The sequence below is a fragment of the Budorcas taxicolor genome, chromosome 10 (genome assembly GCF_023091745.1).
Source record: "Budorcas taxicolor isolate Tak-1 chromosome 10, Takin1.1, whole genome shotgun sequence".
Classification (NCBI taxonomy): domain Eukaryota; kingdom Metazoa; phylum Chordata; class Mammalia; order Artiodactyla; family Bovidae; genus Budorcas; species Budorcas taxicolor.
The window spans coordinates 79,245,935-79,390,113 of record NC_068919.1 but is presented as its reverse complement, the minus strand read 5'-3'; the positions used below and the strand labels follow the sequence as shown (position 1 = coordinate 79,390,113).

The 144,179-nt window shown below is 47.8% G+C and overlaps 1 protein-coding gene across 1 annotated transcript; it reads right to left on the bottom strand.

Annotated features, from left to right (window-relative positions):
* Nucleotides 1-23,160: 23,160 nt before the first annotated feature.
* GALNT16 (polypeptide N-acetylgalactosaminyltransferase 16) lies at nucleotides 23,161-130,156 on the bottom strand. The gene is made up of 15 exons (XM_052646356.1): nucleotides 129,626-130,156; nucleotides 55,557-55,714; nucleotides 52,938-53,036; nucleotides 51,908-51,975; nucleotides 51,102-51,167; nucleotides 49,640-49,761; nucleotides 46,808-46,895; nucleotides 45,258-45,342; nucleotides 44,862-44,965; nucleotides 36,935-37,061; nucleotides 35,680-35,772; nucleotides 34,296-34,379; nucleotides 28,288-28,429; nucleotides 27,366-27,488; nucleotides 23,161-24,509 (listed from the first exon to the last, which is right to left on the bottom strand). The coding sequence occupies exons 1-15, from the start codon at nucleotides 129,800-129,802 to the stop codon at nucleotides 24,372-24,374; spliced, it is 1,674 nt and encodes a 557-aa protein (XP_052502316.1). The 5' UTR covers nucleotides 129,803-130,156; the 3' UTR covers nucleotides 23,161-24,371.
* Nucleotides 130,157-144,179: the final 14,023 nt, after the last annotated feature.

The following is a 144,179-nucleotide window of genomic DNA, read 5'->3' as shown; positions in this document are numbered from 1 at the left end:
AAGAGATGTGTCTCTGTTATAAGAATCACTGCATTTAGAAAAACAAACCCGTGTCTTACCACCAGTGGAGGCATAAATTACCAATTAGAGGTCATTTTTACCTTTAGCAGTTTTGCCTAGTAATACATTCCACCGTTATTTTTCCTTAGGAACAGAGCTAGAAAGTCGCTAAGTCGTGTCTGTTCTTTGCGACCCCATGGACTGCAGCACGCCAGGCTTCCCTGTCGATCACCAACTCCTGGAGCTTGTCCAAACTCGTGTTGAGTCGGTGATGCTGTCCAACCATCTCATCCTCTCGTCCCCTTCTCCTCCTGCCCTCAATCTTTCCCAGCATCAGGGTCTTTTCCACTGAGTCAGCTCTTCACGTCAGGTGGCCCAAGTATTGGAGCTTTAGCATCAGTCCTTCCAGTGAATATTCAGGCTTGATCTTGCAGTCCAAGGGACTCTCAAGAGTCTTCAACACCACAGTTCAAAAGCATCTGTTGTTCGGTGCTCAGCCTTCTTAATGGTCCAATTCTCACATCCATACATGACTACTGGAAACACCATAGCTTTGACTAGACAGACCTTTGTTGACAAAGTGATGTCTCTGCTTTTTAATATGCTGTCTAGGTTTGTCATAGCTTTTCTTCCAAGGAGCAAGTGTCTTAATTTCATGGCTGCAGTCAACAAGTAAGCCATTGTGGCTGGAGTACAGTAAGTTTTGGAGAGATGGTATATGGCATAAAGGCCAGGAAGGTTGGTATTGGAGTTCCTTGAACTTGAAGCTACAGAGTTTATTTCAAAGGCTGTGGATAGTCTAAAGGTTTTTAAAGCATAATCTGTCAAGTCTTTGCAACATGAGAATTAAATTCACTCTTCTGTGTAGACCAGATTAGAAAGCCAGAGAATATAATGTCTCAGAAGCCAAGTCGAGAATTTTTCAGTAAACAGGTAAAGTGAGGAATTATATTAGTAAGAAGTCTTAGGATTTGGAGCTTAGAAAGCCTTTTCACTGGTTTTAATATGAAGACAAAAGCCAAATTTGCAGGTAAAGAGTAAGGGAAATAGTGAAATATAAGCAGAGAAGGCAAGGTTCATTGGAAACTTGAAAGAAAAAGGGTGGCAATGTGTAATGATCAGTTGGAAGGACACTTTAAAAGGCAATTTGTTCCTGTATATAAGTAAAGCAAAAGTCTAAGATTTATATATAGTAATTAAATAATTGGTGAAAGATCAGTGCCAGTTGAAATATAGGTTTAGTTGTGCTGGTAGAATGGTTAAACTCAGAAAAAGATAGGAAGTGCAGAGAGTTTGTGTTAGACGATCTCAGTCCATCAGATAGGTGAAATTGGTTACCATCTTGGGGAAAGGGAGGAGTCGATACAAGGGCACTGAAGATGGCGGGGAAAGTTTGTAACAGCTATGGGAGGTGTGGGGAGGTTAACGTATTTTTAGTAGAACGAATCAGCACATTTTGTGACTTTCACCAAAACCATTCAACCAATGAGAAAAAGGAAAGAGATATTGAGTGCTTTCCCCCTGCCCAGTAATTCCCTCACCCATAGGCATTTGTTATAGAATATCTAGTCTGTTCCAGGACCCCCTGAACAAAGAACAGGTGGTCAAACTGTATAACAAATAGCAAAATGGTAGATTTAGACCCCCATCCTACTGTTCATTACATTAAATGTAAATAGTCTTAATGCTTCAGTTAAAAGACTGGATCAGTAAAGCAAGACAAAACTACATGTTCAACCCAGTTTAAATAAACCGGGAATTCCCTGGTGGTCCAATGGTTAGGACTCTGCACTACCACTGCTGGAGGCCCAGTTCAATCCCTGATCGGGAAGCTAAGACCCTGCAAGCCATGTAGTGTAGCCAAAACAAACAAATATATGTGTGTGTGTGAACACAGATAAGTTTAAAAGATGGGGAAAGATATTCCATGGAAACACTAAGCATAAGAAACTGACATAGATACAGTATCAGACAAAGCAAGCATCATAATGAGGAATGTTACCAGGCAAAAGAGGGCTGTTTTTATAATTATAAAAGGGTAAATTTACCGAGAGACATAATCTTAAACAAGCACTTAATAACAACTGAAAAATATGAGATAGTTTTTTGGGAGATCCTGACGTGTTAGCACTCATTCTGAATGTTGCACACCTGAGCTCTTGCACCTAAATGCACAGCTAAAGTGCAGATTTGGGTCTGAAGTGGACTTTCACATTGCACATTTTTAACAAACTTCCATGTGCCTACATGTTGAGGGGCAAAATATCCTATACCACACTGTTTTCCATGAGATAACGTAGGAAAGGTATGAAAAGGCAAAAAGATATGACACTGAAAGACGAACTCCCCAGCTCAGTAGGTGCCCAATATGCTACTGGAGTTCAGTGGAGGAATCACTCCAGAAAGAATGAAGAGACAGAGCCGAAGTGAAAACAACACCTTGTTGTGGACGTGAAATGATGGAAGTAAACTCCGATGCTTTAAAGAGAAATAGTGCATAGGAACCTGGAATGTTAGGTCCACGAATCAAAGCAAATTGGAAGTGGTCAAACATGAGATGGCAAGAGTAAACATGGACATTTTAGGAATCAGTGAACTAAAATGGACTGGAATGGGCTAATTTAATTCAGATGGCCATTATATCTACTACTGTGGGCAGGAATCCCTTAAGAAATGGAGTAGCCCTCCTAGTCAACAAAAGAGGCTGAAATGCAGTAGTTGGAGGCAATCTCAAAAACGACAGAATGATCACTGTTCATTTCCAAGGCAAACCATTCAATATCACAGTAATCCAAGTCTGCCCCAGCCACTAATGAAGCTGAAGTTGAATGGTTCTGTGATAAGCTACAAGACCTAGAGCCAACACCAAAAAAAAAAAAAAAAAAATGTTCATTATAGGGGACTGGAATGCAAAAGTAGGAAGAGATACCTGGAGTAACAGGCTAATTTGGCCTTGGAGTACAAAATGAAGCAGAGCAAAGGCTAAGAGTTTTGCAAGAGAATGCACTGGTCATAGCAAACACCCTCTTCCAACAACACAAGAGACGACTCTCCACATGGATTTCATCATATGGTCAATACTGTGATCAGATTGATTACATTCTTTGCAGCTGAAGATGGAGAAGCTCTATACAGTCAGCAAAAATAAGACAGGGATCTGATTGTGGCTCAGATTATGAACTCCTTATTGCAAAATTCAGATTTAAATTGAAGAAAGTGGAGAAAACCATTAGACCATTCAGGTATGACCTAAATCAAATCCCTTACAATTATACAGTGGAAGTGACAAATAGGTTCAAGGGATTAGATCTGATAGAGTGCCTGAAGAACTGTGGACAGAGGTTCATGACATTGTACAGCAGGCAGTGATCAAGACCACCCCCAAGAAAAAGAAATGCAAAAAGGCAACATGGTTGTCTGAGGAGGCTTTACAAATACGAGAAAATAAGCAAAAGGCAAAGGAGAAAACAAAAGATACACACATCTGAATGCAGAGTTCCAAAGAACAAGGAGAGAGAGATAAGAAAGCCTTCCTCAGTGATCAGTTCAAAGAAATAGAGAAAAACAATAGAGTGGGAAAAATTAGAGATCTCTTCAAGAAAGTTAGAGGTACCAAGGGAACATTTCATGCAAAGATGGGCACAATAAAGGACAGAAATGGTATGGACCTAACAGAAGCAGAAGATATTAAGAAGAGGTGCCAAGAATACGCAGAAGAACTATACAAAAACGACCAGATCGCTGGTCCAGGTGATCACTCACCTAGAGCCAGACATCCTGGAATGTGAAGTCAAGTGAGCCTTAGGAGGCATCACGATGAACAACGCTAGTGGAGGTGATGGAATTCCAGTTGAGTTATTTCAAGTCCTGCTGTTAAAGTGCTTCACTCAATATGCCAGCAAATTTGGAAAATTCAGCAGTGGGGCACAGGACTGGAAAAGGTCATTCCAATCCCAAAGAAAGGCAATGCCAAAGAATGCTCAAACTACCGCACAATTGCACTCATTTCACATGCCAACAAAGTAATGCTCAAAATTCTCCAAACTAGGCTTCAACAGTACCTGAACCAAGAACTTCCATATGTTCAAGCTGGATTTAGAAAAGGCAGAGATCAAATTACCAGCATCCATTGTATTATAGAAAAAGCAAGGGAGTTCAAGAAAAAATCTACTTCTACTTTATTGACTACACCAAAGCCTTTGACTGCGTGGAAACTGGAAAATTCTTAAATAGATGGGAATACCAGACCGCCTTACCTGCCTCCTGAGAAATCTGTATGCAGGTTAAGAAGCAACAGTTAGAACCAGACACCGAACAACAGACTGTTTCCAGATCGGAAAAGGAGTACGTCAGACTGTAAATGTCACCTTGTTTATTTAACTTATACTCAGAGTACATCATGTGAAATGCTGGGCTGGATGAAGCACAAGCTGGAGTCAAGATTGCTGGGAGAAATATCAATAACCTCACATAGGCAGATGACACCACCCGTATGGCAGAAAGTGAAGAGGAATTGTAGAGCCTCTAGATGAATGTGAAAGAGGGGAGTGAAAAAACTGGCTTAAAGTTCAACCTTCAAAAAACTAAAATCGTGGCATCTGGTCCCATCACTTCAAGGCAGGTAGATGGGGAAAAAGTGGAAGCAGTGACAGACTTTATTTTCTTGGGCTCCAAAATCATTACAGATGGTAACTGCAGCCATGAAATTAAAAGACGCTGCTTGCTCCTTGGAATAAAAGCTATGACAAACCTAGATAGCATATTAAAAAGCAGAGACATTATTTTGCCAACAAAGGTCTGTCTAGTCAAAGCTATGGTTTTTCCAATAGTCATGTATGGATGTGAGAGCTGGACTGTAAAGAAAGCTGAGCACTGAAGAAGTGATGCTTTTGAACTGTGGTGTTGGAGAAGACTCTTGAGAGTCCCTTGGACTGCAAGGAGATCCAACCAGTCAATCCTAAAGGAAATCAGTCCTGAATACTCAATGGAAGGACTGATGCTGAAGCTGAAACTCCAGTGCTTTGGCCACCTGATGCGTGCGAAGAACTGACTCATTGGAAAAGACCCTGATGCTGGGAAAGATTGAAGTCTGGAGGAGAACGGGACGACAGAGGATGAGATGGTTGGATGGTATCACTGACTCAATGGAGATGAGTTTGAGCAAGTGCCGGGAGTTGGTGATGGACATGGAAGCCTGGCGTGCTGCAGTCTGTGGGGTCACAAAGAGTCGGACATGACTGACTGAACTGAACTGAACACAGAAAAGTGCCTGGTGTGAATTAGATGTACAGTAAATAGCAAATCTGACTAAGCATTGCAAAGTACATAATTGATCTCAAAATGAACAAGAATCATCTTAGGCAGTATAAATCCCACCGTCTAATAGAAGGTAGATAAAAGTACAACTTTAGTACAAGAAACACTGTCTAATTGTTACAGGAGGGAATACAAGGATGGGAGAGGAGAGAGTTTAGGTGACAATCATACGTCACAAGCATAATATCAGAAGGCTACCCAAGCTCTGGACCAGACGAAAGGCAAGTGAATGATGGACTAAGAGATTAGGAGGGGCCAAGAGACTGAAATCAAGAGGACAGTTGGGAGATGGAGAAGTTTTAAGAAGCTAGTTGATGGTCTGAAGGGAATTTCAGTGAAAGAAACCTTAGAGGATGATAATTTCTTGTTACTCACTTTCCTTTCTTCTCCACTACGTAGTTTGACTTGTAAGCCTGAGCTAAGAAGATAGTTTACCTTTGGAGACAATAGTAACCCTTTCAGCTACATTTAGAGATCCTGGGTCAGCTTCTCTAGCCCTCTCCTTTCTGTTTTGTAATTCAGTGCTTCAGTGGGCTATTCAGTTTAAGGTATACTGCTGAAGAGCTTGGCTTAAAAGCCTCTTCTGTGCTAAAGGTAATTTTCTTTATGCTTTTCAAGAGAGTGGGGAGAAGGCTAATGAGGACTGATTGCATCACTTAACTGAGACAGACCCCTTGTCAACAGATGTTTGAATTTAAGGTCTCTGGACTATAGTTTAAGAGAAACGGGATAGATCATGGTTTCTTCCTGGGACGTGTGAGATTGGAGGGGTTGCCATGGTAATGCTAACTCCTACCTTCACTTACTGGCATGTGTTGTGGAGTATCTGCTCTGTTGCAAGACTCCCAAGGCTTGGCCAACTGTATTGCCCTCTAGTCTTTAAGGGAAGGAGTATGTTTGAGTCTTCTAGTACTGCTCCAGGGTGAACAGTGTGACGGGCACCGGATCACGCTAGGCCCCTTCTCTCCAAAGGCCTGTCCATTCCAGAGTCTACTTTGTCCTTGACATTACCCTTGAGCCCCAAAGCCTGTGAGAAGCATGCTGATCCACTTCCTTCTAGCTATGAAGCAATTCCAGAAAGGACTGCCATAATATTCTTTCCAATTATTAAGCAAATTCCAATGGGAAGTGGCAGTTGTAGTGACAAAGTGGAGTTAGACTCATATTCCCTTCAGAGGAGTCTCATAAAAGGATCTGATGATACAGACACTAATGAGGGCAAATGCTCTTTAGCATGAAGTCTTGATACATCCCTAAGGAATCTGAGATAGAAAGCCTTGATACCCCAGTATTTTGTGGATATTTCTCTGAGTATTTTTGGGTATTTCTCAGTATTTCTCTGAGCCAGGCCCTCTGGGGTTATTAAAGTACTTGGACTGAGAAATTGGTGTCTTTCCTTCATGTAAAAGGCTGGTGGTCACTCCTCAAACAACAGAGCGTTTGAGCATGCTGTCCTGTGAGCCCATAGCTAGGAGGATCACTCAGGTGGACAGGTTCTTCACCTCACGGGGCTCTGACAGCCCCTACCTGGCTACCTTCTGCACAGACATCTCCTACTTAGTTCTGATTCCTACCCTAGTCCACCCATGGAGATGCCGTCTCATCCTGCAAAGATGAGTTCACATGGTAAACATTTATATGACTGGCTGCCCTAGTAGCTGTCCAGCTGTTTATGTCCCATTTTTAGTGTTTAACTTAATCCTCAAGACAAATGTAGAGCTTGATAAGTAATAACTTTTTACAAAACAAACTCCTAGAGTTTTGTGAACTTTTCTATTACATATATGTTATACTTTAATAAAATGTATTCCCCAGAAATATTGAATACTGTTATTAAAACAATACTTCCTAAAAGAAGTCTAGGAAGTATCCCTATACCTTAGTGGAGGCCTTGGACCCTGTGGCACCCGGGCTTTCCTGGTGGCTCAGAGGTTAAAGCGTCTTCCTGGAATGCAGGAGACCCAGGTTTGATCCCTGGGTCAGGAAGATCCCCTGGAGAAGGAAATGGCAACCTACTCCAGTACTCTTGCCTGGAAAATCCCGTGGAAGGAGCCTGGTGGGCTACAGTCCATGGGGTCACTAAGAGTCAGGCACGACTGAGCAACTTCACTTTCACTTTCACTTTGGACCCTGTGGCAGCCCGACCACCTGCGGATCAAAGAATCTGGTTAATCTTCCAGCACTTCTTGGTTCTCTTACGGGCTGTCCTTGTAGCTCTGAGAAATGCCGAAAGGTCTGATAAAAATGTGAGGGCTGCTGTTTTCTTTAATTTCTGTTTTAGCCTATCTCAAGAAATGTTTTAAAATACTAGAGTTGCTGAGACATTGGGGATGAGCTCAGTATGGGCACAGTTTTACCTGACTTTGATCTCTGCCTTTTTTGTTTCTGTGAGTTTGACACCTTGCTTGAGGGATGAAGAGTAAAGGAGATGGGAGCACGGGAGCCTCCTTTGCCCACTAGTGTATAATTCCACAGACTTCCCTGGTGGCTCGGTGTTAGAGAAGCTGCCTGCAGTGCAGGAGCCACAGGAGACCTGGGTTTGATCCCCGGATCAGGAAGATCCCCTGGAGGAGGAAATGGCAACCTACTCCAGTATTTTTGCCTGGAGAATCCCCATGGACAGAGGAACCTGGTGGGCGACCGTCCCTGGGGTTGCAGAGAGTTGGACAGGACTGAAACAACTTAGCCTGGCGTGGTACATACAATTCCATCAGAGTTAAGGAATTGTTATGAACTTCCTTAGGTATGATAATGGCATTATGCTTTTTTTCTTAAAGTTGTTATCTTTTAGAGCATATATGAAGTATTTACAGATAAAGTGATGAAATATCTATGATTTGTTCCAAAATAATCCAACGGAAGGATGTAGAAGAAATAAAGTTAAGTGAAGTCGCTCAGTCATGTCCGACTCTTTGTGACCCCATGGACTGCAGCCTCCCAGGCTCCTCCGTCCATGGGATTTTCCAGGCAAGAATACTGGAGTGGGTTGCCATTTTCTTCTCCAGGGGATCTTCCCAACTCAGGGATTGAACCCAGGTCTCCCGCATTGCAGGCAGGTGCTTTACCCTCTAAGCCACCAGGGAAGCCCAGGAAGAAGAAATAAAGTTAGTCATAATCTAATAATTGTTGAGACTAGGAGATGGGCGTTAATCTCTCTGCTTTTTTTTTTTTTTTTAATTTCTTTTTGGCGGCAATGGGTCTTTGTTCTATGTCCAAACTTTCTTTATTTGTGATGCATGGGCTCTAGGGCACACAGGCTTCAGTTTTTGGGGCACATGGGCTTAATTGCCCTGAGGCTTGTGGCATCTTCCTGGACCAGGAATCAAACCCATGTCCCCTGCACTGGCAGGCATATTCTTAACCACCAGGGAAGTTGCTCTTGGCTTTCATATGTGCCTGAAGTTTCCCATAATGGTAAGTTTACAAGAAAATCGATAACCAGTTACAATCCTGTCCTGACTACTGCTCTTGTGGGTAGAGGTAGCTGCAAGGCTGATCATTTGTGGTGCTGGCATCCAGCACTCTCTCCTCACCCCTCTGTAGAGCTTGGCCGTTTATTCTTGCATTCCACCTGCCCAGCTCCCTCCCTGCAACCTGAGCTCCCAAGAGGGCAAGCCAGTGCATTGGCATTCTCAAAGCAGGACACATTTGGATCACAGAGGAAGACTTTGCTCAGTACCTTGGGGCCACTGGAGCAGGAGGAGCTTACTGGGAAGCCTAGCTAGCTGTACTGTGTCAGGCTGGCATTCCCAAAAAACCAAGAGCAGCTTGGGATGTTTGGAGCCACTGAAGCTGTATTTCTGACACACGCTAATGAGCTTCGCTCAGGGGTGTAAACAGAGTCAGCACTTCCAACTAAATTCTGGTGGAATTTAATAACCTTTACTTAAACTATCTCCCTAGACTGCTTCTGGCTGGACATAGTATCAATCTAAGAAGGGGCATTTCCCACCCCTGACAGCTTTCCAATGCCAGTTTTTAAAGAGCTGCCAAATACACCCAGCCTGAGTGTGGGTATTTGTGTTGACACATTGTTCCCGTTAGAGCAAAGCAAATGTGTTTTCTGAATACCCAATTTCAAACTTCTCAGCCCATTCCATAATCTCTCCCAAGCTGGTTGGGAGTAGACTGTCATACAGGGATCGTGAAGAACTGTGCTGGGAGTCAGATGGACTCATTAGGCTGGCACTGGACCGCTAATTTTTGTCATGCTAATTTCAGACCATTCCTAATCAAGGGCCACCAGCTCCCACAAGGCAGTTGTGGTCACTGTCTATTTGCCAAATTAGGTCTTTCTTTAGCCCCGTAAATAAGACTTTGAGTATGTGTAGCTGTATCCCTCAGTTACATGGCCAGAGCTAAGGCAGACAGTGACAGAGACATCCTCATGTAAACAGGTTAACATCTTTGTTCCCTAAGACTAGCCACTCCTCCTGAAAACACTTGCCAGTAATTCAAGACCAAACTCATCACCCTTCTGCTTGACTCCCTCCAAGGGAGCATTTCCTGTCTTGAATAGGGCTGCCAGCTAGCCAGTCATTCAAGCCTGAGACCTGAGTACCATTTACTTCTCCCTCTTTCTCATCTTCCATGTCCTGTCAGTCAGCAAGTCCTGCTTTTTCTATGTCTTCCTGCCTTCATGCATTCATGTCAGCTACATTGTGCCAGACACAGGGTTAACCTCTGGGGGGTACAATGATGAATAAGATAGTCCTATATGGTCCCTACCATCAGTGCTTATCTGTTCTCCTATTTAGACCCTGATCACCCTTCCCAGCACCCCAGATCAGCCCCTCATCAGCTCCCACCAGATTTACTCCATTTCCTAACTGACTCGCCTGCCTCCCCGTGTGACTGCATCAGTGAGTCAGCTATCATTTTTCTTGTTACAAATGACAAAAACCCATCTGAATTACCTTAGCAAAGCTAGAGGAGGTGTTGTTTATTGGTGCATATAACCAAACTACAGGAATAGCCAGAGCACAAGTGGGGCTTAGGATCAAATGCAACCAGAAACGTGGAAAGCCCACTACTGCAATTGGGAAAGTCTACTATTTCTGGTTTCTGCTTCCCTTTCAGCGTCAGCTTCGTTCTTCCCACGAACCAGCGTCTTCCGCTTGATGGAGAACACGACTATCCATAGTCTTCACGCTTCACCACTTTGTTATTTTGTTTATATATATACACACACATATTTTAAATTTGATTATTTTATTTTTAAAATTATGTATATATACATATTTTAAATTTGGTTTTTGGCTGTGCTGGGCCTTTGTTGCCACATGTGGGCTTCCTCTAGTTGCGGTGAGCAGGGGCTACTCTCTCTTTGTGGCACTTGGGCTTATCATTGCAGTGGCTTCACTTGCTACAGAGCATGGACCTCAGGGCATGTCCCTTACATTGGCAGGAGGCTTCTTAACCATTGGACCACCAGGGAGGTCCAAGCTTCACTACTTTAGAAAGATTTCTTCTTTCTGACTGAGTGCGCAGATCCCAAGGAAATGTTCTAGTTGGCCCAGCTTGGGTCAGCTGGCCTAATGAATAATTCAGCAGTGTGATAGGCAGTCCCTGGGATGGTCCCCCATGATGGTCCTCCTGGTAGCTGTGCCCTGCTCTCACGTGAGGACTTATTGATGCTGCTCTTCTAATAAAAAGATACGGCTGAAATGATGGACTCTCACTTCCTATGTTACGTTACAAGAAGGCTGTGGCTGCCATCTTAGGCACACTCTCTCTTGGATTATTCACTTGGGGGCCAACCAGTTGTCATGTTGTAAGACAGCCCAGTAGAGAAACCCTGGTGACCAGGCTTGGAGGCAGATTATCGGAGGCCTGCCAGAAGTCATGTGAGCGAGCTTTGGGAGTGAATTCTCTGGGTTTGGTTGAGCTTTGAAATGACTGCAGCCCTGGCTGACACTCTGACAGCAACCTCGTGACATCCCTGAGCCAGAACCATCCAGCTAATCCATTACTGGATCCCAGACCCACAGAAACTATGAGATAACAAATATTAGTGGTTTGCAGTCACTAAATTGTGAGGTAATTTGTTACTTGGTGAAAGAGGACTAATACATCTAACAAAATGGAAGCTTCTATTCAAACCACAAGAGAAGGAACATTTCCCTGGAAAAGGAGGGGACTGTCCTGTTGATAAAAGAACAGATTCCACCACTATTCTTTCCTAGTCCACCCTCTTTCTTGCTGTGCAGCAGAGATTTTTTCCTATAATAAAAGTCTGATCATGTCAGTTTCCTGCTTATTATTCTTAAAGCTCTCTATTACTCTTAAAATAAAAATCCAAGTTTGTAGCTTGATCCCTGAGGCTCTTTATGATTAGCACCTGTCAAACTTAGCTCCCACCCTTCCCCTTCCTGCTCCCACCACACTTCTGACTGTCAGTCCCTTGAGTACACCATATGAGCTCTTGCTTGCCTTTGCACAGGCCCTTCCTTTTATGAGCAGTCTAGTTCTGCAAGGCCCACACACTCTTACCCCTGATCATAGGTTAAGGCTCAACTCAGTATCACCACCTCCAGGAAGACCTCCCCGATCACCTGATCCCTCCACTCACTCCTCTATCTTCTAAGCTCTAGTAGCATTCTCTGTCATGACTCTTAATCACACCGTGTGGCATTGTTGGTGTGATTGTCCAGCTCCCTCAATAAGCTCTGCTCTTTGAAGAAGAAACCCAGTCTTTCATATTAGAATCCCTAATGCCTTCTAAATAATAGAGTCTCAACATGTTTGTCGACTCATTAGTTAATCAATTAGCTAATTAATTGAATTATGGTTTCAAAGAGTTACTCTCACCTGCACTTACCTATTAATCTGGTTTCATTATAAAGTAATGTGGGGCTCGGAGGTCAATTCCCATTTTATTACCTCAAATGAAGTTCATAAATGAATGAAGCAGACATGACCCCAATCCATGATACCTTCATGGTGCTTACAGTCAAAACTAAAAACTAATGTGGCTATTACTATGAAGGAAATCATCGAGGTTTTTGAGAGAGAATAATATTTCAAGTTACTTGAGCTTGCAGAGGCAGAGACCCTCCTTTAATGCTTGACATTAAGCTGTGATCTGAAAAATGAGAAGGAGCCAGCCAGTCAGAGTGAGGGAAGTAGGTAACAGGCAGAGGATCTGCAGTGCAAAGGCCCTAAGCAGGGAAAAGTTCAGTGCATTTGAGGGATTCAGAGAAGACTGGTGGGCCTCCCTGATGGGTTGGTGGTAAGGAATCCACCTGCCAAGGCAGGAGACGCGGGTTTGATCCCTGATCCGGGAATATCCCACATGCCGAGGAACAGCTAAACCCATGTGCCACGACTATTGAGCTTGCGCATCCTGGACCTCATGCTCCACAGCAACAGAAACCACTGCATGAACCCACCACCACAGCCAGAGAGTAGCCACTGCACACCGTAACTAGAGGGAATCTCACAGCAACGAAGACCGAGCACAGTCCAAAAAAAAAAACACAGTGGAGTAAAGACGGGCAAAGTGACTGGAAAGGGGGAGCAGAACAAAATGAGACAGACAGGAAGGCAGCAGGCAGAGCTCAAGACTCTAGCTCATCACACAGGAAACCGCGGTACAGGTGCGTCCCCCTAGCTACGTGGTCCTTTCATTCTGGCCAAGTGAAAGGCCTTGCACTCACTACTCCCTTTGCCAGAACGCTCTTCCTCTGGCTGCCTCCTAGCACTCATGTCTTGCATCAGTGCCAACTCCTGTCCTATTTAATAGAAGCCTTTACCCTCCTAGTAACTCAATCACATAGGCCCTATTTACTTATGTGTAACACCTATCAGTATCTCTGAATAATCTGATACATCTTGTGGGTTACTTGTTGTTCTCTCCCTCTATGGCAGGTCAGGGACCTTGTAAGTATTGCTCACTGCTATATTCCCTGTGCGTAGAGCACGGCTTGGTATGTGTTAGTAGATGAATATTTATTGCATTGCTTCATTCAGTTAGCCAACAGTCTAAATGTCTGTCATGTGCCAGACTTAATGCCCGGTTCCAAGACAAAGCAGACATGTTTCCACCTAGAGCCCTGACTCAGGGCCAGCTTTATGGGTGTGCGGTGTATGCAGTTGTTCAGGGAGCTATGCTTAGAAAGACCCCACACTGCTGTCACTGTTTTTGAGATTCTTAACAGTTTATGCATTAGGTGACTGCCTAGTACATTTAGAGCTCTGTAAAGGGTAAGTGATTTACAGAGATAGTATGATTCAAAGATATCATTCTGGAGCCAGTCATTCTTGGAGTCCCGGTCCTGCTGTTTCCTAGCTCTGTGACCTTGAGCACGACTCACATAACATCTCCTAAACTTGATTTCCTCCTTACAAATGGAGATAATGATAAGCTCAACTCCCAAAGAGTTGGCTTGAGAATCAAATGAAATAATACTTAAAACACTTAGGTCTGGGGACTTACCTCACGGTTCAGTAGTTAAGACTCTTCCTTCCAGTGCAATGGGTATGGATTCATTCCCGCCTCAAGGCTGAAAAACCAAAAAACATAAAAAACAGAAGCAATAATGTTAACAAATTCAATAAAGATTTTAAAATGATCCACATTAAAAATCTTTTAAAAAAAGAACCACTGAAGTCCCGTCCTGCATGTTCTATAAAGCAGGGTCCATGGCCTGACCAGCCACGCCTTTCTTTGCTCCACCTTCCTTTGGTTTCTCCCACTCCTATACACTCCCAGGGTGGAAAATCTGGGTCAATGTGAGTGACTGCTAAGTGAGATGAATATTGAGGAGAAAAACCAAGGAATTATATCCTTCAGGGAAGCAATAATATTTTACTTAAAAATTGCTTGAGCAAAGACTTTGTAGATGTTTGCAATTTGTATGCAAATAAACTAAGGACTCCAGCACCAGGAGCTGAGACATGGCCCTGGGCAAAAGCTTCAAGAAGACCAGGGCTTTGACCACAGAGAAGCCTTTGTCAGTTTCTCTCTGCTGGCAGTTTAAACTAAAACCTTAATCCCGAAGCTGCAGTTTTCACTGACTTAGCCTTTAATGAATTCATTAGTATGTAAGGCAGTTTTCTAACAAGGTAGGTGATCCCCATCTGAATTTGCTGCATTATCTCTGCTGTATTATCCTTGTTCTCACATTCATTGTTTAATCAAGCACTGATTTGGCATTAACTTGAAAATACTGGGTCTCCCTGTGCCTGCTGAAAAAGTGTTTTCACTGGTCAAACCTCGCCTGATTCCTTGAAAATCCAAATCAATAACCATATTATATAAGAAAGCTGAGAACAATTGACATGCCCCACCCCCAAACCCTGCTGAGACTAGTCTCTCAGAATAGAGAGAACAGCAGCCTTCTTGCTCTTGTTCTTTCATTCAACAAGCATTTCTTGAGCATCTACCATGTGCTAGGTGCTGTGCTAGCCGCTGTCTTTATCTTCATGCAGTTTGCATTCTAGTGGGAATGTAAGGAAGTCAGGTGACTCGAATACAACCCTGATTCAAAGTAACAGGAGGAAATATGGACCCGCAGGAACCTTTAGGAAGGATCCTCCCCCAGCGGCTAGGGATGGAGGTGGAGACTCTCAGGAAGTTCCCAGCATTCTTGCCCATGAATTACATCCTTTGTCCATCTCTCAGATCAGTGCCTGCCCAGAATCCTCTGCCTGCAAAGTGTGCAATTCTGACACATACCTATCTCGAACGCATGTGCCTTTTTGGAGTCCTGGGAAACCTGGTCCAGGGCTGGGGCTGAGGATGGAATCAAGGGCTTCCTGGGGAGACTTGTTTGCCTCACACAGAGCTGCACTCATTCATTCATTCATTTACAAACACTTATTGATCACATCTCTGGGGGGTCCAACTGCAAACAAGACTAACACTTCTTCCCTCACAGGCTTTGGACGCCCCTGTAAACACCATGCCCCGTTTTCTTTGTTTATTCCGGTCCATTCACAAATGTCACCTCGTTCAGCTCTCACTACATCCCTCAGAAGCAGGTAGTTTCATCACTGTTTTACCAGGCAGGGGACTGCGGTTCAGAGAGGTGAGGTGACTTGGGGCAGGTTGCCCAGCTAGCTAGAGGAACAGCCAGGCTGCAGCTCTCAGCGTGCTGCCTCACTGGGCAGAGCGGACCCTGGGCTGGGAAACGGCCTCCCAACAGTGACACGGGGGCTTTCTCTGTGTCATCAGTTAGGATCTGTGGGGCCTTCTCAAGGGGTGGCCCTGTTACTCTCCCTCAGGCCTGCTGAGAGTGGCGAGGCCGTGCCCTGTGTGGCTTCCGCAGACAGAGGACCCTGGCCAAGGGCAGTCATCGCAGCCCCCATCTCCTCTGCTCTAAGCGGCATACCCCGCGAGCCCTGGTGCATGTCAGCCAGGGGATGCTGATGAGAGGGGCAGCTCTGCTCTGAGGACCCCAGGTGGAACCCCGCTTCTGCTTCGTAACCCTCCCTCAGGTTTCCCATCCTGCCCTCCCTACCAGTCTGAAGCTTCTCAAATCCTTGTTGAAACATCAAGTCTGCTGCTGAATTGGCTTTCTCTACTTCTCAAAGGTAAAAGCAAGTGCCACGAGAAAGGTTTTGGAACCATATCAGCAAGGTCCAGCCAGGAACAAAATGGATGCTGGGATTCTGCTTCTCCTCTTTTCCTGGTCGGCTTCCCTCTCCCACGTGCCCCAGCAGATAAGCTGCCAGGTCTTGTCCTGATGGCTGGAAGATGTCCTTAGCAGCTAGGAAATCCACAGCCTTGGTGTCTGGCCATTCTGACCTGCCCCAGGGTCAAAAAAACACACTCTCTGATCATTCCTGGATGGCAGTACTTGCTTTCTAGTCTGGGACCTGACCACAGACATCTTTCATTTGACCTTCACCCACATCACCCCCGTTTTTCAGTTGAGGACCCTGAAGCTCAGGAAGCCTAAGCTGCTTGCTGGAGATTACCTGGCTCATAAAGGGCTGAGCCAGAGCTGGAGCGGTCATTCTCTTCCTGCCAGGCTGGGATGCTCCTCTCCACCCCTGCTGTCACACAATATAGCAGCCAAGAAATAACTGGGATGGACACACTTGGTTATAAATTTAAAATAAGCCCACCTGCTTAATGACCATACAAAGACCCAGGTGCCTGGTGAAAACTGTGGATGAACCTACTGGGCTCTGCAAAGAACCAAGTCCTCAGCCCAGCTGGACGAAGCCACAGAGTCTGGTGTGCAAAAGGAGGTGCCACCTGACCAGGCACAAGACTAGCGTCTAAGGATCAATAATGCAGAACAAAGAACCTTAAGGCCAGGAAAGCACGTGGAGGTAGTCCTGGTCAGGATGCAGGGAGACAGCAGACAGTGTATGTAGCAAAGAGCCCTGGCCTGGGGGGCTAGGTCTTGCAGGGGGTCTCACCTTCCTGACACTTGGCACCAGGCAGAGCCATCAGCAATTGCCCGTCACTGCGTCACAGAACATTGTGTTCTCAGGTCTCCTGAGGCTCCTAGTTTCCTACCTCGTGACTCTGGGTGTCTCAGCCTCTCAACCTGTGTCTACTTTTGTAGAAGATGATAGTAGAGCCAACCCCAGCCCGCCCTACCTCTCTGGTATCTAAGAATCAGTCATGGAAGGATGTGGGTATAGGGGAACAAAATTTGGGATCCGGGATAAGACTGAGAGCTTTACAAGGGAGCTTATTTTCCTTAACTGCAAGATGGGGAAACAAAAATACAGAAGTTGGTACAAGGATACAAACTAAAATGTGAAAGGCAATGAAGGGCAGGAAGAAGCCTGGACCCTGGGTCAGACTTCATGAGTTCAAATTCTGGCTCTACCTCTGACTTAGCTGGGTAATCTTGGGCAGGAATGTTAACCTCTCTGGGCTTTAATTTTCTAGTTTGTAAATGGGGTGATAATAAAACACCTACCCAATAGAGTTTTTGTTAGGATTAAAGAAGCTGAAATGTGTGACTCAGTCACTGGTGGATAAGTGATAGTATCGGCTATGGAGGGGCTTCGCTTGTGGCTCAGATGGTAAAGAATCTGCCTGTTATGTGGGAGACCTGGGCTCAGTCCCTGGTTTGGGAAGATCCCTTGGAGAAGGGAATGGCAACCCACTCCAGTATTCTTGCCTGGAGAATTCCTTGAACAGAAAAGCCTGGAGAGCTACCGTCCATGGGGTTTCAAAGAGTCGGACATGATTGAGTGACTAACACACACGCACACGCACGCACACACACACACACACACACACACACACACTGGCTATGAATGTCATCAGTTGGCTGATCCATAAAAAGGACTTAATTGTACAACTCATGGTAAAACGTATGCCCATCCTGTAGGCTTGGGAGGTGTAGCACTGATTTCCTGATTTATGAATCTTCTAGAGTAGAAACTCTTCTGTAACCAAGTCAGCCATCTGTGGTTGGTACTGGGGAAGAAACTCATCAATCACACAGGGCAAGGCTGGCATGCGGCATCTGGCTCAGCGGCAAGCCATGGCCCAGGCTCGTGCCCACCCACCCTCTGCCCCAGAGTCATCCATCACAGCCCAGAGTTCTGCAGCCTGCTTAGCAGAGGCCGGGCTTACTGCACACAGTGTCAGCTCTCTGACCCTCGATGCCAGGTGGTAACCCATGCCCTCCAGGAGGAGACCAGGAACCATCTCAGTCATCAAACCAGTGGCTCTCAAACCCCAGTGTGCATGAGAATGCCCCAGGGGCTTGTTAAACTTAGATGGCTGAACACCACTCCCAGGATTTCTGATTTAATAGGTCTGGGTGGAGTTCAAGAGTCTGCATTTCAAGTTCCCACACGTTGCGGATGCTGCTTGTCTGTGGGACCACCTGCACTTCTGTGGGACTCCGTTTAAACCTTGCTATTTGTCCTTGGGCAAGTTTCTTCTCCTGACTGAGCCCCCAATGCCTCATCCCTAAAGAGGTCACACCAGAACCTACCTCACGGAAGCGTGGTAGCCCTATTCTGTTCTGGGATCCCAGGAAATGCTCGATCGTGGGAGCCCCCGGCGTCCTCCGTGTTTCATTTTGGGGCTCAGAGACTAATAAGCAGGAAGAGTGGAGCTGTGAAGATGCCAAGCTTTTAAAGAAAAGTGAGAGAAAAAATGAACAAATACAGATTGAGTGCTTTCTGAATCCAATGTTCTGATTCCTAAATGCACAAACACCTTATCACTCACAACAAAACAAGCAAAACCCAGCTACAATCTTTCATTTCATTCATTCAACAAGCCAGCATTTACCGGGAGTCCGAGAACCAGGTTCTGTGATCCGGCTGTGGGAAGTACAAGGCTGAAGCGGACACAGGTCCTATAATCCCGTTTCAATAGAAGAGAGAAGACAAGTCCACCAGTATAAGGAGGCATAAGGGAAAAGGTGCTCACTGCAGCGAGAGAGGAATATTCAAGATACTGAAGAAACAGGCCAGAGAGATGGTTTCAGGCAGGTGGAAGGTAGTGCAGGTTTCCTTATGGAAGCAGCATTTGTCTGGAAAATGGGTAGCATTCGATCCACGGGGATAAGTAGAGGGTAGAAGAAACACAAAGGTATAAACAAGAGAAGGCAAGCTACAACTTCCAGAAACAGGATGCAGGGCAGTTTGGCTGGATTGCAGGGTGAGGGACAGAGGGTGGGAGCTCCCATTTTCTCACTGTGACCTGATTTCACCTTAACAACCACCAACACTCCCACCCCTAGGGAGAACAGGCTCAGCAGAGGAGCCTGGAGCTCTGCAGCTGCCCTAGAGGGCTGGGGGGTTTCAAGCCACATGGGCCTCAGAGAGCCTCCTGGCTTGCTGACAGCCGCTTCTCACCCAGATGGTGGCAGAGGCCCCAGCGAGGCCCCTTGACTCCTCTCCTGGTTCCGGGTTCTCCCTCCCAGCTGGGGGCATTTCTCCTTAAGGGGGAGCCGTTTCTGGCTCTGCTCTGGCACCCAAACCTGGTCTCCACATTCATCTGGCTCCCAGGGAGCCCAAGGGGCTGCATGCCTCCCCCTTGGCTTCTTCCTCTTGCAGTGAGGTCGGGGGCCCAGTGTATTCAGCGTGCACAGTCTGCAGCCAGCTGGCCCAACTCTCCCCCGGCACAGCTTCCCCCCTCCACACTCCTCCCGCTTCAGAGCAGTGCAAACGTGATGAGCATAGTGTCGCCCGGGGCACCCATCATCACACAGATGAAACTGGGAGTCAGCAGATCCAGGTGGGAGCCTGGACACAAGCACACCAACAAGCACAGGTGATTCCAGCAGGTTATCTGGATGCACCTTGACACGCAGCTTATTTGAAAAAAGAATTGTTGAAAGACAGGTCTGATTTTCAGATTGCTTGAGAGCTCAGAGATAGCCGGAACCAGGGATCAAGAGAGCAAGAAGAAGCCGAGTCTTTCTGAACACCTCCCCGGTCATTTGTACTCATTCTCTCCACATAAGGATCACTGCATTTTCCAGGCCATCTCTTCCCACCGTTTCCTTGGCCCTCCCCAGACCGAGAAAACTGAGCCCTGGAGGAATAGTCACTGGCTCAAGAAGACGACGACACATCTGTTTGGGTTTAAACAGCTGCCGTAGTTCTATCTAGAATTCTTCTCTGATTACAGCCTGGTCCACAGCATCACCATGCTGCATGCACTGGGGGAAAGAGTCAAGACCGCTGGGTAATTGCCGCTGAGCCTCCTCCGGCTGGGCTAGTATGGCCAGCTGGCTTCATCGGGCCTCACCCAGCCCACGCTTTACCTGGCCCGAGACAGGTAAAACCCAGAAGGTCTTGTCAATGTAGAGCCCAGCTTATCAGGAAGCATTATGACTCCCTGGCTCCCAGGCCCCTCCGTGGTGCTCCCATAGCTGCCATCTCCCCTGTGGTTTTATCATCTAGTGCCTATGTATCTGTCTGGGCTTCCCTGGTGGCTCAGGTGGTAAAGAATCTGCCTGCAATGCAGGAAACCTGGGTTCGATGCCTGGGTTGGGAAGATCCCCTGGAGAAGGAAATGCAACCCACTCCAATATTCTTGCCTGGAGGATTCCACGGACAGAGATGCCTGGCAGGCTACAGTCCATAGGGTCGCAGAGTCAGACACGACTGAAGAGACAGCACGCACGCATGCCTGTATCTGTCCATCTCCTCTGCTAGAACAACAGTTCTAGAACGTTTCTGTCTTGTTTACATTTGTGTCCTCACCTCTGGCAAAGTGCCCAACATGCAGCAGGCACTCAGAAAATGCTTGTTAATAGCAGCAATAACACACACTTACTAAGCAGTAGAAAGGGCTGGGTGCTTTGCGGTCATTAAATAAACCAGTCCTCACAAAAACCCTCAAGAGCTATAAGTGAACCCATTTCACAGGTGAGGAAACCAAGGCTGGGAGATGAAGTAACTTTTCAGCTAGCTAGTGGCAGACTGGGATGGCTCCGGGCTGATGGGAGTCTCTGGGTCCCCACTCCTGCTACACCCTTCCCAGCTCTCCAAAGCCTCCATCCAGCTCAGCTGTCCACAGCCCAGCTGCCAGGTCAGAACAGAGTGGCCCCTCCCTGCTCCACCGCAAGGTCTTTGCTAAGAGCCTGACTGTGAAGAACTTTTAAGGTGAGAGAAGCTGCCTGGGTCCTCCTCTTCCTGTTCTGGAGGAAACAGACCGTCGCAGGGGACTCAGAAATACCACAGACACTGCGAACATTCACCAGGATAAAGCTGTGGACACCGTGAACTCCTGCCCTTCCTCTCCAGGCCTCCTTTCCTGTTTCTTTGGTGGGAAGAGGACCACGCCCCACTGGAAACCATCCTCCGCAGGCCTGGGGGCGCCAGACCGCTGGGAGGACGGAGATGTTGCCGGGTGATATTCTCCTAGCTGTGAGCGGAGATACCCATCCCGGGGAAGGCAGGAGTCTCTCCAGGAGAAGCCTTTGTGAAGGCAAGTCACAGAGGCCAGGGACAGAGGACCCCTTGCTGCTGGCTCCACGCAGACTCCCCGCCCCGCCTCCCCTCCCTGGGCACTCTGGAAGACTCCTCTTTTCTGATGGGTTCGGGTTACATAAGGCCCAAGGCTTTTCGTGGTTAATGGCCAGCCCCGGGGCTTTATTGAATCCTCCAGGGGCTGGTTAACAGCAGATAGCCTTAGTTCCCAGGGGGAAAAAAGAGAGGGGTGAGAGAGAGAACAGGCCTCTGGAGAGGCTTAGAGAAGGGCAAGAGAGAGCATGACTCAGGAGAAGCCAGCACCAGAGCCCTTCAAGGGTGGGAGTGAAGTTAGACCCAAGTGGAAGGAACGCTGACTCAGCCAGGCTGGGAGGGCGGCCCAAGAAGGCAATGGGCCGTGGGCTGACGTCCTTGAGAGGACGATGGACAGACGGACTCTGTAGCCATGTCGTGTGCTCGGAACCATCACCATTGGGCCTGGTGGTCAGTTCTGGAGAATCCCAAATGAGCCACCCTGAGACCAGGTCGGGGTGGGGGCAGGAATGGCTGTGTCTGGGGAGGCTTAGTCACGTGCTGGCCTGCCCACTACAGTTCATCTGTGTGCCGAGGCCATGCTTATTTTTACCTGAGTAGGTTCAGTTTCTGATCACAGAAACGGTGCGGCTTTCCATTGGTTTCTATGGAAACATTAGACAGAGCATCTGCTACCCGAGCAAACAAGGCTAGGGTGGTAAGACTCATGCTGGAATGACTTCGCTGACTTTACTTAGGAAAATTGCCCCACCTGCATTTTTACCGCTGCCTTCTTGTGTGGCAGGGGAGAGGAAGGGCAGTTCAGAGGGACCAGCTGGCACCTAGGGAAGGAGAGAGGGCTGGCGAAACCGAAAGACAAGCATTCAGAGAAGCCCCTTGGTTTCCACTTCGAAGCCCCAAAGTAGGGTCCCATGATGAGGTCACAAGAGCCTGGGCGCCTGTCCCAGTTGCCCCCTCTCATGGCTTCCCCCAGGGCAGCCAGCCTGTTGTCCAGGAGTCCCTGAGGTCCCACGGAGGGGGACATAGGTGGAGGAGCAAGCTACCAAGTGCAGGAGGAGGTGAGAGTTGAGCGTGCTCGGTTTTCTGGAATAGAGGGAGGGAGGGAGGTGCTGAAGGCCTTGGCTCTGGAATCAAAAGGAAGGCGCTGGTGCACGTGCCCATGTGAGAAGTGGTTTTATTCCAGGTGTTTTTCATAAAGACGAGGTCCTCAGGGACAGCGAGTGGCACATGCTTTGGTCAAGAAGAGGAAAAGCAAAAACAGAACAGGGCTGAGTCCCAAAGGAGGCTGACAAGTGCTGAGCCCCCAATCACAGGGAAGGAGGGGGCCCACTGAAAGGCTGAATGGCAGTCCTCTTACTTTCAGTAAGAGATGCCCAAGATTCCTGTCCCAAAGGCCACGCTACCCTCCGGGGCAGACACACACACAAGGGAGATGGTGGTGGATAAACATCTCACAGAGGATGGGAAAAGTGTGGCTCTGGGGGCCAAGGGCTCCTTGCTGTGAGCGCAGAGGGTGCAGGCTGAGGCCCAGGAGCACTGCGGAGAGCCAGGAGGTGAAAGGAAACCACTGAGAGCCCTCCAGGGTGGGTGTGGCGGGCCACAGCCCCAAGGCTGTGCAGAGGGAGCGGGACCAAAGCAGTTGAGGCACGCTAGGGAGGGGGAGGGGCGCGGCAGCTCCAATCCAGAAAAAGCCAGACCCTCTGGGGACCAGAGGCCTCTGTATGAACCTGGGACAATCCATGGATCCTCTCCCCAGGACAGTGCATATATGCACACACATGCACTATTTGGGGGACCATTTCAGGAGATTCTTGGGCCCTCCAGAATCTATGAACTCCTTAGGCATTCCAGGCTGATTTGCTTTGGGTGGGAGACAACCCCTCCCCCCCACCCCCCCACCCCCGCAGGAATCCTGGTATCACCCGACTTTTGCCTAAGATCACTGGGCCTAAGCCAGTGGGGCAGGGGAAGAGGAATGTTGGAAATATTAATAGCAGAAACAGTTCCAAGACCAGGCCCTGGGGGAAGGGGAGAGAGGCCCAGTGGGTGTGAGAAGGAACTCGGAACTCTGTACAAACTGGGGCCGCCAGCCAGCCTGCAGGCCGCCGCAGTAGGTGAGCCCCAAGGGCCTCCCTCCGGCAGTGGGGGAGTCCAGCCTGGATGACGGGCCCCATGGCTTACCGACACTCCCCGTTCTTACCGCCCTGCGCCCCGACCCCATAATGATGCTGTATTTACAGAGGCAAGGGCTTTAGAGAAGGCAGGAGTCAAAAACTAGCAGGGAGGACGGAGCTGCTCAGTGGCGCCTGCCCTTACGGGGGTCCACCCGGTGCGCCCAAGCAGCGCTCAGGGAACCTGCTGGTCTTTAAGGCCCAAGGGAGAGGTCTGATCTTGACACATATCCAAACAGAAGTGGGATCTGTTTAATGAACTGGGTCCCGAGGCTGCCCCTGGAGGTGCCCCTGCAGCGCCTTGCTGAGAACGTGGGAAGCAGAGCGCGGGCCTGGAGGCACTGCGCCCTGGGAGGAACTAGGTCCCCGGGCGAAACCAATTCTTTTCCTTGCTTTGCGGCTTTTCTGTTCCCGTCTTTCTGCAGCTCACCCATCCTTGGCCCTGGCTCCCATCCCTCCCGCCCCCAACCCAGCGCCTGCCCGGGACAGACCCCTAAGCGGCTCACTTCTTCCTGTTCCCCACCTGCCCACAGGCTGCCCCTCCCTCTGCCTTCCGCCTGCCTCCTGTCCACGGCTGCCCACGCTCTCCTCTTGTGCCCGACCCCACAGGCAGGCCCCCAAGGCCCAGCAAGACTCGGGGGGACTGCTGTCCTCCTTTTCCCAGCCCACGAGGAGAGGCCCCAAACCACTGTCCAGGCCTTGGGAGGGTGAAGGGCAGTAACAAAGGGCCAGACTGCCCAGTCACAGTCCAGTTATCCCCAGGCAAGGCCGGGTGGTGGCCAGGACAGCAAGCAGGGCATTCCCCCTGCGTCCTCCCCATCCAAGCTTTGGAGCATCGTGTGTTGTGGCAGCGGTGTTGGCTGATGATTCCGGCAGAAATGTGACGAGATGGAGACAGCCCGCTTGACACTTCCCCACCCCAACCCCCTTCTGGTCCCAAAGTCTCATGCAAAAGGTACAGGAGGCCGGGGGCTACGGTCATGTGTGCGGCAACAGCTGCCACTGCTGGGCTGGGACGTCAGCCTGGCACTTGCTGGTCACCAGCTGGGCGGGCTTAGCCTCCAGGCAGAGGCCGCTGACTGAATGCTGGATGAAAGAGGCTTTTCTCCTCCATCTCTGAGGGGAGAGGCAGAAAAGGGGTGGGGGAGAGAAAAACAAGGATTAATAATAATAATAACATCCGTACCGCATTACACATGAGGGTAAGTGGCCCTAGGACACAGTCCCGTTTAAATAGTCTGTGTCCTTTGCACTAAGGACAAGAGGCACTGCACCCCACATACAAGCTTTAAACCCGGCCCTCCTGATGTGTTCTTGCTTCCATAGGTTGGCATGAAGTTACTGTCTAGATCAGAGGTCCTCGGGCTGCATGTAACCCAGAGGTGGCTTTTGCTTGGCCTGCACAGCACTTATCTAAAGTTTGGCTTAGTCGTCACATAGAAATCTGCTTTTCCAGCTTCCCTTTAGACACCGGCGCAGTCTCTTTGGTTGCAGCTGCAGATCTGCTGCAGGTGGGGTCCTAGTTTCTGGGTGGGAGGGGCCATGTACTTGCTGGAGCCACTGTTAGAAGGGAGATGAGCAGCCTCAGTTGCAGGGGGACACGGCGTGGGCAGAGAAGGGAACCATCTGGGAGGTGGGAACAAGGTGGAAGGCATGGGGGCGGTGCTGCAGGGTCTGGATTTCCCTGAGGAGTGAGGGCTGGGGAATGCAGATGGCTGAGAACCAGGCTTTCTTGCCCATGCGGTCCCAGCAGAGAGGGATTCCTGGCAGGGCCTTTGGTCCCTCTGGAACTCACAGCATCCTACTGCCTGTGGTCTTCTAGTCTCTGACCCCCTGGGAGGGGCTGGCCACGTTCCCTGGCTGGGCACTGCTGGGCCATGCCATTCTTTCATCCATCTTTCATCTAGTTTTGTTCTATGAAGAATGAATGTAAAGACTGAATTGATCAGTCATGAGGAAGTGCTCCCCAAATCATGGGATTCTCATTTCCTGTTGGTGCCATCAGACACAGTCTTGGGGTCCCTCCCCCAGAGTCTCCTGGTCACTAGGTTCTAGCCTGGCCAGAGAAAAAATACCATCTCACGGTGCCCTTCCATTGCCACAGTCTCAGTTCTTGTAGATTCCTTCCAAGGGAGAGCAGGGAGGGAGCCCTTCATTTTATAAGTGAGGAGATGGAGGCTCAGAGAGGTGAAGAGGGTGACACCACTCTGCACAGGTATCTCTCCCACAACTGATACCCAGGTGGCCTCAGAAATGGGGTCAACAGAGGACTAGGAACGGAGGCCCAGACTTGAGAAGTCACTGGTAGTGGGACAGTTGCTCACCCTTGTCCTTCTGGAAGAGGGGTTCCGCTGTTGGGGGCCCTGTAGGACCTGCAGGGCAGAAGGAATGTGGCCAAAGAGATTCCTAGGAGTCCTGGGTCAGCATGAAGGGGAACACAGAGAGGGGTGGCTGCCCTGGGAGCTACTGCCTTGACTTTGGCCTCACCGAGGAGTGGGTGGGAGTGGGCTCAAGGCTTGACTCTCATAGAAGCCAGCACCCCGGGTGAAGGGGAGCCTGGAGACACGCATCCCTGCAGGGGCAGTGAAGGTAGGGGCTGGCAGGTCGTGCTGCAGAGTCCCAGCCAGCAAGCAGACTATGGCACTCAAGCCTCTCTCTCTCATACACTCACACGCACATACACAGCGGAGGCTGGAGGGAGAGGAAGGATCTGGTTGCTTTTCCAGAATGAAATAGCAAACTGCCAGTCATCCCTGAACAAAGAGCTGACCCAGGCAACAGGAAAGAGGGAGGCAAGAAAACCCTGGCGGCTGAAGGAGAGGCCAGGCGCCCTCCTGCCCCTCCACTGCCCTGCAAGCTGGCCAGGGAACTGGCCAGGGTCAGGCACAGTGGGGGCTACCGAGAAGGGGCGGGCAGAGGAGGGGCTGAAGCAGAACTCTGGCCTTCCGGTCCATTCCTGGGCAGATGAGCAGCCCTCTAAGCCAGGAATGGAGCGTGGCTGACTCTGTGTGTCCTGAGCAAGTGACTGCTCTCTCTGAGCATCTGTTTCTTTCTCAACAGGCAAGCCTGACCTGTCTGCCAGGATTAGTGAAAACAGGGCAAGTGAAAGCTTGACAAGTGGAGAAGGCAGTGTTCACATGAGACCGGCATGCCAGCTTGGAAAGCACCCTGGCTGGGTCTCAGTTTCCCCAACCAGCCATCAGACAGGAGATACTTACTGAACACCTACTATGTGCTGGGGCAGGACTGTAGCCTTAGGAGTCACACTGGGTTTGAATCTCAGCTCTACCCCTTCACAGCAGTGCGATCTGATACATTTCTTAAACTCAAGGAGCTTCAGTTTATCACTTTTAAAATGGGGTTAGGACTAGGGCCTGGGGCTTCCCAGGTGGTGCTAGAGGTAAAGAACTTGCCTGCCAATGCGGGAGACATAAGAGATGCAGGTTTGATCTCTGGGTTGGAGAGATTCCCAGGAGGAGGGCATGGCAACCCACTCCAGTATTCTTGCCTGGAGAATCCCATGGACAGAGGAACCTGGCGGGCTACAGTCCATGGGGTCGCAAAGAGTCAGACATGACTGAAGCGACTTAGCACGCCCTCATGCACACACTAAGGCCCAGGTTGCTGGGCTGCTGGGAGGATTAAATGAGATGATCTCCGTAAAACCCATGGCACAGGTTCTCGTTAAAACCTCACATTTGTTTTGGCTGTACTGGTTGTCAGGGACTAGGGATACAGTGTTGACAAGATAAAAATAGTGAGCCCGCATGGAGCTCACAGGATGCGGGATGGACATTTAACAACTGTTTACCCAAAGTACTTTCTCATGAGGAAAACAACGGACTTGCCTGGATACAGGCTTAGTCATCCCCAGTCCTCACTCTGGAGGGCTTATTTGAGTCTATATGTCACACCTTCACTATGTTCCCCTGGGCTGCTGGTCAACCTGTGCGTGGGGGCAAGGAGGCTTACCTGCCTGCCTTCCCTTGGGTTGCATGCCTGCAGTACGACCAGGGACCCTGGGGAGACGGAGGTGGAGGTGGCAGCGAGGCACTTCCCCTGCTGCTGGATGAGATGGTCAGTGAAGAGCCACGCCTGCAAGATAAGGAGCAGAAAGTGAAAGAAAGTGAAGTTGTGTCCGACTCTTTGCAACCCCGCGGACTGTGGCCTACCAGGCTCCTCCGTCCATGGGATTCTCTAGGCAAGAATACTGGAGTGGGTTGCCTGAGCCAAAAAATACAGCAATGAATGGATAGATAGGTAGACAGATGATAAAGCAAATACACTGTGTATTTTGGTAGAATTTTCTACAAATACTAGGGATGGGTGCATGGCTAATCACTGTACAATTGTTTCAACTTTTCTATACATTTGAACTTTTTCATCATAAAATACTGGGATCGAGAAGCTTAGCTGGAGCCAGCCAGAGGATGTATGAAAGGATGCTCAAGGGATGGGAAGAAAGATAGGACATGGGAGCAGGACAGCTGTGGTCAGGTCCATGCCGGGGTCTCCACGACCTGTTCTAGTTTGACGTGGGTGGAGCAACTCTCACATGTTGGACACGTGTTCACAGGGTCCTGGACACTCTGATGCCTGTCTATGCAGGCTGCCCACAGCTGCATCCGAGGAGAGTACTGAGTTCTGTTTGGGTGGCATTTCTGCCCCTGCAAGCAGAAAGCAGGTGGTGCTCAGGCGGCAACTGTGTGACAGGCCACAACGTGGGTGGAGTGTGGCAGGAGCAGACCCAAGGAGCAGAGTGTGAGGGGCAGCTGGCAGGGTCCTTGGAAAAGTGGGTTTGTGGAGGGTGTAGACAAGAGAGAGGATGAGACTGGGCAGATGGAGGCCCCTAACCCCTCTCCTGGGCCTGATCTGGGGGTCCCAAGCAACGTACCTGGGCCGCTGGGGGGTTCTTGGCAGACCCTCTGCAGATCCCCATTCCGAGCTGGAGGTTACCAGCTGTGTCCTGGCCCTGGGATTCTAAACAATTAGTCCCCTGCTTAACGATGCCCGGGAGCACTTCCTTCACGGGGACACTGAAAGAAAAGGCAGCGATCAGGCTTGGCCTCTGCCCTTCCCGGGGTGACCCATGCTTACCCAGAGAGCAGGGCCCAGGCAATCCCAGGGCACCCAGGTCTCCATGGGGAGGGACACTGAGGGGCAGGCCTGGCAGCAGGGGAAGGTGAGCAGGGGATGGTGAGGGAGCAGGGGTCCCCCTGGGAAGACTGGGCCTTGCCCCACCCTGGGTTCTGGGCAGCTCTGGGAGCCCCAGGGACTGCCCTTCAGACCAGGCCTGAGAGGAGCTGGTGGGAGAGAGCTCAAACCAGAAGCCGGAGCTCCCCAGTCCTGAAAGAGGAAAGGCTGAGACTCAGATGTGAGCTCAGTGGGCAATCTCGAGAGGACAGGAAGGAGTTGTTTTGAAGAGGCAAATGTAAAATGTACAAATATAAAGATGTGTTCAGTCTCACTAATAACTAAGGAAATATGTATTAAAGAGTTACCATTGTTTGTTTGCCATATATGTATATTTATTTATTAATTTTAAAAATATTTATGTATTTGGCCGTGCTGAGTCCTGGTTGCAGCCTGCAGGATCTTTGAGCTTTGTTGTGGCCTGCAGGATCTTCAGGTGTGGCATGCAGTCTCTTATTTGCAGTTTGTAGAATCTAGTTCCCTGACTAGGGATCGAACCCAGGCCCCCTGCATTGGGAGCATGGAGTCAGCCGCTGGACCACCAGGGAAATTTCTATATATTTGTATACATAAAATATTTAAGTGTATATATATATATAATGGTGTATATATATTTAAGTGTATGTATATATATATATATATATAAGTGAAATTGTTAGTTGCTCAGTTGTGTCCGATTTTTGCGACCCCATGGACAGAGGAGCCCACGAGGCTCCTCTGTCCATGGGGTTTCCCAGGCAAGAAAACTGGAGTGGGTTGCCATTTCCTTCTCCAGGGGATCTTCCTGACGCAGGGATCGAACCTGGGTCTCTCGCACTGCAGGCAGATTGTTTACCATCTGAGTCACCAGGGAAGACCATATAATATACAACTAATATACAAATTATATATATAAGTGTATGTGTGTATATCTGTGTATATATGCATATATCCATATATGTTAGATATTACTACCTAGTGTCGGCAGTGGCTGTGGGATTGGATCCTTTCATACCCCACAGATGGGAGCATAAACTGGCCCACTTTTCTAGAGGACAGTGTGGTATTATGTATCAAAGGCCTTAAAAGTGTGCATACTTTTGACCTAATGACCCCACTTCCCGAAACTTACTATTCTAGGGCAATAATTATAGATGGGTGCAGAGATTTAGTTTAAATGATAATCATTCAGAGTGACTGGTTATACTGAAAACACTGGAAATTCCTAGATCTCCAACAATAGGCACAGGACTAAGTAAATTATGATTCATTTGTCGAAATCCCTTCAGCCATTAAAAAGGACTCTGAGAAAGACTATCTGGTAATATGGGGAAGTGTTTATAAGATACTGTTAAGTGAAACAGCTAGGTTTTGAAAAGAGTATATTATTAGAACATTTTATGTGCACAGGAAAGTATATTTAAACACATACATACACATATACACACACACATACAAGCTCAAATATAAGACGCACTGTCTTACCCCATGGGTAATAAACCCAAACGGGATGCTGGCCCCAGCTGACACGGGCTTGTATTCCTGGGTTTAGAAGGTTATGTATGAGCTTGGATTATGCACCCACAGGTCAGGTGATGGGAAATCAGGGGGGCCTATAGTCTGACCACATGCCTAATTTATCTGCCTCTATCACGTCTGTTGAGAAGAGAACCTGCTGGGGGTGCAGATCAGAACATTGCTGGCAGTCTCTGTTGTGGACATCAACCTAACCAGGTCTCCCTTTCTCCGGGCTGACAGGAAGCCCCCGGAGCTCCAGAACCAACCAGCTCCCCTGGAGGCTCGTGGAGAACGTTCCAGTTTCTCTCCATATTCCTGACAGCAGCGCCCCTTCAGAACCGCTCCCCTGTCTCTTGCAAGAGGTCATATGCAGGTAGAGAACAGAGGCTGCAAACTGTTGGCCCCCAAGTTAAATCAGGCCCTGGACAGGTTTTGTCTGACCTGCACAGTGTGGTCATTGGTGCTTTTAATTCGTTGGCAGTATTTCAACATTACACAGAAAAACCCAGCTTCTCTCAAAAATATAGGAAGGTCAGGCCACATCAAACTTGCATTCTGGTTCAGCACTAACACGCTGTCATGAGCAGCAGCTGTCCATCCTATGGGTGGGGCTTGCCCATTTCAGTTTGCCACAGTCCCCTCCACTCCCTATTGCGTCCCCACTCACTTGACTTATTTACATTACCTGTCTGATCACTGTAGGATTTAAGTTTTGCAACCTGCTAGGTACAAGACTGTTGAGAGGCAAAGCTCCGCCCCCGCCGCTTCATCCAGGGGCAATGGACTGTATTTCCCCTCTACACAGAGACAAGGTCCTGCGGGGCCCTCTTTGAGAGGCCAAGGTTGTTCCAGACCTTTCTCTTCTCTTCCCCTCCCTACCTGCTGTTGCTTAGGAAGATGTGCAAGACGATCAGCTTGCAGAGATGCGGTGGGCACTGTCCAAGTGTGGCGATGGTCACTGACGCCAAAGCTTGCCCACTGATGCTTATGGAGGAGACCTGGGGCTCAGGCAGCAATCTCAAGACCAGATGCAGGGGCTTCCCCGGTGATCTAGTGGCTAAGACTGTGCTCCCAATGCGGGGGACCTGGGTTTGCTCCCTGGTCAGGGAATGAGATCCCACAGGCCACGACTAAGGGTTTGCATGTGCCAGCTAAAGATCCCACATGCCACAACGAAGGCCTGGTGCAGCCAAATAAATTAAAATAAATAAATAAAGAGCAGCCAGATGCAGCTCCCGAGGTGTCTGATGTGGCAGCAGCCCTGGAGCAGCTGGGATGGCCATCGCCACCCTTCCCCTGCCTCCTGGCAGAGCCAGGCTAAGCTCTCCTGTTTGCTGGCAGCCCTCTTAAGTCTGTATCTGCTTTCCTCTCTGTGGACCACCTCGAAGCTGGGCTGCCAGGGCTCCCATTAGCCCTTATGATGCCTTTCTAGAAACAGAAATAGGCATCCTTTTTTCAAGACACTTTACTTATGTTAGAAAACCATCATAATATACTGATTTTTTTAGAAGACTTTTACCATCATTTGCCAGGAATTGTAATAAAGGTACAATACTGTGTGACTAGCACCCTTCAGATATGGTGTTTGTGCAATGCACAGCCTGCACAACTGTTCCTGACCATCCTAATAAAGGTATATATAAGCAGTTGCTGAAGCCAGCCACAGAACTCTGATCTGGAAAAGCGGCCGAGCCATAGCAGGACTGCAGGCAGGCCTAGGAAAGCACAGGCCTCTCCCTTCAGCCTCCTCAGTCTCCCCACTGACCACATTCAAGGGTGGCCCAACTACTGGGATCCCCTGTGGAGGAAACTCGGTATCATTTGGGCCTGTAGAACTCCTTTCTATCTAACAATCTGATCCACTCCAGGCCCCCGAGAACCGAGGCAGAACATGAAGGAACAGACTGACGATGAGTAACCTGGATAAATGAACTGCAGTTTCTACCTTAACAGCAGAAATTCATTTTTTTTAAGCTTCCACATGGTGACAAAACAAATGGAAGATGACTTATGCTCCTCATTTAGCACAGCTGGTTTCATCCACTCTCCTGTCTTGTGATGGATCCAGACTGATGCTAGTTATAAACTATCAATACTTCCTCTCGGTCCTCAGGGGATGACGTGGGGCACTGTATGGGGACTGGGGTGTGGGAGGAGGCGTACATCCTCAATCCCCTTCCACGGCTCCCCAACTCCTGCCTGAGGCCCGGAGTCCTTGGCTCCAACCAGATAATATGAACGCTGACAGAACATAAAGACCTGACTATGCTTGTTTCGCTCAGAAATGGCACATCTGAATAAAACTATCCTTTTAAAAGTGGCCACTTGAGGAAGCTGTTCGTTTATTATACTTTCATAAACTAATGTTCTTCCCTTCACAGCCATCGTCCAGGGAGTTGGGGTTATCCAGGCCGCCAACTTTCTCCAAGGATGCTGCTGCCCCGCAGATTGTTTTGGAATCCCTTGAACATTGCTCACAGAGTCAGTTTATTTGTTTCCATCTTGTCACCCTGTGTTTGGGACCCAGGACTGTAATATCTGGGTTAATCAACTAAGTTATTCACTGGACTTGGTTATAACCTAACCGTGGCTGTTTTCCCAAAACCAAATCTCTCAAAGATTTGCTTCCTTTGAGGATACGGAGGCTCTGAGCAGTGGAATGTTCTGGAAAATCATGACAGCATCCTTTGGGAGACAGCTGTTCCTGAGATGACAGTTCTAGAAGGGAGAATGCTGATTTCAAAGTTATTACTGAGCCTTATTGACTATGCAATTTATTTAGAAAAAAATATTAGAGATTTCCCTGGTGGTCCAGTGGTTAGCAATCTGCCTTCCAACGCAGGGGACGCAGGTTCCATCCCTAGGCAAGGAACCAGGATCCCACATGCCATGGGGCAACTAAGCCCTGGCACCGCAACTAGCAAGAAACCTGGGCACCAAAACAAGATCTGGCACACCAAAATCAAATCAAATAAAGCTATTTATTGAGTGCCCATTCTGTGACAGGCATTGTTCTAGGGGCTGGAGATAAGGCAGTGAACAAGACTGATAAATTCCTCTCGCCTCATGGAGCTTACTGTCAAATGTGGGAAGATGACAATAACATTAATTGCCCACATAGAAGCTCCATGACAATAAGGGTGACGAGGAAAAGAAGCAGGGAGTGCTGAGGAAGGGTCAGTCTGCAAACGCAGAGCTCAGGGGCGTCTCCTGAAGGCGGGACAGATGACTCAAGACCTGGAGGAGGTGAGGAATGGCATAGGCAAGATGCCGAGAAGGCTTCTGAAATAAAAAGAATCAACTCTGCCCACCCTCAGGCCCCCCAGTCATTACAGCTTACTGTCCTATAGCCCACATACATATACCATTTGCATGTTGGCTCCTCATTTGCTCATTTTACCCTGGGTCGTGAAGATCTCTTGGAGAAGGAAATGGCAACCCACTCCAGTACTCTTCCCTGGAAAATCCCATGGATGGAGGAGCCTGGTGGGCTACAGTCCATGCACTCGCAAAGAGTCAGACACAACTGAGCGACTTCACTTTCACTTTCTTTCCTCATTTGCTGAAGCAAACATTTCCCCATGTTTTACTCACAGTTTATGATTATAATATTAATTGACACATAATATTTGTTTAGGTCAATGGATCATGATTCACTAAACCCAGCCCCTATTGTTAGTTGTGTCTCTATTTTTTTTTCACAGCAAAGAAGCCTACAGTGGTCATTTATTTGTCAACAGTTTTTTTGCTCATTTGCTTTATTTCCTTGGGATAAACTCCCAGAAAGGAGAGAACAGAGTCAAACGAAGTGAGTGTTTCTGCAGCCTTTGCTACATAATGTGCTGTTGCTTTCCTAAGGGGACAAGGCTCATTTCTTTTTTTCAACATTATTTTAATTAATTAATTTTGGCTGTGGGTGGGCTCCTAGTTTCCGCGCCCCCCGCAGTGGAAGTGCAGAGTTAACCACTGGTCAGGGAAGTCCCGACAACGCCCATTTTTAGCTCTAAGGCCCAGTCTGTTTAACTCTTTGCTCCTACACCTCACTTCACTCCTGGTAACATCCTCCAGGTTCTTCCAGACCCGTCACATGAAGACAAACATCAACAGCTAGAAACAGCCAGACTGCCTGGGCCGGGGAGACATCAGGGTCAAGGGTCCCCACGCCGCTGGCCCCCACCCAGGCCAGATGCAGGAAGTGCAGGTGGCACTCACGCGAGCTCTGGGTAGACGTTATCCAGGTACCAGCGGAAGGACTTGCAGTTCATCTTCTTCCTCTGCTCAATCCGCGTGGCCACGCTGGAGAAGGAGGAGGAAAGGCTTAGCAGTGGGAAGAAGCCTGGGAGGTCAGCCCCCTCTTTCCACCTCCCCGGGGGGAAGGTCCCTTTTCCCGGAGCTAGCTATCCAAGTCTGTCTTCCAGCCTTACTTCATTCTCTGACCCACAAGCTCTCCCCAGGGCTCCTGGCCATGCCTTATTTCTCTCCTCAAATTGGAGCCAAGCTTTAATCTTGGCTTTTTCTTCCTCGAGACCTCAGTGAGCATACCATGGCCTGGTGCTTGTTTTCACAGAGAGAGCAGAGCCTTAATGTACTAGTAGTTTTCCTTTCCTGCATTCCAGCTGAGCAGAAAGCGTCTACTGACAAGAAAACCATGTTTCAAACATTTTTCCAAAAATTGAGCAAATAAGAACCGTCTGATGTGTCCATGGACATCTTGCTCAGCTCCAGGGATCATAATGGCCACTGACAGAAGACCAGCACCACCCTCTGAGCCTGTTTGTTCTCAGTAAAGTTGGGGTACAACCATCCACCTCCAAAGTTTTTTATGAGAGTCAAATGAATAGACATAAGTGCCTAGCACAGGGTATGCCCTCAGCAAATGTTACTTCCACACTGAAACAAAGAGTGACATGCCTTTTTTTCTTTAAGGGATAGATACAAATAAATAGAGGAAAATTCACTGAAGATCACTAATAATGTTTTCAAACATTTCTGACCATAACATTAAGTAAGAAATAGATACATGTTACATTGTGACCCAGTATGCCAATGGGCATATATGGACATACAGCTAAAATAAGAGTTTCACAAAACAGTATCTATCCTCAACTGCAATCAACTGTTATTTTCTGTTCTAATCTGAAATGTTCTAGTTCTTTGTCACTTAAAAAAAATACTGGTCACATCATACTCAACTGATGGTTGAAAATGCTTAATTAGACTGTAGTCGTAACAGTCCAGGGCAGAAAAACAAGCTAACAGATCACTGTCAGATTGAAACAGCAAGAAAGCCAAAACCCCTGGTGTTTTCTGCAGACAGCCATCCTTAAGCACTTCCACAGACATCCATCCTGCAGGCAGCTGGTGGATGGGCAGTGCTTGCATAAGCAAGCCCTCTCTGGTTATTTCTCCCCATGAAGCTGCTTCTTCCTCTAGGACCAGAACCTTGTCTCTGTCTCGTATACCCTACAGTCTCCAAAGAGCCCAGGAGTGCGGGGTTCAGTTTCTCAGGACACCCTGAACGCTTCTACGGAGTACACATGATTTAGTATTTCACTAAGGTTGCGAGCAAAGGCACAAGGCTAGGGAAGGGGCCCACCTGCCGAAGGCCTTCCCGATGGCCGATGGCCGGGCCTCATAGTAATACTGCTTGTACTCATCCATCCACACCTCTGCAGTACGCTTGGTATTCCTAAAAGGAGAGGAAGAAGCAAAATAAGGTCACCAGGTTGGGAACAGAGATACCGTTGGGATCCAGATCAGTTCTGTGCAGTACCAGGCGAGGAGACGTTCAGGAGTGTGTGCAAAATGGCACTGATGTGGGAGCATCCATAAGAACAGTCTTTTTAGAGGATAATCTGTCAGTATCCATCAAATCTGTGGGAATGGATACTCTCTGACACTCCACTTAGAGGAACCTATTCTACTGAAACACTTGGGCAAAGGGACATATACAAGAATATTTGTGTCATAAACACTGGCGACAACACTAAATGGCCATCAATAGGAGAATAATGAACTACATCCACATGGCAGAGTACTAGGCAGCCTTGAAAAAGACCTGAAATGATAGGCTTGAAATCTGTTAACAGTAGTTTCTTTCGGAGAGAATAAGCGGATAGGTGTAAGACTTGGTGAAAGGGACTTTCACTTTTTTCTCTCTGTTATATGAAGAGTAAAAACTATAATGTACAGTATATGTACAGAGATATATATATACACACACACAATATACATGGATACAGCTTGAAGTTTTAGTGACCATGTATTGCCTTCATAATTAGAAAAACAGTCAAATGGAATAAGGGAAGCAAAACAAAAGGCCGTTTGACAAGCTAGACTTGAGGAGGCCCCGCTGCCAACAAGCAAGTCTGACAAGATAAAGACTCGTCCTCAGAAGAGGAGAGTGCTCCTGGCACGCTTCCCACCTCCCCTTGCCTCCGCCATCAGGAGAGTGGGTGAGGGGGTGGTCTTCCAGGACCTGCCCACTCCCCTTCCAGATGAAGTGCACGCTGTGGCTGGGAACACAGATGGGCAGACGCTGACCCAGTCAGAGCGAGGAAGCAACATCCATGACCGGGACTTGGGACCCAGTGTGTGGAGGGCAGCTCCCAGCTGGTTGTTTCACCAGCTTTCCAAGACCTTCATGAACAAAGACAGTCAAGACAAGACAGGCCCGGAGGAGACGCCTCCAACTTCACCTTTCCAGCTCTGAAAGTACCAGGATCCCAGAACGGAAGGGACAAATGGGGAGACTAAGACTGGGGCAGTTGCTCAAAGCCGCAGGAGTCACTGACAGGGCTGGGGTCTCGGTGCCTGGCTCCGGGTGTGATGCTCTCTGCACTGTGACCTACCTGATGTAGGTGAGGGCATTGCCCTCGGGGAAGTTGTACGGGTGCCGTTTCCTGAAGACGTGGCCCACCCGGCTGCAGGGCACGATCTCTAAGCTCCCGCCGCACATCCACACCCGGAAGGACAGCTCTGCAGAGACAGCAGCCATCAGGCAGGGCTGGGGCCCCTTGGCAAGTCCCCACAGAGTGAAGGGTGTGTGTGTGTGTAGAGGGTATGTGTGTGGTACGTGTGTGGAGGGTATATGTGTGTGACGGGTCTGTGTGTGTGGAGGGTATGTGTGTGATATGCGTGTGGAGGGTATATGTGTGTGACGGGTCTGTGTGTGTGGAGGGTCTGTGTGTGTGGAGGGTGTGTGTGTGATATGCGTGTGGAGGGTATGTGTGTGTGGAGGGTCTGTGTGTGTGGAGGGTGTTTGTGTGTGGAGGGTCTGTGTGTATGGAGGGTGTGCGTGTATGGAGGGTGTGTGTGTGTGGAGGGTATGTGTGTGTGGGAAGGAGCTGCCTTCCCTTGCCTTTGGGGTCCTCTTGGGGGCACATGCTAGGGTTGGAGCTCCTGGGGTGCACCCACTCCTTGCATGTGTTCCTGATTGCTCCCTCCATAAATGTGCACACACACATCCCACGAACCCCCTCCACACACACATATACCCTCCATATACACAGACCCATCACACACATACCCTCCACACACACATACCACACACATACCCTCCACAAACACACACCCTCCACACACACATACCCTCCACACACACACACCCTCCACACACACATACCCTCCATATACACAGACCCATCACACACATACCCTCCACACACACATACCACACACATACCCTCCACAAACACACACCCTCCACACACACACACCCTCCATATACACAGACCCATCACACACATACCCTCCACACACACATACCACACACATACCCTCCACAAACACACACCGTCCACACACACACACCCTCCATATACACAGACCCATCACACACATACCCTCCACACACACATACCCTCCACAAATACACCCCCTCCACACACACATACCCTCCACACACACACACCATCCACACACACACACCCTCCACACACACACATCCTCCACACACACATACCCTCCATATACACAGACCCATCACACACATACCCTCCACACACACATACCACACACATACCCTCCACAAACACACACCCTCCACACACACACACCCTCCACATACACACACCCTCCATATACACAGACCCATCACACACATACCCTCCACACACACATACCACACACATACCCTCCACAAACACACACCGTCCACACACACACACCCTCCACACACACACACCCTCCACACACACACACCCTCCACACACACACACCCTCCACACACACACACCCTCCACACACACATACCTGTCACATACACATACCCGTCACACACATACTCTCCACACACACACCACACACATACCCTCCACACACACATACCCTCCACACACACACACCCTCCATATACACATACCCTCCACACACACACACCCTCCACACACACATACCCTCCACAAATACACCCCCTCCACACACACACACCATCCACACACACACACCATCCACACACACACACCCTCCACACACACACACCCTCCACACACACATACCCGTCACACACATACCCTCCACACACACACACCACACACATACCCTCCACATATACCATACACATACCCTCCACACATACATACCCTCCACACACACATACCCTCCACACACACATACCCTCCATATACACAGACCCATCACACACACATACCCTCCACAAATACACCCCCTCCACACACACACACCATCCACACACACACACCCTCCACACACACACACCCTCCACACACACATACCCTCCACACACACATACCCTCCATATACACAGACCCATCACACACATACCCTCCACACACATACCCTCCACACACATACCCTCCACACACACATACCACACACACACCCTGCACACACACACACCCTCCACACACACAGCCTCCACACACACATAGCTTCCACACACACACACACCCTCTACACACACACACCCTCCACACACACATACCCTCCACACACACATACCCATCACACACATACCCTCCACACACACACCACACACATACCCTCCACACACATATACCCTCCACATACACAGACCCGTCACACACATACCACACACATACCCTCCACACACACACATATCCTCCATATACACAGACCTGTCACACACATATACCCTCCACACACATACCATACACATACCCTTCACACAAACATACCCTCTATGCACATACATTCCACACACATTGCACACACTCCCTCCACACACACACTCTCCACAGATACTACACACACATACCACACATCCCCTCCACACACATACTCTCCACATATGCATCATACATACACACCACACATACTCTCCATACACACATCCCACATACAGACCGCCTCCACACACACCACACACATTGCCCACATCTAAGCCCTGGCAGAGCAGCAGGGAAAGTTTTGAAGGAACACCAAGATCATGAATAGAAGGAAAACTGAATCAAAGGGCAGCATCAATTATTTCCAGCCTCTGCCTAGAAAGTCCTATCCAGACATGAGCTAACGATGAACACATCTGCTTGTCAGAACTGAGAGGCTAGAAAACCAACACCAAGCAAATGAAAGGCTGCTCCAGTTGGCATTTTTCTGGCTGGCCCAGACTGCCCTCTTGGCCCCCATGGTCTCCATTTACAGCTACCACTGGCCCTACTGGGGACTTCCCAGGTGGTCCTAGTGGTAAAGAACCCGCCTGCCAATGAAGGAGACACAAGAGACACAGGTTTGATCCCTGGGTTGGGAAGGTCCCCTGGAGGAGGGCATGGCAACCCATTCCAGTATTCTTGCCTGGAGAATCCCAGGGACAGAGGAGCCTGGTGGGCTACAGTCCCTAGTGTCATGAAAAGTTAGACATAACTGAAGCGACTTAGCACACCCACGCGCATGCATTGGCCCTACTGAGACACACTTTCTGTTGGTGGTGGTGGTGATGCTGAAGGAGCTCTCACAGATGACGACTGGTCCCTAGTGGAGCTAGGAGATGCTAGCAGTGCTCATCCTGCCTCCCAGAAGGGGATGTCACAAGTTTCTCACTCCGTTCTCCACTCAACAGTCCTTTTGTCAACTTCTGGCAAGGATCCACCTTGGGAGCTGGCTGGACCTCGTATAATCTTCTCTGATTTCTTCCTCTCTTTCATTTTAACCCTACAGTTGGACATCCTGTGACATTAAAACACCTCTCTCTTGTCCCAGAATATCCACAGCATCGTTTTTTTGTTTTTAATTTTTTGAAAAAGGAAAGACCACTTTGCATGACTTGCAGCCTTGGTCCCTCTTCCTACTCCCCAGGTGGCTGTAAGGACAGTCAGGGTCCCTGGTCAGGTCTGGGGCCTCTCACCTGGCACAGCTGCTTGGAGCCCTCCCAGTGACTAGCAGAGCAGGGAGCAGAGGACTCAGGACTACTTCCTGGCCAGCCTGTGTGCACCAGGCAACTTCCCGATGCGGTCCTGGGACCAGGACTGGACATTTGGCACATCTGGACAGCCTTCAGGGTTGGCTATATTAACAGGCTTCTCTAGGTCTACTTGCTAACTGCCAGGCCTCTCTCTCTCTTCTCCTGGTCAGAGCTCTGCAACTGGTTCAGCAACTGAGATTCAGAACTGGGGACAGAAGATCTGCATTCTAGTCTCATTTCTGCCAGGCTAACTTTATTATGCTATTAATAGGGCTTCCTTGATAGCTCAGTCGGTAAAGAATCTGCCTGCAATGCAGGAGACTCCGGTTCAATTCCTGGATCGGGAAGATCCACTGGAGAAGGGATGGGTTACCCACTCCAATATTCTTGGGCTTCCCTTGTGGCTCAGCTGGTAAAGAATCCACCTGCAGTGCGGGAGACCTGGGTTCGATCCTGGGTTGGGAAGATCCCCTGGAGAAGGGAAAGGCTACCCACTCCAGTATTCTGGCCTAGAGAATTCCATGAACTGTATAGTCCATGGGGTTGCAAAGAGTCGGACATGACTGAGCGACTTTCACTTTTATCCCACATACCCCATATTGTCATATTATTATTTACTTATTGTCATTACTAGCAACAATGGCAACAACAAAAGCAGTTAACCATCGTGCATTTACTGAGCACTTTGTGCTGTTTCTGGCTGATGTCTAATTCTCACAGCTACCATATGACATTGGTGTTATGATCCTTGTGTTTTTAATAACAGGGAGGTCTGGCGTGCTGTGATTCATGGGGTTGCAAAGGGTTGGACACGACTGAGCAACTGAACTGAACTGATGAAGCTCAAAGATGTTAAATAACCTCTCCAAGGTCACCCCCACACTCAGCTGCAGAACCCTAATGTAAAGTCCATACTTTGTTCAGCAAGTCCCATTATTTGAACCAGATTCTTTAGTATATTCAGCAGATTTTTACCAAAGACCTATTTACAACCTGTCAGATACTGTTCTAGAAGCGCTCACACTCTAGTGAGAGCAGACAAGAACTCAGTAAAGTAAGAAACAAAAAATGCAGGTAGACAAGAAAATGAGAATACATGGTCTAATTGTGTCCGACTCTTCGCAGCCCCACGGACTATAACCCTCCAGGCTCTTCTGTCCATGGGATTTCCCAGGCAAGAATACTGGAATGGGTTGCCATTTCCTCCTCCAGGGGATCTTCCTGACCCAGGGATCAAACACTGGCTCCTGTGTGTCTCTTGCACTGGCAGATTCTTTACCACTGAGCCCATAATATCTGTCCGATGGTAATAAGCGCAATGAAGAGGACAGAGCAGGCAGGAAAACAGAGGACAATGAGTGGAGTTGGGGGTGGGGCCACAATTTTAGTGAGGCTGATTAGGGAGGTTTTCCGTGAGAGGAGACAGCTGAGTTGAGGCCTGAGGAGGGGAGGAAGAGTCACGCGGCTCTTGGGGATAAGCACTGCAGGCAGAGGGACCAGCAAGGGCACAGGTCTAGAGGTGAGTGAGTGGGGGAGAGGTTGGTGGGGTGTCTTGTGGGGGAAGTGTTAGGGAAGCACACTGATTGAAACCGCCCGGCCAGGCACCAGAGTAACCGTTTGCATGCCTTGTTTTATGACAGGAAATCCTGATAAGGAACACAGAACTAATAAGCCACCACCAACCGGAAGAGTTCAGGAAAGGTCTAAAGGAGACACCGCGTGTCCGTCCACTTCCCAGAATCCCTCTCGCTAGCATCCATCTTGGCTGAGCAATGCGTGCACCACCAGGAAAGACTCTGAATTAGAATGATTGGCCAAAGACCACCCGGAAACTAATCCCATCACCAGAAAACCCGAGACTGCGAGCCACGCAGAGCAGTTCTCCTAGGTTCCCTTACCCTACTGCTCTCTACCCAGGTGCCCTTTCCCAATAAAGTCTCTTTCTTTGTCAGCACATGTCTCCTCGGACAATCATTTCCGAGTGTTAGACAAGAGCCCAGTTTCAGGCCCTGGAAGGGGTCTGCCTTCCTGCAACAAAAGGGTAGATGGTCTGAGGACTTTGGGTTTTGTTCTGAGTGACATGGGAGCCCTTGTGGGGTCTTGAGCAGCAGAGTAACATGATCTGATGCAACTTTAAAAGGATGCCTAATGAGAATCCCAAGGTTTTCACATTTGCCACCCCTGCTCAGGGCGGCCTCTGAGCGCCTGCCTGCATTTGGCTCTCTCAGGGGAAACAGGAAGGAGTCTCCGTTTAGGCACCTCCCATCCTTCCACAAAGGAACAGAACAAAAGGCCCAAACCCACCAGCGGTGGAGTCTCCTGGCTCAAAACTGGTCCCAGCAGTTGAATGTCTGAGCTACAGGGCTAGCCTGGGAATTTCTTTGAATTTCTTCGAAGCAACAAAAGCTTCCCTAGAACCACTGTGTGGTTCACCTTTCAAGTTCCCCCAACCACTGAGCCCTGGCCTCAGGCAGAGTTTAAAGTTAGCTATTTGATCGTTGACTTGTTTCTCTATCAGGCCCCAGCCTTTAAAAAAATAAAGAAGGAAGGGAAAAAGAAAAAGGCCTCTGGACACAGCAGAGATCCTTAGTTTTGCAGCTCTCTGAGACAGGAAACTGGCTTTGCCAAAGCTCCCTTCTGGCTGAGACGGAGGACACAAAAGAGGTCACTTTGGCCCAAAATACATGAAAGGAGGTCAGAATGGAAGGGTCACTGCACCCCAGTTCCCAGCATTGACTCCTCCGAATGCCTGCCTAGAAACCATTTCCAAGAGTAAGTTACAAAGGGGAGAAAATTCCATGCCTGTTTCCACTCCAGCTGGTTCTGAGTCAAAGCCCCAATGCCCGTCTGCCCCACTGTCCCAGTCCGAGAGGGAAGAAAGACCTGGTCCTCCCAGCCCAGAAGCACAAACCATGACTTGGATCACACCTCACCACACTGAAGTGATCCCTCCAGTAAAGATGCCTATCCTACACCTGTCAGATGTGGAGTTTCCTGACTGAGATCTGGAAGGTGGCGTCCACCTGTTTCCCCACCTGTTAGATGGGTGAGATACTGACCTGTTTACTTCTTAAGAAACCGGGTCAGGATGAAAAGGGAAGCAGTGGGAAAGGCTCTGCAAAGGACTGAGTGGGTGCAGGAACAGCAAGGACGGGCCTTTGTATTTTATGGGCTTCTTGGTATCTCTCCCCCAGCTCCTGGAGAACCTCTGGGATTGTTTGTTCTCTGCCCTATTCCACCCTGCTCTTCATCTGGGAGGCTACTGTGTGGGCCACTCCCCTTGGCTTCCTTCCTGAGTTAGGATAGACTCAGCCTGCAGTCAGGGGAGAGTGAGGGTGGATGTTCATCCCCTGACAACTTCCACCTGGTGCGTGGGCTGACTGCAGGCACCTCAAGACCATAGCTTGTACTGGGGAGTGCTCTGTCCCCATCTTTCAGACTTAGGGGTGGCTGCACCTCCCAGAAGTCACGCGCCAAGCCCTACCCTGTCCTTTGTGGTTCCCTATAACTTGTCCACATCATGCAAACAGCCCCTTTCATAAACTCCTACATCAAGCGTTCCATCTGTATCCAGCCTTTGTCCCATGAACCTCACCAGCAACCCTTGAGGTTCATTGGCTCTTCTCTTTCCTTGTGGGGCTAAAGGGTTCCTATGGTATCGTGTATGTGTGTGTGTGTGTGTGTGCACGCACGCACTCAGTCATGTCCAACTCTTTGCGACTCCATGAACTGTAACCCACCAGGCTCTTCTGTCCACGGGATTCTCCAGGCAAGAATGGAGTGGGTTGCCATTTCCTGCTCCAGGGGCTCTTTGCAACACAGGGATCGAACGTTAGCTTCTTAGCATCTCCTGCATTGCAGGCGGATTCTTCACCACTGAGCCACCTGGGAAGCCCTGTGGCTTCATAAGTAATAATAATAGCCACCAGTATCTTCATCCATCCTCTTTCTTAGTGCTCATGACAGCCTCTTGGGGAAACTGAGGCTCGGAGAGGCTTTCACTTACCAAGAGCCAAACAGCTTGTAGGTGGTAGGGCCAGGGTTTGCACCCAGTAATAGTGCCTGACTCTGTTACGTATGCTGAACCATCACCGTCTACTGCACACCACCTCTCCTTCAGCGTTTCTGATAGGGAAGCAGCCACGTGGTTCCTCCACACAGGTCTAGCCCAGTGGCCACAGGCTCTCCCTGACCACCCCATCTCTGTTCACTAGATACGTGGCTCTGGACAAATTACTTAACCTCTCTGTGCCTCAGTTTACCAGTAGAATGGTACTTCAGAGAATCGTTGTGAGAGTTTAAGTAGTCACTGTGTATAAAGTCCCTAGGGCCTTACACATGAAAACACTCAACCTGGATTTGCCTACTATTGTTATTGTGGTTATTCCCCAACTTACCGAAATTTTCTCCCCCCCAGATGTCCATCTGAGCATCATACTTTCCCAAGTGGTTAAACCAGGACTTGTCAATCACGAAGATTCCTCCAGCTATGACAGGCGTCCTGGGAGCAAGGAGAGGAAAGAGGTAATACATTAGCTAGAGAATCTGAGCCCCTCTAGATGGCCCCAGGGCTCAGGCCATCTACCCTACAATCACCCACTTGCAGAGTCCCTGGGGCTGGATGTCTGGCCTGTCCTTTGGTCTATGATCTCTCTCCCCAGGGCTCAGAACAGAGTCAGCCCTTAGATTGCGCACCTCTAGGAGCGCTGGTGACTGAACCGACCCCCGGAAGCCTCCAAAGCCTCTGACTCAGGGAAGGGATGGGTCTCCCCAGAACCCACAGCAGGTCTGACCTTATGGGCTTGGTGGGGTCTGTCCGGGCAATCTTCTGCTCCAGGGGGATCTGTTCCCACTTGAAATGCAGGCTCCAGTCGAATCCTAAGGGTCAGAGTCGGGTGAGGATGGGGCCTAGGGCTCCTGTCCCCTCATTCTGCCCCCTGAGAGTCTTTTGATCAGAACCCTACTTGCAGAGGGCCCTGGGCGATTGGTGTTGTCATTCCTTCATTCAGAATGAGACAGATCCCTGTCCTCATGGAGTTTCAATCTAATGGGTAAGACAAAGACTTACAAAGATAAATCAATAAATGGATAATCTGTCAGTTGGCGTGGGAGTGCTAAAAAAAAAAAACAAAAGAAAGAAAGGAAAGACAGGAGACACGTGCATGCTGCTCTAATAAGGGCGCCCAGGAAAGACTCTCTGATGAGGTGACATTTGAGTAGAAACCTGAATGAAGGACTGATCCATGCAGACTGATGGGAAAAGGGAATTCTAGGAGGGAGAACAGCAAGTGCCAAGGTCCTGAGGTGATTTCCCAAAGGAGAAATGCCTGGCTCCCTCCCATTCATCCTCAACATCTAACTAATGACTGTGTCCATTTGAAATCTGAGCCCCAGAGAGGAACTCAACTCTGCTCATTAGCTCCTGGCCACAGATTCTCTGGAGCTGCTTGCCCAGTAGAACTTGCTGCATTGATGGATGTGTCCTACATCTGCCCTGTCCAACATGGTGGACCCAAGTCACATGTGGTTATTGAGCACTTAATGTGCTGCTGGAGCAACTTAGGAACTGAGTTTTGAATTTTACTTAATTTTAATTAACTTGAATGTACATAGCCCAAAGTGGCTACTGTCTACTGTATTGTATAGCATGGCTCTAAAGCCTAGATCAGAGCTGTCCAAAAGAAATACTTTGCAAGCTGGAGATACAAGCCACATATACAATTTAAATTTTTCTAGCAGCCATATCTAAAAGTAAGGACATATGAAATTAATTTGAATAATGTATTTTTAATGCAAGATCATCCAAAATACTATCATTTCAAACTGATGATCATATTCATAATGAATACAAGAAATTACTAATGAGATTTTTTACATTCTTTCAAACTAAGTCTTCAAAACCTGGTGTGTATTTTATCTTACCACGTATCTCAATGCAGACTGAAAATGGAGTCACATTTCAAGAGCTCAATAGCTAACTGTGGTTAATAGCTACTGTATTCAGCCAGGTCTACACCATTTTGGGGTGTACAAGTCAGGAATCCATGCAAAGTTGAGGATTCCCCCTTCCCCACTCCCAAGATAACTGTCATATCATGTTCTTCTGCCCAGGACTCGTGCCCATCCTCTCTGGGCCAGCTGTATTCGAGAAGGATGTGTCAAAGTTTGGGGGCAGGGAAAGAGTGGAGACTAGCTTGACTCTGCCCGCATCATGCCAGGAGCCTCCAGCTGCCAGCTCTGGTCCTGCATCCCCAACTCCACAGCTCTATACAATCTCCTTTCATTTTCTGGAGGTAAGGGCAGGGAGATGCTGTCTCATTGTCTGGAGATGCTCTGGACCTACCTCCGCGAAGGTCAGCAGATGCAGCAAGGTAAGCGAAATTATCTAGACTGATGACATCAATGATGGGGCTCACCACGCGGGTGTGGTCCTAGGGGAGGACACATGAGGTGGTGTGAGGTCAGGGACTCTGTGAAAAAAGCCCCAACTGCCTGTTTGGTGAAGTTCTCTCAAGGCATGAGGTACTCAGCACCTCCTGAAGGACATGTCAGGCTCCCAGGAGCTGTCCTGCATCACCACACCAGGCTCACAGAAGGTCCCACTTGGGTCTCACGGGCACAATGCTCTCCCAGCGTCTTCCTCTAACACCATGTTGGGCCCTGCTGGGATCTCACCTCCTCAGTGAAGCCCTCCCTGATTGCTGCAGGCAGAGGATTTCTTCCTCTTTTTAAGCTACTCTCGCAATTATAGTCCAGACATTTCCTGGGACAACGAATCAGATGTTGTCTGAGGTGGCTTTTCTGTTGCTGGTTTGAACTGTTGTTTTACTAATTGTCATCCACCTTTGCACATGTTGGGGTTGAGTCTTCCCAACTGGACCACCAGCAGCCTGAGGGTACTGACCATATTGTAGTCCCTGGAGAACCTGGGTGGCACTCCTCTCATGCCACCTCCACTTCAAGGTCAGACTCACACTCCCTCCATCACCTCCTAGACACAAATCCACTTCCAAAATATTGGTGGGTAATGCCAGTTTTACTAAAGGGTTTTTTTCCTGAGGCGGGGGATGTGGAGAGAGTGGTGGTGGTGGATTTTTATCATATACCACCTGCAAAACTTAATCGCCCTTCATCAGCAGGATGTCTGCTCTCTTCGCTTCTCCCTCCATGGAGGGACAAAGAACAGAGCCTCTTCTTTCTTCTCTGTCTGCACTAACCCTCAAAATGCTCTTGTCTGCAACTTTGAATCTAGCTCTGTCCCTCAGTTCACACCCCGTCTTAGGATGACAAAAATGTGGGACGTGGCAGATCAGAGGAGACCATCCATGGTCTCACAGTGTTCCGTGGGGGCCTAACTTTATCCTTTTATAGACTTGTTTTCGTATTGAGATATAATTCACACCATATAATAATTTTATTAGATATAATTGATATATTATAAAATTCACCATTTGAAAGTGTACAGTTCTGTGGTTTGTAGTGTATTCACAGGGTCATGTCACCATCCGTTCAGTTCAGTTCAGTCACTCAGTTGTGTCTGACTCTTTGTGACCTCATGAATTGCAGCATGCCAGGCCTCCCTGTCCATCACCAGCTCCCAGAGTTCACTCAAACTCAGGTCCATCGAGTCGGTGATGCCATCCAGCCATCTCATCCTCTGTCATCCCCTTCTCCTCCTGCCCCCAATCCCTCCCAGCATCAGAGTCTTTTCCAATGAGTCAGCTCTTTGCATGAGGTGGCCAAAGTATTGGAGTTTCAGCTTTAGCATCATTACTTCCAAAGAACACCCAGGACTGATCTTTAGAATGGACTGGTTGGATCTCCTTGCAGTCCAAGGGACTCTCAAGAGTCTTCTCCAACACCACAGTTCAAAAGCATCAATTCTTTGGCACTCAGCTTTCTTCACAGTCCAACTCTCACATCCATACATGACCACTGGAAAAACCATAGCCTTGACTAGACAGACTTTTGTTGGCAAAGTAATGTCTCTGCTTTTGAATATGCTATCTAGGTTGGTCATAACTTTCCTTCACCATCACCACTATCTAAATCCAGAATACTTTAATCACCCCAGTAAGAAACCCTGTACCCACTAGCAGTTACTCCCCCATTCCCCTCCCTCCAGCTCCTGACAACCACGAATCCACTTGGTATTTCCTCAGACTTGTTTACTCTGGACATCTCATACAAATAGAATCATATAGTTTATAGCCTTTTGTGACTGGCTTCTTTCACTGAGCATAGTTTTCAAAGTTCATCCATACTATAACATGTATCAGTACTTTATTCCTTTCTTATGGCTGAATAGTATTCCACTGTATGGCTATATCACATTCTGTTTAGCCATTCATGAGTCGATAGACATTAGTTTGTTTCATGTTTTGCCTATTTAGAATAACACTGTTCTGAACACTTGGATTCAAGTTTGTGTATGGGGCATGTTTTCATTTCTCTTGAGTACATATCTAAGAGGGGAATTGTGGGGTCATATGGTAACTCTGTTTAAACTTTTGAGGAACTGTCAGTCTGTTTTTCAAAGTGGCTGCCATTTGACATTCCCACCAGCAATGCACAAAGGCTCCTATTTATCCAAATCCTCACCAGCAGTTGTACTATCCATCCTTTGATGAGCCCTCCTAGGAGGTATCAAGTAGTATCTCATGGTGGTTTTAACTCGCATTTCCCTAATGACTTAACATTGAGCATCTCTTCATGTGCTTGTTGACCCTCTGTCTATCTTCCTTGAAGAAACATCCATTCAAATCCTTTGCCCGTTTTTAATTTGGGTTCTCTGTCTTTGATGGTTGAGCTGTAATCACTTCATCCTTGGTTCCATGTGTCTAAATCCTCCCCATTCCAAAGAGCAGTGGGCGCATGGGAAGGCCCTCTGCTTGAGAACAGTGTCCTCTCCTCCCCCCTTCGCAGGCTTCCCAGTCTGACCCCCCACCCTCCGCTCCTCATCACTCACCCAGGAGGAAAACAACACCACCCATCTGCAGAAGGAGCTCCATGGCTCACCCACAAATGAAGTCACTCAGGAGGGAGCAGATCACTTAGTTTCTAACTCTGCCTGTCCGGCTCTCAGAGACAGTTCATACCCTCCCCACCCACAGTGCCAAGAACATGGCAGGCGTGTCCTGAGGGACAGAGCTCCCCCAGGGACAAAGAGACTTACCTCCTTCACTCGCTGCAGCATGGGCTGCAGCCACTCTGTGTTCACTTCGCAGTGGCTGTCCAGAAAAGTGAGGACGGCAGCTGCCGCCACGTCTGCCCCACGAACTCGGGAGCGGATCAGCCCTGAAGTGGGAGGGACACGGTGGTGCTGGGTGGGACTCAGCCAGTTTGCTCAGCCGTCCCCTCAAAGGCTCAGGGCTCTCTGCCCCTTAGGGCTCAGGTTTCCTCTGAGTTACTGTGACTTAACTTCTCTTCGTATTTGCTGATTTCTTCCCTCTTTCTTCCTTTCTCTTATCCACCCATCCATCAACCTCTGAATGCCACCCCCTGCCCCTATGTAGAGGCCAGACACTGGGCTCTGGGGACACACTGATGAACAGTTAAGAGTTTAGTGAACAAAAGTGGCAATAAAGTGTGGTTTGGTACCTAAGGGGAACTAGACACCAAAACCCTTTCCCCTTCAACATGGAGGAACCTCAGTATGCTCCCCTCTGGCTGCACTATGCTGTATGACTTGCAGAGAGTCTTCCAGACCGAGACAGGCTGGAGTCAGGATCAAATCTAAATGCCTTTCTCTGGCTTCGAGGCCCTCCATCATCTGTCCTCACCCCACTTATTCCCTGTGCTGACCAGGTCTGATTCTCCCAGGATGGGAGACTAAGAAAAGGAAGGTTAAAAGGCTGGGCTGTGAGTATGGGCCCCCTGGCTGGGGGTGGAATCCTGGCTCCTTGGTTCATCACTCCAGGCAAATTACTGAACCTTCTTACACCCTAGTTCCTTTATCTATAAAACAGGATGAAGGGCTGTTATGAGGACTGAGTGTGAGAATGTGAGCAGAGATGAGAAGGTAGGAAAGGCAGGAAGAGGCTGGTAGTACTGCATGTACCCAGGCCTGACTGATGCCTTTGCTCAGAGTCTCTGGGCCTAGAATGCTCTCTCTTGCTCCCCGTTCATCTGTCTCTCAACTCTCTCACCCAGTCCAGGCGCCCTCCCAGATCACTGCCTTCTCCTTTAGCTCCCCACCCCCACATAATTACACCAGCCTTGGAATCCATCATAAGCTCTCTGAGGGCAGGGACCACATGTCAACTTCTTTTGTGTTCCCTAGAGAGTCATATATAATCCTATGCCATAGTTGATGCTCCAAGTACATCTGCTCTATATTGCCCTGTACTTTTCTCAAAGCATTTAATCCTTACAATAACTGTGCAGGGCAGAAAGAGTATATTATTAGTCCCATTTCTCAGAAGAGATAACTAAGGCAGCCAGAAGTAGAGCTACTTGCCTACAGTCATGCTGGGATAAGGGCTGCTCCAAGACAGCAGGAGGGTCTTTCCCCAGACCTTGGTCTTGCCACTAGGAATGCAGCGAGACTACATTTGGTTGGTATAACATGGCATCAAAAGGGAGCAGAAGTCTAGACCAAAATGGGTCTACAGTACACACAGGATTCAAGGACATACCTTCCCTCCGGTCATTGCGTAGGCACTTGACCTTGGGGATCCTGGTTAGCAGCAGACAGTCTTCGGCTGAGGGTGGACAGAAGGAAGCAAGATTGTTTAGATATGGACATCAGACCACATCTAGTTTGACCAGGCCCAGGGAAAGGGCTGGGAAGGCGAGGTGTGGTCCTCTCCACTGAGGGACAGGTCATCTCCCCCTCCCCTGCTCCCAGGACAGACGGAGGAATGCCTGTACTTGTGGCATAACCCCCAGGGGGTGCCACAGAGTACCAACAACCTCTCCAGTCCAACACCCTCTGAGCTAGATTGTGTGTTAAGTTGCTTCACTCGTGTCGGACTCTTTGCAACTCTGTGAACCGAGTTCCACCAGGCTCCTCTGTCCGTGGGATTCTCCAGGCAAGAATACTGGAATGGTTCGCCATGCTCTCCTCCAGGGGATCTTCCCAACCCAGGGATCAAACCCACTTCTCTTGCGTCTCCTGCATTGGAAGGTGGGTTCTTCACCACCAACACCATCTGGGAAGCCCATTTTGTGGGGACAATATTCTGCACACGGCAGCTGGATAATGAAGGATGCTGCGGATGTTTTATTTTTTAAAATGTCATCTCACTGGTGTCCCATCAAAGCAACACCACTCCTTTGGCGCCAAGGAGCAGAGCCAGGAAAGGCACTTAGTAAAGACTGAAGATCCCGGTAACGGGCAGACATCAGCCTGTGGTGGCCAGGACTATTTCAAGAGTGCCTCCCTCAGCATTCTGGAGAGACGGGGTGTGAAATGGTGCAAAAAAAGAAGATGGATACTTACGATCTGAACTGAAGTCATCCACTAGAATGATCTCCTGGATCAGGCTGGGAGGAGTTCGGTTCAGGACGCTGAAGTGGTGACCAAGACAGATGAGCCCAGGTTTAGGGGCCACCTTCTACTTCCTTCTTCTTACCATCAACTCCCTTACCCCCCACCTCAGGGGCCAGCACACTGGCCATGGGCAGCTGCTAGCAAACCCTTCTTGCCCTGGTCAGTGACTGAGGGGCAGGATGTTCCTCAGGCTCCTCCAAGCACCTGCTGACCCTGCTGCCTGGACCCTCGGGGACTTGAGATTCACCCCAGGTGGTGGGTGGGGACTGTCCTAGTTTAGTTGAGGCAGGATCCATAGCTGCTCTAGCTGCCTGGGCTTAACAATGGCAACAAGGCCAGAGAGCAACCCCTGCTGGCCTGGATGTTGCCTGCTTGGAAAGCTGGCGAGGCTCCTTCTGACCTGATGGGTCAGGATGGGTGTTCTCAGAAAGCACCCCCATCCCAGCTTTTCCCTCCCGACATCCCTCCTCTTCCTTCACTCCCCATGAAGAAAGCCCAAGCTTCTTTAATCCTTGGATTATCACTGGGTACTCCATTCTGAATCCTGTTCTTATCTATGTTCATTAAAGAAACAAGGTGATTAGAAGTCAAACTTGACCACAGGGCCAACCTTAGGAGGACAGAAGGGGTATCTCTCTCTGAATCGCTCTCAGGTGCCCACTGGGCCGGCACCCATCCACCTGAGGCCTCACTTCCGTCCTTGCCTCCATCGGCTCCTGGCCCCCGTGTTTCTGCCCATGTCCTGGGGACCTGCCCTTGTGGTCATGCATCTCACTAACACCTGGACTTCTTGGGTCCTGACCCTGATTCACTAACCCCAGCTTCTCAGAAGGGCAGAAACCCCCTCCCAAGTGCCCACCGGTCTTCATGCTGTCTGGCCACAATGCCCAGTCTCAGTGTTCTCCCTTGCCAGGGCCCAGCAGATCCCCGAGGCCTGCGGGAGCAGCACCACTGAGATGAGGGATGAGGCAGGGCTTACCTCTTTACTGTGCGCAGGAGCGTAGAGCGGGCTTCGTTGTGGAAGGTGATGATGACGCTGGTGGCCGGCAGGTCCGAGGAGTAGGACATGGACGGACAACTGAGAAGAGAGCACAGAGGGCAGCTGTGGGACATCCTGGGGGCATCCAGGCTTGAGGCTTCTTTCTGTCCAGTCTGCTGCCGCTGAGGCTGGGCGCAGGCCCTGCTCCCCCAAACCCATGCCCACCCCACTCAGGCTGCCTAGCCTGGAGTCCCCGGAGGAACAGCACAGGCTGGGGGAACTTCCCAGGCCCAGGGGCTCTTCACCCCAGTCCTAGGATCACTCAGAGCCCCATGGTCACTGAAGTGCTAAGGGAGGCTCTGACGTCTGTAGGCACACAGACAGAACCAACCTGGACCAACCGACAGGACTCCCTGCCCAAGGCAGCAGCCAAGACAGAAAAAATGGCAGAGGGGAGAAGAGGGGAAAGGGCCTTTCTCTGTAGCTTCTTCCTTCTCGTCGCCCATCTCCTGACATCTGGTGGGATGTAGGGAGGAATTGCCCCCATCCTGCCCGCCCGTGAATCTCTCCCTCTCACTGCCAACGTGAACAGCCAGGCTGGCGACAGTAGGTAGGGTGCCCTTGCTCTTCCCATGGGCCCTGGGGCACCTAGGGGGTAAACTGTAGTCTCTGAGGAGACACCAAAGGCAGTTCCCCCCAGCCCACTCCCTCCCCTAGCAGCTCTGTGCTCCCACCTTCTCCAGACACCACATTTTGCGCCCCCTGGCTCCCCTGTCTTCTGGAAAGGGAATTAAAACGATCCATCCTCGCCAGCCTTCAACGCAGTCATTTCTGAGAATGCTTCTGTGAATGCATTTACTCATGCTCCTGGGGCCGGCGGGAAGGCAGCCGCAGAGCTGGTTTTCATAGCAATCTTCTTTATTACAATTGCTCCCTGACTATTCCAGCCACGACTATTTTTTCATTACGGCATTCATTCCACTGACAGCGGCTTACGGCCAAATTCCCAGGCCCATTTCCTGTCCAGCAGAGCAGACAGGGTCAGACAGGCAGGAGTTCCACTAGCCTGGGACCCCCACAGGAGAAGTCGTGACAGGCCTTAAAATAATTCTCCTCGAGAGGGGATGTGGGGGAGGAGGAGGGGTGGAGAAGTTCACCTCTGCCCAGGAAGCCAGGCGTTCCAAGCGCCTCTCCTCCCAGAGGCTTGTGGATTTGGGGGCTGGAAGGGGCTTGGTCTGCTGAGATGGGGAGCCCTGGAAGAAGGGGTCAGCCCCTTGCACTGACCTCTAGGGCCCCAGTTCTGTATCTCTGAATCCTAAGTGCCCAGGAAGGGAATGTGGACAATGATGTCCATTCTCCACCTGAAGGTGGCCAACCTGCCCACACCCCATCTGGACAGTGGACTTGACCTTCTCCCACCCGCCCCCTTCAGCCCTCTCCATCCTGCATTTCTCTGGGATTTGTATCTGTAATGATAGGAATTTATGGCTCCTAGGGACCAGGAGCCTCTGAAAAGCTTTGTCTCACATCTGTGCTTTGAGTTTGGGGCTGGTGGGGTCTTCTCTGTGATACTGGTAGGTCTGTCTCACACAGTTTAGGTGTCGTTGGAAGACCTCACTCATGGGGGCTCCCTGGATTCAGGGCTGCATCAGGACCTGGCCTGACAGTCTGGGGTCCAACAGGAGCTGCGGCCTGGAAGGGGAAGAGCGTGGCTCACCCCACACCCCAGGCTCCGCCAGGGGAGGCCCTGCCCACCACCGCCAACACCTTCTTTGTTGACCCTACAGATATGCGTGTGCAAACACACACACACACACACGCATGCACCCCCTGATCCATCTCAGGCTTCTGAGAAGGCTGGGCAGAAGCACTGGAGCAAGAGGAAAGGCCTTCCTCACCAACCATCATAGGCCTGGATTTGAGGAGTCTCGTTTTAAAATGTGTGTAGCCCCAAGAGGAATTCTGCCTTCAAGTTTCCTGGTGAACACCCGAGAAAGTTCAGAGTGGGGGAGGGTGGAGGGAAGGACAGAGGGGATCCAGGCCAACCCCTCAGTGCCCAGATATGGGTCAGCGGAGCCTCCAGGCCCTGGAGTCCTGGTCTAGGGCCTCTCCCACCTACCACGCCAGGAGAACAAACAGCAAGACCGGGAAGCATTTCTGGGAGTTGCTGAGGAAGGGTGGGAGCCAGTAGGGCAGGCAGAGGGCAAGGAAAGGGATGCCCGTGGGGGCAGTGCACAGCACTCCACTGTTTGCACAGGGCAGGCAGGGCTGGCCCCGCAGGCACCACCAGCCAGGCACCAGGAACGCCAGGCTCACCCGCCCGCTGGGGACCTCCCCTGGTCTCCTGGCCGGCCACTCTTGCTTGGACTCCAGACTGAGGTACTGAGGGGCCTCTGTGGCCTGGCTGGGAGGTCTCCTTGGGCCTCTCAGACCCTCAGGAGGTCAGTGAAACTAAGAGGAGCCAGGAAAACAACAGATAGGAAGGGTTTGTATGTCTCAGGAGCTGGACTGAGTCTGAGGAAATTTTCCTCATTTCTTAAACCCATGTGACTGAAAGAAAAGCCAACTGGGGTCGGCCCTTCCCTCCACCTTTCTCCACCAGCACAACAGAGGCCATACCTGTAATGGCGGGTGTCCCGGATGGGCCGGTCGGGGCTCAGCTTGTCGCTCTCCAGCTGGTTGAAGGCGTGCTGCCTGTAGGGGTCCTCTCCAGGCTTCAGCTGCTTGGCTGCCAGGTACGCCTTCTCATCAAAGCCTCTGGAGGGTGTTCCTGTCACCTGAGACAAAGGTCAGGATCAGAAGGGCCACAGGCAAGAGGACAAAGGAGCCACTGAGTGGCAAGTTCTTCTGACAAGGTGGGAGCCAAGCATCACCTCATTGGTACCTGAGCAGGAGATTATTATTCCCCCAGTGTACAGATGAGGAAACTGAGGCTCGAGACAGTACCTCCACATGTGGGGGCAGGGAGTATCTGGGACTGTCTGTCCTTTCCACTCACTTTTGTGTACCTAAAACTGCTCTTAGAAAGTAAAGCCTACTGGACTTCCCTGGTGATCCAGTAGTTAAGAGCATGCCTGCCAGTGCAGGGGACACGGGTTTGATCCCTGGTCCAGGAGGATCCCACATGCTGTGCATCAACTAAGCCCGTGCACCACAACTTCTGAGTCCATGTGCTGCAGTTACTGAAGCTCGGGCGCCTAGAGCCCACGCTAGCAACAAGGGAAGCCACCACAATGAGAAGCCCCGGCACTGCGAGGAAGCGTAGCCTCCACTTGCCGCAATTAGAGAAAGCCCATGTGCAGCAACGGAGACCCAGGGCAACCAAAAATAGTAAATAAGCCAACATTAAAAGTAAAAATAAAAAAACCTATTAATAAAAAAGCTCAAGGTCAGAGTTAGTAAGTCCTAGGTTTCCGGAGTCAAACTGGTCATTCTGACTTGGAAGCCCACACTCTTGGCCAATGCTCTTTGCTGGATGTGGAGATGGTGACACTTTGGAGGGCACCAGATCCCCCAAGATAAGGGGACCACCTGAGGGGACCACCAACCAGGCTGGAGGTCACCAAGCAACCGTCAGATGGACAGTCTCCTAGGTATGAACTTGGGCCTGGCACTGGGGCTAGGCATGTAGGAGGTGCCTGATCAGTGAAACACCCAGGGCTTGGACAAGGTTCTGCCCAGAGGAAGCCTCTTCTCTGGGATTCGTGCTTGCTGCTGAAATGGTCCACATCAGATCTCCGGGGGCCCGGGCGCTAAGTGCTGGGAAGTGATGGATGGCGGTTGCCCCCTCCTCTTAGCCACACCCTGCTCTGTGCTCCCAAAGTCCCCCCCATGAAAGACACTGGGGAAAGACACTTCTGAGATGAACGGATGGGTAGATGGATCCTGACATCTCATTATTTGAGCCACACTGCTGGCTGATAGCCCCTAGAGTGCCTGGAAATATCAGCTGTGAGTGTACCTCGACTCTACCAGACAGGAGCTGTGGGCCCGCAGGGGCAGCAGGAAGGTAGGTGAGAGCTGTCCAGGGATAGAACCCCTATATGAGAATCCCGCCACAGGCCTAGTCTCTAGAGGGATGGTCCCAGGAAGGCAGCTTGGCCTGCTGAGAGAAGACCAATGTGTTAGGTGATGCTGGGGGGCTTCCACCAGCAGCCCAGGGCCTCCACGTTCCCCTGAGAACCTAGAGCTCCAGGGAGTGCCTGCCTCTTTTAGGGCTGCCTCTCTGTAGTGTTCCTGCCTCCTAGGAGCCAGTCCTGAGCTCCCTGAGGTCAGAGCCAGTGAGGGAGATTTCCTCAGGTCCAGTGGGCCCAGCCTCGTGCCACACGCATGCTTCAGATGGTGACGACGGCCGTAGCAGCTGCACCGTGGTGTTCCGATTTGGCGCCATACCAGGGGCTGGGCAGATGGGGTGGAGTCCTCATGGACTCGAAATCCATTTCAGGAAAGAGAGAAGGAGGGAAGGAGGGAGGAAGAGGGAAGGAGAGAGGGGGAGAAGGTTCTGGCTTGAAGCTTGAATTGCCAGAAGGACCCAAGCTGTCAACTGTGAGAGTGAGAATGAGGGTTCTTTTGTGTCCTTCCCACCCGGGGAAAGAATGGGTGCCAACTCTGCCCCCAACTTCCTCTCAGCCTGGGGGTCAGGGAAATGGAAATCAGCCTCCAGCTGATGGTGGAGGAGCTAAAATAAGAACAAAATTGCAGAAGCTCCCATGGGGAGAGCATGTTACTGAATTATCCTACAAGTCAACTGAGAGAAATAACCGTGCCATGCTTATTTATTTAGGACTTGTGGCCACTCTGTGGGCTCAGGAAACCCCCAAGCCCTCATCCCACACTCACCCATCACCCAAAAAATATTGATCAAAAGCCACCCACCTACCGGGCACTGGGACACACTTCTAGAAGTTCCAAACATCACCTGATCATTCACTGATTATATGGATGCTTGAATCCGCGCACTCTTTCATCCATCCACCCATTTATTCAGAAAAGCTCCACTGAGCACCTCTTTGTGCCAGGAAGAAGAAGGACTGCTTCTGACACTGTCCTCTGCTGCTTTCCTCGCCTCATTCAAAGCTTTCTTGGGGCCTCAGAGAACGTTGTAGAAGAGCATCTCTAGGGAAGTTCCTCTCAGGGCCTCAAAACTGAGCTGCTACTGCTGCTAAGTCGCTTCAGTCGTGTCCGACTCATTGTGACCCCACAGATGGCAGCCCACCAGGCTCCTCTGTCCTTGGGACTCTCCAGGCAAGAATACTGGAGTGGGTTGCCATTTCCTTCTCCAATGCATGCATGCATGCTAAGTTGCTTCAGTTGTGTCCGACTCTGTGTGACCCTATGGACAGCAGCAGCCTAACAGGCTCCTCTGTCCACAGGATTCTCCAGGCAAGAATGCTGGAGTGGGTTGCCATTTCCTTCTCCAAAACTGAGCTACACATCCTCAAAGATGCTTCTACTGCTCCCTTCCTCAGACCATTACCTCTGATGGTCCAACCCTCCTCTGAGGTTGGACTCTTCACCCGTGACACACCTTTGTGAAGAAGGGGGCCAAGGAAACACAGGCCTGCTCCCTCCAGAGGTCTCAGCTCTGCTTTCCCATTGGCCCAGCATCCACGGGGTCTGGAGCTGAAACATCAGTGGCCCTGAGTCAGCTGGGTGTTGGGGAGACTGGGGAAGGGTAAGATGGGAACTCTCCATCTAGCCCCTCCCTGCCTCAGCCCAGTCACCACCCGGAGCTCTTCTACTGGGTATCTAAGCAGTACACACACCCACCCCACGGCTCATTTCCCTCTAGCTCTTGAACTCTCCTCTCCCTCTGGCCCTGGCCTTTGATCCTGAGACTTCCAGGCCATGACCACCTCTAACTCTATGCCTCAAAATGAATTCTTCATCAGTCCCCAGAGCAGCTGCTTCTGCTGTGCTGGCTGAGGCGGACATGGGCAGTCCCACCCTCTGAGTCCTCCAGGTGGTAAGTCCAGGGGTCACCCCTGGTACCCTCCTGCCCCCAGGCTCCACCGTGATGCAGACCCCAGCCCTGGGTCCCACAGGCAGTGGCTGAAGCACATCCCACTAGTGTTAAAGCAACAGGTTATTCACTGAGAGTCTAGTTTGTGTTAACACTGTGCAAGAAGCTGGGAGGATGGAAATCAAAAGGACAGCTCCCAGAAGAGAAATCTAGGGATCCAGATTACCCGCTTCTCTCCCATCCCACACAGGGCATGGCCATGCAGGATCATGAAGAAGCCTCCACCCTCAAACTTAGATCATGGGTAGCTGGAGAACTGGCCATGGGTCCTCACCCAGCCTACCTCGGCTGAGGCAAGAGTCCTGCAATGGCACAGACACCAGGCCCTGGTGAGCAGTGCGCTGTGGTCTCCCGTTCTCCCAGCCACACTGCCTACAAAGCACACTGGCTAGGAGCAAAGCATCCTTTGGCTCTAGGCTGCTAAACCATAAGGAGCTATATCTCGATCGGCCTGAGGGACCCGAGATGCTGGACTCAGAGCCAGCAGGAGGCACTGGATGGGACTGGCACCGCTGCCCTTTCTGGATGAGGGCACAGGGGCTGTCTGTGGAATTCTTATGCCACAAAGCACTGACATCTTGCTTTATGTCTCTTTTGCACTAAGTTGTGAGCTCCTAGCACCTGGCACACAGTAGGTATTAAGCAGATGTTTACTGAATAAAAGGATGAATGAGTGAATAAATGAATGAATGAGTAAATAGATACCTAGACAGTGTCCCTGCTCTCACCTTACTTAAAATCATCTGGGGAGAAAACCACAGTGAACCGATGGGATCCTCTGACATAGCACAGGGCCTCCAGTGGCTTTCGCCCTCCCTGAGGACGAGCCCCAGAGCTCACAGTGGCCCAGGAGACTCTGGGAGCCAATGCCCTGTCCCCTTGTTGGCCTCAGCTTCTACTGTTGCCCCTCTCTGGCTCTGCTCCAGTCACACTGGCCTCCTGATGTTCCCTGAGTCTGCCGGTACCCTTCCCCTCCGCCCCTTTGTTCATTCTACCTTCTTTCCAGAAGGCTCTTCTCCCAGATGTCTGCATAGCTTGCACCTTCACCCCCTGCAGGGCTCTGCTCAAACCTCACCTCCTTGGTGAGCGTTCCCCAACCACCATCTGTAAAACCCTAGCCCCACACTTGCCTTCCATCCTTCCACCTGCTGTTTCTCCTTATAGTGCTTAGCACCATCGGACGTTCTATGTGCATTTTGCTTATCCATGTTATTTTGTTGACTGCTTCTTCCCACAAAAATAAAACCTTCAGCAGGGCAGGGATTGTCTGTTTCATCTAATGCTGGATCCTGAAGCCCAGAACAGTACCCAGCGGGACTCGAAGGCAATAGCTAATGAGTATGTGAGTGATGGAGGGATGAGCTGTCACGACTGCAAGCATCTCCTGCCCCCACACCACACTCCCCACACTCGGCTAACACAACACTTGGAACTGTAATGGACCGAGACAGCGGCAGGGTAGCTTTTGCCCATTTTAGGGATCTCCTCACTCACATGCTTCTGGCAGGGCCGCTAATCACTTCCCTCCCACCCGACCAATACCTCAGTCACCACCATGAGGTGGGCACAAGACCCAGGCTAAGCTGACCTTGTCACTGCACTCCCAGACACAGGGGACTGGTTCAGAACAGTCATTTGACTTAATCTGGGCCGATCAGAATGAAGACTGAGTGCTGAAGAATTGATGCTTTCGAACTGTGGTGCTAGAGAAGACTCTTGAGAGTTCCTTGGACTGCAAGAAGATCAAACCAGTCAATTCTAAAGGAAATCAACCCTGAATACTCATTGGAAGGACTGACATTGAAGCTTAAACTATAAGACTTTGGCCACATATGCGAAAAGCCAACTTATTGGAAAAGACTCTGATGCTGGGAAAGATTGAAGGCAGGAGGAGAAAGGGGCAGCAGAGGATGAGATGGTTGGATGGCATCACTGACTCGATGGACTTGAGTTTGAGCAAACTCCGGAAGATAACAAAGAACAGGGAAGACTGGCATGCTGAAGCCCAAGGGGTTGCAAAGATTTGGACATGACTTAGCAACTGAATAACAACAATCAGAATCCACCCTGAGACTTTTCTATACAATGAACTATTTTCGTTAGCACTGCTAAGCCTGGGAAGTGGGAGTCTTCCTGCCCACAGAAATCTTATCTGGAGAATAAAACCAAGAAAAATCAATCAGACCCAAGACATGGAAAGTAAGAGCTCCAGTGATATTCTTTGGGGTCCCTGAAGCCAATTATTTCTGATCCAAATTCAGTTTGATTTTTTTTTTTATCTTTCTATATCTGTCTACCTACCTACCTACTTTTTTTTTTTTGAACCAGTTTGAGTTGGCTATTCGCTCATAAACAAACCTTCAGAGATATCAGTCCTTTGGTCCTTTCAGTGAAAAGAAAACCACTCTCCAAAAGTAAGAAACAAAAGTCAAAAACAAAAACCAACAAATGGGCTACCAGTGGCAATGACACAGTTTGGGTGAAAGCCATCCATTTCAAGATTTTCAAGCTAGTCTCTGCAATCTAGCCCAGGGACTTGAGCCCAGAGCTGGGTGAGGCATTAGTTGCCTTGTGGAGGAGGCAGGGCTGTGGTCAGACTTCAGGAAGGGTGGGGGTTGGGGGAGTTCCCACCTGGACCGTGACTTAAGAGGCCCTTGAGCGGCCGCAGTAAGGAACAAGTGTTGAGGAGATTAGTGAGTGACAGCCTGATGAGCCTCCCACAGCCCTCCAGCCTCCTGCTGAGAGTTCTTGGTGCTGTTTAAGCAACAGCCTCCCCGCTAGTCTGTGTTTTCAGGAAGTGGATAATCCAGCACTTCCATGTCCTATAAGGTCAATCATATCTTGAAATTGTTTACACTGAAAGAACGACTCTGCTCTAAAAACTGGGGAGAATTATTTCTCATTTTTGGAGACTTTTATTTTCAGTCCCTTACTTCAATTAAACTTTGAAAACCTGCCTGACTTGCATCAGTTTGTTCTTTTTTTCCACCTAGATTTGCTTATTTCTTTTTGACTGCTAAATTTAGGAAACAAACAGCCAAGGGGAAGTTTTAAAATAAGAAAGGAAAATATTTTCCATGTCATTTTCATCAAAAACAGTTCAACCCAAATCTCCAAGCCTTGTAAATTTTCCTTTAAAACATACACGTATCCCTAAATTTTAGATTTAAACAACTCTAACTCCTTTGGAATAACTGCTGCCCAATTTCCTTTTATGACCAGTAAAACAGGTACCTGCTGGGTTTGCCTTTCACTAAATTCACTGGAACTGCAAATAAAAAGACTCTGGTCCTTTTTAATGGATGACTCTTGACTTTTTTTTTTTTTTTCCTGAGGCTGCTTTAAACCCCAAACACCTGGTGAACAAAATATAATTCCCAACCACTCCTGACTGCCCTGGGAACAAAAATCTCATCTGATGCTGTGTCTCACATTAAAAGACTGCCATTCATTAGGAGAGCTGGGGAACAGTGCATGAGTCACCATCTCTGAGAACACTGTCTGGGGTTCCACCTCTCCCAAATGAAAAGGCGGGCCCCCTGAGTGTCTCAGCACGCTGCTGGGTTCTGGGGAAGCAGCCAACTCCGCTTGGACTGCCAGGGTTCCTGCTCAACCAGACAGGATGCCGAGGGCGGCACCAGGCTGGCAATCCAGCTTGGGCACAGGGGAAACTTGCCTGGGTTACTGAGCGCCTGCCCCAAACATGTCCCCATCTTCCTTTTCAAATTGCATGTATACCAAGTCATGTCCGACTCTGTGTGACCCTGAGGACTGTAGCCCACCAGGCTCCTCTGTCCATGGGATTCTCCAGGCAAGAATACCGGAGTGGGTTGCCATTTCCTTATCAAGAGGATCTTCCTGACCCAGGGATCGAACCAATGTCTCTTACATCTCTTGCATTCGCAGGCGAGTTCTTAACCACTAGGGCTACCTAGGATGTCCTTTTCAAAAGTAGCCCTTTATTATAAGGTTGCCAGCCTGGGCTTCGAAATCTGATGGCCCTGGGATAGCATGCCAAGTGCTTACTGCTCCCTGGCCTTGGAAAGTCACCTCGCCTTTCTGAGCGTGCTTCTTTATCTGGAAAATGGGGATTACGGTGAGGATTCAAGGAGATGATGTAGATGATGGGTTTAGCACAGTAACTGGCACATAGATTATATATTAATTATCATTAGCTCGCCTGCCTTTTTAGCAGTGGCTCTCAACCCTGGCTGAACATTAGAATCATCTGGGAAGACTTTTAACATCCTGACATCTAGGTCCTACCAAGGACCAACTACCTCAAAATCTCTGGAGGTGAGTGGCAAGCATCAGGGGTTCTTAAGGCTCTCCAGATGTTCCAATGTGCAACCAAGGCTGAGCTGCTGCTTCCAGAGGGTGCAGGGAGGTGAGCGACTACTAGTCACAAGCTACTGAAATGACAGGACCAAGAGTCAGGAGGGACCTAAGCCATCTCCCCTGACCTCCTCCCAGGAGCAGCACTGAGTCTGGTTTTCTGGCCTCTACTTGTACTGACCCAGAGTTTCACTATCAGCAGAGCCAAATGCAGCTCAGCTAGAGCCTCCAAGTTTACTCTAGAAATGCCACCTTGTAACACTTATGCTTCCAGGCCTGGGAGGTTCTAGTTCAATTACATACCAAGGAGCCCAAGGTAGGGGCTGCCTGGGAAGCCCACCTTGAACTTCCAGTCAGATTTCCCACCATGGCCTGACTTCTCCAGGGTGCTGATAACTTCAGAGCTTTATGACATCAGTGGTCTCACCAAGAAAGAGACACTCATTGGGAAAGGGGCACCCATTGCCAATTAGGGTCCCCCATTCAAGGATGGGACAGGGCACCAGGTCCGCTGTTCCAGACCACCTCTGCTCAGATCCAGGAAGATGCCAGTCCCAATCAGGCTCTCTGGGTCTCATTTCCTCTGCTCAGCCCAGAGGCCATCTAGGGATGGAGGGATTCTGAGGGTGGTCCATGCTAGCAATGTGTGGTGTGAAAGCTCAGTTTCCACCTGCTTATCAGCTTACCCAAGTTGAGGAGAGCATTCCTGGGTCTGTAAGGGGTACCAGAACTCTGGCTGACCCTCCCAGCCACAACTGCTGCAGAGTATGAGGAAAGATTAGGCCTCTTCTAATCTGATACTGTCTGCTCACTGAGGGTCTACGATGACCTGGATGCTACCTTCAGGTAGTCTTGCCAAATAGGTGTTTTTTTAATCCTTATTTTGCAGAGGTGGAAACTGAAGCCCAGAGAGGTAAAATAACCAGCCCAAGGTCACACAGCTTCTGAGTGGCTGGGCTGGGACTAGAATTGAGGCTGTCTGGCTGCAAAGCCTAAGGACGAAGCTTCCTCGGGGTGCCTTCAGACTACTCCAGGGCCAGATGAGCTTGGCACCCGCCTTCCGACTCTGAGTCCCTCAGCTCCCAAGCAAGCTGGCCTTCAGTGCCTGGACCACAAACAGGCCCTGACAAGTGCAGGATAGGGGTGGCCTCCCTCCTGGGCTCAGGGTTCAGAGCATCAGTTCATGGCTCTAATGGAGACCTGCCCAGTGCTGTCATCTCTTGGCCTGACATGAGGATGGAAATATTTCTTTGCTTAGGGCTAGAAAGAACACGGAAAAAATGAGAAGTAGAAGAGCTTGTATTACTCAGACCTAAATAGCACATAACCAGATTTCCCCAGGTCAGCTCAGGCTCTCCTTGGTCTTTCCAGCCAGGGACACCCTCAGGGTCTTAATGGACTTAAGCTGCAGTCACAGTTCAAGGGGGACAAAACTGATTTCCAGTCAGATTCTTGTCTGCTGGATTGTATCAATCCTCCAAACAACATTGCCACGCTCTGTGGCTGAGAGCAAGGAAGCCAGCAAAGAGAACTGCTGTGACGGCTCTCAGGGCTCCCCAGGCCCAACACATACCCTCCCCACCGACATGCGGTATAGGTCCCCACCTCGTTCTGCTCCAGTAACGCAAGTGTAGTGTGTCACTGTTTGTAAGTTACTGCACTTCCGGTGTTTTATACTCCGAATCTATTGAACTTGAACTTGCCAGATATTAATCGGAAAAATAAAAGCAATAATGGGTCATGTAATGGGGCTTCCTTGGTGGCTCAGGTGATAAAGAATCTGCCTGCAATGCAGGAGACTCCGGTTCCATCCCTGGGTTGGGAAGTTCCCCGGAGAAGGAAATGGCAACCCACTGCAGTATTTTTGCCTGGGAAATCACATGGACAGAGGAGCCTGGTGGGCTACAGTCCATGGGGTCACAAATGGAACACATCGATATGACAATTTTGAGGGTGACAACAGCCTCCACTGAGACTGGGACCAGCTGGGCCAGGATCAAATTCTACTCATTAGACTCAGCATACCCTGATCACGGGGCGGGCACCTTAGTTTGAGACACTTTTCAGCACAGAGAGCCAAATTAGAGCCAATAGTGGCTGAGGCAGTACATGATTGGCATTGTGGGTCAAGTTCAAAAATACATTACCTGTTGTTCATGACTAATGTGATTAAACAATTAGGTTAGACCCATCAATAGGAGAAAGCAGGACAGAGACAGACTTTTAAAATGAGGTTAAACAAAAAGAAAAAGGAGGCAGGGAAGGGGAACTGGAAAAAGCAGCCTGCCTCCTGGGAGACTTTCTTAAAGAGCCACTGCCGGGATGAGTACAACTTGTCCCCTCAGCAGGACCATGCCCCAGGACTGGCCCTCCCCTGCAGCCCAGCATTTTATCTAAGTACAATATACTAAGTGGCTGTAAAGTCTGGAAACAGGGATAATAGTAATATTTTTTAATGAACAGAGACATTTTGATGACTTCTGGGATACGCCAAAGATGCGGTTTTATTCAGTGAGAAATCAGAGACAATGATCATCTGATCACAGATGCCTGTGTTGGGGGCCAGGGCGATGCGGTCTTCTGTACCGTGTTCATTGCAGTTCTCCACAGTGCACCGAACCATGCGCTGTTAATGAGCAACAACGAACAACCATTTCATGCAATCTAAATAAGCCACTTACTATATATGCTCATCCTTGTTTTCCTAGATGTCCACCCTGTGGCCAAACAGAATCTTAAAGAGAAAATGCAGTTCATTCTTGAAAAAGCTTCAGTGATATTAAGATACAAATTTTCCCTGACTTAATCTACAAACTCAGGGCAATCCGACTAAACAGCAAATAACAACTGTGTTGGGGGTAGGGGGGGCGGTAAGGATTCAGCTAGGAGAGTTTAAATATGAGTGAACAAGCAGTGAAAATCTGAAAAAAATTAAAGATAGAGAAATAGGCCTATCAGATATTAAGACATATCAAAGACTGTAGATTTTGTATGGCAAGATACTACTGGCATAATACCAAACAGATCAGTAAAAGAAAATGGAGAGATCAGAAATAGATCCAAGTAAATATGAAGGGTTGTCATAAGATACAGTTGCATTTCAAATGGCAGGGGGAAGGGGAAGAATGATGTTAGCAATGCAGCTAGACAACACAGAAACAAACAAAGCTGAATGCATTTCTAAAACCAAAATTAATTCTAGGTGGCTCAAAAATTTTTAATTTAAAAAAGAAACTGAGAAGTATAAAGAGAAAATTGCTTACTTTTTATTCTATTTTTTGGCAATCTTGAACATAAAATTCAAATGTTATTTTTAAAACTACATAAAGACTTTTAAAACTAGAAATACCAGAAAGTCAAGATACAAATGTCACACTGGGGAAAAAAGTATATTAGCCAAATATATGCCAAACAAAAACTAACTTCTTTAATATACAAAGAGCTCTTATGAATCAAAGAGCCAACAATTCACAAGAAATGTAGACATACTACAAACTACAAATGGTGGCGAGGGTGTAGAGAAAAGGGAACCCTCCCACACTGCTGGTGGGACAGTAAGTTGGTGCAGTCACTATGGAAACCAGTGTGGAGTGACTGAGTGAGGGACAGTCTCTCAGGAGGTATCTCAAAAGAACTGAAAATAAAACTATTAATACCATATGACCCAGCAATCCCTGTCCTAGGCAAATGTCCAGGTAAAACCATAACTCAAAAAGATGCATGTACCACTGTGCTCATAGCAGCACTATTCACAACAGCCAAGACATGGAAGCAACCTAAATATCCATCGACAGATGACTGGATAAGATGTGGCGCATAGACACAATGGAGTATTATTCAGACACGAAAAGGAATGAACTAACACGATTTGCAGCAACTGGATAGATCTAGAGATTATCATAGTAAGTCAGAGAGAGACAAACACCATATGATCTCACCTATATGTGGAATGTAAACTATGACACAAATGAAGCTATCTACGAAACAGATACACACACAGATGTAGAAAACAGACCTGTGGTGGCCAAGGCGGGCTGAGTCGGGGAGGGGTGAACTAAGAGTTTGGGGTTAGCAGATGGAAACTGTTACACAGGATGGATGCACAACCAGGTCCTACAGTAAAGCACAGGGAACTACCGTCAGTGTGCTGGGAAAAACTATAATGGAAAAGAATACTTAAAAGAATATAAGGACTTGCCTGGCGGTTCAGCGGTTGAGAATCTACCTGCCAATGCAGAGGACACGGGTTCAATCCTTGGTACGGGAAGTAATATCCCACGTGCCACCAGGCAACGAAGCCTGTGCACCACAACTGAGCCCACACCCTAGAGCCCGTGCTCTGAGGCAAGAGAAGCCACTGCACTGAGGAGCCTGTGACCACAACTAGAAAGCAGCCCCTGATCACTGCAACCAGAAAAAGCCTGTGCACAGCAATGAAGACCCAAAACAGTCATAAATCAATAATTTTTTAAAAGATGCCACCTAGTTACCAGGCCTCAATTTCTTAAAAATTAAAAAAAAAAAAAGAAATGTGGACATAAAAGGTTGTATACATGGCTGTAAATTACCACCCTGCTTATTTAACTTATATGTACATCATGTGAAATGCTGGGCTGGATGAATCACAAGCTGGAATTAAGATTGCCAGGAGAAATTTCAAGGATTTCAGATATGCAGATGACACCACTCTAATGGCAGAAAGTGAAGGGGAACTAAACAGCCTCTTGATGAGGGTGAAAGAGGAGAGAGAAAAAGCTGGCTTAAAACTCAACACCCAGAAAACTAAGATCAAGGTATCTGGTCCCATCACTTCATGCCAAATAGAAGGGGAAAAAATGGAAGCAGTGACAGACTTTATTTTCTTAGGCTCCAAAATCATGGTAACTACACCATGAAATTAAAAGATGCCTGCTCCTTGGAAAGAAAGCTATGACAAAACTAGACAGTATATTAAAAAGCAGAGACACCACTTTGCCAACAAAGGTACATACAGTCAAAGCTATGGTTTTTCCAGTAGTCATGTATGAATGTGAGAGTTGGACCATAAAGAAGGATGAATGATGAATTATGCCTTCAAATTGTGGTACTGGAGAAGACTCTTGAGAGTCCCTTGGACTGCAAGGAGATCCAAACCAGTCAGTTCTAACGGAAATCAACCCTGATTATTCATTGAAAGAACTGATGCTGAAGCTGAAGCTCCAATACTTTAGCCACATGATGTGAAGAGCTGACACACTGGAAAAGACCCTGATGCTGAGAAAGACTGAAGGCAAAAGGAGAAGGGGGTGGCAGAGGATGAGATGATTAGATGATATCACCAATTCAATGGACATGAATTTGAGCAAACTCTGGAAGACACTGAATGGCAGGGAAACCTGGCATGCTGCAGTCCACGTGGTCACAGAGTCAGATGTGACTCACAACTGAACAACAACAGACATAAAAGGTGTCAACAAGTAGTTTGTAGAAATATGACATACAAATGATCAACAATCAATGATAGATGTTCAGTGTCACTGATTATTAAATAAAAATAAGTTAAAACAAGATACAACTTATTGCTAATTTAGTAAGTCAGTTCAGTCGCTCACTTGTGTCTGACTCTTTGTGACCCCAAGGACTGCACACACCAGGCTTCCCTGTCCATTCCAACTCCTGAAGCTTGCCCAAACTCATGAATCACATCGGTGATGCCACCCAACCATCTCATCCTCTGTAGTCCCCTTCTCCTCCCACCCTCAATCTTTCCCAGTATCAGGGTCTTTTCCAATGAGTCAGCTCTTCACATCACAAGGCCAAAGTTTTGGGATTTCAGCTTCAGCATCAGTCCTTCCAATGAATATTCAGGACTGATCTCCTTTAGGATGGACTGGTTGGATCTCCTTGCAGTCCAAGGGACTCTCAAGAGTCTTCTCCAACACCACAGTTCAAAAGCATCAGTTCTTTGGCACTCGGCTTTCTTTACAGTCCAACTCTCACATCCATACATGACTAAGAGAAAAACCATGGCTTTGATTAGACAGACCTTTGTCAGCAAAGCAATGTCTCTGCTTTTTAATATGCTGTCTAGGTTGGTCATAGCTTTTCTTCCAAGGAGCATCTTTTAATTTCATGGCTGCAGTCACCATCTGCAGTGATTTTGGAGCCCCCCAAAATAAAGTCTCTCACTGTTTCTATTGTTTCCCCATCTATTTGCCATAAAATGATGGGACTGGATGCCATGATCTTAGTTTTTTGAGTGCTGAGATTTAACTCAGCTTTTTCACTCTCCTCTTTCACTTTCATCAAGAGGCTCTTAAGTTCTTTTTTGCTTTCTGCCATAAGAGTGGTGTCATCTGCATATCTGAGGTTATTGATATTTCTCCCAGCAATCTTGATTCCAGCTTGTGGAAATTTAGTAAATTCAAAGATAATTATTACTATAATGTATTTTGAAAGCTTGAAGAAATAGGAGCCCTTATATGTTGGTGGATTATCAACCGGTATGACCAAGGCTGACACCAGCATTTAAAAAAAATATTTACTTATTTGGCGGGGTCAGGTTTTAGTTGCAGCACTCAGGCTTTCCATTGTGGTGCACAGGCTCCAGAGCACACAAGCTCAGCAGTTGTGGTTCAAGGGCTTAGTTGCCCCATGGCATGTGGGATCTTAGTTTCCCGACCAGGGATTCAACCCACATCCCTTGCATTGCAAGGTGAATTCTTAACCACTGGACTACCAGGGAAGTTCCAAAACCAGCATTTTAAATGCTATTAATGCCATTTGACTCAGAAGAAGTTTCAAATTTATATAAACATATACCTGATTTTCCTGAGACAGTCCCAGTATATTTCCTGAGTGTACTCTCAGGACCCCCTCTGATTTAGAATTTGTCTTAGTTTATGCAACAGATTATATGATCATCTTACATTTCTAGATATTAACTCTATAATTAAACTCACATGAGTATTTGAAATGTACAAGTACCTTAATTACAGTAGCACTTATTTAAAATACTGGAAACAATTTAAATGCCCATCAGTAGAGGACTGATTAAATAAATTACAGTTTATTCTTACCATAGAATTCTAACAAATGTTAGGAGGAGTAAGTTAGGTATGAATATTGTGATTCATTTTGTACAAAGAGTTCATAAATATATGCATATATAAATGCATAGATTTATTTTCAAAAATATATAGTAGAGTGTCGGGCTTCCCTCATAGCTCGGTTGGTAAAGAATCTGCCTGCAATACAGGAGACCTGGGTTCGATTCCTGGGTCAGGAAGATCCCCCGGAGAAGGAAATGGCAACCCACTCCAGTATTCTCACCTGGAAAATTCCATCGACAGAGGAGCCTGGCAGGCTACAGACCATGGGATGGCAAAGGTCAGACACAGCTTAGAGACTAAACTACGACCATGGTAGAGTGCTAAATAGTGGTCATTCCAGCAAGTGGCACTTCCAAGAGGGGGCTGGAAAATGAAGGAATTTTACCTTTTCCTTTATACAAATAAATGCAAAGGTATTTATTCTTTTCAGCTCAATTCAGTTCCGTCACTCAGTCGTGTCCGACTCTTTGCAACCCATGAATCACAGCACGCCAGGCCTCTGTGTCCATCACCAACTCCCTGAGTTCACTCAAACTCATGTCCATTGAGTCGGTAATGCCATCCAGCCATCTCATCCTCTGTCGTCCCCTTCTCCTCCTGCCCCCAATCCCTCCCAGCATCAGGGTCTTTTCCAATGAGTCACCTCTTTGCATGAGGTGGCCAAAGTATTGGAATTTCAGCTTCAGCATCAGTCCTTCCAAAGAACACCCAGGACTGATCTCCTTTAGGATGGACTGGTTGGTTCTCCCTGCAGTCCAAGGGACTCTCAAGAGTCTTCTCCAACACCACAGTTCAAAAGCATCAATTCTTCGGTGCTCAGCTTTCTTCACAGTCCAACTCTCACATCCATACATGATCACTGGAAAAACCATAGCCTTGACTAGACGGACATTTGTTGGCAAAGTAATGTCTCTGCTTTTGAATATGCTATCTAGGTTGGTCATAACTTTCTTTCCAAGGAGTAAGCGTCTTTTAATTTCATGGCTGCAGTCACCATCTGCAGTGATTTTGGAGCCCCTAAAAAATAAAGTCTGACACTGTTTCCACTGTTTCCCCATCTATTTGCCATGAAGTGATGGGACCAGATGCCATGATCTTAGTTTTCTGAATGTTGAGCTTTAAGCCACCTTTTTCACTCTCCTCTTTCACTTTCATCAAGAGGCTTTTTAGTTCCTCTTCACTTTCTGCCATAAGGGTGGTGTCATCTGCCTATCTGAGGTTATTGATATTTCTCCCAGCAATCTTGATTCCAGCTTGTGTTTCTTCCAACCCAGCATTTCTCATGATGTACTCTGCATAGAAGTTAAATAAGCAGGGTGACAATATACAGCCTTGACGTACTCCTTTTCCTATCTGGAACCAGTCTGTTGTTCCACGTCCAGTTCTAACTGTTGCTTCCTGACTTGCATATAGGTTTCTCAAGAGGCAGGTCAGGTGATCTGGTATTCCCATCTCTTTCAGAATTTTCCACAGTTTATTGTGATCCACACAGTCAAAGGCTTTGGCATAGTCAATAAAGCAGAAATAGATGTTTTTCTGGAAGTCTCTTGCTTTTTCCATGATCCAGCAGATGTTGGCAATTTGATCTCTGATTCCTCTGCCTTTTCTAAAACCAGCTTGAACATCAGGAAGTTCATGGTTTACATACTGCTGAAGCCTGGCTTGGAGAATTTTGAGCATTACTTTACTAGCATGTGAGATGAGTGTAATTGTGCGGTAGTTTGAGCATTCTTTGGCATTGCCTTTCTTTGGGATTGGAATGAAAACTGACCTTTTCCAGTCCTGTGGCCACTGCTGAGTTTTCCCAATTTGCTGGCATATTGAGTGCAGCACTTTCACAGCATCATCTTTCAGGATTTGAAATAGCTCAACTGGAATTCCATCACCTCCACTAGCTTTGTTCGTAGTGATGCTTTCTAAGGCCCACTTGACTTCACGTTCCAGGATGTCTGGCTCTAGGTGAGTGATCATACCACCATGATTGTCTTGGTCATGAAGATCTTTTTTGTACAGTTCTTCTGTGTATTCTTGCCACCTCTTCTTAATATCTTCTGCTTCTGTTAGGTCCATACAATTTCTGTCCTTTATTGAGCGCATCTTTGTATGAAATGTTCCCTTAAAAGCCAGATTAACCTTAATTCTCTACCTAAAAGAGTTGAGCTAATTACTGTCATCATCAACATAAACATTTTCAGAGTGAATTTCAGAATAAATAAATTGATGAAAAGTAAGCCCTTCCTCAGCTATAACAATTTGGGGCAGAAGTTTCAGATGGAAAGGAGGAGAAGGGAAGTTTAAGGGAGGAAAAGTAATTTTCCTCTATCCTTCTGAGATCTTAGCTGAGACCCTTGATATAAAAGAGAGATGAAGGATTCTGGGACCCAATTGCAAGGTATAGGGGGTTTTCCCCAAACCACCAATGAGCAATTCTTAGACACCAGCTGGGTGTCCTACCATTCTCAATCCTGACACGATCTACCTGAGGTGGTATCAGATTTCACAGGTTCAGGGCTCAGTCCAAGACTGCCTTCCACTTCAGACACAACTGCAAGCCCAGACTGTTACTTGTGCTTCTGACCTACTGGCTAAAAACCACAAGTTCCTACAGCCCCCTCACTGGGTTCAATTAATTTGCTAGAGCAGCTCACCAAATTCATTAGATTACCAGTTTATTACAAAGGATATTGAAGGAAACAAATCAATAGCCAGATGGAGACAATACAAAAGGTGAGGGAACGGGTGGCTGTTGCAGGTGAATTCAGCATTCAGATGATGCTTGAGACCCAGCTTGGTTTCTCCCCAATGTGAGACTCTAACAACTAAAAATGGGATGTGGGGAAAACGCTAAGAAGCCAAACCCTGGTCAAGGCCATTAATGTCAACTGTACTTGAGGAACCAACCCCGAAAGTACACTCTGAAGAGGTTGGTCCTCAGGCTCATGGGCGACTGGTGTCATTTCCTTTTTGTTCATTCTGTTCATTTTATGCATTTTTAGCCTTTTAAAGGGCTCCCCAGATGGCTCAGCAGTAAAGAATCTGCCTACAATGCAGGAGACATGGGTTCGATCCCTGGTTTGGGCAGATCCCCACATACCATGGGGCAACTAAGGCCATGCGTCACAGCTACTGAGGCCAAGCTCTACATCTCATTCTCCACAACAAAAGCCAACAAATGAGAAGCCCCTGCACTGCAACTCGAGAGAATACCCTGCTTGGCCACAACTAGAGAAAGCTCGTGGGCAGCAATGAAGACCCAGCACAGACATAAAAAAAAGTGTCTGGTGTTGAGTGCTTAACTTAGTAACTTGGTTGAAACGGGCAGGCAGGCCAAGGAGGACTGTGAAGAGCTGTTGGTTGAGTGTCTCAGGCTAGCTCACAAGCCACTCTGCAGAGCCTAGGTTAACCTCTGAGTACAGCAGTTTCCATAGCTGCAGAAAGAAGGTGATGATACTTACCACCCAGAAGTATCAAGTGTGTTATATACAATCATCACATCCGGGCCATGGGAGGCCCTCACTAAATGATTGTATAAAAGGAGGGGGGTTGAGCAAGATGGACCCTGAGGCATCTTCCACCTTGAACATTAAACGAACTATAACTATATCCATTCACCTCATCATTCTTCAAGACATATTTATTGCAGATTGTAGAGAACCTTTAAAGAGCCAAGAGCGTCTTCTTATGTGACCTTGATACACAGTAGGTGCTCAGGGGGTGTTTGTCACATGAGGAAGGTGTACATTGTGTCCCAGAGACCCCAGTTCTGTGGGAGCTGGAGGAATGACCAGCAACTCTGATTAAGTGTCACCAAAATTGTCCTTACTCCTCCTGGGGCCTTGAGTTTGGACAGGAGGTAAGAATACAAAGGCTATCTAGAATGGAGAAGCTGCAGGAAGCAAGTTAACCTGAGACCACCACTGGTAACTTCTGCCAAGTGCATGGACTAGGCAGATGGGCCTAGTTTGGGTCCAAGAGGAACAGAAATGTGTGTTTTATTGTGGTTTGAGAGTCATTTGTGGAAAATGGCATTATGGTGGGTTTATGACGGATAGTGCTTTTCTTCCTTGACTAATATCTTTGACTCATATTAAATTGTTTTTAAGTTCCCTGAAAGTTATTAAATTAGCACCCTTTTGGAAAACAGTCCAGCAGTACATTTCTAGTGCTATATCTCTTGGCACATGGCCTTTTCTATTTTATTCTGTCCATTATCTTCCCCTGGTCATGGCAGGGTACCAAATGGGCTCCAAATCTCCCATATATTCAGAATATTTAAATTTAACCTTTGGAAGAAGGGAGTGATGTATAAATATGCCTTCTCATCTCATTTTCCTATTTTAATCATATAATTGCATGAGTGTGTGCTAAGTCACTCTCAGTTCAGTTCAGTTCAGTCGCTCAGTCGTGTCCGACTCTTTGCGACCCCATGAATCGCAGCACGCCAGGCCTCCCTGTCCATCACCAACTCCCGGAGTTCACTCAGACTCACGTCCATTGAGTCAGTGATGCCATCCAGCCATCTCATCCTCTGTCGTCCCCTTCTCCTCCTGCCCCCAATCCCTCCCAGCATCAGAGTCTTTTCCAATGAGTCACCTCTTCGAGTGAGGTGGCCAAAATACTGGAGTTTCAGCTTTAGCATCATTCCTTCCAAAGAAATCCCAGGGCTGATCTCCTTCAGAACGGACTGGTTGGATATCCTTGCAGTCCAAGGGACTCTCAAGAGTCTTCTCCAACACCACAGTTCAAACGCATCAATCCTTCGGTGCTCAGCTTTCTTCACAGCCCAACTCTCACATCCATACATGACCACAGGAAAAACCATAGCCTTGACTAGACAGACCTTAGTTGGCAAAGTAATGTCTCTGCTTTTGAATATAATATCTAGGTGGGTCATAACTTTTCTTCCAAGGAGTAAGTGTCCTTTAATTTCATGGCTGCAATCACCATCTGCAGTGATTTGGGAGCCCAGAAAAATAAAGTCTGACACTGTTTCCACTGTTTACCCATCTATTTGCCATGAAGTGATGGGACCAGATGCCATGATCTTGGTTTTCTGAATGTTGAGCTTTAAGCCAACTTTTTCACTCTCCTCTTTCACTTTCATCGAGAGGCTTTTTAGCTCCTCTTCACTTTCTGCCATAAGGATAGTGTCATCTGCATATCTGAGGTTACTGATATTTCTCCTGGCAATCTTGATTCCAGCTTGTGTTTCTTCCAGTCCAGCGTTTCTCATCATGTACTCTGCATAGAAGTTAAATAAGCAGGGTGACAATATACAGTCTTGACGTACTCCTTTTCCTATTTGGAACCAGTCTGTTGTTCCATGTCCAGTTCTAACTGTTGCTTCCTGACCTGCATACAGATTTCTCAAGAGGCAGGTCAGGTGGTCTGGTATTTCCATCTCTTTCAGAATTTTCCACAGTTGATTGTGATCCACACAGTCAAAGGCTTTGGCATAGTCAATAAAATATGCTACTGGAGATCAGTGGAGAAATAACTCCAGAAAGAAAGAAGGGATGGAGCCAAAGCAAAAACAATACCCACTGTGGATGTGACTGGTGATAGAAGCAAGGTCCGATGCCATAAAGAGCAATATTGCATAGGAACCTGGAATGTCAGGTCCATGAATCAAGGCAAATTGGAACTGGTCAAACAAGAGATAGCAAGAGTGAACATCGACGTTCTAGGAATCAGCGAACTAAAATGGACTGGAATGGGTGAATTTAACTCAGATGACCATTATATCTACTACTACGGGCAGGAATCCTCAGAAGAAATGGAGTAGCCATCATGGTCAACAAAAGAGTCCGAAATGCAGTACTTGGATGCAATCTCAAAAATGACAGAATGATCTCTGTTCGTCTCCAAGAAAAACCATCCAGTACCACAGTTATCCAAGTCTATGCCCCAACCAGCAATGCTGAAGAAGCTGAAGTTGAACGGTTTTAGGAAGACCTACAAGACCTTTTAGAACTAACGCCCAAGAAAGATGTCCTTTTCATTATAGGGAACTGGAATGCAAAAGTAGGAAGTCAAGAAACACCTGGAGTAACAGGAAAATTTGGCCTTGGAATGCGCAATGAAGCAGGGCAAAGACTAATAGAGTTCTGCCAAGAAAATGCACTGGTCATAGCAAACACCCTCTTCCAACAACACAAGAGAAGACTCTACACATGGACATCACCAGATGGTCAACACCGAAATCAGACTGATTATATTCTTTGCAGCCAAAAATGGAGAAGCTCTATACAATCAGCAAAAACAAGACTGGGAGCTGACTGTGGCTCAGATCATGAACTCCTTATTACCAAATTCAGACTCAAATTGAAGAAAGTAGGGAAAACCGCTAGACCATTCAGGTATGACCTAAATCAAATCCCTTATGATTATACAGTGGAAGTGAGAAATAGATTTAAGGGCCTAGATCTGATAGATAGAGTGCCTGATGAACTATGGAATGAGGTTCGTGACATTGTACAGAAGACAGGGATCAAGACCATCCCCATGGAAAAGAAATGCAAAAAAGCAAAATGGCTGTCTCGGGAGGCCTTACAAATAGCTGTGAAAAGAAGAGAGGCGAAAAGCAAAGGAGATAAGGAAAGATATAGGCATCTAAATGCAGAGTTCCAGAGAATAGCAAGAAGAGATAAGAATCCCTTCTTCAGCGATCAATGCAAAGAAATAGAGGAAAAGAACAGAATGGGAAAGACTAGAGATCTCTTCAAGAAAATTAGAGATACCAAGGGAACATTTCATGCAAATATGGGCTCGATAAAGGACAGAAATGGTATGGACCTAACAGAAGCAGAAGATATTAAGAAGAGGTGGCAAGAATACACAGAAGAACTGTACAAAAAAGATCTTCATGACCCAGATAATCATGATGGTGTGATCACTAATCTAGAGCCAGACATCTTGGAACGTGAAGTCAAGTGGGCCTTGCAAAGCATCGCTACGAACAAAGCTAGTGGAGGTGATGGAATTCCAATTGAGCTGTTTCAAATCCTGAAAGATGATGCTGTGAAAGTGCTGCACTCAATATGCCAGCAAATTGGGAAAACTCAGCAGTGGCCACAGGACTGGAAGTTTTCATTCCAATCCCAAAGAAAGGCAATGCCAAAGAATGCTCAAACTACTGCACAATTGCACTCATCTCACATGCTAGTAAAGTAATGCTCAAAATTCTCCAAGCCAGGCTTCAGCAATACGTGAACCATGAACTTCCTGATGTTCAAGCTGGTTTTAGAAAAGGCAGAGGAACCAGAGATCAAATTGCCAACATCTGCTGGATCATGGAAAAAACAAGAGAGTTCCAGAAAAACATCTATTTCTGCTTTATTGACTATGCCAAAGTCGCTCTAGTCATGTTCAATTCTTTGTGACCCTATGGACTGTAACCCGTCAAGCCTTTTTGTCCATGGGATTCTCCAGGCAAGAATGCTAAAGTGGGTTGCCATGTGTTTGTCCAGGGTACCTTCCCAGCCCAGGGATCGAACCTGTGTCTCTTATATCCCCTGCATTGGCAGGCAGGTTCTTTACCACTAATGCCACCTGGGAAGCCCCAATCATATTATTAATTATAGACAAATACTGAGATAAAGATGTTCATGACAGTCATTTATAAGAATGAAAGTTTGAATATAGTCCAAATTTTCAGGGGAAAGATTGTCAATTATGTTCTATTAACTAAAAAGAGTATTTGGTAACCATTTATAATAATTGTCATAGGCTATGGGAGATAAATATACTCTTACATGTTAACAGAGGGCATATAAACTGGTACAATCTTCTAGAGATAAACGTATCAGTATGTATCAAAAATCTGAAAAAAATGTGTACATATGATTCAATTTTAGAAATCCATCCTAAGGAAATGATTAAGAAAGGATCCCATTTATAATAGCAAAATTGTGGAGGAAAATCCCATAAATTTCCAGTAATAGGGAATTGGTTAAATAAACTTTGGTATACCCCTTCAATAAAACACATTGCAATTATCTTAAAAGTTGTGGAAATGTATTTTTGTAACACGAATAGACATTCACTATACACAATTATGTGAAAAAAGCGGCCACAAATTAATATGTGCATTGATTCCATTTTTGTTTATCTAGATGTTCTAATTTGTCTTAATGAATAATTATTACCTGTGAAATCAAGAAAAAATACCATTAGCAGTATTAGCTATGAAAGCTGTATAGCAGCACAGAATATTACTTGTACAATAATGGGAGGAAAGAGCAAGATAAAAATTGTATTTTCTGTGATTGCAGTGATGTAAAAATTATGGAGCTTGACAAGAAAGGCATATTGAAAAATAAAAACAGCTATTTGTTAGGATAGGGAGATTATGGGTGATTTTCCATCCTTTTGGTTAATACTATGTTTATGTAATTTTTCTTTTTCAAATGGAGAAAAAAAACTTCAAGACTTTTTCCTCTAGCCTCTCCCCTGCTTAGAATGGTTGTCTTTAGGGAACGCAAGGCTGCTTACTAAAAATAATGCCTTAGAATGGGCCTAGCTCTTGGCAGCTTCCCTTACTTCTGCTGGGTCAAGTCTGTCATGGAGAGTCCTTCTTTTTTAACCCTGCACATCTCTACCCTACTGCTTCTCAGACCTGACACCTGACCCCAAGCACACAGATGCTACTGAGCTAACCAGCCTGTTTTGGCTTATTTTAGACCCCATGGATCAAACTTGCCAGCTCTGAACCTTACTGTCTCAGGATCTTGCGGGGGCAGAATGACCACCTAATATACACCACTGGAAATGGATGGACACGTTTAACACCTCCTGAAACATGATGCTTGCATACACAGCTCTCCAGGGTCCATTCCTTTGGGGAAAACAACCTGGCAAACATATTGAAAGCCTTTAAAACATTTTCAACCTTTGGTCTAGCAATTCTGATCCTAGGGTGATATAAAATAATAAGTATATGAAGATATGGGTACACAGATATACCGCTCAATATATTTCATACTAGTAAAACATTGGAAATAATACAAATGTCCAACAATGGGATGTGATAAGGTTGCCACGTAAGATGCAGGTTGCCCAGACCAATAAAAATAGTTATATAAAAAATGATTCATTTTTATCTGAAATTCCAATTTACCAGGATATCTTATATTTTTATTTCCTAAATCTAGCCACCCTAACACACTCATATAATAAAATATTACATAGCCATTAAAACTTGTAATTTTTAGAGCAGTGGCTTTCAAATTGTGTTTCTTCTTTCCCTATGCTTTAGCTAGAACATCTCATCTTTTATTTATTTTATATTTTAGCCTTCTGTATAAGATTTGGTTTGAAAATAAGGGTTCTATTACCAAAATGAGGTTGAAAAACACTGTTTTAGAAAACTACTTAACAATGGGAGACAGTGGTTTAAAATAATAAGTAGAAAAATTCATGTTAAAAAAAATCAGTATGATTCTAGGCTTGCATATGTATTCATGCTGACTCGTGTCAGACTCTTTGCAACCCCAGTGACTGTAGCCCACTAGGCTCCTCTGTCCATGGGATTTTCCAGGCAATAATACTGGAGTGGGTTGCCATTTCCTTCTCCAGGGGATCTTCTCGACCCAGGGATCAAACCTCCATCTCCTACACTGGCAGGTGGATCCTTTGAGCCACCTGGCAAACCCAGGTTTGCATATACACAGGCACTTGTGTGAAGAGAGAGGATGAGAGAGCGTGAGAGAAAGATCCAGACGCTGGAAAAATCCTTAAAAAAAAAGTTATTATCTCTGGCTATTGGGATTATAGGTGATTTTTAGATTTCTAGAAGATTTTTTTAGTTTTATATGCTGAAGTAAATACATTCATTTTGAAAAAATTACTATTAGAAATATCTATCCTCTCAGATGATGTTTGTATGTTACATTATTAAGCCTCTGTATCTGTGATTCTTCAATTTTGGACTCAGGAACTCTGGGAGTTAATGAAATCTCTCCATCCTAGTCTTAGGAGGTCTCACAGAAAATTCCACATACAACCCCCTGCTGCATCTCTGCTTGTTAAGAATCCCTCCTTTAGACTCTAGATTGCCATTCCTTTACCCTACCTCCTCACAAAGCTACTTTGTCCCTGTGGCAGTCGCTCTTCAACTTTCTGGGGCAGTGGTCTCATACCTGCTCTGAGATCCTACTTGAAGCTGTGGAAAAAAAAAACAACAACAACACATGAACCCAAATGCCACCGCTGCAGGCGGTTTCTGAGGCTCACAAACTCTCTGAGGTCCATTCTCAGACTCCAGGTCAGAACCTCTGGCATAATCGCAAGCTTCTGGCACTACTGGAGCCCTGACTTGGCTAATTCCCTTTAGGACCAAACTGGTTAAATATAGACTTTGAAAAAAGGGACAGAGCCAGGGATAGAATGTAGCTCAGCACTCCCAGGGCCCCGTCACACAGCAAGCACTGCTAAAGCACTGTGTGTGAGTGTGTGTGCGTATGTGAGAGAGAGAGAGAGAGGGATGTAGAAGAGCTTCTTGCATCCTGGGTGCTGCTGAAAAGCATTAGAGTTGAGAGAATTCCTCAGACAGGAAGAAGAACCCAGGAAGGGAGATCCAGAGTTGGTATCTCTTGCTTTGTATGATCTGTGACCCTGGCATGGATGAAAGGGGCAGGGAGAGGGTGTGGGAGCGGAGTACAGAGTATTGTGTCAACTCCAAGTTTGCCGCCCACTCCTTTTAATAGCTCTTAAGCAGCTATTTAAATAACATGAACCAACCTCTTTTATGGCCCTGAAAACCAAGCATGGGGGCGGGGGAGCAGGGGGCAATTGACAAGGTCTAGGGAGAGGGCTGGGAGCCTGGGAGGACAGCCCCATGAAGGGTAATTTGGCAATAGCTGTTGGAATGTTGAATGTGCAAACTGTCCTATCTCAAAACTCTACATCCTGGCATCTCTTAAAAAAAAAAAAAAGAAAAAAACAACTTAACTAGCTACCCAAGGAGGCATGGACAGGGTATTGTTTTCAAGCACGGCACCCAACACAGTTATCTCTGATCCATTATACATTTTAAACAAAAACATAATCACCAAACACTATGAACGTAATATGAATTTATGTTTCTTTTCCAAGGGAACAACACAACAATATTCTGCACAGGGAAAGTTCCAAGCTCAGGTTAAAGCTGCCTCATTTTTTCACCTCATTTCTATGTACTCACAGGGTCACAAGACCAGTAAGTGCCTACAACAGCCCTATACTGTGGCAGGCATGGGCTTGGAAACTCACGTGAGACTAAAATGCATGTCCTTCCAGTGGGAACACCAGGTGCTTTTTTCTCTTTGCTTTTATCTTGACAAAAAGATCTAAAAGTTCATTTGAAAGATTAAACATCTGAAAAGAGCCCTGACCTCTCTAGAACAGACCAGTCTCCACACCCAGACCCCCAAAAGAAGACAAACAACAATGGAACAGGTCTGCCTTGCCAGTTATTAAAACTAACTCTAAAGCCACTGTAATCAAAGCAATATGGCACTGGCTGAGGAGAAGACAAGCAGATCAGTGGAACAGCATATAATCTAGAAATAATATATATGAGAGCTCAGTATATGACATATCAGCATTCTAATTCAGTGAGGAAGATAGTTTCGCATGGGTAGTGTTGACACAACTGCCTACTCACATGGAAGAAAACAAAATTAAGACCTCACTTCAACACAGCTACCACAATTAATTCCAGATGACTTTTACATATAAATAGTTAAAAAACAATAAAAACATAATAAAATTAGAATAACTGAACATTGAGGATGATTCTTTTGGAAGGCAGGAAGCCTTCCTTAAGTCATTAAGGATAAAGTAAATAGATCGGCTTTTATAAAAATTAAGAATTTTCCTATGGCAGAGATACTATTAAGTTCAGAAGACAAATAATATCCTATGATTTAATAACTCACTATTTATTCCACACTTACCAGATAGAAGTTATTCTCTGAAAATATGAAAAAGACAACCCAAATAATAACTATGCAAAAGATATGGACAATTCATCAAAGAGGAAATACAAATTCCCAATGAACATATGAAACAACCGACGGGGAAAAAATAAAAATAAAACAACATGTCATTTTCATCTATCAGATGGGCAAAAATCAAAAAGAATAATAACATCCAGGCCTGATAACTGGATGCAGGAAACACAACTAGCAGAAGTGTTCATGTCTACCAGGTGGCAGAAAATGACTTGGCAAGGTGTGTTTAAATTCAAAATATACAAAACTTTTACCAGTGATCCCAGTTTGGGAACTTCATGCAACAGAAATAAAAGTATGAGTGTGTAAAGTCCTATGTATAAGAGTATTTATTATAGCATTGTGTATACTGGCAAAGATTTAAAACACCCTAAATGCCTATTAGTGGGGAATGGGTAAACTTCTGTTAGGGCCACTCCAAAGGAGCGGTAGACCTAAGCACACTGTCCTGAAGAGATGGTCCCAATATTTTACAGGGAAAAGCAAGTTGAGGAATCACATATAAGGTAAGATTTCAGTTTCTGTGTAAAGAGAGAGCAAGGGAGAGAAAACTTGCTATCTACGTGTGTATGCATTTCTATGACCATAGAGAAAAGAATAGGAAACTCCATGTAGGCTCAGGGAGATGGGATTGGAGTAGGGTAGGGAGAAAGGGCAGGAAGAGAGAATTTTAACTTTTTCTTTAGATAACCATTGCACTTGCTAAAACAGGTGTATGTTGCTTTTGTGACTTTTAAAAGTCAATAATCCTTTCTAAAGAAGAAATAATATGGGTTTCAATTCTTGATTCTGCCCCTCATGAGCTGTCTGACCTGACATTCTTGCCGTAAAATAGGCACAGTTCCTGACTCTCCTCCAGCTCCCGGGAGGATTAAATGAAGTCATGTGAGCAAATTGCTGCCCTAGAGACCAACAGAGGAAAACAAAGCCCAGCAAACAGAGGTACTTCGTCTGAGGCTATGAATGAGGGAGTGGAAATAGGGCTGCTGGAGTTCCCCAGCTCTCAGGTGGGACCCCCTTCCCCCAGGGAAGCCACTGGGGGAAGCCGCTCTTGTTCTTTTGGAGGCTCTACCAAGCTCTGGGGGCTTCCCCAGTGGCACAGTGATAAAGAATCTGTCAGCAAATGCAGGAGACTTGAGTTCGATCCCTAGGTTGGGAAGATCCCCTGGAGAATGAAATGGTAACCCACTCCAATATGCTTGCCTGGAAAATCCCATGGACAGAGGAACCTGACGGGCTACAGTCCATGGGGTCACAAAGAGTTGAACAGAACTGAACTACTGAGCGCACGTGCGTGCGCGCGCGCGCGCACACACACACACACACACACACACACACACACACACCAAGCTCCAGTCCTTCCTGTATCCTCCAGTTGGACCAAGGTTTGGGGCACAGCCCACAGCCCTAAAACCAAGCACTGATAATTGGCATTCTCAGGTTGAGCCTCCCAATGCCCTCGGCCTCTGCTACTGAGCAGTCACTCCTTCCTTCCCCTGTCTGGGAAAGACACCACCCCAGGGTCTCCAGAGTACCAGCCACCTCCTCCACTTCCAGCTTCCCCCACCCACCAAGAGCCTAGTCCTCAGCCCTCCTCCCATGGACCCCAAACTGACACCCAGGACTTCAGAAGCCAGTGAAACCCAGGAGATGGCCTCTGGAGGCAGCCCACCCTCCCTCCCTCCAGCCCCACAGCGGATGATCTGAACAGTCCACAGGTGCTCTATGACCATCCCCCACATCCACATGCCAAGCTTCTCCTTCAGACTTCAAACGTCACCCTGGACTCTGAGTGGACAAAGGCAAGAATAGCTTTCTGAGAGATCAGAGAATGTCACTTCGATCCCTAGTGACTCCAGAGATAGCAAAGGAGAGAATGGCTTTACTCTAGGCAGAGTTTCCATTCCGAGTCTATACGTTTGTATGAGTACCTGGGTGCATATGTCTGTGTACCGGCTTTCCAGGTGGCTCAGTGGTAAAGAATCCACCTGCCAAAACAGGAGATGTGGGTTTGATTCCTGGGTTGGGAAGATCACCTAGAGAAGGAAATGGCAATCCTCTCCAGTATTCTTGCCTGGAGAATCCCATGGATAGAGGAGCCTGGCAGGCTACAGTGGTTGTGGTGGTGGTGGTTTAGTCGCTAAGTCGTGTCCGACTCTTGCAACCCCATGGACTGTAGCCCGCCAGGCTCCTCTGTCCATGGGATTCTCCAGGCAAGAATACTGGAGATGATTGCCATTTCCATCTCCAGGGAATCTTCCCAACCAAGGAATTGAACCTGGGTCTCCTGCATTGCAGGCAGATTCTTTACCGACTAACCTACAGGGGAAGCTCAGGCTACAGTGGATGGGGTCGCAAAGAGTCAGACACAGCGGAGCTTGAGCAGGAGTCTGTGTGCTCAGGTATACTGCTGGGTGGCACAGATGCCCCTATGTATATGCATGGGCTCAAGCTGTTGTGAGGATGTGGGCATGTTTGCGTGCATCAGGACTTACATGTATGTATGTGTGCACACACAGGCGTGCTTGCTTATGTGTGGCACATGCGTGTCTACTTTAAACATAAAAGCTCTTTAAGCAGGTGAAGAGGTTCAACCCAAAGGTTAGAGATTTGCTTATTTTGGCATGGACTTTTTTTGTGGGTAAATTTCTGAACCGTTTGTGATACATGGTCGCACCCTAACTTCCCTCTCTGAAGTCTGCACACATATGTGCTGAAAGCTACCACCTGGGTCTTCATCCGTTCATTTTGCTTCTGGGGCTGCCTGAATTCTTTCATCAATCAAGAACTCCTCCAACAGATCCTGAAACACAGCCACCTTGGTGTCTTAGGGACAGAATCCAGGGGAGGCCCCTCCGGCACCATCCTCTGCCACCTCTACCCCCAACCTGACAGCCACACCAAAAAGCTGGAGGTTCTCAGCAGCCAGCCCAGGGCAGAGGGAGGCACAGTGCCTGGAGATAAGGGAAGAAAGGAAAGAAGAATGGAAGGAGGGGTTCACTTGCTCCAGGACGAGCTAGGGGGAAGGGAAAATCTGCCCACCTGCCCTCGTTCTCAGAGCCCGCATCTATTAAGTACAGAGGGAGGTCTATGCCCATCAAAGGAGGGCCCGTGAACCTCAAGACTATGAGGCAGTCCAGCCAAGGACACACAAAGATATGAAAGAGTCACATAGCATCTTCCATTCATTCAAAGATTTAGGAGCTAGGACATCATTTTTCTATAATACAGGAAGTAGGCACAAACTTCTCAGTTCAGTTCAGTTCAGTCGCTCAGTCATATCCAACTCTTTGCGACCCCATGAATTGCAGCACGCCAGGCCTCCCTGTCCATCACCAACTCCCGGAGTTCACTCAGACTCGCGTTCATCGAGTCAGTGATGCCATCCAGCCATCTCATCCTCTGTCGTCCCCTTCTCCTGCCCCCAATCCCTCCCAGCATCAGAGTCTTTTCCAATGAGTCAACTCTTCGCATGAGGTGGCCAAAGTATTGGAGTTTCAGCTTTAGCATCAGTCCTTCTAAAGAACACCCAGGACTGATCTCCTTTAGGATGGACTGGTTGGATCTCCTTGCAGTCCAAGGGACTCTCAAGAGTCTTCTCCAACACCACAGTTCAAACGCATCAGTTCTTTGGTGCTCAGCTTTCTTCACAGTCCAACTCTCACATCCATACATGACCACTGGAAAAACCATAGCCTTGACTAGACGGACATTTGTTGGCAAAGTAATGTCTCTGCTTTTGAATATGCTATCTAGGTTGGTCATAACTTTCCTTCCAAGGAGTAAGTGTCCTTTAATTTCATGGCTGCAATCACCATCTGCAGTGATTTTGGAGCCCCAAAAAATAAAGTCTGACACTGTTTCCACTGTTTCCCCATCTATTTGCCATGAAGTGATGGGACCAGATGCCATGATCTTAGTTTTCTGAATGTTGAGCTTTAAGCCAACTTTTTCACTCTCCTCTTTCACTTTCATCAAGAGGCTTTTTAGTTCCTCTTCACTTTCTGCCATAAGGGTGGTGTCATCTGCCTATCTGAGGTTATTGATATTTCTCCCGGCAATCTTGATTCCAGCTTGTGCTTCTTCCAGCCCAGCGTTTCTCCTGATATACTCTGCATAGAAGTTAAATAAGCAGGGTGACAATATACAGCCTTGATATACTCCTTTTCCTATTTGGAACCAGTCTGTTGTTCCATGTCCAGTTCTAACTGTTGCTTCCTGACCTGCATATAGGTTTCTCAAGAGGCAGGTCAGGTGGTCTGGTATTCCCATCTCTATCATAATTTTCCACAGTTTCTTGTGATCCACACAGTCAAAGGCTTTGGCATAGTCAATAAAGCAGAAATAGATGTTTTTCTGGAACTCTCTTGCTTTTTCCATGATCCAGCAGATGTTGGCAATTTGATCTCTGGTTCCTCTGCCTTTTCTAAAACCAGCTTCACATCTGCAAATGAAGCAGGAGACTCCCACAGCTTTGTGGGCCTCAAGTATTGCCCCAGATCCCCAGAGGGATGTATCCCTTTTCAGAAAGGTGACAGGTTCTGGGGACAAGCCCTGGGAGCCCTGCAGGGGTGCATTCTAGGATGTCAGTGGTGAGGGGAGTAAGTGGCAGGGCTGTGGGCTCTGGCAGGGCCACCAAGGACCTGGCTCAAGAGTATTCAATATGCTTTTTTCTTTAGAGGCTCTATGTAGGGTTCTGGGAGGCAGCCAACCTGGAGCTGAGTCCCAGATCCTCGTAGTGGGCACTTTGGATAACTTCACCCAGCCTCAACCTCTGTACCTGCAGAATGGGGACAATGACAGAATCTGCTACATGACGGCTTTATGAGAATTCACTGAGATAATTTCTGCAAAGCACAGTACCTGATACTCCCCGGATCCCAGCCCCTGTTAGCTCAAGCCTTTGCTGCAAGAGCATCACGGTTCAACTTCTCTCTCTGTGCTCCCAGCATCCCTCACTCCCCCACAGGTGTTGGTCCCCAGGCACTCCCAGCATGCAAATCTCTGGCTCAGAGCCAGTTTCCCGGGAACCTAGGAGTCTAGGCAAGATCCCTTAGAGAGCCAGAGAAGACAGAATAAACAAGAGGACCAAGCCCTGAGCCCTGGCCCTCCAAAGTTTAAGGGTCAGGGAGGAGGAAGCCGCAGCACAGAGAGGGGAGGGAATGGCCTGTGGAGTGTGGTCTCTCAGAGGCCAGGTGACAAGGCAAAGAGAGTGACTGACAGTGTCAAAAGCAGCTGACAGAAAAGAAGGATGAGGACTGGGCATTAACGATGCGATCTAGTCACATGGGGGGCTTCCCTGGCAGCTCAGACGGTAAAGAATCTGCCTGCAATGTAGGAGACCTGGGTCCAATCCCTGGATCGGGAAGATCCCCTGGAGAAAGGAATGGCAGCCCACTCCAGTATTCTTGCCTGCAGACTCCTACAGACAGAGGAACCTGGAGGGGCTACCGTCCATGGGGTCACAGAAAGGAATCTGACACGACTGAGCAACTAACACTAGTCACATGGAGGTCCTCGGTGACCTTGACAAGAGCGTTTCGGAGGAATAGTAGGAACAAAAACCTGACTGAAGTGGATCAAGAAAGAATGGAAGCACAGACAACTCTTTCCAGTTTTGTTATTTCAATAGTAGCACAGAAACAGCATGTTGCTTCCCCAGGGTTGCTGCCCACACTGAGATGGGTCCCTGGGGTGGACACCTGCCCTGTCCACCTCGGTCTCGACCTCGCACAGAAGTCCTGCATGCTTCGTCCAGATTTTCCGGTTGTTCCCCAAGGGAAGGCTGTTTCAATACCTCCTAGCTGGAAGCAGTAGTGCAAGACCTTGGCCAGACACACTCCTAGGTGATGTGGAGAGTGGAGTCTCAGGGTGTCTGAGGACACAGGATGTAGCTCTCATCCCCGGGCCTACCTCTGCAGCACAAAAGCTTCCAGCCCTTTTCCGGCATACCCCCTGCCGCAGCCAAGCGCCACAGAAGATACCCAATAAAGCCTGTACCAGATCTTCCCACTGGGCCCCCAAATTTAGTTTAATCTTCTGCCACAAAGACCACTTACTCACAACAACTGTTGCCATGGCAACCAAGCAGCCAGCCTGCTGTTCAAGCTAACAGTTATAAGCCTCCTGCGGGCTATTTGGCTCGGTGAACCCAGGGGAAGATACCCCAAAAGTGTCTGAGAGGCTGAAGCACGGTGGGGGGACATGGGAAGTGAAAAAGGGGGACGCAAAGGGGTTTATGAGGTGCTGAACTCAGTGCTTTTATAACTGTTCCTCGTGCTCCGTTGCCTCAGTTGTGTCCGACTCTTTGTGACCCTATGGACTGTAGCCCTCCTCTGTCCCATGGCTCCTCTGTCCATGGAATTCTTCCGGTAAGAATACTGGAGTGGGTTATGCCCTCCCCCAGGGGATCTTCCTGACCCAGGGATCAAACCTGTATCTCCTGCATTGCAGGTAGATTCTTTGCCCACTGAGCCACCTGGGAAGCCCTATAATTTTTCACCAACAGGCTGAGGCTGGGGGAGCTGGAAATAACTTGTGCCAGCAGGGTCCCCAGATTTCTTGTGATGCAGCCATTTCTCCAGCAACACTTGCTACACCCTCCGCTCCCTTTCTGAAAGCTCAAGGAAGGAGGGGCCCTCCAGGGGCTGTGAGGGATCGATCACACAGAGGCAGGAGAAAATCCTGCAAAGCAAGGTGAAGGCACTGAGGCTGGGACAACCCTGCCCTGAACAGAGTGTGCTTGTGGGCCTCAAGGCTGTTCTTGCGACGTTGGAACCCCTGGGTCCTCCTGACTGGTCCCAAGAGAAGCTGTTTGAACCAGTCCTGAATGTCTTTCTTTTTTAAAAAAACCTATCACAGATATTATTTATTTATTTATTTAAATATCTATTTATTTATTTTACTTTTGGTTGCTTTCAGTCTTAGTTGCAGCATTTGGAATCTTCCTTGCAGCCCATGGGCTTAGCTGCCCTGCAGCATGTGTAATCTTAGTTCCCCAAACAGGGATTAGTCCTGAACATCTTTAATCTGAAGTATAGTATAGTGACCAGGAACTCTGCAGTATACAGATAGGAGTTCAAGCCTCAGCTCCTTCACTTGCTACCTGTTTAACATTAGGCAAATTACTTAACCTCTCTGAACCTTCGGTTTTTCAGCTATAAAACGCAAGCATTGTACCAAGGTCACCAAATTATTTCCAGAGTTAACTGAGGCTGAGCCCATAAAGTATGCAATACACAAGTGCCTGGCACACAGCAATCTCAGAGTAAGTGAAGAGTACTGTGTTTATTACTGCTATTGTTATCATCATTAATGATAATTACATTGATTAACAGACCTAGAATATTGAAGACATAACTGAGAGACTTAAAAGAACTGAGGGGAGGGGGGTTCAGGATGGGGAACATGTGTACACTCGTGGCGGATTCATGTTGATGTATGGCAAAACCAATACAATATTGTAAAGTAATTAACCTCCAATTAAAGTAAATAAATTTATATTAAAAAATAAAAGAACTGAGAATGATAAAAGCAAATCCCAGCACAGTATATACATTAGGCATCATTTTTATTTTTAAAAAATGTTAACAATGGAAAATAGTATGGAGGTTCCTCAGAAAACTTAAGAGTTGCCATAAGATCCAGAAATCCCACTCCCACCCAGACAAAACTATAATTTGAAAAGATACATGCATCCCTACATACATAGCAGTACTATTACAGTAGCCAAGACAAGAAAACAATTTAAATGTCCACTGACAGATGAACGGGGAAAAAAAAGATGTGAGATATATATATATATATACACACATATATACATACATACATACATACATACATGGGCTTCCCTGGTCGCTCAGCTGGTGAAGAATCCACCTGCAATTCAGGAGACCCTGGTTCAATTTCTGGGTCAGGAAGATCCCCTGGAGAAAGGATAGGCTACCCACTCCATTATTCTTGGGCTTTTCCCTGGTGGCTCAGACAGTAAAGAATCTGCCTGCAATGTGGGATAATTGAGTTCTATCCCTGGGTTGGGAAGATCCCCCAGAGGAGGGCATAGCAACCCACTCCGGTATTTTTTTTTAATTAATTAATTATTTTAAATTGGAGGCTAATTACTTTATAATACTGTAGTGGTTTTTGCCATACATTGACATGCATCAGCCATGGGTGTACATGTGCTCCCCATCCTGAACTTCCCTCACACCTCCCTCCCTATCCCATCCCTCTGGGTCATCCCAGTGCACCAGCCCTGAGCACCCTGTCTCATGCATTGAACCTGAACTGGTGATCTGTTTCACATATGACAATACACATGATTCAATGCTATTCTCTCAGATCATCCCACCCTCACCCTCTCCCACAGAGTCCAAAAGACTGTTCTTTACATCTGTGTCTCTTTTGCTGTCTCACATACAGGGCCATCATTACCATCTTTCTAAATTCCATACATATGCGTTAGTATACTGTATTGGTGTTTTTCTTTCTGGCTTACTTCGCTCTGTATAATAGGCTCCAGTTTCATCCACCTCATTAGAACTGATTCAAATGCATTCTTTTTAATGGCTGAGTAATACTCCATCGTGTATATGTATCACAGATTTCTTATCCATTCGTCTGCTGATGGACATCTAGGTTGCTTCCATGTCCTGGCTATTATAAACAGTTCTGTGATGAACATTGGGGTACACGTGTCTGTTTCAGTTCTGGTTTCCTCGGTGTGTATGCCCAGCAGTGGGATTGCTGGGTGGTACGCCAGTTCTTTTTCCAGTTTTTTAAGGAATCTCCACCCTGTTCTCCATAGTGGCTGTACTAGTTTGCATTCCCACCAACAGTTTAAGAGGATTCCCTTTTCTCCACACCCTCTCCAGCATTTATTGCTTGTAGACCTTTTGATAGCAGCCATTCTGACTGGCATGAGATGGTACCTCATTGTGGTTTTGACTTGCATTTCTCTGATAATGAGTGATGTTGAACATCTTTTCATGTGTTTGTTAGCTATCTGTATGTCTTCTTTGGAGAAATGTCTGTTTAGTTCTTTGGCCCATTTTTTGATTGGGTCGTTTATTTTTCTGGAACCGAGCTTCTGGAGTTGCTTGTATATTTTTGAGATTAGTTCTTTGTCAGTTTCTTCATTTGCTATTATTTTCTCCCATTCTGAAGGCTGTCTTTTCACTTTGCTTATTGTTTCCTTCATTGTGAAAAAGCTTTTAAGTTTAATTAGGTCCCATTTGTTTGTTTTTGCTTTTATTTCCAATTACTCTCCACTCCAGTATTCTTGCCTGGAGAATCCCCAAGGACAGAAGAGCCTGGTTGGCTACTGTCCATGGAGTCACAAAGAGTCAGATGCAACTAAGTGACTAAGAACAGCATAGCATATACATATCTATAAAATATACATACGTATAATGGAATATTGCTCAATCATTAAAAAGAATGAAATAATGCCATTTGCAGCAACATGAATGGACCTAAAGATTATCATACTAAGCAAAAGACAACACATGATATCACTTATCTGTGGAATCTAAAATATAACACAAATGAACATATCTATGAAACAAAAGGAGAATCGGGGTCTCCTGCATTGCAGGTGGATTCTTTACCAACTGAGCTATCAGGGAAGCACATTCGCAGATATAAAGAACAAAGACTTGTGGTTGCCAAGGATGAAGCAGAGGGATAGATTAGGACTTTGGTATTAGCAGATGTAAACTATTATATATCAAATGGATAAACAACAAGGTCCTACTATATAGCACAGAGAACTATGTTCCATATCCTGTAATAAACATAGGGGAAAAGAATATGAAAAAGAATATATATATATATTTCTCCCATTATACATCCCAACTTTCATATATATATATACATATATATGTATAACCAAGTCACTTTGCTGTACAGAAATTAAACACAGCATTGTTAATGAACTATACTTCAATAATTTATTTTAAAATGGTAACAGTGGATATCTTCAGGTGATGGCACTATGCTTTCTTTTTTTCTTTGATTTTTGTCTTTTTAAGTTTTCTGAACAGAACAGGTATTACTTCTGTAATTAGAAAAAAATGCTTTTTTTAAAAAAGGTTAGAGATAAACATTAAAAATGAGCTACAGGCTAAAAACCATTGAGGAATATACTTTAAATGGATGAATTATACAATGTGTGAATTATATTTCAAAGAACTGTTGCCCAAAAAATGCCTTAAAAATGATACAAGCTAGGCAGGAAATAATTCATTTAAAAATTCTTAGGAATATATCTACCTAAAGAAACAAAAGACCTATTTATAGAAAACTATAAAATACTGGTGAAAGAAATCAAAGAGGACACTAATAGATGGAGAAATATACCATGTTCATGAATTGGAAGAATCCATATAGTGAAAATGAGTATACTACCCAAAGCAATCTATACATTCAATGCAATCCCTATCAAGCTACCAACGGTATTTTTCACAGAGCTAGAACAAATAATTTCACAATTTGTATGGAAATACAAAAAAACCTAGAATAGCCAAAGCAATCTTGAGAAAGAAGAATGGAACTGGAGGAATAAACCTGCCTGAATTCAGGCTTTACTACAAAGCCACAGTCATCAAGACAGTATGGTACTGGCACAAAGACAGAAATATAGATCAATGGAACAAAATAGAAAGCCCAGAGATAAATCCACGCACCTATGGACACCTTATCTTTGACAAAGGAGGCAAGAATATGCAATGGAGAAAACACAATCTCTTTAACAAGTGGTGCTGGGAAAACTGGTCAACCACTTGTAAAAGAATGAAACTAGAACTCTTTCTAACACCATACACAAAAATAAATTCAAAATGGATTAAAGATCTAAACATTTAAGACCAGAAACTATAAAACTCCTAGAGGAGAACATATGCAAAACACTCTCTGACATAAATCACAGCAGGATCCTCTATGACCCACCTCCCAGAATATTGGAAATAAAAGCAAAAATAAACAAATGGGACCTAATTAAAGTTAAAAGCTTCTTCACAACAAAGGAAACGATAAGCAAGGTGAAAAGACAGCCTTCAGAATGGGAGAAAATAATAGCATATGAAGAAACTGACAAAGAACTAATCTCAAAAATATACAAGCAACTCCAGAAGCTCGGTTCCAGAAAAATAAACGACCCAATCAAAAAATGGGCCAAAGAACTAAACAGACATTTCTCCAAAGAAGACATACAGATAGCTAACAAACACATGAAAAGATGTTCAACATCACTCATTATCAGAGAAATGCAAGTCAAAACCACAATGAGGTACCATCTCATGCCAGTCAGAATGGCTGCTATCAAAAGGTCTACAAGCAATAAATGCTGGAGAGGGTGTGGAGAAAAGGGAATCCTCTTAAACTGTTGGTGGGAATGCAAACTAGTACAGCCACTATGGAGAACAGGGTGGAGATTCCTTAAAAAACTGGAAACAGAACTGCCTTATGACCTAGCAATCCCACTGTTCGGCATACACACCAAGGAAACCAGAATTGAAACAGACACATGTACTCCAATGTTCACTGCAGCACTGTTTATAATAGCCAGGACATGGAAGCAACCTAGATGTCCATCAGCAGATGAATGGATAAGAAAACTGTGGTACATGTACACAATGGAGTATTCAGTTCAGTTCAGTTCAGTCATTCAGTCGTGTCCAACTCTTTGCGACCCCATGAATTGCAGCACGCCAGGCCTCCCTGTCCATCACCAACTCCCGGAGTTCACTCAGACTCACATCCATCAAGTCAGTGATGCCATCCAGCCATCTCATCCTCTGTCGTCCCCTTCTCCTCCTGCCCCCAATCCCTCCCAGCATCAGTCTTTTCCAGTGAGTCAACTCTTCTCATGAGGTGGCCAAAGTACTGGAGTTTCAGCTTTAGCATCATTCCTTCCACTCAGCCATAAAAAGGAATGCATTTGAATCAGTTCTAATGAAGTGGATGAAACTGGAGCCTATTATACAGAGTGAAGTAAGCCAGAAAGAGAAACACCAATACAGTATACTAACGCATATATATGGAATTTAGAAAGATGGTAATGATAACCCTGTATGCAAGACGGCAAAAGAGACACAGATGTAAAGAACAGTCTTTTGGACTCTGTGGGAGAGGGAGAGGGTGGGATGATTTGGGAGAATGGCACTGAAACATGTATAATATCATATGAAACGAATCGCCAGTCCAGGTTTGATGCATGATACAGGATGCTTGGGGCTGGTGCACTGGGATGACCCATAGGGATGGTATGGGGAAGGAGGTGGGAGGGGGTTCAGGATGAGGAACACGTGTATACCCGTGGTGGATTCATGTTGATGTATGGCAAAACCAATACAATATTGTAAAGTAAAAAAAAATTTAAAAAAATATATAATTTAAAAATTCTTAACAAAAAACGTATAAACTAAAGAAAACAAGAAAGACAAGAAAGAAAGAAAATGAAGCAAGAGCTTATAAGCAACTATTAGGTAAAAGGTTAAAAACTGGGTAACGTGCTGTTGGTGAGGCAATGTGGTTGAAATACTTGCATAGATTGCTGGTAGTTGTGAAACGGTACAACTGTCAAACAGGACAAATCAATGAAAATTACAAATGCTACAAATGTAATACACTGTCTGGTCCAGCAATTCAGTTTCAGAAATCTATAGATATTCTGTGTAAGTCAGAAAAGATGGATATACAAGTTTACAGGCCATGGCATTGTCTTTGAAGGTAAAAAACTGGAAACAGCCCAAATGTCTACCAGTAGGTGGCTGTTTGTCTAAGCTATGGTACAGCCGTACAGTGGAATAGTATGAAGCTATAAAAATAAAGACACAATAATAAGGAAACTATCTATATTCTGATATGAAAAGATTTTGAAGCTATATTATTAAGTTAAAACCACCAAAGTACAAAATAGTATTAAACATGCTACCATGTATAGAAAACGTAGGCAAAGACTACCTATTCCTATTTTCTTACATATGCATTCTAGAAGAATACATGAAAAGAACAGAAGCTGGAGGGCACAGCTGAACAGATGGGGAATAGAACTTTCCAGAATGAAACGTTTCACTGTATATCTTTTCATTCTCTTTGATCTTAGAATCTTATGAATACATAACTTATTAAAACTGAGTAAAACTTCATATGATTAAAGGAAGAAGTTAAAGAAGGCAATGACGTTTTCTGGGAGAGGTCTAGATGAAACAACGGTGATAAATGTTAACACTAAATGTTGAAGCTGATTGATGGCTCTGTGGCGTTTCACTGTGTTTGAGAATTTTTCACAGTGAATTATCAAAAACGTAAAAGATATTCATAATAGCCAAATGCTGGAAACAATCTAAATGTTTCTTAGCTAGTAAATAGGTAAACAAAATGTGGTCTATCCATACAATGGAATACTTATCATTATCAAAATGCAACGATCAACTGATAAGCAAATTGCAAACTGGATGAACCTCAAAAACATCACACAAAGGGAAAGAAGCCAGACACATGACCACATATAGTATGTGTATACTATATATATATAGTATAGTATATCTACTGTATAGGGTAAAGTATGATTCCATTTCTATGAAATGTCCCCAAAGGGAAAATCCATAGAGACAGAGAGTAGATGAGTGGTTGCCTGGGGCTGTGAGTGAGAAGGTAAAAGTGAAAGTCGCTCAGACTCTTTGCAATCCCATGGAATAGTCCATGAAATTCTCCAGGCCAAAAAAAAAAAAGAAATTCTCCAGGCCAGAATACTGTACTGGGTAGCTGTTCCCTTCTCCAGGGGATCTTCCCAACTCTGGGATTGAACCCAGCAGATTTTTCACCAGCTGAGCTACAAGGGAACTACAGTATTCTTGGGCTTCCCTTGTGGCCCAGCTGGTAAAGAGTCTGCCTTCAATGAGGGAGACCTGGGTTGAATCCCTGGGTTTGGAAGATCCCCTGGAGAAGGGAAAGGCCACCCACTCCAGTATTCTGGCCTGGAGAATTCCATGGATTATACAGTCCACGGGGTTGCAAAGAGTGGAAAGGGAAATAAATGCAAATGGGCAGAAGGGATCTTTCTGTGATAATAGAGATATTCTAAACTTGATTGTGGTGATCTGTGCAACTCTATACGTTTAGGAAAAGTCATTGAATGAATTTCATGGTGTATAAATTATACCTCATTTAAGCAGCTTTAAAAAGTGAAGGGACTGGGGCTACTAAGGGGTGGTAGTGGTTAGAAGAAAGGGTCCTGGCATTCGATTCACTGGGTTAAAATATCAGCTCTCCCAGTTCAGCTGGGCAAGCTACCTCCTTCCAGTGTCCATACCATAGAGTGGGTCTGTAGTAACTAATGCTTATCATTAACGCCAGGCATTATTCCAAATACTTTACATATGTTTTTCCCACTAATAAGCCTTACAGCTCTCCCTCGGTGATCATTTAAATCATTTTACAAGTGAGGAAACTGGGCACAGAGGGGTTAAGTGACTAGCCTGCCCAGTCACACAGCTAACCAGCAGAAGAGCAGGTAACCTGATTTTAAGAATCAAGTGCTTTAACCACCTGATTGCACTACCTCACAATGACACTGCCTAACTCAGGTTCTTATGAGAAGTAAATAAAAATAATTAATACAAAGTGCCTGACCTAAATTAAGTGCTCAGTAAATGCTAGCCAGGGAAGAAACCACCATCTAATTGACTCAAATGGTATGGGTTTGTCCAGCTGTATTTTGAAATGTTCAGATAATAAAAAGCCAACCCTGTTTAAGAAGTAGTCTGAAAGGAAAGTGCTAAACCCTACAGAGTAGCCATAAAGAAATCTGTTTTCTATTTGGTTTAGATATTAACGGATGGAGAGAGTAGAGAGAAGCCAGTGCTATTCCTAACGTGTATTTAAGTGCTTGAGTTTCTTGCAAGGCAATGGGACAGTGTGCTGAGGAGTTTGGAGCCCAGTCTTTGGGGCAAAACAGAACCAGTTTGACCTCAGCTCCTCAACAAATTTGGCCATCCAGTGACAAGATATTTAACTTCTAGTATGTCTCATCTTCCTCATCTGTAAAACAGGTGTTAAAAAAAAATGTCCAGCTTGGGGGATGTGAGGATTACATACTGTAACATGTATAAAGGGATCAGCCCAAGTTCACGACATATACTTAGTACTTAATAAATGGAAGTGCTTGTCTTCCATCTAACTTTCTTATCACCTACAGGTATATTTCTCATTGTATATCATTAAGGAAGCATCGCACTTGTTGTTTGGTCGCTAATCGTGTCTGAGTCTTTGCAACCTCATGGACTGTAGCACACCAGGCTTCATTCTTTGCTACCTCCCAGGATTTGCTCAAATTCATGCCCACTGAGTTGGTGATGCTATAAAGGAAGATTGACCAAACGTCTTGTGCTCCTAGCACTGTGATCTGACCCTCTTCATTGGGACAAGGCTGCTCCATAGGCCAGCCCTGTCCTTAACCTGCAGGGGAGCCAGGAACTGCAGCCAGTCCCCAGGAGGGGTCTGCCAGTCTCTCCATAGGGCCTGCAAACCAGATGGGTGATGGGAAGCCAACCCCTCTAAAGATCGAAGGAGGAGTGGCTTTAAGTAGGCCTGTGAATTTGGCAGAAGGAAGATTATCATGATTTGAACAGAATAATTCTCCATCTCCCCAGAGAGCAGAGACAGAGCAGCTGGGTCTAGGCTGGGCCAAGAGGCTGGCCAAGTTAGGCACAAAGAAGGACTTCCTGTGACCTTAAAACCAGTGAAGGGTGTGGAAGGAGCTCTGCCTTGGTGTCTTCAGGAGACAGGGGACAGCTGAGGGGAAAATACTCTCCCCTGGGCCCTGGAATGGTGCTCCCACTCTCTGCCCTGCCTGCTTCGGTTTCCGTCCTGCCTCCCAGGAGGAGCAGTGGTGGTGGTTTAGGTGCTAAGTCGTGTCCAACTCTTGTGACCCCATGGACTGTAGCCCGCCAGGCTCCTCTGTCTGTGGGATTCTCCAGGCAAGAATACTGGAGTGGGTTGCCAGGCCCTTCTCCAAGGAGGAGCAGAGGCATGGGCAGTACCATCTAGCAGCTGACCCACTTCTTCCCTCTGTCTTAGGACACAGATCATAATGGGAATCAAAGAGGTGCTCTAGCCAATGCGCTAAGAGCACTAACTTAAGAATGAGATAAGCTGTGTGGGAACCCCAGCTCTGCCACTGACTAAGCTGTGCAGCCTTGGGCAAGTTACTTAATTTCTCTTTTGTTGTTTAGTTGCTCAGTTGTGTCAAACTCTTTGAGACCCATGGACTCAGTCCATCAGGCTTCTCTGTCCATGGGATTTCCCAGGCAAGAATACTGGGGTGGGTTGCCATTTCTTTTTCCAGGGGATCTTCCCAACCCAGGAATCAAACTCCTGCTTTGGCTACCGGACTGTTTACCACCGAGCCACCAGGGAAGCCCTAACCTCTCTGTAAGCATAATACCTATCCCACAGAGATGCTGGGAGAAGAAAAGGAGATCATGTGTGTAAAATGCTCAGGCCGGTGCTGGGCACAGGGTTACTGCTCCACAAATAGCTCTGTTATTAAGCTAGTGTTGAGGCTGAGACAAAGGCAATCATGGGTCCCCTTCCCTGTCTTAAAGAGGAAGCCGGCAGGATACCATCTGGGCCCTGCCCGAGAGAGCATCCAAACCCCTTCCCAAGTCTGCAGTGCCTGTGGGGTTCTGCCCACCAAACCCACCACAGTTCTGACTCTGGTTCTTTATGCTTTTACAGCACTTGGCCAGTTGGTGAAGCCGTTTCATATACACTGTCTCATCTGATAAGCCCATGTATATTATAATTGCAATTCTACAGATTAAAATTGGAGAGATTTAAGGTGTGGGCGGATTCCACAGCCAGTGAAGGGAGACTGAAGCTCAGGGAACTGAACTTGTGTTCCATATCATTCTGGGTCTTCCTGGCAGAGGTGAGGGCTTGTCCTGCCCTGGCACATGTTCCCTCTCCTGCCTGAGCTTCAGGACCCAGTGGTCTGTGAGCTCAGGCCTGGAGGCCAGGGTCAAGGTTAGGGCTTGGTGTGTGTCTGTGGGAGGGGTGTTCCCTCTCACTGCCCTGACCAAGAGCAGGAGAGGTGGGAACAGGCCCTGTCTCACTGGGTTGTTTCTCACCAAGCCAGTGGTCCACACAGCTGGTCACCTGGGATCACCCAGTGTAGAGACATGGGAAATGGAGTTGAGTCCTCTCAGGAGATTTGGGGAACAAACCTCAAACATTTCTATGAAAAAAAAATTTTTTTTGGATAGAATTTTAGGTGATTTTTATTTTCCTTATGTCATCTGTATTTTAAACTATTTACAGAGACTATAATTTTTTTTACTGAAGTATATATGATTTACAGTGTTGTTAGTTTCTAGTGTATAGCAAAGTAATTCAGTTTTATATATACATATATATATTGTTTTTCAGATTCCTTTACATTATAAGTTATTGCAAGGTACTGATCTATGTAAATTTTCAAAATATTAAGTCTTATAAAAAAAACAACAACAATAAAGACCAACCCTTCCTTTAACCACTAAAGTTGAGAATTTAAATATGAAAACAGGGTCACTGAGCCCCCATGGGTCTGGGAGTCCCTCTCTCCCTCCCTGTGGGCACAAGCCCCTCCTCTGAGAATCACAGGCATCCATGGGCCCTGAGAGCTGCGAGGATCTTGGGGGCCCCAAGATCTGCATCTGAAAATCACTGGAGCTCCATGGGCCCCGAGAGCTGCGCAGAGCCTTCCCAGTTGAGGCTTGCATCTCCAACACAGTTTAACTGTCATCAGTAACGGAAGTGGGGGGAGTTCCCTGGTGGTCCAGTGGAAAGGACTCCACACTTTCACGGCATGGGGTTGGATCCCTGGTCAGGAACTAGGATCCCGCATGCCTAGTTCAGCCTAGTACAGCCATAAATAAATGAATAAATAATAAAATAAATAATGGAAATGGGATGGAGGGTTTGGGCAATTAATTTTTTCTAGATAGGGCTGAAACAGCATTTTCATCCTCCATCATCATTTCCAAGGGCTGGTCATTTTCTGAGACCATCACTGCTGGGGTTGAAATTTTGTTTCCAGCCCAGAGCGAAAGTGTACAGGGAATTGCCCTCCGCAGGTCTGCCTGAAGGCAGGTGCTCTCGGGAGCCACATTCTTAGAGTGAATCTTTCAATCACTCTCCGCTGCAGCATCTGGAGGTCAATGAGAGCCTTACTATTTTTATAATCTTTTCATTTGGTTCTGTCAGTTTAAAATCAACAGTGAAACCGGAGGGTAAAGCCCATGTCAATGTCTGGGCTCCTCTGGGGAAGCACCAAGGACAGATGATTCTGGGAGCCTGCCCCTGCAGAGCTGTTCCCAGTGCACGTGGCCAGGGTTCAATTCTCATTATCTTGAGACAATTTTCTCTTCCCCCGCCTTCCTGTTTGCCTGCAAGGCCATCCAAGATGTTGGCTTCCTGAAGCCAAAGGTCCTTCTCCTGGGAGCACTGAATCCACTAAAACTGCCTCTTAGGGACCTTGCCAAGATCAAGCAGGATGATGTGGGTCGAAGTGCAAACTTGAGAGTATCTACAGATATGACTTCTGAGGACAAAGATGCACATGTGGGTGCGTAGCAATAGCTAGCACTGTGGCACTGTCTCTTGCTTTTAAGAATCTTACACATTACATCACTGACAATGACCAACAGAACATATGCTTATATTAAATTAATTAACAAAAATAGCTCAGAACGATTTCTACATCGGGTATGGAAGACAGCTTTTGTTTTGGTAAGCCCAGCATTCATTTCCCCTTCTGAGGATCACTCTGGTTTCCTCTTAGGGAATGGCCTCTTATCTCTGAAGGCAACCTCACTGGGAAGGTAAACTATCCAAGGGTCTCCCCTGACCCACCAACATCACTATGGAGACAAGAGGGGTCCCTGCAGGCCTCTTTGGAGACATCTCACTTCTTTCCACAAAAGGGCAACCACAGAACTTAAGTGGGCCAACAAGGTCTTTCCAGGCCTCAAGGCTTGAGACCAGCATCAGAGAAGTATAAATGGTGGGGAAAAAAAGTGAAAGTGTTAGTTGCTTCTGACTTTGCAATCCCATGAATTGTAGCCCACCAGGCTCCTCTGTCCATGGAATTCTCCAGGCAAGAATACTGGAGTGGGTTGCCATTCCCTTCTCCAGATAAATCTTCCTGATCCAGGGATCGAGCCCAGGTCCCTTGCATCACAGGTGATTCTTTACCACCTAAGCTATGAGGGAAGTTGTAGATAGTGAGCCTTCTAGCAAAGTAAAGCCTTCAGAGGTTTTGATCACCTGAAGCAGCTGGCTCCCAGCCTCTCACGTATCATCGTAGCAGTATATTCACCTACAACTGAGGTCCACCATGCTAACAACCAGAAACTCTAAAATGGAGATCCCATCAAAGTGATGACTTCCACATGGGCTTAGCCACTCAGCTTCTCCAAGGCCTCCAGCACCTCAGCATCCCTCAGGTGCTCCAAAGGGAAGATAATTAAGGGCCTCTATCCACTGGCCAAAAAAAAAGCCACGTCATTGTCAGACCCAAACATGAGCCTGGACCACATGTACTCTTTCTCTAGGTGCTGACTTCTCCAGACCTTGGATTGAGTTTTTAAGTTTCTGAGGCTGTGAAGACCAACTATTTTCCAGCCCACAGAGTCCTGGGCTGATGGAAACCTGCTGGAACCTTCTGGTCCTTGAGGATGTACCCTGCCAAAGGCCCATGAATCTCGTCTCCAAGTAATTCCAGGTGGGAAACTAGTGAGGTCTGGGGCCACAGTTCTCTAAGCCAGCTAGGTGCTCACTCAGCTCAGGAATAAAGGCAATGCCACTGGCCACTCTGGGCCTTGGGGACACACTGGTGCTGGGGTTACTGGCTGGAGCGCTGGGGTCTCTGGGGCCTGACATGATGGTGTAGGAGCAATTTAGTAGCATCTCCACTAAACTTACCTACCACCAACTGCATCAGTGGGTTCTTGACAGCTGGCTGTCAACCCATTCAGACTGCTTTCTGGTTCACCCTAATGCAGAACAACTGCCCTGTGGCTTTGAGAAAAGGTAGCGTGGTAAAGGCAGCGCGGTGCAGGGTGAAGAGTTGTGGCCAGGAGGTTAGAAGCCTGCATCCCAGCCCTCGTCTGCACAAACAAGCTGTGTGGCTTTTAATCAGGGGACACCCTCTCCAACCTTCACTTCCTCCCTGTAAATCAGGGCACCAGGTGGCCTTCCAGGTCCTTTCCTCAGAGCTGACTGGCTGTTCTTCTAGGTGTGGCTGGAAAGCCAGTGTGGGGACCCGAGTAAGGCAGTAGCACTTTTGCTAGTTTGTTGTAGACGTGCAGGGTCACTGATTCCAAGAAACATTTTGGCGTCTTAGCACCACAGTCTCCCAGGACACAGGAGACTTCAGGGACAATCCAGAGCTCCTGGTGCTATGGAGGCTTTTCTGTGAGTCCTCAGAGTTATCTCGGAAGGAAAGCTATGACAAACCTAGACAGTGTATTAAAAAGCAAAGACATCACTTTGCCAACAAAGGTCAGTATGGTCAAAGCTATGGTCTTTCCAGTAGTCATGTACAGATGTGAGAGCAGGACAATAAAGAAGGCTGAGTGCCAAGGAATTGATGCTTTCAAACAGTGGTGCTGGAGAAGACTCTTGAGAGTCCCTTGGATAGCAAGGAGATCAAACCAGTCAATCCTAAAAGAAATCAACCCAGAAAATTCATTGGAAGGACTGATGCCAAAGCTGAAACTCCAATACTTTGACGACCTGATGTGAAAAACTGACTCATTGGAAAAGACCCTGATGCTGGTAAAGACTGAAGGCAGAAGGGGAAGAGGGTGACAGAGGATGAGATGGTTGGATGGCATCACCAATTCAATGGACATGAACTTGGGCAAACTCCCGGAGATGGTGACGGACAGGGAGGCCTGGCATGCTACAGTCCATGGGTCGCAAAGAGTCGGACACAACTTGGTGACTGAACAACAACCCAGAAGAGGATCAAGTGGAGAATTTTCTACTGGATTTGGACCCTACAATTAGGATTTTCAGTTAGTGTATCTCACTTAGAGTTGCATCATTTCCAAGCTATAGTTTCGCCTCAGTCCGAACACAAGAGGCAGTGTGATCCAAGAGAAAGAACTGTGGCAGCAGAAAAGGCCGGGTCTGTGTCGGCTCTGCCACCCAGTAGATTGCTGTTTGCCTTCAGACAGGTCACTTCACCTCTCTGAGTTGTTTCCCTCGACAGCAAAATGAAAGAATTGGACTTGATTTTAATCATTTATTTATTATGTATTCCCTATAGCACTAGACACAGGAAAACAAAAACTCAGGGGCTGTCAAAGGGAGGAAGCAAGTCACTTTCCTGCTCCTGGTTCGGGAACAGTTGTCACTACTATGCTAAATTTCTAGCCGAAACGAAAGGGAAGTACTGTGCACTGCTTCATTCTCAGTTTGCTTAAAGAAAGCTTACCCTTCAGTCAGGAGACACTTCTTTCCTTCACTGAATTCTGCAATCCACTCAGTCTTGCATTTAACCAGTAAACATGTACTGAGCAGCTAGGAGAGGCCTACTGAGCTGGGCCTACAAGAGCAAGCACATCTGCGGGGATTTTACCTTGGGGAGTCTCCCACAGTGGAAATACAACAATGATGCCAGTGCTGACGGTATCAAAGATGCCAAAAGGGGCTCTATAAAAGTGAGGGTGGGATTGTTGCTGTTTAGTCGCTAAGTCGTGTCCGACTCCTTGCCACCGCATGGATTGTAGCCTGCCAGGCTCCTCTGTTCATGGGATTCTCCAGGCAAGAATACTGGAGTGGGTAGCCCTTTCCTTCTCCAGGGGATCTTCTGGACCCAGCAATCAAACCCACTTCTCCTGCACTAGCAGACAGATTCTTTACCACTAAGCCACCAGGCGCAGTTGTAATTCTACAAAGATCAACAGTGAGCAAGATCACAAATCCTGGCCAGGTATGCCCCTTCCTGGGGACCTGGCTTGATAAGGGGACTTGATCTCAAAACCAGGAGTAGTGAGCGACTCACACATCCTGGAGACTCTCAATTATTCATCAGTTCATTTCAGCTTTTGACAAGAGTTAGGGGCTGGATAAGAGATGCTCAGCATTCTGTAGCAGCCCCGGGGCACTGGTCTCCTGTGTCTCTGACTGGAGAGAAAAAATTATGCCAGGCAGAGCCTGCCCGCTCACATACCCTTTCTTTTTTTTATTAAGACTTGCATTTTATTGTAAAATTTTTCAAACATACTGAGAAGTTGAAGGAATTATATAACACTCAGGGAATTATATAGTGAACATTCAGCTCGATTCTACAACATTTTGCTATAGTTGTTTATGTCTAGCCCTCCATCTATCCTTTCATTTGTCAATCAATCCTCCTTAACTTTTTGATATATTTCAAACAAAGCTGTAGACCTTAGTTTACTCCACCCTCTCAACACTTCAGCATGCATATTATTAACTAAAGTTCAAAATATATTTAAGGTTTTGGGTGCAGATGAAAAATCCACAAATCTTAGGCATAACTTAGATAAATTGTGATAAATGCATACACCTGTTCATTCAAATCCCTTACCAAGAAATATAACATCAATACCACTCCAAGAGAGTGCCCTTGTCCACCTTGTTTTTAAGAGACCCACTGCCCACCTCATCCCCATAGCCCCTGCTGCCCTAACCTATGTAACCTGTGCCCCATGACTCTGGGTGCTTTGCCACAGTCCAGGGTGGGCACTGAGCCCAAGGCAGCCCATCTAAGCGCTAGCTAGTGACCTTTGACCTCTGTGGTCAGGCTCAGGGGGATGAGCTGGGTCAATTTGAGGCTCTCATGGAAGGTAGTAAGGTAGGAGACAAATGGGCTCTTGGGCTGGACAACTAGTGTTCGTCAAGTGGGGTAAAACTGAAGCTTTGTTTTTCCCCAGACACCCCAAGGACAAACTGGGCTTCTGCTGAAGTGAAGAGGTAAGATGACCACTTCTGAGGTCAAGGAAAACTTCCCTGTCAGCACATGTGCAGGAAGGCTCCTTGGAAATCAAAAAGGGAGGGGGCACCACCCCATAATAAGTGTGGACATACCCCCACTGCCTCGGGGGTGGGATCCATCTTAGTGAAAATTTGCATGCATGTATTAGGGAGGGTCCTAGGGAAGGTCAGGTGTAAAAAAAGAAACAAGGTACTTGTCCAAGGTCAATGAAGACAGCAAAGTCTGTCCTATGTAAGTGATTTAAATCACCTCTTCACTGCAGTCCTCCTCATTAGAGAGGCCGCCCACACCCTTTCTCTCCCAGTGTGTACTTCTGCTTTCTCTTTTAAATAAGCAAACTGCTTCTCTGTGTGCTCTCCTACTTGTTCTACCGTGTCTCTAATAAAACAAACTGTGTACCTGTTTTTATAGTTTTTGCCTCCTTGAAACATTTTGCTTTCAAACCGGGGGGCAAGAGTCAGGGCCATTTTGCTTCTAGCCTCTGGTGGCTCAGTCGGTAAGGAGCCTGGTGGGCTATGGTCCATGGGGTCACAAAGAGTCAGACACAATTGAGTGACTAACACTTTCACTTTCACTTCTAGCCCCTAGTGAACTAGTAGCTAGGACTCCTGGTTTTCATCCAGGCAGTGTGTGTGTGTGCTAAGTCACTTCAGTTGTGTCTGACTCCTTGCGATCCCATGGACTGTAGCCCACCAGGCTCCTCTGTCCATGGGATTCTTTAGGAAGGAATACTGGAGTGGATTGCCATGCCCTCTTCCAGAGGATCTTCCCAACCCAAGGATCGAACCCATATCTCTTATGTCTCCTGCACTGGCAGGTGGCTTCTTTACCACTAAGGCCACCTGGGAAGCCCTCTCATCCAGGCAACCCACGTCCTGGACAGGCAACTAAGATCCTGCTCCAAGCCACCACTCACTGCTGTCTCTGAGATCCGCGGAACACTGAGAGACCACACTGGTTGGGCAAAGACAGTGAGCTGCAGGCCACAAGGCAGATCTGAGGCTGGGTAAGCAGGACCCTGGGCCACATGCCCGTAGAAGTACGGAGAAGCCAGGGCTAGCAAGGAACACAAGTGTGTATCCAGGAGAATAAGCCTCAGTGTGAGGACAACCCAGTCCCTGAGGGAGGAGAAGAGAGAGTGCCTAGCTCCCTTCAGTTGCAGCTGCAATTCCAGGTGTCCAGGGCCTGTGGAACTTGAGGGCCTCTCCTCAATGCAACTACAACAACCCCCCAGGAATGGAAATGCAGACAATGGTGTGTCAGACGGTTAGGAAAATGAAAGGATCTTTCTTACATGAGATCCTGCTTCTGTGTGGGATGGGCTGTAGTCATGACCTAAATGTCCCTGGAAAATGATGACAATAGTAAATGACACCTGCATAATACGTGATAACAAAGCCGAGCCCATACTGCACGTTCTAATGCAATCATCTCACCTGATCCCCACAGCCGTCTTCTCCTATGTGAAGAAAGCACTTTACTTTCATTGTCCCCATTTTGCAGTAGAGAAGACGGCTGCGAGACAGAGATGTGATCTGCCCAAGGTCACGGTCAGCCAAGGAACCTGAGCTGTGGTACAGAGCAGGGGTCCCGGCGTGTGCTCACGTGCCTGCTCAGAGGAGGCCCCTGCATTGTGTGCAAGACTGGGTGGCAAGGTTTCTACCCTGGAGCATTTGTCACGAGTGCACAGGTGTGTAAAGAGCCTCCCTGCTCTAGCTCGCAACCATCCCCTCCTCAGAACACACCAGACAGGGTGAATCACCTGAAGTGCAGCCCAGGAGCTGACCCAGGGTTTGGGGTTCCTTAGGTATATACATCTGTGTGGCAGCATCCATCCAACCCTGCTCCCCGACAGCTGCGGTCCTCCGTCCTTGCTGACAGTGACAACCTGGGGGACTCTTGAGGCTGGAAGTGGGCAGGATGGCCCACCACCAGCATCAAGAAACTGACTCTGTGTTCCCTGTGGCTGAAGAGGGGGCAGCCCTTCCTAAAGGAACTGCAGTGGGATTGGGCAGGAGAAGAAAGAGAGATGGGTCTCCACAGCCCCTGCCAGCCCTGGGAAGTCAGGATGATTCTAGCCCCAGGAGAGGGTCAGAAAGATATTCAGCAGGGCAGGTGTGAGTGCCCCAAGACAGGAATCTATTTTTCCCAACAGGACGGGGCACAGCTGAGCTGAATCATTCTTCTTAGGTCCATCGTCCCCTGGCATCTATCTACACCTCTGCCATCATCTATTCTCCCGCCTGACTGGAAGCACCTTGAGGACAGGGGTCAGGATACTGGTTCACCTTTGATTCCTTGGTACCCTGCACAGTTCTTAATGCATTGTAGGTGCTCAGTGAACATGTCGTACGTGAGTGAAGACACAACACAGTGAAGCAGAGAAAACAGGGGGATAATAATGATAACAGACTTAACATAGCACTTACTAAGTGCCAGGCACCACTCTAAGAGCCCCACTTAGAGTAAACAGTCAGATCTTCATGACCAGCCTGTGACAAAGGGACTGAGGCACGACAGGTTAAGTAATCTGCCCAAGATCACACAGCTAATAAGCAGTGAAGCTAGATTTAAGGGCTTCCCTGACAGCTCAGCTGGTATAGAATTCGCCTGCAATTCTTTACCAAGAAACTTCAGCTCGATTTCTGGATCTGGAAGATCCCCTGGAGAAGGGATAGGCTACCCACTCCAGTATTCATGGGCTTCCCTGGTGGCTCAGACAGTAAATAATCCACCTGTGATGTGGGAGACCTGGGTTCGATCCCTGGCTTGGGCAGATCCCCTGAGGAAGGCATGGCAACCCACTCCCGTATTCTTGCCTGGAGAATCCCCATGGACAGAGGAGCCTGGCGGGCTACAGTCCATGGGGTTGCAAAGAGTCAGACACTACTAAACAACCAAGCACAGCACAGCTAGGCAGTTAGACTTCAGGGTCCATGGTCTTAACTCCTTTGATGACCATCACCCCATCTATCCTATCCTGGAAAAGCTTCCTGGAGTATTATACCAAGCTTCTTACTACCTGAGTCCAAGAATCAGGACCTGTAAGAGGCCTGGCATGAATCTCCCAGACACATCAATTTCCTAACAGCCAAGACATGGGTGATACAGCCCACAAAGGGCCGAGTTGTAAGCAAAGAAACAGCAGCCTTACCAATAATGGTCAGCTTCCCGCTGATTCGGTCAATGTTTACTGGTAGGTTCCAGGCACTCTCTTGCATGACGACACAGACTTGCTCTCTCCTCTCAAGGATCTCAAGAGAATTATTAGTGATCCATCATTTGTGATGTGCCTGCGCTTTGCCACGTGTGTATAGTATAGCTCTTTTTAAAAAGTTTTTAAAGTTTATTCATTCTTGGTTGTTCTTATTTATAATCAATAATTTATTGTAAGATAATGCTTTGCTCGGGCTTTCTCTAGTTGTGGCCAGCGGGGGCTACTCTTTGCTGCCGTGCATGGGCTTCTCATTGCGGTGGCTTCTCTTGTTGCGGAGCATGGGCTCCAGGGTGCGCAGGCTCAGTGGTCATGGCGCACAAGCTTAGTTGCTCCGTGGTATGTGTGCAATCTTCTTGGACCAGGGACTGAACCCATGTCCTCTGCACTGGGGGGCAGATTCTTATCCACTGAGCCACCTGGGAAGTCGGGTGTATCTCTTTTAGTGTAACCCTCCTGACTAATTACGCCACTGCACAGATGAAGAAACAGAGAATTAGAGAGGTCCAGTCACCTGCCCCCATGGTAACTACACATATTTACAGGTAGCTGCGCGGCAGGCCATACTCTGGTGGTACAAAAGGGGGCTCTCAGGTAAAGGGGATGAGCTGGAGAGCAGGAAAGAACACATAAACAAGACCATTTCCAGGAGTGATAAGTGTGGGGAAGGCAATAAGGAAGGGTAAAAAACCCTGGAGAGAGGAGCTGTCACGGTCAGCTCTGGGCTGGGGATATGGGCTCTAGGCCAAGAGACCACCTGTGCAGGGGACCTGGAGCAAGGCAACTTGATGTGCTAATGCAAAGACAGGAGGGCAGTGTGGCTGTGGCACAGTGAACAGAGGCAACAATAAGAGGTCAGTAAAGTGGAAGGATCAGCCCTGGGCATGGCCGACTGCAGGCCTGGGGCATGCTCCAACACGCATCATGTCCAAGCAGATGGTATACAGAGGAACAATGCAAGGAATCACCTTTAGAGGACAAGGGTGGTCCCAGGTTCCAAGCCCCTGTGGAGGGTACTGACCTCACTATGCAGCTTGAATTTTCTGCACGTGAAGTAAAACCCAGCTAGCAAGTGAAAACATCATCTTTGTCAATTCTGATGTCTCTCCAAGGTCCTCTGGGGCAAATCCCCACCACGCAACTTATGGAAAGTTAATAGTCCTAACACCTGGTCTTTGACACACTGCGTATGCAAGTGCTCACCAGACCAGCAGGAAGTGATTTCAGAAGGAATATCATTTCTCTAATAACTTTCTTGGTGTCTTGGGGTTTAGATGGGCCCTGGGGACAGGCTCAGCAGCAACATCCGTATGCTGGGACAGAAGACTAGAGTGATGGGGGGCTGAGTTGACGGCTCCCTAGGACTGTGAAGGGCTTCCCTGGTGGCTCAGAGGTTAAAGCGTCTGCCTCCAATGCGGGAGACCCGGGTTCGATCCCTGGGTCGGGAAGATCCCCTGGAGAAGGAAATGGTAACCCACTCCAGTATTCTTGCCTGGAGAATCCCATGGACGGAGAAGCCTGGTAGGCTACAGTCCACGGGGTTGCAGAGTCAGACACGACTGGGCGACTTCACTCACTAGGACTGTGAAAAATCAAGTCTCAGAAATGCCACAGGCCTGCATCCCAGGAGAAGAGAAGAATGTCAGTGTCTTGAGCTGCCAGGGTGCCCCAGGTCACACAAACATGAGGAGCCCAGAAGGATGGAGAGCTAGGCTGGTGTGAAGACCACACAGCCCTGTTTGCAACAGAGCTTTTCCCACTGCCAGAGCTCACAGAACCCTGCACAGTGGGGAGGGAAGACCAGCAAGGAACTGGGGTCCAACAGCTTTGGAATCACCCCTCTTTTCCTCCCTCTTACTGTAGGGATTTAAGTGGGGACTTCAAGTGAGACCTCCCAAACCTAACAAGCCTGGAGCTGAAAAGGATTTCCCTTTCCTATGAGTCCGCCGTGAGCAGCCCAGATGCCTGCTACAAGTCCCAGCATCGCAAGGGATTGGCTGGAACAGCAAACAGGTCACTCGCTCTCTGAGCCTAGCTTCTTCATCTGTCAAATGGAGATGCTAACAGTCCCTAGCTCACAGAGTCAAGTCAGAGAACATGAGTCAAGTTCTTTACCCTGGGCCCAGCACCCAGGAGGCCCTGTAGGTTTAGAGTGCTCACCATAAGCAGGCGCGATGGAGGTCTGGTACAAATGCTAACCCGGTCCACCCAGGCATGCAGGATCAGCTAAGAAGAAGCAATCTCTAGCTAGGCTGGATTGATGACACAGTGGCAGGTTCCCCAGGCATTTGGGGAGTGGCATGGGCATGGGACAAAAGCTCTGAGTTTTTATTAGTCATAAGCAGCCCAAGCTGATTTCTACATTTGCAGACAATTCAAGTTGCATAGTGAGGTCAGTACCCTTCAGAGAAGCTTCCCTCATGACTCAGTTGGTAAAGAATCCACCTACAATGCGGGAGACCTGGGTTCGATCCCTGGGTTGGGAAGATCTCCTGGAGAAGGGAACGGCTACCCACGCCAGTATCCTGGCCTGAGAATTCCACGGACTGTATAGTCTGCGGGGTCATAAAGAGCTGGACACAACTGAGCGACTTTCACTTTCAGCCCAAGCTGATGTTTTTCTCCTGATCTTGGGTGACGGAAGCTGGACCTGCCAGCCCCTTTTTTCCTAAGAGTCACAACTATCATTGGGAACTTTGCAAATAATTGGTGCACAGGATTGGGGGTCTCCATAAAGGCCATATCCTCTGCTTCTGCCCCAAAGGGAGGGAAGGGGGAAGAGAGGGTGAGACTCCTCCCAGAATGATGAGAGCCAGGCCTCTCAGGAGCAGGAATAGCCTGGAGATAAAGAGCCTTCGGCCTCTGGGTTTGAATTTGTTCTGACCTCAGCCTCTCATCACCTCCAGTTGTGGAGCCTGGGGCAAGTCACTCAACCTCCGTGAGTCCCATTTAGTCAAGGAGCTTCTCTAGAGGTAGGCAATGTACTGGGGGCCTCAGCTCTCTTATCTGGTGAAAATAGTAAGAATAGGAGAACAGGATGGCAGTTCTTCAAAATATTAAACATAGAATTACCATATGATCCAGCAATTCCATTTCTGGGTATGTGCATGGAAGAACTGAGGGCAAGGTCTTGAAGAGATATTTGCACACCCATGTTCAAAGCTGCATCTCCATATTCCCCACAGCCCAAAGCTGGGAACAACCCAAGCGTCTGTCAATAAAAGAATGGAAAAGCAAAATGTGGTATATGCATATAATAGAAAATATTCAGCTTCAAAAAGAAGGGAAATTCTGACATATGCTATAAAATGGAGGCACCTTGAGGAAACTATTTTAAGTGAAATAAGGCAGTCACAAAAAGATAAAGGTGGTATGATTCCACCTATGAAGAGGTATCTAGAATAGGCACATTCATTGACACAGAAAGTAGAATGGTGGTTTTCCAGGGCTGGGGAAGGAATGGAGATTTAGGATTTAATGGTGTTGAGTTTAGGATGATGAAAAGGTTCTGGAGATGGACGGTAGCAACAGTTGCGCAACAACGTGAATGTACTTAATGCCACTGGGTACATTTTTAAACGGCTTATACGGTGAAGTTTATGTTATGTGTATTTTACTACAACTGAACGTAAGAAAATAAGAAGTCAATATAAAAGCACCAGTATTGCCATTATTTGTTACCTAGGGAAGGCGGCATCCCTGGAAGCACCAGTGGACCATCCCAGGCTGGGCGCTCCTGCAGTCAGTGTGGCTTGGGGAGAGAATCAATATTTGGCTCAGGGCGGAATCCCAGGGTCTGCCCCCATCCATCCGATCTCCTTCTTGACCTGCTCCCCCGCATTCCAGGCTAAAACTTTAGAAAAGGACAGAAACGCTGTGCCTTTGCTCAGGCCACACCTGCTGTCTAATGTCCCCTTTCTCTCCATGTCCAGCCAAGACATGCTCATCTTGCAAGTCTCCGCCACCAGAAGCCCTCAATAGACATTTCCCCACAAAAGACACACAGATGGCCAATAGGCACCTGAAAAGATGCTCAGCATTGCTAATTATTAGAGAGAGGCAAATCAAAACTACGACAAGGTATCACCTCACACCAGTCAGAATGGCCATCATCAAAAAGTCTACAAATAACAAATGCTGGAAAGGGTGTAGAGAAAAGGGAGCCCCCCTACACTCTTGGTGAGAATGTAAACCGGTGCAGCCACTGTGGAAAACAGTACAGAGGTTCGTCAAAAAAATCCAAAATAGAACTACCGTATGACCCAGCAATCCGGAACATACATCCAGGCAAAACTATAATTCAAATAGATAAGTGCACCCCTGTGTTCATAGCAGCACTGTTCACAATAGCCAAGACATGGAAGCAACCTGAATGTCCATGGACAGATGAATGGGTAAAGATGGCTGTATACATACAATGGAGTACTACCCAGCCATAAAAAGGATGAAATCATGGCATTTGCAGCAACACGGATAGACCTATTATCACCCTAAGTGAAGTAAGTCAGAAAGAAAAAGACGAACACCATATGATATCACCTAGATGTGAAATCTAAAATGTGATACAAGTGAGTCCATGTACTAAACAGAAAGAGACTCACAGACTTGTGGTTGTCAAGGGTGGAGGGGGGTGGAAGAGAGATGGACTGGGAGTTTGGGATTAGCAGGCACAAACTACTACATATGGAATGGATAAATATACACAGAATGGATAAACCTTGTTTGTCCAAGGTCCTACTGTATAGCATGGAGATCTTTACCCAATATCTTGTGATAAACCATAATGGAAAAAAAATTTTTAAAGAATGTATATGTTTGTAAAAAAAATTTTTTTTCATTGAAATTGTCTTGTGGAAAGAATGAAGCCTTAGCCACGTCATCGTACCCTCAGCAAGGGCTGCAGAGACTTTGCTCTGCTTAGTGCATGCCTTGTGATGGCACCCACAACCTTCCCCACCCTCACCATTGTCCTTCCAAGCCCAAGCAACCAGAGGGCAGGAGGTGGGGCTCACTCACTCCTGCACCCTAGATTCTAGCTTTCTGAATGGAATTGGACATAACATCTACTGAGCTCACTTGCCGTGAATGTTGTTTGAGAGGTTTATATGCAATTACTCATAACAACTCAAAAAGGCAAACACTACTGTTATCCAGGGCTGGGATTAAGGGGAGGGAAGTGAGGCACTCAGCCTAGGTACAAAAATGTAAAAGGGCACCAAAAAAAAATAAAAACTTCGGTATCAACATAGATAATATTTTACTGAAACATTTTCTTAATTCAAATATCAAAATTTTAAAGACAGGATGCAGCTTTGCACTTACAATACTCTCCAACCCCTAATCCCAGCCCTATCTGATTATGTCTTTATTTTCCTATATTTTATTCAACAACTCCATTTCTAGGTATTTATCTAAGGAATTCATCAAGGCTATGTGTAAAGAGTTACCTACAAGGATATTATTCATTGTCATGCTGTTTACGAAAATAAAACACAGGAGAACATTTGGTTGAACCATATGAGACTGCCAACATTTGATTATTTTGGACCTAAGAAAAACAATTTCATATTGTTCAATCTAATCTAAGTATCTATCATCTATGAACTGTGATTATATAATCTATGGACCATTCACCCTCTGGAATTTCTAGGCAGCCATTAAAAATATTTGGAAGAAGACAATGACATAGAAAGGTGACAGAGAAGATAAAGTGTTATATGAAAAGAACCAGGTACAAAACAGGATTAAAATGTTTGATTTCACTAAGAAAAAGCCACCAAAAAAGATCTGATTGATTATTCACCAAAATGTTGATAGTGGCAAGCCTGAACAATGGGTTTGGGGGTGATTTCCATGTCCTTTCTGATTTCCCATCTCTTGTATATTAAACATGTACCATGTCCAAAAGGAGAAAAAAGAACAATAAAAAATAATCTGAAGGTCTTTGATCTCATACTTTTCTCACAAAAGAATTTGTCATCCCCTCACCCTGAGAGAGGGGTAGGCACATCCATTTTTATTTATTTATTATTTATTTATTTAATATTTATTTTGGCTGCTTTGGGTCTTCATTGCTTTGCACTGGCTTTCTCTAATCTTCCTAGACCAGAGATCAAACCCATATCTCCTGCATTGGCAGGTGGATTCTTATCTGCTACGTAGGCCACCAGGGAAGTCCAACACATACATTGTTACTATGCCTGTCCTTTCACAGATGGGGCTCCCAGTTTCTAGCATCTGATCCTTTGCTGACCCTTCTTTCCCTCCAGTCCCTTGCACCCCAAAACTTAGATCTTGCTGAAGAAAGTGCTTTCTCTACCACCGCCGTCTCCCACTCAGCACCCCCAACCCCAGCCCCCACCCTCCAGATCCCCATGCCTGTCTTGGGGCTGGTCTTCAGGTACAGCATCCATCACAGAGAACGGAGAATCACTTTGCTGCCCCCTAAGGCAAGTGAAAACAGTGCTGTGCGGGTGACAGGCTTTGGTGGTGTGGGGCAAGGAGGAAGTCTTGCCGTCCACCACCCTCCTCCATCTTCATGCAGTTGAGACCCAGCAATCCTAAGATGCCAGTTTTTCCTTTTCCTTTTAAAATGTTTTTAGAATTAAGAGAGGTTTTTAAATTCGAAAACATACAAAGATTAAGAATCACCTACATTGCCCCCCAAATTAACAACTCAACGTATTATCAGATTGGCTTTAAGCTTCCCTCTCTCTCAAGTTAATTTTTATTGGAGTATAGTTGCTTTACAATGTTGTGTTGGTTTCTGCTGTACAGCAAAATGAATCAGCTATATGTTTACATATATCCCAGCTTTTTTGGATTCCCATTTCAGTCACCACAGAGCACTCAATAGAGTTCCTATGCTCTACAGTAGGTTCTCACTAGTTATCTGTCTCATACATGGTATCAATAGTGTATATATGTCAATAACAATCTCCCAACTCATCCCACCACCCACTCTTTCCCCCTTGGTGCCCATTTGTTTGTTCTCTATCTCTGTCTCCATTTCTGCTTTGCAAATAAGATCATCTAAGCTTCTCTCTTCTATTAATATTTTAAAAACCTGAAATAACACTACGAAGATAGTCAGAACTCTCTGTTGGTCCCCTCCCCCGTCTCCTCCGGGAATGTGCTGCGTATCTTCTTTGGTCCATTGTTATACTTTGAGATATACAGGCATACATACACACACACTTTCAGGAACAATAGACGGAATTGTTTTATATTACTCAAATTTGCATAAATGTATCATACTACGCCATCTGCAATTTGGTTCTCTTTTCCCTCCTAACATCATGTTTTTAAGCCTCTTTCATGCTGATATGTAGTGATCAAGTTCATTTATTTCACTACCACAAGCAGTCCATCCCAGCTGGGTGGGTCTGATGCCTTGGCATGGTACTCTCTGGGGCACAGGTAATACCAAGGCTTTCCCTGACTTCAAAGGTTCTGCTAATTTGGAGAGACTAAGGCAGTCACAGGGAGTCTCCCCAGCCCTCATCTTTCTAGTCCGTAAAACCTTTCAAACTCGCCCAGCCCCTCGTCTTTTCTCCAGCTCCAACAGATGCCAAGATCACCAGGCCCCACCCCACTCCTCTGTCTGATCTGTGCGTATCTCTTGGCCTTCTTAGGTTCCCCATCCTGATTTCAAGAAATGAGGGAATTAAGATCCTTCACAAATTCTGCTTTCCCCTTGAATGCCATGCCGTCAGCCAGTGGGCATCCTGAGAAGTCAGTGTTTCCTCAGGTTTGTGTTGCCAGGCTAACCTGGCCACATCCTGGCTCTGTCGGCCGGTAACCCACCCTCTCCAAGTCAGGTTCCTTGTCTGTAGAATGCGGACAGTAATATTCAGCTCATCAGCCTGCTAAGAGGGGAAATATATGAAGCACAATTGGCAGGCTCCTGGCACGTTGCAGGCAGAAGAAAAAAGGTTTCTGTCTCTGCCCTTTTTGTGTCTCTTCTCAGACAAGCAGTCACAGAGGTCTCTCAAAACTTAAGTCAGACCTCATCACTCTGCTGCTTATGTGAATCCCTGGGTTAGGCCAAGAAGGCTTTGCAGTATGCACCCTGGGCTCCGGGTTTGCTTGCTCTGGGGAAAGCCAGACACCACCCCCTGCAGACTCTCAAGCAGCCCTATAGAGAGGCCCACATGGGGAAAAACTGAGGCCTCCTGCTAACAGCCAGTAGTAACCTCACTGGAAAACCCCAAGCTAGAACCACCCAGGCCAAGCCACTTCCAAATACCTGACCCACAGAGACAGTGAGAGACAATAAATGACTGTTGCTGTCTTAAGTCATTACATTTTATGGTGATTTGTGATGCATGCAGCCTTAAGTAAATAATACAGAAATGAACTTATAATAACTTGTATTGTTAACCTCAGTACTTACTATGTGCTTGACACTAATCCAAACACTTTACGTCTCTGCAATTGAGTGCATATTTTATACTTATAGCACATTTCAGAGCAACCATCTGAAGTGGAGACGACGAGTATCCCCATTTTACAGATAAGAAAATGAAGGCACAGAACTTAGCTTAAATAACTTGCTAGGGAACAGCAGGGCTTGGAACATGCAGCTTGACAGTGGCTCCTGTGGCTGTGCCTCACGCTGCATCCCAAACAAAGCCGTAACCAGAACTGTGGTACCAAGCAGCTGGGAGTGTTCTAAGAGTCACAGAGCCTGCTTTAAAGGAGGGAAGAGGAAGAAGAGAAAAGGAAAAGAGGTAACCCTCTTCTCTTCACCCAGACTCCCCAGGTTTTACCCTTCTCCAAGATGGTTTTAAACATCTCCAATGCTGCCACTACTATGGTCCAACTCACCTCCACTGAATAAGTGAAAAATGTTACTAAAACATTGCGCAGTGTTTTAAAGTTCTTGTCACATCTTCTTAGTTAGGGTTCGAATCCCTGGCGATGACCCGTTCCTCCTCTGCACAAGTATGCAAGCCTCCTTCTTGCTTCTTCAAAGTGGCCAATATTTTTAACGCATATCTTTCAAGTGGAGCAAAACTGTTCAAAGAAGGCAGCTTTGCGGATGTAGGATTAGTTAACACGATGTACATTTCTACAGTCCCCTTCCTTGCCCTTTACAGACATGGCTAATCAACTGCCTCTTTCCTACTCAGTCTGGATGCAGCTTCAGAATCCTTCTCCCCACAGTGCTCCAGGATGCCACTTCCACAGGTTCTGAGTTGCCAAGTAGAGCTGAGACCTATTTGTCATTCTGGCTCTAACAGGACAAAGACGAAACACCAAAAGCAACAGACTGGAACTAATCCCTCTGGTTTCCGAAGGAGTGAAAGGCTCCCTGCCTCCACTGCTCTTACCCCGCCTCCAAAACCCATTTTCATCACAGCGAGAGCTCAGAAGGGATTTTTAAAAAAAGAAGACACGGCAAGAAACATTGACCTTGGTTTTAATGATGGTATAAAGACGAGGGTCCAGGCTGGGAGGTGTCCGTGCCCATAGATGATGGTGAATTAGGAACTAAAGACTCAGCAGCAGCTGGACCAGAAGGGACACATCCTGAAGTCAAGGTAAACTAGGAATGTAACCATGTCCTTTACATATAACCTTCTGCTGACAATCTCCTAGCACTTCAGTAAGGAGTCACGAACACATGTAACGAGAAGCGTGGTCCAAAGAAACAGAATACAAGCCCATAAAGTAAAAAGAAACAGGTACAATTAATCTTAATAATATATTTTATTTAGCCCATTATATCCAAATATTAGCATTTCAACACATAATACAAAAAATATGAGTGAGGTATTTTCATTTTTTTTTTTTTTGGTACTAAGTCTCTGAAATCCAGTGTATATGTTACACTTACAGCACGTTTCAATTTAGATACTAAACTTTCACCAGAAATACTTTATCTATATTGAGATTTCATACAATTTACAGCCGAAAATGTGGATTCCCTATACTGAAATGCTTCTAAACATTCTTAGACATTTTCCAGTAGCTGACATGAGTGTCTGCTTTTATATTTAGATCAATTAAAACTAAAGAACATTTAAAATCTAATTTTTCCACATTTCGAGCATGCAGTAGCCACATGGCTACTCTATTGGTTAGCCCAGGTCTGCACCCTGCAGGGCTCTCCCTACCTGTGGGCCGCTGTCATCTCCCATCAGCACCCCTGTGAAGGGAACCCACGCTCAGGGAACTTGGCCTGGCTCTTCTGAACACTCTTGCTCAGGCTGGGCCTCACAACAGGTTTCATTTTCTGATCAGGCCCTTTATTACTCTCTCTGCTTGGCTTGCCAAGCAGCTTTGTCCCCATACAGGCTTTCAGATCTCCCAGACCCCAACCTGGCTCTGAACCCTGGCCCAGGTGTGGATCAGGGACCCTGCTTGACTGGAAGGGCTGTCTAGGTGATGCCGTGTTCTCTGCTTTGCAAAAAACCAGGAGTGGGCAATTTGGGGGTACATCCAGGGGCAAGTTCATTTCTGCTCAGTGTTTTAGAAGAAGGCCGTTGTCATTTGCCTGCTCTTATAAAGTGGCACCAAGCCTGTACTAAAGGTTTACTGTAGGCAGCTCTGCTCTCTACCTGGAACCACTCTTGGCTTATGATCCAAAAGGCCCATCGCCTTCCCTGGGCCCTGCAGTATGTGTGCTCTGTCCCTTGGTTCCTTTTCTTCCTCTGGACTCATGGGTTGTTTGGCTCTCGTTCAGTCCTATCACTTTATCCCTTCAAGGCACCAACACCAGAGCAGACATCACTAATCGATCACAGGTTCTTTCTCCCTGAGTCTCAGGCTGGGCTCTACCCCAAACACTGGCATGATGCCTCTAGCCTCCCATACTCCTCCCAGCTTCCCCCAATCACCCAGTAAAGGATTTCACAGGAAGGGGAAAAGATGGCTTCCAAGCCAAGAATCTGGTCACAGACTTGTGAGGTGCCAGAAGCTAAGGGCCTGGAAGTGACTTGGCAACTTTGGAAGGCAACATGCATTCCCTCTGGCAGTGCCATCAAGGCCAGACTCCCTTGAAATGAAAGACCTTGAAATGTCAGAAGCTCTCCCCAACAGTTCGTTTAAAGAAGCTAAAAGCCAGAGCCACTGTGAGGAGATAAAGGGATGGAAATCTGAAGTCGGAAAAGCAGTGTCTAAATGGACATGACTGACAGGGGTCTCGGACTGTGGGTGACGTGGACCACAGAAACAGAGCACCTGCAGGTTGCTGGGCACACGAAGCTACATCATACCTGGGCACTGGGGAGGCACTGAAATCAGGGCATGCAGCCCCAGGCCCAGGCAGAGCCCACTTCCAGAAAGCAACACCTTCATCCACCTCCTGCCTGGGAAAAAAAAAACAGCCGTGCAGGCTTGTTGATTCTGCCAGGGCTCAGGTCTCTACCCTCCATGTCTGAGGGAAGGCTCTGGATGCTTCAGCCTCCAGGATCTGTTTGTACAGAAGTGGGCAGGAAAATGCAAGAATTCCAAGTTCCCACATTGCCAGAAAACATCCTCTCCAGAGTCCCAATGCACCTGAAGAGAACACGATGAACCAGACGAAGAAACAAAGTGGTGTCTGATCAGGTAGCACCTCACAGCAGAATTCTCCTTCCCACACAAAACTCTCCCCCAGAGCCCTACCCCGTCCTCCCCGACTCCAATATTTCAACAAGGGCCCCATTATCTTTTGTTTTTTAAATCTCTTCAGGCACTAGCACCCTCTGTTCCCCTCAACCAGCCTCACCACGCACACATACGCCCACACACACACACACACACACTCAGGACACACAAGTACCTCACTGATCTCACATTGTAGAGAAACGAAGTGTTCCAGCCACAGCACATCTTTCAAAAAACCTAGGTTTACCTCTTTAAGAACTAACACTTACTAATATATTTGACCACACTGCTGGAAATTTTTCTGAACTGAATGACATAAGCTCCCTGACATCCCAAGCCGGTACACTGAATGTAATTGATCACTTCCTGATGACTCAGGGACATGTTTCCGAGCCCATCTTTGCCATGGTCTAAAGGGCCTAATGAGCTGGACTTTGACCTCGGGCCACTTTCCCCCTCGCTTACCTGCAGACATACTGCCCTGGGCTTTGGCTGTCTGGAACACTCACTCCTGAGATGTCTGCCTGGCTTACTCTTTCCATTCATGCTGTAGCTATAGCTGAAACACCATCTTATCCAGCAGGCCTTTCCTGGCCACCCTTCTCTCATCTTTCTGTCCCCTTTGCCGCTTTATTTTGTTACAGTATCTCCCATCACCTAACACATAGTAAGGACTTCCCTGGTGGCTCAGATAGTAAAGCGTCTGTCTACAATGCGGGAGACCTGGGTCGGGAAGATTCCCTGGAGAAGGAAATGGCAACCCAACCCACTCCAGTACTCTTGCCTAGAAAATCCCCCATGGACGGAGGAGGCCGGTGCAGGCTACTGTTCACGCGGTCGCAAAGAGTCGGACATGACTGAATGACTTCACTTTCTTTTCTTTCTTTAACACATAGTATATTTATCTGTTTATGGTCTGTCTCCTCCACTAGGGTGTAAGCTCCTTTAGAGCAGGGACCTTGCCTGTTTTGCTTTTCCCAGAGCCTGTAACCTTCCTGGCACACAGTACATGCCCAGTAAATAATTGTCCAGTGAAGGAATAAGTGATGCCTGCAGCGTTTCTGACCAGTGTGCACCTGGTCAGAAGGGGGAAGGGGATGGCTTCATCTTCACACAGCTGGTTGGTCCTTTGCTGTCAGCTGTCACTTCTCAGTGTATCAGCAGCTCCTAACAAGGCTCCAGCTTGCTTGCTCTAATCTGCTGTATACGTAACCTATGAAAAGCTGAAGGTTACCAAGAGACAGACAACCTTCTGAACTCCTTAAACTGATTTTTACAAACAATCTGGGTTTCTAAGGCTGTGGCCAAATTCCAAGCCTGTCTTCTGAATTAAGTCCAAGAGCTTGAAGCAATGAATTCTTTGCTCAGGGGTCTTTGCAGCCTCATTACGCATTGTTGAGAGTCTGAAGTCCAGCCAGAGACACTCCTGCAGACGTGTCTGTGTGCCTCCCAGACACACACATGAATAACATAGGCTTCTCCTTCGCAGAAGGCGAGCTGCGCCGTCCCATCAGTGTTTTGAGAGAAGAGAACACAATGGGTTTGGTCCAGTTTATTCCTTGTGAGAACTGGTTTCACGATCTTCTGAACACAAGTGGCCTGGTTTTTGTATGCCTCACCCTCTGGCCTTATTCTTTTTAATGCCAGCACCATCAGATCATGAGTCCTGGCTTGGGGCCATCTCACTCTAGCAGGAACGATCAACAGGGTCAAAGATGGTTTGAGCTGAGAGCGACCTCAGAGATCCTGTAGTTCAAGTCTCATCTGACAGATGAGGAAACTAAGGGCCCAGAGATTGGAAGTGACTCACCTAAGGACACACAGCCCCCTGGGAGCAGAGCTGAGCCTAGGAGAGAAGGTCATCTGTCCTTTATTCTGCATCTTCTCTCCATCCCCTCACCCTCTCATCCCTGGCAGCCAACATCTGCTTCCATCCTGGGCCATCCTGTTCTGCCTGGACCTGACCCAGCTACGGCCCGGGGGAAATCCCACAACAGCAGGGCTCACAATTCTGAGCATGTTAAGAGATGTCACCTCCTCTCCGAGCTCTGAGACGATGCTGTCCCTGATCTGCATGGAGCTATACCTCACTTTCTGGACTGGCAGGAAAGTGGCACTGGTGCCTTTAAGCTAACCTGGAGCTCTTCCTAATGGGTCCAGAAAAGCGGAAAGGCTATACCTGAGGCAGACTTGCCTCCGTGTCTCCCCAGACGAGGCCTGAGCCTTATCTTGCCTACAGAGTATAATGATCCCCTAACTGTCCCCAAATGTCCCCAGTCTGCCACTCCTGCCTGTTCTGAAATGTTCACAGAAGTCCTCCGATGGCCTTCCTGTCTCTAACCAGATACTGACAAAGGGTGTGGCTGAAATTCATGGTGAGGGGGGCCAGGCCTCCTCCATAAACACAGCTCAGGGCACTGCCAGCCGGCACCACCCTGGAAAGCAATGGTCAGGGCCCCCAGGGGACAGCCCAGGCCATCTGGAAACTCCCCAGGCGGGATGAGGGAAACAGAAGCGGCATATGCGAAGATCAGATTCAAGAGGCCTCAGGTGGGTGGAAAACCTCTGAGGACCTTGTTCTGGGGAGCAGGAAAGATCCTGAAGACCAGCACTTCCGACTCTGTGGCCTTGCCTCTGACCAGCCTCGGCCTCCTTTCCTTCCCTTCTTGGCAGCTCCAAAGGGACAGGGAGGGGACAGCACAGTGGCAGTTATGGCTTTCTTTTCGTCACTCTCTTCCCTGGCCTTGGGGGGTTTGGCCAGCCCTGATTCCCTGGGTGCCAGGTCTCTGGTGGTATAATAATTGGGCCCTATTTCCAACTCAGTTACAGAGCTGCCTGACACCTTTGGAGACAGTCAGGACCACAAGCCTTTTTCTCCTCCTCCAACTGCTGCTGGAAGCAAGCACTGACCTGACAACAGGGAGTGTGAAGAGAAACCCTGGCCAGCTTTCAGACTGTTCCAGGGACGGTCAGCTCAACAAGAAAGTGTTCCTTCTGGTAAAAAGAAATCTCTCTCTTTCTTCAACTTTCACCCACTAGCGTGTTAGCTGCTCAGTCATGTCCAGCTCTTTGCAACCCCATGGACTGTAGCCCACCAGGCTCCTCTGTCCATGGAATTCTCCAGGTAAGAATACTGGAGTGGGTTGCCATTTCCTTCTCCAGAGGATTTTCCTGACCCAGGGACTGAACCCAGGCCTGCACTGCAGGCAGATTCTTTACTGTCTGAGCCACCAGGGAACCCACTAACCCCAGTTCTATTCCTTGGAGGCCTACAGAATAATTCAAATAAGTCTCTAGTCTTTTCTGTTGGCTCAGTGCTAAGCATTGATGTGGGACTCAGAAGCATGAGACGTGGTTAAGAAGTTTACACTTTAATCAAGGAGTCAAGAGTGACTTTATTCAGTCGTTGAATATTTTTAAAATAATTATCTTGATTGGCTTTATCATTATAATGTTAATAGATGTTTATTACAGAAAATGCTGGAGAAAGCCAAAAGTTGGACAGGAAGATTATCCATAATCCTACTTTTCCTCCTGCCAACATTTTGTTCTATATGGCTTTTGCATTTTTTCCCCCAACAAATGTTTATGGAGTGAATTCAAAACAAGGTGCTTCTGTTTATAATAGCCAGGACATGGAAACAACCTAGATGTCCATCAGCAGATGAATGGATAAGAAAGCTGTGGTACATATACACAATGGAGTATTACTCAGCCGTTAAAAAGAATACATTTGAATCAGTTCTGATGAGATGGATGAAACTGGAGCCAATTATACAGAGTGAAGTAAGCCAGAAAGAAAAACACCAATACAGTATACTAACAGATATATATGGAATTTAGAAAGATGGCAATGACGACCCTGTATGCAAGACAGCAAAAAAGACACAGATGTGTGTAACGGTCTTTTGGACTCAGAGGGAGAGGGAGAGGGTGGGATGATTTGGGAGAATGGCATTGTAACATGTATACTATCATGTAAGAATCGAATCGCCAGTCTATGTCCGATGCAGGATACAGCATGCTTGGGGCTGGTGCACGGTGATGACCCAGAGAGATGTTATGGGGAGGGAGGTGGGAGGGGGGGTTCCTGTTTGGGAACGCATGTACACCTGTAGCGGATTCATGTCAATGTATGGCAAAACCAATACAGTATTGTAAAGTAAAATAAAGTAAAAATAAAAATTTTAAAAATAAATAAATAAATAAATAATTCATATGAAGGAATATTCAGTTAGGTCAGAGCTTATGGGTTATTAAAGTTTGGTTCCAGGCAAATGTTAAATATTAAAAAACAAAAACAAAAAACAAGGTGCTGACCTAGGTGCTCTCCAGGAAAGACATGCTAATGTATCAGACTTGGATCTTACCCTGAGGATGCTTCAGAGAAAAGACAAGAGCATGGGCTTCAGAGGCAGACACACCTTCAAATCCAGCACTTAACTCGGTGGTAGATCACGGGCAAGTCACCGGCTCTGTCTGAGCTTCAGTTTACTCATGTTAACTGGGCATGATAATGGCGCTGACCTCATTAGGTTACTGAAGGGATTCTAGGAGGTTCAGGCCTGTAAAACACCTAACACAGCACTGACATGTCACACAAATGCCGCCACCAGAAACATAACACAGAGACAGCAGTGATTACGGAGGCTAACGGGCATAGGTCAAAGATTACAGAGTTCAGGGAAGAGAAGCTGAGGCCGGTTCCAAAGCAAGCTGCACACCGCCTGGGGCGGCACCAAGCACGCTGTCTGGCTCAGTGAACCGAACTTCCGCCCTCGTGGACTCATCACTGACCTGAGTCTCACAACTCTGCCCCCTGCTCCTTTCTGAAACCCTTGGGTCTCCTGTCTGTTTAGCCTCACTGTTCACGTGGTTGGGGGGAGGTGCTTCAGGTCTCTTCAAGAAGGCACAGGGATAAATCTGCAATCTTGTAACTGTAACGAACTGCTCGGCTCCAGGCTCCCCTCTGAGCCCAGGGGGGTTTCTTCCATTACAGCAAGACAGTCCTGGGGCCCAGCCAGGCCCATCAGTGCCCTTGCACGCCCACTTCAATGGCACTTCCAGACCCCAGGGCTTCCTGTGCCCACAGAGATGACAAACACAGTCACCAAAGAGGAAAGCCAGGCCCAACACCCTCAGAGCAGCTGGTGCAGGAACTGCTGCTACGACAGCAGCGGGAGGACGACCAGAACCCTAAAACGGATCCTGTGTCTTCGGCACGCGGGTCTCCCAGGAAAGGGACTCTTGGGCTATGAGGGCCCTTACCAGTCCTGTGGCCTCAGTGTGGTCCCCAGGTCCTACAGACAGGTCTCAACAGGATCCAGGCCGGGAGTCCAATAAGAAGAAATTGCGTCCTTTCAATTCAAACATTTTGGCAAAAGGAATTGGGGATTCTCCCTCCCCACCCTCTATCTTGTGTGGTACCTACACAAATTAAATATAACATCATTTTCGGTCATTTAGGCAAATCATAATTTCCACAGTTCTGAAATGCACACATTATAAATAAAATATAAACCTATCCAGACTGAACTGAAGCCTCTGCTCTCAGAGAACAGTGCTGGAAAAGTCATCATCTATATTCCCTTCTGCTAGGTAAGCAGGGATCCCTGTGTAGGCTCTAAGGTTACCAGGGGAACTACTCCAGACAGGGGTAGCCCCTCAATTAGCCATAAATCTTACAACTTTGTTCAAAAGAACTCCCTTAAAGCCATTTATCTGCTTCTAGAAATGAAACTATCATCAACGTACCCAAGGGTCCACACACCTTATAAATCATTTCACCCAAATTTATTTATTTAAATAAATCCCAAACATAGCAGGGCTTGTGAGATCTTAGTTCCTGGACCAGGGATCAAACCCATGCCCTTGCTATGGAAAGCACAAAATCTTAAACCACTGGGAATTCCCTCACTCAAATTTAATACACAAAATAACTAAGGTCCAGAGATACAAGTTTTTGTCCATGTTCACTGAGCAGTACCCCACCGGTAGGATAAAAAACTCCAGCTTGGGAACACTCTTGCCTAAAACTTCCATGGTTTCAAATAGGAGACCTTGTAAAGGAGTACACCTATCCTAAAAATACCCACAATGGACAGTCTTTTAAAAATATGTCTGTAAAGTGAAATTCCGTGTAACACCTTAGTATCCTGCCCCCCTCTCCATGCCTAATAGAGACTTCACATATGGAAAACCAAACCAATCACAAATGTTCTTCCCGGCTGTGAGGCCTGAAGACTGAAGGCCAGCTGTGTCTGCTCCACCTCCTGCTTTGGCTGCTGTCCAGAGCTAGCGAGCATCAGTGTAGGTTCAAGTAGATATCCTCAAATCCACTGCCTTGCCCATAAAGCACAGCATGGAGAAAATCACAGACCCTGCCACCTCGCAAGCAGCCATTTACTGATGAAGTCAGTATCTCTCCTTCTTTAGTTTGACAGATTCCATAACCAGTTTTGCACATCAAAATTTATGACACATGGGCTGGCAGCAGGACAGAATATTAAAAATCAGGACCTCCCCAAGAAATCTGGGCCATCCGGTTGCCATGCCGACACCCCACAATGCCAAACAAGTGTCTCCAAGGTCCAGAAACAACTTGGCTGGCTTCGGATCACCCAGACACTGTGAAGCCAGAGCTGCCTCCTGGCCCAGGCTGTTATGCAGACCCTCCCTTTCTCAGCTCAGCTCTCTGATCCCCCAGGGGAGGGATGATGATGCCTGTCTGAATTTCCTTAGCCTCTGTCAGCAGAGCTGGCTGCATCATTCCCTAAGAATCTGAAAATCCACGTGCGGCACATTCTGGCCCAACTAGACAGGGACATGTTTTGAAATGGCAAGAAGACCAGTGAGAGGTTAACCATGGATTTCAGACAGAAAGCAAATCTTCAGCTGCACCTGCCCCTTTTAAGCTGAACAAAGGGTTTATCTCCTGGAGAAGCTGAACATACATTCCTCTAGCTCTCTAGTTAAGAGTCAGGCTGGAGCTGGAATAAAGTATTAGTGGGATATGACACTTGGATCATTGACGGCTCCCAGAGATGAGCAGAAATCGTTCTTCACTCATTTAACAGTACTTCTTAAGTCTTGCTGTGCTCATCAAGGTGGGGTTGCATGAAGCTTCCTGCACAGTCCCTGAGTGATAGCTGCCACTCAATGAAGAGACAGGCCGATAGCTGAGAATCCCAATGAAGTGAAATACCCCAGAAGATGGGAATGCAAGGCTGTGTCAAAGGCAGGGTGTGACTGGGGATCAACGCCCAGGGAACAGACATCCTGGGCTTAAAGCCTAAGAACAGCGAGGGAGCGGGCTACGCCTGGAGTGGCCGGAGAAGGCTCTGCTGCTCACTGCCGGGAACTTCCACTCTCCCTCTCTTCCTGCACCTCCGTTCCTGGCTCCCCGATTCTTCTTCATACTTGAAACCCAGCTTCCAGTTCACAGTCCTCTTCTAATCTGCCGCAAGTCCGACCACAAGAGAACAAGGAGAGGACGTTCACTGCAGCTCCCATGACCTCCAATTTCTACCCCCTCAAAATGAGTGCCACCCACATTCAGCAGCGCCCCCCAAGCCCCCGGCACCCTCCGGGGCTCTCAGAGTGGCCTGGCCCGGATTTTGAAGCGCAGGCACCTGTGATGAGACCAGCCTGGAGCTCTGAGCAGCAGTTAGCTTCTCTGTGCTCTTCCCTTCCATTCCCCCTCATCCCCTCCCCCTCTTCCTCGAGCTCAGACCCTCCTCCCATCACGTCACCACAGAGAAGGACAGAGCATTTGGGCAGTCTGCGTCTCCCCTGCCACTCCAGGCCCGCCTACTCTGGGCCAGAGCTGGCCCTCTTGGAGAGCAGGAACGCAGCAGCTTGGATGAGTCCTTGCTGTGGAAGCTCCCCGGGGTCGGTCAGGGGCCGCTCCTGGTTTGCCCAGTTCTGACTCTGATCTATCTGTCCACTCAGATCCCAACTCTCCGGGATCTTGACCCAGGAGGCTTTTTGCCTCATCGGCCTGTCTGTCCAAACGTCCACAAGTGCTTTGAAAACGTTGTGCTAGTGGTAGGCACCGTCAGCTCAGAGCAGAGCGTTTCACCTAATCAGGGCGCAGTCCCAGAGAGCTCCACCAGAGGGAGAGATGGGCATGGGGGAGTGGGGCTGGGGGAAAACCCGGGGGCCCCAAAGTCTCCTCAGGCACAGCCTGGAAATGCTCTTTTGCAGGGGATAGCTACTTCTTTCCTGGTAGGTAACAAGACACGGAATCTGGGACAGGATGGGAACACGAGAGCCTTCCACACAACGACAACCTCCCTACAGACAGCACTCCGTTTTCCGGGGATTCGGCTGCCTTGGCACGAAGACCTCAGATTCTCCTCCACACAAGCCTTCGCCCTCCTGACCCTGCGCCTCCCTGGGGGGCTCCTCAAGGCCAGGCCTTTCGGAATGGCCACGCTCAGCCCCACACTCCGCTCCCCCAGGCGGCCCCGCCCCTTAGCCCAGACCCGAGGGTCGCCCAAGGGTCTCGCCCACCATCCGCCCCCATCCGAAGGACGCGGCCCGCCCGAGCGCGCCTGTCGCGGGTCCCGGAACCTCCCGTCTCAACAGGTGCCCCTGCCACACACAGCTGTCACCCGGGGCCCAGGAGGAGGCGGTGACAGGCACGCCCCAGTCCAGGCCCCCAGAGCGTCGGGAGGGCACCCTTGCACCTCCATCGAGCCCCAGCCATGCCCCGCCGTTCGCACTGACGTCGCGGGGCCAGACACTGCTAGTTCACCCGTGGTGGTGGACTGGTGTTGGGGCGAGGGACGCCTTCAGGACGAGACCTTTCCTGGATCCAGAGAACCCTGGGGGTAGTCGTAGGGAGTCCTCATCACAAGCAGGTTCAAGTTAACCGGGTCTGAGAAGGGGGCTCGAAGTCCAGCACAGCCCCTAGTGACCGTGCCTTACCCAGCGTCCTCACCCCACGTCTTTTGCCCCCAAGAGGCTGGAGAGGGGGAGAGCACGGCCACCCACGCGCTTAGCAGCGTGCGGTTCCCACTGCCCGCTCGCGGTGCGCAAGGTCCAGCTGCCTTCGCGGACGCATGAGGCGGTGGTAACCCCTAACCCCCAACTCCCGGCCTCTGCGCCCCGGGCCCCGCGGCGCAGTGCCGAGAGCGCCGCCACGTTCCCAGTCGTGTGCGCACGCCGGGCCCACCAAACTTGCAGTACTTTCTCCCAGCCCCCACCCGCTGTCACCCTCCCTCCATCCCTGCGCCCTGGCCCCGCTAGCCCGACAGAGGTTGCCATAACAACGGACAGGAATGCTCCAACGTATACAAAGCCGGCGGAGCGCGGCGGGCACGCAGCCCCCGGCCCGGCCCCGCGCCCTCTGCAGCCGCGCGGGGCTAGGACGCGCGCCGCGGCTCCCCGGCCGCCCACCCCGCGCGCAGCGCGTACTCACAATGAGCGGGATGGTGCGGTCCTCTCGGAGCTGCTCTGGCCTCCCGCCCGCCCTCTTTGCGCCCCGGCCGCCGGAGGATGCTGCGTGGGCTCGGTTGTCCTGCCATAAGTAGTAGAAAGTGCCCAGGATCCAGGCTACGGTCAGAATGGCGATGGCATTGGCGCGGATCTTCCTCATGGTGGGCGGGCGGACGCCCGGAGTAGGGGCCCGGGCCGGCGTGCTCTCGGGGCCGGGGCGGGGGCCACTCTCAGCCCCAGCTGTTTGTTTTCGCTCGCGCGGGGCTGCTCGGTCCTGCAGAGCAGAAAAAGGAGAGAGGTGGGGGGTGGGGGGGGGGTGATAGGGAGAGACAGGAGCGCGGAGCGATCCTCACGGTCCTAATGCCCTTCAGCCCCAGGCGCGCGCCTCCCCCGGGCGCCCATTCATTCGCTCGCAGAGCCCGCCCAGCGCTCCAGCCCCGGCGGGTTGCCGGGCCGCTGCGCCCCGGGAAAGGAGCGCAGCGGATGCGAAGCGGCGCGAGAGGAAGGCCCGGCGAGGCAGACGCCCGCGGCGGAATGGCGACGGGCCAGAGCCAGTCTCGACTCCAACTGCTCCGCGACCGAGCTCCCGGCGCCTGCCCCCGCGCGGCCCGGGTCTGTCCCGCCTACCTCCACCCACTCCCGGACCGAGCGGCCCTGAGTCACCGGCTGGAGATGCGCGACCCCGGCCGGGGCCCGCGCAGCGGAGCTGCAGTTCTGGGGCTGCGCTCTGAACAGGGTTTAAGATGTGTTCGGCGAGTCCTTTGGGAAGGGGCAGCTGGGTGCGAGGAGAGTCTGGAGTTTGCATCGGGATCCTCCGCAGCCTAGGATGCCGAGCCGCCAGAGGGCCCGCCCCGAGGAGGGATTGGAAGCCGGTGCACTTGACATTCGAAGAGAGCGAAAGGGAAGAGACGCGGCTTCGCAGCCAGTGAAAGGAGATTGTGGGTACAACCACCTCACCTCTTCCGTTGGCCTGGGGCTCCCAGCGTTCACGATGCTTCCCTCCACCCCGCCTCGTTGTCCACTGGACAACTCGGGGGTATCGTCGTCACCGTTTCATCAGGAAGAAGGGAGGAGGCCAGAGAGGCTGGAAGATTCGCCCGAGGCCACACGACTAATTAGTGGCAGAGCCCATTCTAGAAACTACCTCTCCGTCTGACACTTAAAGCAAAGTTCAAAACACCGACACAGAAACCAGTGAGATTCTGCCCCGGCTCTATGTGAACTACTCTCACTTCCGAGCAGACAGCAAGGTGGGCTAAGTTAGTTCTAGGAGACCAGCGCAGGATCAGGCATGAAACAGACACTCAGGGAATAGATATTAGATATTAAATAGATATTAAATTAACTAACCAAGCAGAGGTCACAGAGGAAGAAATACTGTACCGCAAGGCAGTCTTAAGGAAAGGCTTCTCAAAGAAAGTGGATAAATTCTTCGAATAAAGTCTTAAGAGGCAGGAAAGGGGAGGACAGGGCAGGGTGTGAGCTCCATGAACAGCCTGAGAAAACGTCCAGAGGATGAAAGTACTTGATGCTTTCAAAGAAGAGAGGTACCTGGTGGTGCTGGGTACCAGGATCTGGAAAGTTCTTGGTGGGAGTTGAGGTTGGGCAGGCTGAGGCAGTCTGGACCCAGGAGGCCCTTGCATGTGAGAGGCAGGGTTGTCAAGGAGTTTGTGTCCTCCTGGTGCTCCTGGACACTGGCTGGTCTGAAAGACCACCTCGGATCCTGGCCTCTAAATGAAGCTGGCAGATGGTGAGGTCACAGCTCATGCTTTATCCTACCACCTCCATCAGCACCCCTCCTTCCCTGTTTCTCCAGCAGCAGGACTGAAATGTGCATGTAGTAGACGCTCATACATTTCCATTGGAGTGAAGTAAATGGAAGGAAGAAAACCTGAGTGGGTTTTCTGGCTGCAGAAAAGTCATCGTTATAACTGCAATATCCTTTCCTCACTCTGAAGTCTCACCACGAGGACAAATCCAAAAATGACCCTTGCAAGAATGTGACCCTAAGAAGGGTCATGGACAAAAAAGGATCTCACCAAGAGCTCTGTAAGAGTAGTAGGGAATCTGAGGCAGGAGGAGATGGTAACAGGAGCAATAGGAGAAGGTGCGGGGATTCCTGCCAGCCTTGCTGTCCCCCGTCTGCCTTGCCTGGAGAGTTTAATTAGACTGCAGCAGGGACCAGGATTCATTTCCACAGACCAAGAAAACCACTGTCCAGCCACTCTCTGGTTTCTGATGGGGCAGATCCAGTGGTCATGTTCTGTCTGGGAAGCCAGGGAGACCTTGCGCCTTAGGAATCAGGCCCCACAGGCATCTCCAGACAAGGAGAAAATGTAAGGGAACTGCCATCCTGGTGTCCCCACCTCCATACAGGCTCTCAGGTCAGCCAGATGGGAAGACTCGGAGAATGGCCCTCTGTTGCTGTAGGCTGCTCCCTCCATCAGCCTGGTCTTTGCATGTCTAGTTGCCTTTGGTCATGAAGAACCGGGTAAGAGGATGTGGAATCCAAAGACATCCCTTCAGCATGGGGGATGAAGCTGGATCAGGCCAAACCGAAATCAGGCTGATGGGTTTCTGATGGCTCCAGAAGGAGGGCTCCATGAGGGGAGGGAGGGAAGGAGGATCTGGAATTTGTCAGGATTTCTGTGAGTCTCACCCCTTATTCCCCAGGGCTCAGTGGGGAGGATGCCGTACATCTGCCCCAAGTTGTCACTGCCTGGTAACTCTGTCCCGAAGACAAACTTCCCCACTCAGTTCAGTTCAGTTCAGTTGCTCAGTCATGTTTGACTCTTAGTGACCCCATGGACTGCAGCATGCCAGGCCTCCCTGTCCATCACCAACTCCTGGAGCTTACTCAAACCCACGCCCATTGAGTCAGTGATGCCATCCAACCATCTCATCCTCTGTTGTCCCCTTCTCCCGCCTTCACTCTTTCCCAGCATCAGAGTCTTTTCAAATGAGTCAGCTCTTCGCATCAGGTCGCCAAAGTATTGGAGTTTCAGCTTCAACATCAGTCCTTCCAATGAATATTCAGGACTGATTTCCTTTAGGATGGACTGGTTGGATCTCCTTGCAGTCCAAGGGATTCTCAAGAGTCTTCTCCAACACCACAGTTCAAAAACATCAATTCTTCGGCACTCAGCTTTCTTTGTAGTCCAACTCTCACATCCATACATGACTACTAGGAAAACCATAGCCTTGACTAGACAGACCTTTGTTGGCAAAGTAATGTCTCTGCTTTTAATATGCTGTCTAGGTTGGTCCCCACTCACTCCTCCTCACCAAAAAAGAAAAAACCACCAGAGTGTAGCCTCTCTGGGGGGTGTTAGACTTCACAGGCAGCCCCTCTTTAAAAATAAGCACAGGAAACTTCCCTTGGGGGTGGGGGGTGGGGCTAAGGGGGCAAGTGATTTCACGCTCATTTGACCCCCAGAAATTTGATATAGACAGAGGTTGAGTGACGAGTTGTTAGTCACAGGCACACTGGAAGAGTTGGGAACGCGCAGCTGCCACTGTGGCTACAGCGCATGGTCATTCTTCCAGATTCTAATCCCAAATAGACACAGAACTGAGGCCCAGCCCTCCCTGAGATGGATTTCAGTGTTCAGACCAGGAGCATTGTTCCCTCTCTGGGCCTAGCTAGGAATGACTCCGGCAGAACTGTAGAAGCAAAGCAACACCTAAGAGACTTCGTGGTGCCTAGCAGTAGCAGCAGCAGCAGCAGCAGCAGTGAACTTTGAAACCAACAACGGTTATAATAATAGCTACAGTTCGCTGAGTTCCTAGCAGGTGCCAGCTGTCAGGCCGGGATCTCACACGCATTATCTCTAAAGGCCCTGAAACTTGCAGGTGGCTCAGGGAAGCTCTCAGTTGCAGAGAGTCACACAACAGGTGGGCGGAGGGGCTGGGTTCAGTCCCATTTTTCATACCAGTGTCTGGGCACCAGTGCCCGGCTTCTGAGGCCACTGGGGAGTCTGCAGAGTGGTCAGAAGTTCTATGTGCAGCGACCTCACTTCCCGCTCTGGGCCTCCATTTTCTTTTCTGGAAAAGAAGGGATGTAGAGAGGTGACCTCCAGGTCATCCATTCTGGACTCCAGCTGTGCCATTTTGGACTTGCAGTTCCTTGGGCATTGTTTCTCTTGTGACATCCCTCTTGGACACAGTCCCCTCCTCTTTAAAAGTGCTGAAACCAGTACTCATGTAAGCTGGGCAAAGTGCCGCATGCTCCTGGCATTCCAAGAGGTCCCAGGGAACTGTCTGCCCCTGAGAATTTGATGCATGGATTTGAGGCAGCGGGGGTGGCGAAGAGGTGGGGACGGTAACAGAGGGCAGAAAGGATATAGGTCTGTGTGAGGCCCTAGCTCAAGTTCGACAACGTGAATTCAAGCACTGGTCCCGTCACATGTGAGAGTGGTTTGGGCAAATTCTTACTCCTTCTCTTAGCCATGGTTTCCTCAACTGGAAAATGGGGCAGTGACAGCCCTTAACTTGTAGCATTGTTGGAAAAGGTCGGATGAGATGAAGCAAGTAACACCCAGTGCTTGGGAACCACTGGTCCTCTGAAGGCCCATCCTCACAGGCCCTGCTGCTGACTGCCGGGGTGAGGAGACTCCAGAAGGGCCTGCCAGGCACATGCAGGGGACTGCTCACTAGGGCTGCAAAGAACAGATCCCAGGCAGGCCTCTTCAAGGCCCAACAAGGATGACTGTCCTGCCCCATAGGTACATGGCTGCCTCTTCCAGGCCCTCTGCTCAGCGGGCTGGGCGGAGGGGAGGAGAGAGGCAGCGTGGGGCCCCAGCCTCTGCAGGCGTCCATTCTTGCCAGCACAGCCATTGGCATCCATTCTTGCCAGCACAGCCATTACCCTAGAGACACTGGGTCACTTCAGAAGCCTCTTGCCCTGCCTGCAGCTGCAGCAGGGGCCCAGGAGGTGGGTGAATTGGGGAGCTGACTAGACTCCCATGTCTGCTCTAAGCAGTAAAGAGGAGGCAGGGATGGTGAACACAAGGCATGTTACCGTGAAACAGGCACTGTGCTGATAACACGATCTCAGAATGCTCTCAATGACCCTGTGAGGAAGGCGCGACACTCTCCATCTCACAGATGGAGAAACTGAGGCCGGTAGAGGTCACTCAGCCATCAGGCGGCACAGATGCTACCCACTGCCTGCTGTCCCCACTTAACATACCAGCTTGTCTGAGGAAAGGTTATTTATAAGTTAGGTTTCTACAAGCCATTATAGATCAAGGAGGGGACCTGGCTCTTTGAAGGAACTAGAAGTGCTTTTCTCAATTCTTTTTATTTTTTTAGTTTGGGCTGCATGGGGTCTTCCCTGCTTCACAGGGCTTTCTCTAGTTGCAGGGAGCGGAGGCCACGCTCTAGTTTCGGTGCGTGGGCTTCTCGTTGCGGTGGCCCCTCTCGTTGCGGAGCATGGGCTCTAGGTGCGCCGGCTTCAGTAGTTGCAGCTCATGGGCCTAGATGCTCTGCAGAATGTAGAATCTTCCCGGACCAGGGATCAAACCCGTGTCCCCTGCTTTGACAGATGGACCCTCAATCACTGGACCACCAAGGAGGTTCTCGAAGAGTTCTGTATCGGTGATCATTCTATTTGACTGGAGAAGGAAATGGCAACCCACTGGAGAATTCCATGGACAGGGGAGCCTGGTGGGCTTCAGTCCATGGGGTCGCAAAGAGTTGGACATGACTGAGCACACAGCACATTCTATTTGACTGAGAACATGGCTTTTTATATCAGTTTCTGCCACTGGAGTGTAAGCTCCCTGAGGGCAGGAGTTCTTGTATGTTTTGTTCACCTGTCTCCCCGGTCACTGGTGTGCAGTGCCTGCTTATTGAGCATTTGTTGGTGGAAGAAAGGGGGGAAGAAGATGGGGAAGGGGGTACTCGGCACTTCTCTGTTAAATCGAGGGCCTGAGAGACCGTGCAGGACTAGAGCCCAGAGAAAGGGCATGAGCCACCTGGGTCAGTGTGGGCTGGTGTAGTGAGTAACCCAGGCTTCCCCTCAGGGCTTCCGCAGCAGCAGCTGTCTGCCCCCCAACCACAGGGCCAGGAACTAAGCCCCGCTACCCCAGACGATGGGGTGAGAAAATCCACTATGGTCCCACCAGAAGTCAGGGGAGGAATGACCTTGATTTGGTGAAGAACTGCAGGAACTACAAACATTATTACTGATCATGAGGTGACCCAGCTGTTGCCTTTGGGAATAACAGAACTGCAGAGTCTGAGGGCTAATTAGAAATGTGTCAAATGCTTTTTCTTAACAGCAAGGAATTCCTTCAAAGGAGAAGTGCATAAATAAAGCCAGCTAGTCAGCAGGATTGGTCCCGGAGGCAACGCCCTTTGCAAGCCCTCCGTGACCTCCCCATCTCACTGCCTGTCTCCTTTGCCCTGTCCCCTCCGCCTCAGCCTCTGAGGATCTGAGTGGCACAGGTCCTCAGAGAGGACCAGATGGCCCCAAATGTCAGGCCACTGCCTGTTACATGCCTGTCTCTTGCCTTTGAATGAGCGTTCCTCTGAGCAGGGCCTGGCAGTCTTCTTTTGTGTATCTCCAGTGTCTAGCACAGCGCTGGGCATAGTGGCAGCTCTCACTAAGTATCTGTGCAATGAGTAAGTGAATGAATAAATATCTAGGGTGGCAATCTGCTGCTACTCCTCATTCTGTCCTATTAAAATGTCACCTAGACCACTCTAAAGGTCCATCTAGTCAAGGCTATGGTTTTTCCAGCGGTCATGTATGGATGTGAGAGTTGGACTGTGAAGAAAGCTGAGCACTGAAGAAATGAAGCTTTTGAACTGTGGTGTTGAAGATAATAGTAAGCCAATGCCTGTTTGCCCACTAGGGTGGTATTTCCAGTCTTTCTTTTTTTTTTCTTCAATTTAAAAATGGTATTTATTTGTTTGGCTGTGCCAGGTCTTTAGTTGTGGCATATGTATTCTTAGTTGCAACATGTGGGATCTAGTTTCCCAACCGGGAATCGAACCCAGGCCTCCTGCATTGGGAGTATGGAGTCTTTTTAGCCACTGCATCACCAGGGATGCCCCTTCCCTTTCCTTCTTGAACACCTACCATGCCAAGCACTTCTAGGTTCCAGGAATACAAGCATGAACAAAAGCTGATTCCAGCTCCTGAGGAGCCCAGTCACCGATAATATGGCAATAGGCACAAATGGTCACCACATGGTATAATAGACTCTATACAAGCACAAAGGGGCCTTTGTCATATGGAAGAAGTCATCTGTAAGCTGAGTCTTTTAAAGGGTAAGCAGGTGGTGAAGATAGTGGTCGGTCGTTTAGTGTGTATGGGGGAGAGGGTGGTGATGGTAACCAGGTTAGAGATGGGCCAGTTAACAGGCGTCTTGTGTGCTTTTGTAAGCAGTTTGGACTTATTCTGGAGAGCCATGAAGAACCACCCAAGATTTTTTCATAGGGAATGACATGATCAGTTATTAGTTTTAGTGACGAGGCTGAAGACCAGTGGCAGGGGATCACGATGACACTGTGATAGTCCAAGCAAGCAACGCTGTGGGCCTGGATTAGGGCAGAAACACTGCAGCAGAAGAGAAGGAAGGTAGACTCGAAGGATTTGGTGACCAGTTAGAGGCGGAGGTGAGAGAAACTATTTGAGGATAACATGTCCATTTCTTGGTAGGAGACAAGTGCTTTGGTTTAAGGTAACCACTAATTGAAATAGAGAGCACAGGAGGAGGAGCAGATTTCGGAGACGTGTTCTACTGAACTTGAGTTCTCTGTGATCCACCCAGGGAAGGGAGTTTTAAATCCAGGTCTGGTGCTCAGGAGAAGGGTGGAAGAGGTCAGTTAGGCAGAGAAAACCATAACACAAGTGGGGCAGAAACAGCTGGGAGGCCACCTGTACCTAGCACCTGGGAACGGGGACGATGGCGCATGCACCAGAAATCAGGACCTCTGGATCCCTCGTGTGAAGACGGAGAGACAGAATTAGCTTTTTCCCCTGTGAGATGCCCTGTTTCAAGGCTCTGGACCCAGGTTCTTAGAAATACTCATCTTTTTGGCAAGGACCTCATCATTTGGTACATGTTAGGACAGACCTTTCCACCTAGGTCTGGAACAAAATTTGGCTCAAAAACAGGTCAGTGATAAGACCAGAGAGCATCTGAATTGAAAAGAGGCCTTAGTCCTGCATTTCCTTCCATCTAATGGTGCCTATAATCGAAACCTCCATTTTCCTTGAGAACTAGGAAGTGGAAATTAAGGGAATGGTCCAGGATTGGTATATATTTTGAAGCTTTCAGCAGGCTGAAAATACCCGTCGATATATTTTGAAGTGTAATTTCCACTCCCTCACCAGCCAAAATAATTGAACAGGAAGAAAGAGCTGTTAATGCAGGAGGCATATGACATCAGATCCACGTTGCCTGCAGATTTACCATTTCAAAGCAATTGAGGGTTTTTACAGCCAATGTTTACAGTCATACATGTCCCCGCTCACTGAAGCCACCCTCTGAAGCCATCAAAGGGCCCATCAATCTGGCTTGGACACTGAAATTGTTCACAGTGTCTGGAGCTGATGTCAAAGCAGAGAGAATTTTTTTAACTTATGATGCTATTTTGTCAGTACATAAATCTTAGGGTGTTTTGGCCTGGTAGGTGGTATAAACCGCTGGGGCTGCCAGTACTCATGGAGCCAGTGGAGGCAGGGCTCCATGATGGCCTGGCCAGGCCCAGCTTCCTCTCTCACTTGGCATCCCTGACCCCAGGTTCCTGCACAGATTGTCCTCTTACTCCAGTCTGAAGTGATTTTTGCCTCCTGCCCAACCAAAAATGCCTGCCTCTGCCTCCAGCCCAGCGACAGTGGATCCAAGGGGTGTAGATTCTTCAGCAGAGCAGAGGGTCATGCCGCTTCTCACAGTCTCTGCTGGGCTTGGCAGGAGAGACAGACAATAGACATTTTATAAGTGTTCATCTTCTGTCTGCTGCCAGTGCCTCTGCGTGTGTGTGTGTGCACACACATGCTATTTTTCAGGTCTTCAACTTCAGATCTTTCCTGGAATTACTGATTTCTTTCACTATATTTGTGTCCAAAGGAAATTTCTAAACCCACGTCCAATCATTTGCCTTTCTTTCCATTTCATCACTTATCTTTCCAAAGGCCCTTACCTACAGACAGAGCATCTAGTATGTTCTTGGACACTTGGAATGATTAGGAGGTGAGGAGCTGGGGTTTCAGTCCTAGTTGTACCATAAGCCAGCTTGGTGATCCTGAAAAAGTCCGAACTTATCCGAACTTCTTTCTCATGTTTAAAATGAGGGGTTTGGTACAATAAGACTCAGCAGGTCCTTTCTAGGGCTAGCATCTTATTATTCTGTTTACTTATTTTAATTTTTTAAAACCATTCTGTGCTCCAGCAAGAATTATTGGCAATGAACTGAGATGCAATTTTCTTCATTCTCACTGGGTCCCCTGGCACATATTACATATATACATATGTATCCAAACAATTGCAGATGGTCCATTGCCTGAAGAATCTGAAAATTTCTAGGATACAGAGACCTAAAAAGGAAATATTGGAAGAATGTGCAAGAGATTGTAACATCCAGGGATACCTCTGAGGAGTGGACCTTGAGGTGAACAGGAGCGGGAGATTTCACTGTATATTCATTGTTTTATACCTTTGGGTTGCCACATGCACTCATCACCTCTTCAGTGTAAAACTTTTTTAAAGCAAGAGTGATTTCCTTTCTCTTTCTTCTACCGCAGGCCCCTCTGCAGCTCAGCTCCTAGCCGGGGAGGAGGAGCCCCTGGTGGGGCTGGCGTCAGCCTCTGGAAGCTGCCCCTCAGCCCAAGCCCTTGCTGGCCAACAGCCCAGCTCCCCCGGCGCCTGGAGGGGGTCTGTGGACGCACAGTGCTTCCGGCTGCCCTTGCTGGTGGCTCTCTGGCTGGGCTGTCAGAGCTGGTACAGGACCCCCATTCAAGGGCCAGCCCTGATGACTCCAGCAGCCAGACAGAGGCAGAGGGACCTACGAATTCAGCAGAGAGGGAAGTGCATCCAGCCTTCAATCCACCAGATCTGGCCATTCCCTTCAAAGACAGACGGCCTTTTGTGGTGTGGTGTTTTCTGCTGCTAATATAACATGAAGACAGAAACATAAAAGGGGCAGAGCTGAGTGGCGAGAAAGGGTCTCCAAGGCGCCGTCTTCTCCCCACGCTGCCCGCCTCTGCTGGGCAGAGCCGGGCTGTGGTCCCATGTGCCTGTTTTCCCAGCCCTGCACCCCAGCTCCTTCTCATGGCATCCACCCGGCCTTCCTCTTCACCTCCTCTCCTGACTGTCCCCTTCAGTGGGTGCTGGGCCCTCCATCCCTCCTGTCCATCTCCTCCTCCTCCTCCTCCTCCTCCGGCTTGCCTCCTGCACTGCCGCTCTGCCCAGCAACAGCTGCCATGGCTAAGGCCCGTTTCCTAAGACGAAGGCTGCTACCTGCCCCACCACGTGGGATTGCTCAAGGTAGGTTCCTCCAAGCCTCCATTCTTTCCAGGGTCAGTAAAGCCTGGGTGAGGGCGGGAGGAAGATTGAAACGCAGAGACAGACAAGGAGCCGCAGATGGAGACGCACTCCTGGGAGAGGTGAGAAGATACAGGGCGTGAGGAAGAGCGGCCTCGGGGAAAGAAAAGGCAGAGAGCAAAAACCAACAAAAGTGTAATAAATACGAAAACCAGAAGGGCCTGAAGAGAAGCCATCCAGAGAGAAGGGGAGTGAAGTCAGAGGGAGGAGCAGGAGGGGTGGGGATGGAGGCCGAGGAACGGCGCAACAGAAATCTCTCAGGAAGGGTCACTCACCTCCCAGAGCTGTCGGGCTTGTTGGCTGCAGCGAGCCGAATCTATTTAAAAACACACCAGGCATTCTGCGTCGGTCTGTTTCCCTGCCCAGAAAGGGCTGGAGCCAGAGGCTCAGGGAACCGTTCCAGCCTTAGGACCCTGCATGGGCCACAGGGCTGAAGATCCGCTTGCCCTTTCTGGGAATCACCCGCCTTCCCTTGCACATGCGAGTTGCGGGGCCACTCAACGCACAGCATCCTGATGGCAGTCCCGAAGGTTACCGGTGTCATCCGCTTCCCACGGGCAAAGACTCGACCATGTCCTTCATTCTATCTTCAAGCTTGTTGGAAAGCAGATGCTGCTCAAGTGTGACAGCTGCTCTAAAGGGATGCTCCAAGAGAGCTCCCTGACCCGTGGGAATATACTTAATGATGACTGGAGGGGCCTGGGGTGGATTGGATTACAGCAAGACAAAGTAGAGAATGTGAAAGGACATCAAGGATAAAATGGCCCTAGGGAAACCATATGGGACTTGAATGGGAAAAATCTGTGCATCTTTTGGAAAGCTCTGACCTGGAGATGACCTGACTCCTCATCCACCTGGCGCAGAGGGGTACAAAATTAGAAGTGGCGAGGAGTGGTGGCCAAGGAAAGCCATCCATGCAGACTTTGTTTTCTCCCCTGCCGAGAGGGTGGATCTGAGAGGTTCTTCCTTCCCTGGCTCTTGAGCCCATTATATTGTGTAAAATACTTTTCAAGGCTGAATATAAGTCCTCTGCTCTGCATGAGATTTACATTCTTGAGAAACTTAGTGTACAGATCACACCAAATTTTGCTTGCCACAGGAGTTGGCTTTTCAAAATAAATTTGAGGTCAGCCCTATGTTTAAAAAGAAGGATGGCTTTTGAAGGTGAATAATCATCCTGGTTCATGTTTGTAACTCTGGAATTTTAAATGTCGATTTGGGTGGTCATGGTGGTTGCAGGGGAGGGGATGGGGTGAGGGGGACTGCCTAGAGATCCATCTACAGTCTCCTTTTAAGTTGCAGTGAAACATGACTTTAAAACAACCCCCAAACCTAAGTAGATAAGTGTGTTGCAGGAGCTGCTGCTGAAGAAATAAGACATTAAAAAAAATTTATTACAGAAAATTTAAAATATATATTAAAAGAAGTAGAAAGCCTAATGTAAAAAACACCCAGCCTAGAGACTTGACAATTCATGGCCAACCCTATGAGAAACACGGACTTTGGAGCCAGATGACAGATCCAGAGTAGGAACTTTGCATAGTGTAAGACAAATAGGTTCGTTCTACTGAGGCTGCAGGATCCAGATTTCTATACACATGCCCTAGACTAGAGCCGAGAAGACTAGAGCTTAGAGTAGGAGGGGAAGGACAGAGAAATTCTTACTTGACTTAAAAACAAACCCACACACATTCACATTCCATTTCTGCCCCTCTCTGAAGGATGCCCAGTGCACAAGTAATAGTAACAGTGGTTACTGTCACGAAGGGAAAGGACTGGGGAGGAGGTTCCTTTCTCATTATACATTTAAAAACAAATTTTGTCCTATGTGCACGTATTATTTCTTCTTAAAAGTAACTTGTTAAAAACAAACATCATGAAGCTTCGCTGTACCCAGTTCCCCTGGGAGTGACAAAAAACAAACTGCCTGGACTCAGACCACCAAATGTCATCACATTTTGACCTGGATTTGCTGTTACAGTAATCTGCTCAGCCACCTGAATGTACAACCTCCCAACCCCAAGCTGTACATCATCAGGATGTATGTTTCATGTAATACAAAAAAACTCCAGCCCTTCATGATTACATGAATTAGTCACTATGTTTGACCCCAGGGACTAGAGCCCACCAGGCTCCTCTCTGTTCATGGGATTTCCTAGGCAGGAATACTGGAGTGGGTTGACATTTCCTTCTCCAAGGGATCTCCTCGGCTTAGGGATCAAATCCATGTCTCCTGCACTGACAAGTGGATTTTTTACCACTAAGCCACCAGGGAAGTCTCCTAATGACATAGGTATATATATATATTCGTCAAAATTCACCGAGCTGTACTTATAAGATTTGTACGCTTTATTGTATTTATTGTGTTTTTACTATATTGCACTCCAATAAAGTATTATTAACAGCAGCAAAAATTTCAGCCCTTGTGTACAAATAAACCAAAGAATCACCATTTGGGGGTTTATTGGGTTGGTGGTTCAGAGAAAACAGTTGTTTTGAGAAAACAACATGATGTGGACTTTCTGCAAAAACTTGCTCCTTGGAAGCTACCACGAGAGCATGTGCTTTTGGTTAAGCATTCCATAGCTGAAACGCAACTCGATGCTAAAATGCCGAGAGGATGAGGCAAAATCTTGGCCAAGGTCAAGCTCTGCTGATGGTTTGAGAGGGGGATGGCAGCCAACTCTCTGCACTTGTATAACATTTAAAAAAGAAAAACTAACCCCAAGTCATCCTCTGTTCCTTTTCGGAGCCAACTTTAGTCTTGCTCATTGTATCCAAGAACTCAGAGGAAGCCATATGGGCTACAGCTCAGGCTGACCAAACCTCCAGGGCCAAACATACAGATCTTGATTAGAAAGGAACTGAGCCAACTGACTGGGGCTCCAATTGGCGCTGTGACATATAACAAAGTGGAGTGAAAGTCGCTCAGTCATGTCCGACTCTTTGCAACCCCATGGACTGTCCATGGAATTCTCAAGGCCAGAACACTGGAGTGGGTAGCCTATCCCTTCTCCAGGGGATCTTCCCAACCCAGGGATCGAACCCAGGTTTCCCCCATTGCAGGCAGATCCTTTACCAGCTGAGCCACAAGGGAAGCCCAAGAATACTGGAGTCGGTAGCCTATCCCTTCTCCAGTGGATCTTCCGACCCAGGAATCAAACTGGGGTCTCCTGCATTGCAGGCAGATTCTTTACTAACTGAGCTATCAGGGAAGCCCAAGATATAACAAAAGATGTCTACGTTTTAGGAGAGGGGAGAGAGATATACTTTAGCCTCCTTTTTGGCAATCTGGTTGTTAATCCAGAACAAAAACAAAATGACCCCAATATGGTAGAAAAAGGGGGACTCATGTCTACATTGACGTGATTATTGTGAAAAGAGCTTCAAGTCTGGCATACTTGGTACAAAGAAATTTATGCAACACAAAGCCAATACACCATAACCTCTTTGGGACTGAAACGAAGCACAATGACGGACTGGAATGTGTATTTTTTGCCAGGTCACAGAGAATGGATACACAGAGGGGAAAATGTCTCTCGGTAGCTTATAAAATACAATCTTTGCATTTTGCACGTGTCTGTCTCCCTGGTGGCCAGAAAGGTAAGCAGGACAAAGGCCCAGGCGGGTCAGGGTTATAGAAAGGCAGGTCCCAGAGACTTCTCAAGTCTCCCTGGCAGTTAATTATCTTAGGACGCACGGATGGAGAACAATGTAACACAGTGGACCCCTCAGATTTTCTTAGGTAGTCCTGACAGCATAAAAAAAGAGAATATTAACTTACTGATTTAACGTTTTCCTTTCCAAGTGCCCAGTTCTATTCAATTCTCTCTCTATGGCACAGCCTCAACATCTCTGATCTTTAAATGAGAAACCTTGTTTTTTTCCTCCCCAACATCCTCCCATGTACAACACTTGGCAAAGATGCCTCATTTCTCGTCCATGCTGATTTCTTATTAAGCCTTACGGCACTGGCAATGT

What these genes read in the sequence shown, in the direction of transcription:
- GALNT16 (XM_052646356.1), bottom strand. Translation starts at nt 129,802, where the DNA reads ATGAGGAAGATCCGCGCCAATGCCATCGCCATTCTGACCGTAGCCTGG. An exon ending in ATCGGGAAGGCCTTCGGCAG is followed by an intron (nt 34,380 to 35,679) that starts GTGGGCCCCTTC and finishes CTCCTTCTCCAG; the next exon opens with CGTGGCCACGCGGATTGAGC. An exon ending in ACCCAAGGGAAGGCAGGCAG is followed by an intron (nt 24,510 to 27,365) that starts GTAAGCCTCCTT and finishes CTCTCCCCTCAG; the next exon opens with AGATGGAGGAGAAAAGCCTC.